Source organism: Aquarana catesbeiana, linkage group LG04 (assembly GCF_042186555.1).
Source record: "Aquarana catesbeiana isolate 2022-GZ linkage group LG04, ASM4218655v1, whole genome shotgun sequence".
Classification (NCBI taxonomy): Eukaryota; Metazoa; Chordata; class Amphibia; order Anura; family Ranidae; genus Aquarana; species Aquarana catesbeiana.
Window position 1 is genome coordinate 234,587,246 of NC_133327.1, and position 144,179 is coordinate 234,731,424.

The 144,179-nt window shown below is 44.1% G+C and overlaps 1 protein-coding gene across 2 annotated transcripts; it reads right to left on the minus strand.

The window, feature by feature from the left end:
* Positions 1–23,451: 23,451 nt before the first annotated feature.
* Positions 23,452–91,793, minus strand: KCNMB3 (potassium calcium-activated channel subfamily M regulatory beta subunit 3). 2 transcript variants are annotated; one of them, XM_073629096.1, is made up of 4 exons: positions 91,194–91,793; positions 55,476–55,671; positions 26,967–27,165; positions 23,452–24,574 (listed from the first exon to the last, which is right to left on the minus strand). In XM_073629096.1, exons 1-4 carry the CDS (start codon positions 91,258–91,260, stop codon positions 24,167–24,169), a joined length of 870 nt encoding a protein of 289 aa, XP_073485197.1. In that variant the 5' UTR covers positions 91,261–91,793; the 3' UTR covers positions 23,452–24,166. The 2 variants fall into 2 exon arrangements, with proteins under 2 accessions (XP_073485197.1, XP_073485198.1); XM_073629097.1 differs by lacking the exon at positions 91,194–91,793 and adding an exon at positions 74,448–74,695 and having other exon boundaries at positions 55,476–55,676.
* Between the last annotated feature and the right edge of the window lie 52,386 nt (positions 91,794–144,179).

Below are 144,179 nucleotides of genomic sequence, written 5' to 3' on the forward strand. Positions count from 1 at the left end.
CGGTTCCATAGCGCGGAGAGAGGACATCTAAAAGTGAGTTGCACCAACACTACACTGACACAGTATACGTAGGCACACATTTCACCCCCTGATTGCCCCCCAGTTAACCCCTTCACTCCCTGTCACTGTGTCACCAATATGGAGAATGGAAACCTATTACGGTTTCCGGAATGTAAGACCTTTCTGGGCCTCTCCCTCCTCATGGGCATAACTAAAAAAAAAAGTGAGTTGCGGTCATATTGGTCCACTGATGCAATTCACCATATGCTCCTTGACCAGGGCTAGATACGAGCAGATCTTGCGGTTCATGCATTTTAACCACTTAAGGACCGAGCCTCTTTCTGAGATTTTTTTTTTTTTTGCTAGAAAATTACTTGGAACCCCCAAACATTTATATATAGTTTTTTTTTATAACACCCTAGAGATTAAAATGGCGGTTGTTGCAAAACTTTGTGTCACACTATATTTGCGCAGCAGTCTTTACAAGCTCACTTTTTTTTGGAAAAAATATTTTTTTAAATTAAAAAATAAGACCACAGTAAACTGATACCCAACATGTCACGCTTCAAAATTTCCCCCGCTCGTGGAATGGCGACAAACTTTTACCCTTAAAAATATCCATAGGCGATGTTTAAAAAAATTCTACAGGTTGCATGTTTTGAGTTACACTGTTTTCATATGCGGGCACTACTCACGTATGCATTCGCTTCTGCATGCTCAGCGGGACGGGGCGCGTTAAAAAACTGTTTATTTTTTCTTATTTAACTTTTTTACACTGTTCTTTAAAATAAAAAAAGTCACTTTTATTCCCATTACAAGGGGTGTAAACATCCCTTGTAATAGAAAAAAAAGCACGACAGGACCTCTTAAATATGAGATCTGGAGTCAAAAAGACCTCAGATCTCATATTTACACTAAAATGCAATAAAAAAAATGTCCCTTTAAGAGCTATGGGCGGAAGTGACAATTTGACGTCGCTTCCGCCCTGCAATGGGGGCCATCTTCCCCTCACTTGGCTCCATGTCAAGCAGGAAGAAGGAACCGACGCCTCCAGGGGACCAGTAGGCGGCGGGAGGAGGGGGCCCCTCTCCCGCCACCAATTAAGTGATCTGGCTGCGAATCCGCCGCAGAGACCACTTTTATCTGAAACCGGGCCACTCACTGAAGAAGAGGATACCGGGGTTATGGCAGCTAGCTGCTGCTATAACGATATCCATCTTCAAAGTGCCGACGTATAGCGTCTTGAGCCAGTCCGGAAGTGGTTAATGACACCCGCTATTATTGTCCCTCCTGTCCTGGCCAACCTTGTCTTTGCATCGGTGAATGTTTTGAACACCACCACACGCTAGTGGAGTATTAGCGTAGGGTACAGCACGGCACAGTCTAGTGTTGCCTTATGAGGAGTTTGAGTAATCTCCATTAGCAACTGGGAATATTTGTGTGTGTGTATGTATGTGTGTATATATATATATATATATATATATATATATATATATATGTATATATAGTTTAGAATAAGAAATAAGATTAGTGTGTATGAAATATTGCTGTGGGTAAGGGGGTTAACTTATTTAGATGTAAATATATGACAGGCTTTGGGCTTGAGTATCTAATTCATTTAACAGTCCACATCAATGGTAAGAACTGGGATAATCTGTTGCCGTTACTGGCCATGGCCATCCGAGAAACCCCCTTATATGCTACCCGGTTGACACCCTTTGAAGTGCCTACAGGTAGACAGATGAGACTACCTGAACATCTCTGGCTAGAGATGCATACCCCTACCATAGACAGACTTTCAGAAGGCCAAGGCGTATTTTGACAAAGGGGTTTGAGAATGCATTTGGGCCATAGGAGACAGAGTTATATTCTTGGAGCTACATCCCCTGGATAACAGTCTAAGTCAAAAATGGAGAGACCCATTTTCCATTATTGACAAATTAAGTCCTTCTGTATATAAGATCAGAATAGAGGAGGGCAAAAATACACAAAATAGATTTGTGCGAACCAACTGAAACGGTTCTATGGAGCCAAAGAAAGCAACTAAAATGTGCTGCTTTCTTTACTTTTAGAGCCATGAAGTCGATGTGGATTGTGTTCCTGCTCCATCTGATCGGACATACCAAGGGAAAGGAGACTGGACCACTCATCAGCATAATCATCGACAAGAATCCAGTCTACTGCCTAGAGGAGGAATCCATCTTACTGCCTGTGGCAATTGTAGGGACTGTGGGGAAGCAAGTTTTTTGGTGGAGTCCCATCGATAATCATCTAGTCTGGGTTAATGGTGTTGCTGGGAATGTCACTGACTACCGGGATAGAGTTAGGAGTTTTCAGAACGGATCCTTGTTTACTCAAGAGACACGGTTAAGTGATGCTGGAGAGTGGAAATATTCCTTTGTTATCCCATCCCCTTGTCTAGCAACACACATGCATCCACTCTTCAGTACGTCCCAGGAAAAGTTACCTTGCATGTGTCCCCAAAGACTAACACCCCTGCCCCTACAACTTTGGCCAAGAATACAGCTGCAATCCCCTATTACAAACCAACATCCTTGGAATGCCCATCACTGCAAGAGGGACCACCTAGTGGCCTAACGGGATCATCAATCCCTGGAATATTGTTTAATAACGTGAAGTTCATTCATGTACCTGCGATACTTAATTTGTCCCAGTGGAACATGGCTGAATTTGGCTCATGTGCCCGGACAAATGTGTCTGTTTTATTCTTCCTTGCTGGTAGATTTGATTGCCTTCCAGGCAAGCCGAACTCAGGATCCATTTGCAGAACCAAACCTCACTCCCCACAGGGGCATTTTCAGATCCAGAAAGTTAAAGGGTTTGGACAACATACTTGGGTCCATCCCAGGACTTTTTGATTCTGGCATGTCAATTCGGAACCGACCCGATTTGTCAGCGTTTCACAGGCATATCGGAAATTTCGAACAGAAAGAGGGTTGCCAAGTGCTGAAACCAGTTCTGCAGGGTGTTGAGGGGCTTGCAGAGGAGGAAAGGTTTACGGTTTATAACATGAAGGACATTGCCCAGTTGTTTGAAAAGACACAACAGAAAATAAAATCATAAATATAAATAATTAGAAAGGTAGAGAGGATGGTATGGGCAAAGAGGTAATATGCACTGCGTATGGAAATTTTGTTTTGACAAAGGTCACTAATGTCATCTGAGATATTCAAGCAGGTAAAATCCCTGATATAGTAAGATACAGACCTTACCCAATGGTATTGTACTCACATATCAATATTAGTGGTGGAATGAATGTACATTCTGGAGAAAAGTGCAAACCTTTGCTGATTTCCACAATTCGAAATATAGGGATAGTGACACCACACCCAAATAGAGGGCCATTTGCTTGCAAGAAGAGCCAGTCACTGTGCGCCTACCGTGACCTAATGTATGTGTCCTTCACCATGTCGCTGCCAGTGTTCCATCCACAAGATGACTACTTTAACATGATGGCATCCATACACTCCCTCGGGTACCTCAAACGATGTATACAGGGAAAGGTTGCACCTCCCCGAAATGCTCAAGTTCAAGGGCGATGGAACGCACCACACACTGCTTGCTGTACTGTCAAAGACAATAGGTACTTATGCCGTTGTGATGTGTTCGAAATTGACGCTCTAGTCTGTGGTCTAAGCAATGACCCGGATCCCACAGCCAAAGTAGCAAGGGAAAGTCCATGCCAACCACATCAAGAAACCAGTCCAAGTGAGATGGAGGCTAACTGCCCTGTTAAGTTGACAAAATGGAGAACACCAAGCACAAAGGTCACCTACCACATGGATGGACTGTACTGTGTCGTTACCAATCACCAGACATTCCTGTATGGGGGTCAGTCGTGTCCAATACCCTATCCAAATTTTTGCTTCACTCCACATGAGTACACTATATTATTGGGAAAACTGTAGTAACCCCCATACCAGTGTTAATAGAAGACTATTTCATTGAGAGTACCCCTGATGTCCCAGATCCTATACCATACATACCCCATTTTGATATAAAAATTGATACCCTGTCAGTAAACCTTCACAATCTGCTTGCAAGGAAGGATACCCATATAATTCAAATTAGCAATGATATGGTGAACACAGGAAAAAGGTTGAATGAACTTTTACATGATGGGTATTTCAGCTTGGTCACCACTAGAACCAGGGTGGAAATGGGAATAAAAGGTCTTCTCATATTGCAGTGTGGGTTACTGTGCTTTATGATGGCCATGGTGATATATCTTGGCCGACTTCTAAGATGGCAGAGGGAGAAACTGAACTCACTAAAGGAGATTAGACAAACAATTACTTGAGTGTGGCCTCATCTCATCTGTCTCAACTTGCCACAAGGGGTCATCTGTTGCCTTATGGGGAGTTTATAAGTAATCTCCATTAGCAACTGGGAATATTTATATATGTGTGTGTATATAGTTTAGAATAAGAAATACGATTAGTGTGTATGAAATATTGCTGTGGGTAAGGGGTTAACCTATCTAGATGTAAAAAAATGACAGGCTTTGGGCTTGAGTATCTAATTCATTTAACCTCCTTTTGACTTGCAGGAATGTTAGGCATGTGCGTGTTATGGGAGATGCTCTGCTATTTACCTGGTGTAAATTAAAATGCAAGGAAGAGATACCATCTGAGTTGAATACTGTAGTGGAGACTTGACAGGGCCAAATTCATTAGCTAAGATAAAGGCTTTGTAGTCCCCTGTGTTAACCAACCCTTTATTTACTTCAAAGGGTGTTTGATTTGCTGAGAATATTTCTTTGATTTGTTCAGGAATGGACAATGTGCCCTGGCTATGACCCTGCATAGTCAAGTGCCCCATTCATGAGAAGGGATGACCTTCTCTTTAATTCATTTCTCTTCAAACTAATTATCTCCCCAAGAGAGGAGGTGCTATTGAGGGGCTGAGCTATGCTAAAATAAGGGGCAGGAGAAATTGTCCAATCTTGGAGGATATACGCCGGGAGGGAGGAGAGGGGTAACAGAATCAGGGGGCTCTGTTCAAGTCAATGAGAGATGGGCCTATATTAGTGGGATTTCACATAGAGGAGAGGAGTCATGAATCTGACGTGGGCCTAAAAACATCACTACCAGTAAATATCAGGTCAGCTCCCAGCACTTAAAGGTATACCTGCTTGCCATATGTTTGTTTGATGTTTGTATTTTGATGAATATACTCTGTATTCTTTTATTTTAACCTAATATTTTCTTCCTTGGTGTATAGATTATAGATATATGGTTGTATATTAGATACTTTCAAAACTCACCAATAAATGTTCTTATTGTCTTAAAGCTTTCACTCTTGGTCAAAGAACACTCATTTAACCCACATCGTATGTTTGAGATATTAAATCTAAATATAATAAACGGGTAACACTAGGGTTCGCTTTCACAGGGTCTCCAAAGATGCCATCGCATTTTGAGAGACCTGAACCTGGAACCGTTACAATTACAGTTACAAATAAAAGTGTAAAAAAATATATATATATATATATACCGTGCTTTGCAAAAGTATTCACCCCTTTGGCTTTTTTACCTATTTTGTTACATTACAGCCTTTAGTTCAATGTTTTTTTTTAATCTGAATTGTATGTGTTGGATCAGAACACTATAGTCTAAGTTGGTTAGTTACTTGGCTAAGTTTTGAATTTGCAAAAAGGCATGTGGGAGACTCCCAAAAAGAAAGGAGGAAGGTGCTCTGGTCTGATGAGAATAAATTGAACATTTTGGCCATCAAAGAAAACGCTATGTCTGGCACAAACCCAACACATCACCCAAAAAACACCATCAGTGAACACCCACAGTGAAACATGGTGGTGGCAGTATCATTCTGTGGGGATGTTTTTCAGCAGTCGGGACTGGGAAACTGGTCAGAGTTGAGGGAAAGTTGGATGGTGCTAAATACAGGGATATTCTTGAGCAAAACCTGTACCACTCTGTGTGATTTGAGGCTAGGATGGAGGTTCACCTTCCAGCAGGACAATGACTCCAAACACACTGCTAAAGCAACACGTGAGTGGTTTAAGGGGAAACATATAAATGTGTTGGAATGGCCTAATCAAAGGCTAGACCTCAATCCAATAGAAAATCTGTGGTCAGACTTAGATTGTTGTTCACAAGCGCAAACCACCCAACTTGAAGGAGCTGGAGCAGTTTTGCAAGGCGTAATGGGCAAAATTTCCAGTGGTAAGATGTGGCAAGCTCATAGACACTTATCCAAAGCGACTTGGAGCTGTGATAGCTGCAAAAGGTGGCTCTACAAAGGTATTGACTTTAGGGGGGTGAATAGTTATGCACATTGACTTTTTCTGTTATTTTGTTCTATTTGTTGTTTGAATATTTTTTTTTTATTGTGAAGCAATGGCCATGTTCTGTAAGTTAAATAATGCAAATCCTCAAACAATCCATGTTAATTCCAGGTTGTGAGGCAACAAAACACAAAAAATGCCGGGGGGGGGGGGGAATACTTTTGCAAGGCACGTTGCGGTCTGCAAGTGATTTCTCATGAAACTGGTCCAAGCAGCTCCTGAGCTGCTAGAACCAAAGAGGCAGGATGGGACCCCAACACAACGAGGTCTGTCCGGAAAAAGTCCAGCCTTTGTTAATATAAAATAACACTGAGCTACATCAGTGTAGCCTGGCAGCAAAGAAGAGTAGATTGTAATGCCCATACATGAACAATGACTACTTCACTGAATTAGTGGGGGCACTAGACACCTTTGAGTGAGCATGTGTACTGTGTGGCCATCGCATTCAAAATTACTTTGCGAGTAGAGCAACAAACCTGCCTCAGATTTTGCGTTGCGCTTGAACATTCCCCTGCCAAAACTATTTGTTTTATTCAGAAGGCTTTCAGGGATGATGCAATGAGTACAGCGCAATTAACTGTGTGGCACAAACGCTTCAAAGATGGTTGAGAATCTTTTTGAAATTGATCCACGTTCTGGAAGGCCTGCAGCAAGCGGAACACCTGAGAATGTCTCCACGCCCGAAGTAGGCACGGCAAAGTCGTATCAGGATCAAGACCACGTTAACTGTGTTTTTTGACTGGGAAGGTGTTGTCCATCATGACTACACTCCTCCAGGCTAAACCATTACTAAGGAGTAGTACCAATGAAAATGGCCGCAGCTTTGGGAAACCGGTGATTGGCAGCTTCATCACAACGCGCCCGCCCATGCGTCACTTATCGTGCAGAGTTTTTTGGCAAAATATCAAATCACCCAGGTGACTTAGCCCCCTACAGCCCATATTTGGTGGCCTGTGACTTCTGGCTTTTCCCAAAACTAAAATCACCTTTTAAAATGAAAGATTTCAGACAGTCGATGAGATTCAGGAAAATATGACCAGGCAGCTTAAAGCGATTCCATCAAAAGATTTTGTAGAGTGTATTGAACAGTGGAAGAGACTCTGGGAGAACTGTGTAAAGTCCCAAGGTGCCTACTTTAAAGGGAACAGAGACCTCATTGTACAATGTTTCTTGTATCTTCTTCAATAAATGTGTCTAGTTTTATATTCCATGGCTGGATGCTTTTTGGACAGACTTCGTATTTAGTGTCTGCCCTAGTTTGGTAGCAAAGAATGATTTGTCATTTTAGATTCCATCTTCCATTCAGTTAACCTGGGGATCAGTTTTGAGTTGAGAGAAAGATGGATGGTGCTAAATACAGGAATATTCTTGAGCAAAACCTGTGCCACTCTGTGTGTGATTTGAGGCTAGGATGGAGGTTCACCTTCCAGCAGGACAATGACCCCAAACACATTGCTAAAGCAACACTTGAGTGGTTTAAGGGGAAACATGTAAATGTTGGAATGGCCTAGTCAAAGCCCAGACCTCAATACAATAGAAAATCTGTGGTCAGACTTAAAGATTGCTGTTCACAAGTGCAAACCATCCAACTTGAAGGAGCTGGAGCAGTTTTGCAAGGAGGGGACTTGTCCAGCCGCGGCACACGCCCAGCCCTGCTTCGCACCCCAGCCCAACCGACCCAGCCCTTAGAGCCAATCCTTATTCCGAAGTTATGGATCTGACTTCCCGACTTTCCTTACCTACATTGTTCTAACATGCCAGAGGCTGTTCACTTTGGAGACCTGCTGCAGATATGGGTATGGCCCGGTGCAAGATTTACACCCTTTCCCCCAGGTTTTCAAGGGCCTGTGAGAGCTCACCGGACACCACCGCAACGGTTTCCAAGGCTCGGGCCTCTCGGTGCGAACCCATTCCAGGCGCTCTGCCCTTCACAAAGAAAAGAGAACTCTCCCCGGGGCTCCCGCCGGCTTCTCTGGGATCGGTCTCGCCCCACTGGATGCCGTGAGGCGCCCGTCTCCACCGCTCCGGGTTTGGGGATATGAACCCAACTCCCTTTCAATCGACCGAGGGTGACGGTGGACATCGCCTGTCCCTTCCGAACGGCGCACACCTATCTCTCAGCACCGACTGACCCATGTTCAAATACTGTTCACATGGAACCCTTCTCCACTTCGGCCTTCAAAGTTCTCATTTGAATATTTGCTGCTACCACCAAGATCCGCACCCGCGGTGGCTACACCCGGGGCTACCGCGCGCACCGCGGCAGCCCTCCTACTCGTCGCGGCCTAGCCCCCTGGGACTGTGATCTCATTGCCGGCGATGGCCGGGTAATGGGCCTGACGCTCCGGCACCATCCATTTTCAGGGCTAGTTGATTCAGCAGGTGAGTTGTTACACACTCCTTAGCGGATTCCGACTTCCATGGCCACTGTCCTGCTGTCTATATCAACCAATGTTTTGTTACTATCTTTTATCATGTTTGCTTTTCAGGTATGTAATTCTTTTATACCTTACTATTTACTGTGTTTTATTGTTAACCATTATTTTCTTTTCAGGTACACCATTCAGCTGCAGCACTGATTTATTTATTTTGACAGCAACAGCTCACAATATGTAAATCAGCGACTCCAGCGCTGTAGGAGTTGATTTCACCACCACAGTTAAAAAGAAAAGGGTGCATGTATGCCCATCATTAGAAGTGGGTGGATGCAGGGTGGTATTCTAATGGTGGACATACACACCGATTTTAATCTCTTTTTTCATGCAGCCCACAGGCTGCATGAAAAAAAAGAGCATTACAATATATGCCCAACAAGGACTAGCAAGTTACTGTTATGTTGCTGGACTTTGAGTGGGTTTACCAGAATGATACCTGGTTTAAGGTATCATCTTATCTTTCTTTTCAGCCAGTGGTCGGCTTTCATGGAAAAGTAATCCTAGCGGCTGCTTTTACAAGCAGTGGGAGGGGACGTCCCGCACCCCCCCCCACCCCCCCTCACCCCCACCCTCCGTCTTTCATGGTTTTCTCGGGCTCTCCTGTCCCAGCGAGGAACCTAAGAATGCAGCCGGTGGTTCCACCAGATGACCATAGAACTGATCGAAGACCAGCATGTCTCCAGTCATCTCTATGGCTTAAGAAACCGGAAAGCTATGAGCATTTCATGACTACGGTTTCGCCGGATATAAACAGCGCCATTGGGAAAGCTTCTTCTCACACTGATCTTGGTGTGGTCAGATGCTTTGAGGGCAGAGGAGAGATCTAGAGTTTAATAGACCCCAATTTTGTTTTTAAAGAATACCTGTCACTACCTATTGCTATCATAGGGGATATTTACATTCCCTGTGATAACAATAAAAATGGGAAAAAAAATTAAAGAAACCAAATAAAAATAAAAAAGCAAAAGAAATAATAAAAAAAGCACCCCTGTCTCCCCATGTTTACACACAAAGGCGAACGCAAGCGTCGGTCTCGTGTCATATAAACAGCAAATGCACCAGTAATTTTAGCAGTAGACCTCCTCTGTAAATCTAAAGTGGTAACCTGTAAAGGCTTTTAAAAATGTAGTTTGTCGCCGCTGCACGGTTGTGTGCAATTTTAAAGCATGTTGTGTTTGGTATCTATGTACGTGGCATTAAATTTTTCCAAACAATTGGGCAATATAGTGTGTTTTAGTGCTTTAAAATTCAAAAAAGTGTTTTTTTTTTTAAATTGCGTTTGAAAAATCGCTGCGCAAATACTGTGAGGAAATAAAAATTGCAACACCCACCATTTTAATCTGTAGGGCCTTTGCTTTAAAAATATATATAATGTTTGGGGGTTCAAAGTAATTTTCTAGCAAAAAAAAAAAAATTTTTTTCATATAAACAGAGTCAGAAAGGGTTTTGTCTTCAAGTGGGTAGAAGAGAGGGTGATGCGTGGCATAAGCTTCTAATGTTGTGCATAAAATACCAAGACGGTTCAAAACCCTCCAAATGACCTCATTTTGGAAAGTAGACACCCAAAAGCTATTTGCTGAGAGGCATGTTGAGTCCATGGAATATTTTATATTTTTCCACAAGTTTTTTTTATTTTTTTTTCACTAAATGATATATTGCTCACACATGTCATGGGTATATGTGGAATTACACCCCAAAATACATTCTGCTGCTTCTCCTGAGTATGGGGAAACCACATGTGTGGGACTTTTTGGGAGTCTAGCCGCCTACAGGACCCCGAAAACCAATCATCGCTTTCAGGATTTCCAAGAGCGTAAAATGGTCATTTTACTCCACTAAAAAAGGAAGAAGGAGACTGCACTAAAAAAATCTAAATAAGTATAATGTGACAGTCCATAAAATGTGAAATACAATGGTAAATCCCCACATAAAGGGGATACCATCAAAAAATAATCGTATACGAAAATGACATTCAGTGAAGTGAGTCTTGATATAATGATCCTTGAGTGCAAAAAAAACACACCAGTGACAGTGAACCTCCACCGTAAAAAAATACACGCTTACCAGAAGGCAAGCAATAGCAAGCCTGTAAACTAGGATCAATATCCTGACATCAGACCAGTACCAGCAGTGGATCACTTGATGGCAATGAGGACATTCCAGAGGATTGAGGCTCAAAGAATGGACCAGCGATCCATATTATGGGGACATGAAAAGAAACTCTACATAGTGTAAATCCATTTAAATAGTTTATCAAAAAGAAGTATTGCACTTTCAGAAAAACAGGAAAAAAAAACGCTCCTAAAGATGCCAGCCGGCCCGCAGACACTCGTCCACCAATACACTATACACCACGATGACGTCAGCACGCCTCCCACCCAAAACTTTAAAAAAAACTTTACTCCACTACCTATCACAGTTTCAGAGGCCTGGAAATGTCAAGATAGCACAAAAACCCCTCAAATTACCCCATTTTGGAAAGTATACATCCCAAGGTATTTGCTAAGAGGCATGGTGAGTATTTTGCAGCTCTCATTTGTTTTTGAAAATGTATTTTTTTTTCAATTTTCAAAGCTTTGTGACAAAAAGCAAAATCTGCAAAATACTCAACATGCCTCTCAGCAAATAGCTTGGGGCGTCTACAGCAGAATGTATTTTGGGGTTTAATTTCACGTAGGTCAACGGTATGTTTGAGCAATATATCATTAAGTGACAACTTTGTGGGGAAAAAAAATGTTGTCATTTTTCCTGAAACTTGTGGCAAAATATAAAATATTCCATGGACTCAACATGCCTCTCGGCAAATAGCTTGGGGTGTCTACTTTCCAAAATGGGGTCATTTGGGGGGGTTGTGTGCTATCTTGGCATATCATGGCCTCCGAAACTGTGATAGGTAGTGAGGAGTGAAATCACCATTTTACGCCCTTAGCCTGAAGGCAGTGATTGGGTTTTGGAGTCCTGTACACAGCTAGGCTCCTAAAAAGTCTCTCACATGTGGTATTCCTCTGCTCAGGAGAAGCAGCAGAATGTATTTTGGGGTTTAATTTGACATATGCTCATGGCATGTGTGAGAAATATATAATTTCAGTGACAACTTTGTGTACATTTTTATCTATTTTATTTATTTTGTCATTTTCCAATCACTTGTGACAAAAAAATGAAATATTCAATGTGCTCAACATGCCCCTCATCAAATCCCTTGGGGTGTCTACTTTACTTTCCAAAATGGGGTCATTTGGGGGGGGGGGTTGTACTGCCCTCCCATTATAGCACCTCAATAAATGAGATGGGCAGTCATAAACTAAAAGCTGCGTAAATTCCAGAAAATGTACCTTAGTTTGTAGAAGCTATAACGTTTACACAAACCAATAAATATACACTTATTGAATTTTTTTTACCCGAGACATATGGCTGAATGCATTTTGGTCTAAATGTATGACTAAAATTGAGTTTATTGTATTTTTTTTTTATATAACAAAGTAGAAAAACACATTTTTCAAAATGGTCAGTCTCTTCGTTTATCGCAAAAGATGAAAACCACCATCAAATACCACCAAAAGAAAGCTCTATTTGTGGGAAAAAAAGAACACAAATTTTGTTTGGGTACAGCATTGAATGACCGCGCAATTACCAGTTAAAGCAATGCAGTGCCAAATTGTAAAAAGTGCTCTGGTCAGAAAGGGGGTAAAATCTTACGGGGCTGAAGTGGTTTAACAGCAGTGTGGGGAGTAAGATGTTTATTTATAAAACAATAAATTCTGTTTTATCGCTGGCCCCCTTTTCTCCAGCATATATACAAATGACCTGTGTTTCCTGTTTATTTGTTTAGCTCCATATGTGAGCAGTAGAGGGGTAAAGAAAATTCCCCCTCCCCAATACAAATCCACCCTCTAGCACAAAAAGTTTCCCCCAATAATCCTCACTCCTACCACTAATCCTCTTCCTCCTCCCAGCACAAATACTCTCATCTCCAGCACAAATATTTGTTACCATCCAGTTGTCTTTCCAGTAAATTTTCCCCCTTCCTGCCTCAAAGACACAGGAGATGCAGCATGGCAAATGGCCATATGATGTCGTCCTTCCCAGGCTCCTCCTCATCTTAACACATCACAGTTGAGAAGGAGCCTAGAGAAACCTTCCCTCTGCTTTGCCTTTTACAACATTTGACAGGCAGCTGGGAGAGAGATAAGGGGGCACATCTTCTATGTGCTCACTACTAGTGTCGCCAAACCCACGTTTTCTGCTGCCGGGACTGGAGCAGTCTAGGGAGGAGATAGGGGTAGGGGTAAGCAAACCCTGCACAGTCAAGATCTGACAGGCTGATCCAGGAGCGCTGCACTGACAGGAGGGAGGAGCTGGGGGGGGGGATAAGAGAGCACAGCCTGCACCTTCTCCTGGCTTTTTCCTCCTCTTCAGATTTGGCTTGCAACTAATAACACTAAGCTACGTAGTGATGCTGCTGTTACTACTTCTTGTCATCTTGTAGCAGCAGGAACTAGCGATTCGATTGAAAATCAATGGCCAATTACTCTTTTGTGTCTTGATAAACCAGTGCCGCAACTGCAACCTTCTCTGCCCCTCTCTAGGCTAACGGGAAAGGTCTATGAATCTCACTGACACACTGTTCACATAGACAGGATTCTGTTTGAATTGTACAAATAATTTATCTTAATTGTGCAGGACACAGGCTCTGTGAATCCTCTGTCACAAATAGAAACAGTATATCCAGATTGGTGCAACCCCAATGACTGGATCCTACATGGGCACTCATCTTCACACTTATTGCAGCACATATATTCAGCTGCAGGATACTATACAGGTCCCAGGGCTGAGGTCCATCCTTAGGGAACCCAGTCCCTGAAGACCCCTTCAAGGGTTTGTCCACTGAGACAGGCAAAGCCTGTAGTTTAAATACAGTCCAGTGTCATGGACAATTAAGAGTGTCACCACCCCCACCCGACTTAAAGCTATATATCCTATAGTCTCTGATAGCTGCTGACGTTGCCACAGAGTTTGTGGTACCTTGCTCCATATCTACTGGCAATGTCCACTATTACAACCCTACTGGATGTCAGTACAGGATCTTCTTCAAAGATTGTTTGATTCGAACCTTCCCTTTGCCTTAGATCATGTCAAGACAAATTTCCAGAATGCCGCTAATCTTCATTTACATGCACGGGATCTTGTGGCTAAAACTCTGGACAGCTTAAAGAGGATCTTCATTAAAAAAAAAGGTCAGCAGCTACAAATACTGCTGGCTTTTACTAAAAACATACTAACCAGTCCTGGGATCCAGCCCTCTCTTTACCAGGGCTGGTTCTTCACCAGTCTTTGGTTCCCCAGTGCCACCATCTTAGATGTGAGAAGCCTGCTGTGACTTCCTGTGGTTTTCTCCCTAGTGCGCATGCATGTGTGATGTGTCCCAGGGGTTGACAAACTTCCACCTTGATGATCTAAGCGGAGGTAGGAGCGGGTACCTTTCATAAATCTGGAAGAAAAAAAAAAACTTCCAACATTTTAGAAGAGGAATAATTAAAAAAAAGCAGAACTTCTCTTTTCAGGTGAAGTTCCACTTTAAGAAGCCTGTAAGATGCCTCCCGCGTATCTTTTTCGCACCTTTTATAAGAAAGATGTCTGTATTGGGGAGGCACTTGACCAATTCACAATAGATGAAAATAAGGGAAAGAATGTCAGCCCTGGGTAGTCGTGTTAAGGAATTGGAGGATACTTCACAGCCATTAAGTACAGATATTAAAGAAGCAATGAAAAAATCAGATCAATGCTCAAAGGTTGGAAGATCTTGAAAACCGCCTTCGACGTAATATTAGGTTGGTGGGTCTCCCAGAGCACTCTGAGGGAGTGAACCCCACAGAATTTGCGGAAACTTGGCTATGAGAGAAGATTGGGGAAAAAACATCTCTGTGTCCTTTTCAGTTGAAAGAGCACACTGAGTACCTAGTAGGCCTTTTCCAGCAGGAACACCCCCCACACACACACACGCCCATTTCTAATACGATTGCTCAATCAACGAGATAGAGATTTTATTCTTAGAGTCAGATTACTGAAGGAATTTTTTTTTAATGGAACTAAAGTTATGTTCTTTCCAGATTTTTCACCAGAAATACAAAAACAGCGTGTTAAATTTCAAGACGTTAAAAAAAAGGCCGCAGACCCTGCAACTGTCATATTTAATGCTATATCCTGCTAAACTTCGAGTGGTGGCAAATAAAGTTGTACATTTTTTTTTTTTTTTTTTTTTTGATAAACCACAACCTGCTACTGAATGGATGAATATACATTATAAGTAAAATAGAATGAGAAGGACTTTTTTTTTTTCCTCCTCCTTTTTCTTTCTTTTTCTTTTCTCTTTCTTTTTCTTTACTCTTTAGCACAGATGGGAGGTGGCTAGCCTGATCTTATACATAAATATAGAGATGGGGAAAGAGTCCAGTAAAAATTACAGAATGGACTCTTTAGACTTTGTTCCCGAGGGACACGTTTGGTTATTATTCTTTCTTTTTCTTTTCTTTTCTTTTTTTTTTGTCAAAAACATGGGCAAATGTTAATCCTTTGCAGATAGTTTTAAAATTACTTTCAATGCTGGTTTCTAATTACTAAAAAAAAAATGCACTATATGTATATTGTGATGTTTCTATATATAGGACCCCTCTGGAAATAGTTATTGAAGGGGATGGTAATTTCTTAAGGGTCTATGTGAGATCCAAACAAGTTTTGAGGTTTTTCTTTTTTTTCTTTTACTTTTCTTTTTTTTTTTTCTTTTTTTTTTTTTTTTTTAATATTGATCTATGCACCAGATAAATAGAATGAATACAGAAATCTTCTTTTCACAAAGAACCTTAAAAAAAAACATAGGCTTGATGATATTATTGAAATGGATAAGACAGGACCTTTTTCTATTTTATATCCTTTATATAGTAAAATGTCAACTTTAATGCAAGTTCTTTTATCTTGGAATATTAGGGGGCTTAGCGATCCAGTAAAGAGACCAGCAATGTTTACTACATTGAAACCGTTTTCTCCATCTATTATCTGCCTGCAGGAGACTCCCTTCAATACACATAAATTAAATTATTTGAAGCGTGCATAATATAATATCATTCTACTTGTACTATTTATACTACATATTCTAGAGGTGTATCTATATTAATAGCAAATTATGTTGATTTCTTCTGAAGGCAGGTACAAACGGATATTAAAGGTCACTATATTTTTTTTATATTGCGCAATGTATAGAAAATAATGTGTTAGCTAATATGTACCACCCCCATATTCCTCAGAGGTACTTAATAAATTCCTGAAATTTACTTCTCATAAAATTGATGTTCATTGGTTAATAGTAGGAGATTGTAATAACTACCTAGATCCTTCTCTAGATGAATTTAGCTTGAATGCAGCTTCAACAACTTCAGTATGTACCCCCTTTGCTGACTCTGTTCGGGAGATTGGTCTTATGGATGTTTGGAGAATGTTACATCCTAATGATAGTGTTTTCTTGCTTCTCTAACACACATGGGACCTTGTCTTGAATTGATTTGGCATTGGTTACCTCTATGATGCTACCTGTGATATCTGAAGCGACATATGCAGCTAGAGGATTATCTCAGATTTGTACTTTATGGAAAATGAACCCTTATTGGTTTGACCTTTTCCCTTCAAAAAAGAACTGTAAACAAGCCCTCTGTATCTTTACAGATCTATTGGGACTCTTTAAAAGCCTATATTTAAAAGCCTTCCCTGGGCCAGTTGATAACCTCCCATGGCTTCCAATACTACCTCTATGTTGATGACACCCAGATCTAGCTTTCCACTCTTCAACTCACCCCCTCGATCTCACAGATATCAAACTTACTGAATGACTTATCGGTATGGATGTCACACCACTTTCTCAAACTCAATCTTTCTAAAACTGAGCTTGTTCTATTTCCTCCTTCCCGGTCCCCCCCCATGACTTTACTGTTAAGATCAACAGCACAACCATTGGTCCCTCCACACATGCCAGGGTGCTGGGTGTAGTCCTTGACTCTGACCTCTCCTTCAGCCCCCACATCCAATCACTGGCTAAATCCTGGCGACGTAACCTCCGCAACATCTCCAGAATTCGACCCTTTTTGACTGAAACCACAAAGCAACTTATTCACTCCTTGATTATTTCCCACTGTTAGGAAAGGCATTGCCGTGCAGCAGGAATTGCACAGCAGACACGCACATGCACCTGCGCGCACACGTGCGCCTGTCACAAACGTTTGCGCCAAAGGGGCTATTTAAAGTGAGTGCACCAAAGACTCCTTGCTGTTTGGTCTGCAGCTTCTGTGTGTCCTGAAACCTGTTATCCTTGCTGATCTCTGATCTTTGAACCGGCTTGCTCTTACTAACCCTGTCTGCTTGATACTGACTCCGGCTTGTTTTTTGGACTTCTCTTCTGCCTGCTGCTTTGCCTGATTCACTAGAACGTTACCGATCCGGCCTGCCTGACTCTGCATCCACTTCTCCAGCCTACTGCAGTTCTGCCCTGCGAATCGCACCAGTTCCTGATTCTTCTGCGATCCAGTCTACCACAGTTCTGGTCTACCCAGCTCTACCGGTCTGCCTGCTGCACCACCAGCCACACTGATACTGGACAGATCCTAGCCACTCCTGCGTCACCGTGCTTATGTGGCTGCTGTCTCAACCTCAGGGGCCCACAAGCCGGTGCGCAAGAGAGGCTCTCCTCTACACGTCAGGCTCACGATCCAGGTACGTGACATCCACCTTGACTACTGCAAATCTCTCCTTAATGGCCTACCCTTATGCAGGCTATGCCCCCTTCAGTCTATTGTGAATGCTGCTGCTAGACTAATACTAATACACCTCACAACCGATCCGTGACTGCTGCCAACCCCTTCACTGGCTTCCCCTACCCCACCGTATAAAATTTCAAAATGCTTTCCACAACATACAAGGCCATCCATAACATCGCCCCTGGCTACATCACCAACCTCATCTGCAGATATTGCCCTAATCGTCCCCTCCGCTCCTCCCAGGACCTCCTGCTCTCTAACTCCCTTGTTACTTCCTCTCATGCTCGCCTTCTCCAGAGCCTCTCCCATTCTCTGGAACTCCCTGCCCCGGTATATCTGATCAGCCCCTAACCTGTCCACCTTTAGGAGATTCCTGAACTGTCCCTGAGCCACCCCCATCAAATCATTCCCTGCATCTATTACCTTTTGTTCCACCACCCCCTCCCTTTAGAATGTAAGCTCTACGAGCAGGGCCCTCTTGTCCCTTCTGTATTGAACTGTACTGTAATTGTACTGTCCCCCGCTCTACATTGTAAAGCGCTGCGTAAACTGTTGGCGCTATATGAATTGTGTATAATGATATGAGAGGTTTTTTTATTTCTCAAATCTTAAGGATAAAAAAAGATCCAAGACTTGGGAACATTCAGTGACCGAAGATGTTTTAAAGGCAGAACTTCAACATATAGCAAAACCTACTATAAAAACACAACAGAAATGGATAGGAAAACAGATATATGCTGATGTTTTTTCCTTCAGCAACCTTATTGAGGATGGGCCATCTTTTAGCAACAATAGTGAAAGCACAGAAGTCAATGACACAGGTAGTAGAATTACAAATTTCTTTAACTGGAACTGTACCAACTACCTCTCATCAGTGTTTTGATTTATTTTTTCAAGAACGTGTATAGTAGTAAAGTATCCTATAAGGAATCTGAACTGCAATTTTTTCTTAATTCTATTATGTTAACAAAACTATCAGTAGATTATAGGGAGATGCTGGATCAACATTTGACATTAGAGGAACTCCAAATTGTCTCTGCTAGTTTGCCTTTTAATAAAGCTCCAGGTGCAGATGGGTTACCGGGGGAAGTCTACAAAGTTTATGGAGCTTATTTGCTTCCTGAATTATTAGAGGTATTTAACTCGGCACTGGAATGTGGTCATCTTCTATGAATGAAGCAATTATAGTTTTGCTAAAACCTTATGAAACTCCTAGTAATCCTGAATCATATCGCCAAATATCATTACTTACATAAGATGTGAAGTTTTTGGCAAAAGCATAAGCCATTAGATTGGCGAAAGTAATATCTTCGTACATATAGATCAAGCTGGTTTCATCCCAAATAGATCTACTGCAATGAATATAAGGCACTTATTTCTTAATTTGCAGGTCCCTTCTGAAAATCTGGGCAATAGAGCTATACTGTCGCTTGATGCAGCAAAAGCTTTTGATGGTATAGAATGGATTTTTTTGGTGGCATTGTTTAGAAAAATTTTGTTTTGGACCCCACTTTATAAGCTGGATACAACTCCTTTACGCTGCCCCAGTGGCACGGGTACAGGTAAATGGACATATATCAACGCTTTTTTCACTGCTATGTAGAACAAGACAGGGATGTCCATTATCACCTTTACTTTTTGCTTTAGCCATTGAACCTTTGGCTGCCTCTGTCTGTAAATTTCACAGAATATTATAGGGTTTTGTAGACCCCTGGGAGAGGATAAGATTGCTTTATATGCTGACGATACATTTCTATTTCTGGGAGACACTTTAACCACTTGCCGGCCAGCCACCGCAGTTTTACTGCGGCAGAATGGCACGGCTGGGTGAAACAACATTATGTAACATTGCTTCGCCCTGTGGCCACTAGGGGCGCTCGCCCTCGGAGCTGATGCGAGTGCCCGGCGGGTGCGATGACCTCCGGCTCCTGCGATCGCTCGTGACACACCGAGAACCGGGATCTGTGTGTGTAAACACACAGATTCCAGTTCTCTGAGGGAAGAAGAGACTGATCGTGTGTTCATACCAAGTATGAACAGCGATCTGTTATCTCCCCTAGACAGTCCCATCCCCCCTTCAGTTAGAACACAGAGAGGGAACACAGTTAACCCCTTGATCACCCCCTAGTGTTAACCCCTTTCCTCCCAGTGACATTTTTACAATAATCAGTGCATTTTTATAGCACTGATCGCTGTATAAATGCCAATGGTCCCAAAAATGTGTCAAAAAAGGCCGATGTGTCCGCCATAATGCCGCAGTCCCGATAAAAATCGCAGATCGCCGCCATTACTAGTAAAAAAAAAATAATAATAATAAAAATGCTATAAATCTATCCCCTATTTTGTAGACGCTATAACTTTTGCGCAAACTAATCAATATAGGCTTATTGCGATTTTTATTACCAAAAATATGTATAAGAATACATATCATATTTATTAAAGCAAAAAGTACAATATATTGTGTTTTTTTTTTTTTTTTTTTTTTTTTTTTCAAAATTGTTGCTCTTTTTTTGTTTATAGCGTGAAAAATAAAAACCGCAGAGATGATCAAATACCACCAAAAGAAAGCTCTATTTGTGGGAAAAAAAAGACGTCAATTTTGTTTGGGTGCAGTGCCGCACGACCGTGCACTTCCCAGTTAAAACAACGCAGTGCCGAATCGCAAAAAATGGCCTGGTCATTCAGCAGCCAAATCTTCCAGGGCTGAAGCGGTTAAAGGCAGTGATGTCTTTAATAAATATGTTTCTTTTTCGGGTTTTACAATAAACTGGGATAAATCTGTTCTTTTACCAGTGGATCCCCTGGTAACCAATCTCTGCTTCTTAAATAACAGTATTTTCTACATTTAAATACCTGGGTGTACATGTTACATCACAAGTAAGTGCATATGTGGAGAGGAATTTAGCCCCATTGTTTAAGCGGTTTAAACAAAAGGGGAAAATTTGGAGTAAGTTGCCTTTAACGATAATAGATAGAGCTAACTTGATAAAGATGATATGGATGCCACAATTGCTATATTTGTTACATAACTGCCCTGTGTGGCTTCCCCGGAAATTTTTTTAAACAGATACCTTGTTTAGAGACCTTATCTGGAAAAACAAACCTCCCCGGATTGGAAATTCTGCACTTGCCTAAGGACGAAGGAGGCTTGGCCGTTCCTAATGCCAGATTGTATTATCTGGCATCTCAACTACAGCAATTGAATGGTTGGAACATTATAGGACCCCATACAACAAATTATATTTTCTCAATTACCGATAAATGCACTGATACAGTTAATAGTAGCCTACCACTTTTTATAGTAAACGCAGCTATCCCACATTCTATTTAATCCATAGAATCTGGACTACTATTCATTAAGATACTCATTATGAGGGATATACTCAATATATGCCCATATGGAATAATCTGCGATTGCCTGAGGTAGCGAAACGTGAAAATTTAGATTTATGGAAAAAAGGCTGGTATTCTGCTGCTTTGTCAACCAGGGGTAGGCAACCTCGGCCCTCCAGCTGTGGTGAAACTACAAATCACATCATGCCTGTGATTGTCGGGGTCTTGCAATGTCTCATGGGACTTGTAGTTTCAAAACAGCTGGAGGGCCAAGGTTGTCTACCCCTGCTGTAGGCAGTCACAGCTCTCTGCTCCCTCCTCGCTCATTGTAGCTGTGGAAGGGCTGGAGAGGCTGGCTTAGGCTCTCAACAGCTTGCTGAGAGGCTAAGCCAGGTGTCAGTCCAGACACCTGGCAGATCCAGACTTGGTCGTGATGATGCGGTGCCTGGATTGACTTCTGTGACATCAGCAGAGAGCGGACTTCAGCCTGCTCTCTGCTGAAAATGGGTCGCAGGAGTACAAAACGAACTGAACTCCTGTGATCCATAGGAGAAGTACAGCCAAACGAGCTTTGGCCAGACTTCTCCTTTTAAGTTAGAAGCTGATTGGTTACAATGCATAGCTTCACCAGATTCTGTGTGCACAAGTTTTAGTAAATCCCCCCCCCACCCCACCCCACACCACACGGGGGTTATAAAAAGTCAATTCACCATAAACCCAGCCCTGGAATTTTATTTGAAGAGGTCTATTCTTAGACCACTTAGTAACAGTAAAGTGTAATTTGTGAACACGGGCTGATTTACTAAAACTGGAGTGTGTAAAATCTCTCCATTTTTAGTAAATTAACCCAACAGTGTCATTTTTAATGCTCTGTGACAGATGTCTCTGTGGGAGTACCTCATGTCTGGAGGAAATCACTGGAAAGGTGGGAATGCAACTGGAATCATTTGTCATAAATACCAGCTAGGGACCGCAAGAAGACCAGTATCTTAAGATTTGATTGCAGGCTAGTAGCACTATCTAGTGCATGAAAATGGTAGGGATGGCAGAATTTTAAGATTTTCGAAAGGGTGTGCCTCTTCCTGGATGGGTGGGTGAAGGGGGGGGGGGGGGTCGGCATCTGAAAGAGTGTATAAAATCAGTACACTGCTCTGAGCTCTCTATCTCTAGGCTCGGACAATGGAACATAAACGATGCCTGTGTAACATAACGCCATTATTTCTTTTACTGTATCTGTAACTTTCTCTGTAATTGTGTCAATTGGTAACAATTTGTATTTTAATTTGTAACATCATTGCTTTGAAGTTAAATCAGCTACCGTATAAGTCGAGTTTTTCAGCACATTTTTTTGTGCTGAAATTGCCCCCCTCGACTTATACTCGAGTCAAGCACTTTTCTGTAGCAAAAAAATTCATTTTCCGAATCGACTTTGGGGCCCTGTATCTCAGGGCCACTTGGTGCTAGGAACACCAAATTTGGTGTGCAAACCCAGTACCACAACATATCCAAAGCTGGAGTTCCTAGCACTAAGTGACCCCGAGATACGGGGCCCCAAAATTGGTTCGGAAAATGTCATTTTCTGCTGCAGAAAAGTGCTTGACATTTTCTGTACCGACTTTGGGGCCCCATATCTCATGGCCACTTGGTGCTAGGAACCCCAAATTTGGTGTGCAAACCCAGTGGAACCCCAAATTTGGTGTGCAAACCCAGTGGTACTGGTACCACAACATATCCAAAGCTGGAGTTCCTAGCACCAAGTGGCCCAGAGATACGGGGCCCCAAAGCCAGTTTGGAAAATGTCATTCTCTGCTGCAGAAAAGTGCTTGACATTTTTTGAACTGATTTTTGGGGCCCTGTATCTCGGGGCCACTTGGTGCTAGAAACCCCAGCTTTGGATATTTTATGGTGCTAGTTCCACTGGGTTTGCACACCAAATTTGGGGTTCCAAGCACTAAGTGGCCCCGAGATACGGGGCCCCAAAGTCGGTCAACTGTGTCCATCTGCAGCAATGTCATTTCGGGACCCTTTGGGTTCAGAGATCCCAAATTTTGGCTGCAGCTAGGGGGCATCTAGGAACACTTAACTACCAAGTTTGAAGTTCGGGGGACCTATGGCTGCAAATGGGCACAGTGAGGCATGCAAATGGGCACAGTGAGGCTGCAAATGGGCATTGTTGACCCTCTTTTCCACTTACAGTAGCTGTGCATTTCTCACCCTCGTCTTATACTCGGGTCAATAAGTTTTTCCCATTTTTTTTTTTGTAGTTAATTAGGGCCTCGACTTATACTCGGATCGACTTATACTCGAGTATATACGGTACTTGTATTTTATTTTATTTGATTGATAGCAAGCATTCCTTTCTCTGTGAATAAATTAGAACTTTTTTTTAGCACAGTGGTTATTTGTTGTTAATAACCTTTATTATACGAGATGCAGCAAGGCTTAATTCAGGTGTTAACAAAAGGTAATATTCTCTTACTATATTCATCACTAAGAGAACAAGTGAGATTGTATTTTAGCCATAACACCCCTTCACCATTCCTTTCTGTCCTGAAGTAAATAGTTCTTTAATTATCTAAAGCTGGGTATACACTGGGAGTTTAGCCCCATATCCACACATGCGACCTGGATGCATGGATCTCCCCTGCTGTGCTATTGTATTCTGACAGAATATGCCCCCTCTGTCAGAATGTACTGATCAGCACTGCAGCCATTGGCTGCAAGTTTGGATCAAATGCTGGTTTTCCAGCAGGACCGTTTAACAGAAGTCAGTCTAACGACCAGCTTCTGTTAAACAAATTGGCATGCACACCAGCTGAAACGGTCGATTTTCGGTCTGTGTATGCCTAGTTTTAGTTTTAGGCTTATGTGGATTTTATGCACATTACTTACAACTATACCATCTTAAAACCGCTTATACTGACAACAAAAGTACGTGCGACAGACTGTTTATTGTAAACAACACTTCGTATTAACATAACCATTATCACTGTACTTTTCGCAATACTCTACAAAAATAAATTTATGGCTACAAAAATTGCTTTGTAAAATACTTTCTTATGCTATACACAATTTCAGCAGTAGTTTCACTAGTGGTGCCTAGCCTTTTTCTTTTAATATGGAGCCCATTTTTGGTACCAATGTTTTGCAATTATGAAAGAAATGCGCTGGTTTTGGGTCCCAATTAATAGGCTGTGCACTTTAGTTCTATGCTACACTTCTATTTGACAATCAAAAAGACCTTCGACATGATGATCTTGTAAACCTCTAAGTTAACTAAATGAAGCTCGAGTCATACTTTGGGAATTTAATCTCCATCTCAAAGTCTTTTCATCCTTTTTAGTTCTACTCTGCTGAGAGTCTGGTCGAGGGGTTACATTGCCAGATTCCTCTTTTGCTGGACTGCAGTAGACCATACACATAAGAGACAAATGTTGAGTCAGTTTTACCATGCCTACTATGGATGCTCCACCAACAAGCATAAGAGTTGGCCAAAAAAGGCAATGAAACACTACTGATCGGTCGTACTTTTTAATCAATATGACATCTTCTGGTTTACTGTCATGTCGATGAAAGCATGCAAACGGGGTGTCATTCTTGCGTTCGAAGTACTGTTTCACATCTAGAACACCATCCAGTAGATCATTCTTATCTCGTTGGCACTTTGGAACATAAAAGCACTTCATGAAAAAAAAAGAAATATTAGGATTGTTAGTACTGATCAGTTTTTAGAAAACTGAGATTATGGACACTGTTTACAGTGTCTAGATTTTTCAAACACAGACAATCTGAGATTAAGAATAATGAGGTCCATATAATATACACTTATATTGTTAAAAGTATTGGGACATCTGCCTTTACACGCACATGAACTTTAATGGCATCCCAGTCTTAGCCCATTGGGTTCAATATTGAGTTGGCCCACCCAATCACATTATGACCACCCACCTAATGTTCAATAGGTCCCCTTTTTTTCACCAAAACCGCCCCGAACCCTTGTGACATGGGCTCCAAACTAACGTCCACATTAATGGCAGGACCCAAAGTTTCCCAGCAAAATCATTGCCCAAAACATCACACTGCCTCTGACAGCTTGCCTTCTTCCCATAGTGCATATTGGTGCCATCTCTTTCCCAGGTGAACAACACACACACACCGGACCAGCCACATGATGTGAAAGAAAATTAAATTCATTAAACCAGGTCACCTTTTTTCATTGCTCTGTGGTTCTGATGATCACATGCCCATTGTAGGTGCTTGTCACTGTGGACATGGGTCAGCATGGGCACCCAGACCAGTCTGCAGCTCCACAGCCCCCATACACAACAAACCGTGATGCGCTGTGTGTTCTGACACCTTTCTATCGGAACCAGCATTAACTTTTTTAGCTCTTCTATTGGATCAGACTTCACAGACCAGCCTTTGCTCCCCTTGTGTATCAATGAGCCTTGGCTGCCCATGACCCTGTCGCTGGTTCACCTTTTTTGGATCACTTTAGGCAGGTCCTAACCACTGTAGACTGGGAACATCCAACATGAGCTGTAGTTTGAGTTGCTCTGACCCAGTTGTCCAGGTATTTCAATTTGGCCCTTGGGAAAGTCATTCATATCCTTAGACACTTATAATTTTTTCTGCTTTCAACACATCAACTTCAGGGGCAACATGTTTACTTGCTGCCTATTATGTCCTCTTACTTTCAGCCTACATATTATGAAATTATCCTTCCACTTAAATCCCCCTCCCCTGATGCCCCTCCGGCCCGCTTTGCTATCTTACACAGTGAAGGGGAAGATGCCTTTCACAAAACCACTGTAAAAGGCACTCCTACAAGAGAGCCTGATTATGCCTGATCTCTTCCCATCTGTTGTATTCCTAGAAACCGTTACTACAGCTTCTATGAAAAAAGCACAATCTATGAATGGAGGGGGCTGATCTATCAATCAACCACCTGCCCTTCATTCATAGATTCTGTTTCTTCACATGTGTGTAAACTTAAAGGTTTTAAAGCTGAACTCTGGGATATACAAATATTGACTATTTACAAAAGATGTGTATTCTTTTTTACTTGAATCTGTGTTCTTTCTGAGTTTCCTCCAGATCTCTGCAGTAGTAAAGTGTGAAACTTTGCTTTTGTGCAGGAGCTTCCTGCAGTAAAGACCAGCCTTCTTGCACTCTCTCCTGTGCAGAATGACTGGTCTTGTATATGGCCCCTACTCTAAATCTGAAGGCAGCCTGCAGTTAATAACTGCAATTGAAAAGGCATTTGGTGCACACAAAAAAAGTGAATTTATATCCTTTGCAGCTAATAAAGGCTACGTTTACCTTTGGAACATGTTACATGTGCCACCCATATTTAGGGTGGAACACGTAACATGTTACAGCTCCTGCCCCTTCCCTGTGACAGCAGGCAAGGGTTCTTCTCCCCACACCCAATGTCACTTTTTTAAAAACAGCGAGGCTCCACCCACAGAGCCACATCATTCATTCACAGATTTCTCTGAATTAATAAACTATAACTACCGTCTGACACTGTGGCAGACGGACTTGTATTTTAAATGGATTGCAGTGGCGCTGATGTGTTCATGGTCCACTGACATATCCCCCAACTTTTAAACAGAAAGATGCTACAGGAGTACGGTCTGACAGCTGGAGGACATGTCTGCAGGGGCCCATGTTGTACCCATGATCTACTGATCATGGGTGCAATGCCTTCCAGGCTGCTGTGGGAAAAAATAATAAATGCACTTTTTTCCTGCAAAAATATGTGCATTTATTTTTTCTTTGTAAAAGTGAACTTCACCTTTAGGGAATATATTTCAATGAAAGTTTTTGTACCTTGGGTTCAGCTTTAGTTTTCATTTTGGAAAATACATAAGGTTTTTGTTGCATTTTTCTAGGGGGAATTTTGGTCAGTATTCAGTAATATACTTTGGCACTCTCTGAAAACTTTGTATGCAAAAGTTTAATGAAAGGATGTGTTGTATTGTCATAATCCAGAATCCTGTTTTATATGTGTATCCTGTACTGTTAAAACACGCAACAGTGAGCATGGGCAGATGTCAGTGTACTCACCTTGGGGTTTATCTGGACAGCCTCTTCATTATAATGCAGGGCAGCAACATGACCAGAAGCAGACACGTTCACCAGTATCTGAAGACAGGGGTATTTGGACTGGCCATGGCAATCTACACCACATGTGAAGGAACAGTCCACCCAGTCATCCATTATATCCGCCTGGATAATTGTGCAGTTGGACTCTTCATTCCATACACTAACAGACAGAAAAATTATTTTCAGTTAAGGTTCATCATCATGCACCATTGCTGCAAATGATACCATATGACTGTAATAAAATGTGGTCTTTTGTGGAATTTTGAGTGCTAATTACGATAACATGGTGTTATGCTTTGGGTTTTATAACTCAGATGCTTTGTCTACTGTTCACACGCATGGACATGATAAAGATGAACTGTGGGATAAGCATATATTGTAAGAGTCATGTGAATTCTTGCATAAATCTTGGTATGCTTTGTTTAGTTCTAGATCTATGTAGTAATCCAGTGTGCGACTCTGTCTACTTTGTCTCTGCCTTTCTGTAATGAAGTCCAGTCACTGCTGCTCTCCCTCTCATTGTGTACGGTGACTGGTCTTGTATAATAAGACATTTGTAATCAAATGTCAGTAAACAGTCTTAAAGCTCAATGGGCTGGCCGCTTACCCAATCACCAATATCAAGCAAATAAGCAGACCAGAGAATGATGCAAAAAAAAGGCATAATCCAGCAATAATATATACAAAAAGCATAATTCCAGATGAACTATAGTGCTGTTGCAGAAAGTAATGCAGACTTGTATGTAGCGTTCTCTACTGTCTCCAAATATATGTTTTTTTATCGTACATCACGGGACACAGAGAACCATAGTAATAACTATATGGGTTATAGGCCACCTTTAGGTGAATGAACACTGGTATAACCAAAAAGGAAACCGGAAGTGCCCCTCCCTATATAACCCCTCCCATACCGGGAGTATCTCGTTTTTTTCGCCAGTGTCTAAGGTGTTGGTCACGGTTGATGAAGTGCTAAGAGAGCTCCTTTAACTAATCCCTGACGGGATCAAGGGTCTGTGCAAATGGATCCATCTAAAGTGCTTGAAAGCCAAATGGATGGTACCCGGGCCTCGTACAAGAAGAAACAAGGTTTTTGCCTGTAAAGCTTCTTTTTTGAGAGCTGGACCCTGGGACCCGGCACCTTGGTCATGTTAATACAGCCAAAGAGTTTTCCAGCAGGGTGCTGTATAGGTCCAAGGGAGTGGACCCGTGAAAGGGGACCCGCTCCTTGAAGGTCTGGCATGGCACGGCCCGCCGTGATGGGTGAAGGCTGGATCTGTCTGATATTTTCCAGCAGTCCTGCGGCGGGATCAGGTAAGTCAGAAAGACAGGGAATGTGTGTGTGTATATGTGTGTGTGTGTATATATGTGTGTGTATATATATATATATATATATATATTATGATAATATGATTCACTTGATCTTTCTGGTATGAGTATGCGATGCCCTGCCTGTGTTTTGCCACTAGAGGGTGTAAAAGCTACATACCTGGCTTCCCCTGTGATGTCAAATGTCAGCAAATGCTTCCTGTGGCAGCATCAGTAGGGGTTTGGGGGGACCATCCACCATCAAAAAGGTCAGGTTCCCCCCTACTGAAGAACACCCGCGCCCCCCCCCTTGATCCGCCCTCACTACAGGGCCAGCTATTTCTGCGCAGAGCGAGGGAAAGGGATCGTTTAAAAAAGTGGGGGCGGAGCCTAAGTCCACGGAGGCATGGACGTAAGACACGGCACAGGCGCAGGGCTCACTGCTTAAAAGCTTTACACTCATGGAGTGTCTGGTTGGCTGACGGACACAGAGCGCACAAGGGCATGTAAGCTTATGGGTGTGTGGATACAGGCATTTCCAAGGGGCTCGTTTACTCAGCATTGAAACTGAGCATTATAGCAGCAAATTATGTAAATTGCTAGACTAAAGCGCGGCAGTGAATGCATTTCGTTTAGTACCTCTGATTTTTTTGTGCTTAGGACTATGTCTGCCCGTAGGAGGGGTATTTATCAGGGGGGAGTGCAAAGTCGCTGCGGTCAGAGCCTAAGGCTCCTAGTCGCATGCCCACAGTTCCATCCTCCCTGAAGGACCTAGAGCATCTGGCGAATCTGAGCCACCTTGTCTCACAGGCATGATGGTGGCTACCCCGAACATGTCAGCTTCTGCATTTGTCACTAAGGACGATTTTAGCTTTGGCTCTGGCTGGTTTGGAGGGAAAAATAGCCGATTTGTTCACGTCATCCTCCCAGGAGGTGAGAACGCAGCAGGTCCCCTTCTCCTGCCCTTGACCTTCCCGTTTTGGAACAACAATGGATGATAGTGGGGTACCTCTTGAGGGAAGGAGGTTCAGGTGACTCCTCTTCTGAGGATTTCTTCTGAACTCAAGCAGGTTATTAAAGTTCCTGCTCAAGCTGTTGAGGCCCAAAGTTTAGCTAAGCTACCTAGGGCCCTATATTTTGCAGTAGACGCTATCAAGGATTCCATCCATCAGGCATCTTGCCTTGTGCTTATGTTGATACATATGCGCAGGACCCTGTGGCTTAAAAATTGGTCAGCCAAGTTACCATGCAAGAAGCTCTTAGCTGGATTTCACTTTCATGGAGAAAGGTTGTTTGGGGAAGATTTGAATTTGAAAGTATATCCAAAAGATTTCTGGAGGTAAGAGTACCCTTCTGCCGGTTAAGAAAAAGAATAGACGGCCTTCTTTCAAGACTTCCCCTCTTATGCCTGGGGCAACAGCCTCCAGGCAGTATTGATGGCCTCCACTGTCAGGGGCAAAGGGTAAGCCTCATAACCAGACACAGGGTCCCAAGGCTTCCTTGTGAAGGGGCACCCCCGCGCAGTCGAGTGGGGGGGAGATTGCGGTGGTTTTCAGAAACTTGGCAAGAGGAAATCCAAGACAAGTGGGTCCTCTCTGTAGTAGCCCTAGGCCACAAACTAGAGTTCCAAGAGTTTCCACCATCGCGTTTTCAAAAATCAAACGTTCCCAAGGACCAAGTAAAGAAAAAGTCCTTATTTCTGCCACTGGACCGATTACTGTGTCAGGGAGTGATAATAGAGGTTCCTTCAGAAGAGGGGGACATGGGGTTTTATTCAAATCTCTTTATGTTACCAAAACCAAATGGAGATGTCAGATCCATTCTAGATCTCAGGAATCTGAATCACTTCCTAAACATCCGCTCCTTTCGAATGGAGTCGATTCGGTCAGTTGTTTCCACCCTACGGGGAAGAGAGGTTCTAGCATCCATAGATATCAAGGATGCGTATCTACATGTGCCAATATTTCCCGCTCACCAGAAGTTTTTGCGGTAGAGCAGCGCCACTTTCCGTTCGTGGCCTTGCCTTTTCGGGTTGGCCACCGCTCCCCGACTGTTTACAAAAGTGTTAGCCCCAGTACTAGCAAGACTAAGGGGCCAGGGTATAGCAGTCATAGCATACCTAGACGACCTGCTACTGGTAGATCAGTCAATAGCAGGGTTAAATCAAGGGGTGTCCAGAACAGTCAGTTATCTGAGACACCTGGGTTGGATTCTCAATCTAGAGAAATCATCCTTACAGCCAGTAAGAAGGCTGCAGTATTTGGCCTGGTCATAGACACAACCCAGAAAAGAGTGTTCTTGCCTCAGGCAAAGGTCAATGCTCTAAGAGCTGGTCCAGGCGGCCAAGGCAAAGAAGGGTCCTTCCATTTGCCTTTGCATGAGATTACTAGGGAAAATAGTAGCTTCCTTTAAAGCGGTTCCCTATGCCCAGTTTCATTCAAGACTGTTGCAACACAGTATTCTGTCTGCTTGGAACAAACGGATCCAAGCCTTGGATTATCCAATGAATCTGGCTCCAAAGCTACGCCAGAGTCTCAACTGGTGGTTGATAACCAGGAATTTACAGAAGGGGAAATCCTTCATTCCAGTTTCCTGGAAAGCAGTAACAATGGATGCCAGCCTATGGGGCTGGGGAGCAGTTCTAGAAGAGACCACTGTTCAAGGGAAGTGGTCAGAGTCCGAGAAGACCTTGCTCATCAATATCCTAGAGATTCGGGCAGTACGTCTGGCTCTAATAGCCTGGACCTCTAGGTTGCGGAATGCTCCTGTCTGGATACAATCCGGACACAGTGGTGTAGTGGGTAGCACTCTTGCCTAGCCGTAAAAAGGGTCGCTGATTCGAATCCCAACCTTGACACTACCTGCCTGGAGTTTGCATGTTCTCTCTGTCTTGTGTGGGTTTCCTCCGGGTACTCCGGTTTCCTCCCACACTCCAAAGACATGCTGGTAGGTTAATTGGCTTCTGTCTAAATTGGCCCTGGTATATGAATCTTAGTTAGGGACCTTAGATTGTAAGCTCCTTGAGGGTAGGGACCAATGTGAATGTACAATGTATATGTAAAGCGCTGCGTAAATTTGACGGCGCTATACAAGTACCTTTAAATAATAATAATAATCTGACAATGCCACAGCAGTGGTCTACATCAATCACCAAGGGGGCACCAGAAGCCACGCAGCCCAAAGGGAGGTGGACCATATTTTGTCTTGGGCAGAGAAACCTGTTCCTTGCCTATCTGCAGTTTTCATTCCAGGAGTGGAAAATTGTCAGGCAGATTTTCTGAGCCGTCAACAGTTGTTGCCGGGAGAATGGTCTCTACATCCCGATGTCTTTTTGGCCATATGCCAAAGATGGGGTACGCCGAACGTAGATCTGTTGGCGTCCAGGTTCAACAAGAACTTGGACAACTTTGTGGCAAGAACAAAAGGGATTCACTTGCACTCAGAGTAGATGCGTCAGTGATCCCGTGCAATCAGTTTTCACTGATTTATGCATTCCCTCCAGTTCAGCTGCTACCACGGCTGCTTTATAGGATCAGGGAAGAGGGGAAGCCTGTAATCCTGGTGGCCCTGGCATGTCCCAGAATACCCTGTCATACAGGGATTGTGAGAATGGCAGTAAGGGAGTCTTTGACTCTTCCATCTCGTCCGGACCTGCTGTTGCAGGGACCGATATTCCATCCTGCTTTACAAACGCTAAATTTAACGGTGTGGCTATTGAAGCCCACATTCTAAAAATCAGGGGCTTTCAGGTTCAGTAGTAACCACCCTAAATAATGCCAGAAAGCCGGCATCCAGGACCATTTATTACAGGGTCTGGATGGCCTATGTCACTTGGTGCGAAACCAAGAGTTGGCATCCTCCGTAAGTATGTCATAGGAAGAATTCTGGCCTTTCTACAATTAGGAGTAGAAATGAAGCTGGCCTTGAGTACAATCAAGGGTCAGATTTCGGCCTTGGCAGTGTTTTTTTTCCAAAGGCAGCTTGCTTTGCATTCTTTAGTCCGGGCATTCCTACAAGGGGTAACTCGGATAACTCCGCCAGTTAGAATACCCTTGTGCCCATGGGATTTGAATCTGGTTTTGTCGGTGTTGCAAAGATAACCCTTTGAACCTATATGGAATATTCCTTTGATCCTTTTGACAAGGAAATTGGTATTCCTAGTTGCGATAACCTCTGCAACAAGAGTATCAGAATTGGCTGCTTTCTCCTGTAAAGAGAGAGCCACACTTAATCATTCACAAGGATAAGGTGGTGCTGCGTCTGCACCCAACCTTTTTTGCCAAAGGTAGTGTCTGGTTTTCATCTGAATCAAGATGTTTCCTTTCCTACCTTTTTCCCAGAACTTGTTCTGTAGAAGAAAAATTATTACATTCTCTTGATGTAGTGAGAGCAATTAAAGCCTATCTGTAAGCGACTGCTCAGATACAGAGAACTGATATTTTGTGTTGTCGGAAGGCCCTAGAAAGGGTCAGGCAGCATCGAAATCTACTGTTGCTAAGTGGATTCGTCAGGTGATTAGTCAAGCTCATTGCCTGAAAAGAAGGGTTCCTCCCTTTTAAGATTAAAGCGCACTCTACCAGGGCAGTCAGTGCTTCATGGGCAGTGCATCACCAAGCCTCTGTGGCTCAGGTTTGCAAGGCCGCTACTTGGTCGTCAGTACATACATTCACGAGATTCTATCAAATGGATGTAAGATGGCAGGAGGACACCACTTTTGGGCACAGTGTGCTGCAGGCAGCAGTATACTGTAGGTCCTCACACCTGGCGGTGACTATTTGCTTTGTCTCCCTCCCCTCAGGTGGCATTGCTTTGGGACATCCCATATAGTTATTACTATGGTGCTCTGTGTTGTACGATAAAGAAAATAGGATTTTTATAACAGCTTACCTGTAAAATTCTTTTCTTGGAGTACATCACGGGACACAGAGGTCCCTCCCTTCTTATTGGGATATGTGTATATATTGCTTTGCTACAAAAACTGAGATACTCCTGGTATGGGAGAGGTTATATAGGGAGGGCATATCCTGTTTCCTTTTTGGTTATACCAGTGTCCATTCACCTAAAGGTGGCCTTAACCCATATAGTTATTACTATGGTGCTCTGTGTTCTGTGATGTACTCCAAGAAAAGGATTTACAGGTAAGCTGTTATAAAAATCCTAATTTTATTTACCTACTGTTAGAAATATTTCTTACAAAAGGCTATACATACTTAAGGATATACTTACGATACATAAGGATATACTTACTAAGGATATGGTTTCATTGTGGTCTTTTTTTATCACATTTGACGAATACTTTTTTCTATACCCACACTTGATGTTGGAAGGGATCTGTTTTCAACAGTACTATAGGTCATCCATAGTTAATGTTTAAAGGGTAACTCCACTTTTGTGGGGAAAAAAATTGCAAATAAAGAAAAAATAATATAGCGTATACAATTGCGACACAAGTCATATTGTAATTGAATGTTATATAAAATTCTCTTTTCAATCTGCAGCTCTATAATTTTCTGTAAAATGCAAAATGGCTACAATATGGAAATAAGTACAGCGCTGCGCCAAAAAATATTAAAAAAAGGAAATTGTAGTATACAATTAGCAGCTGACACTCCTCTAGACACAGGTAAAGGCAAAAAATAGTAAAAAATAGTGTAGCGCTATGTGTATATATAGATTATAACATAAATAAACCGTGAATCTGTTCGTCCTTTGCGGGACAAAAATGGTATTAAAACACTAGGTGATACAAATTAGCATTTAGAAGTGGCTACAGTAAATAAGTAATGTGAATCAGTAATATAAAAATAAGTAGTGGATCTAAGAAAACGTACATATGTGACAAATCAAATAATATAGTCCATGAGAAATTGACAATTATATTGGCAGTGACTAGTGGAATAGAAAACCACCACCAAAAGTCTATAAGAGTTGAGTGCTTGAAAAATAGAAAACTCCCAGGGTTTCCTCATAAACGAAATTGTTCACTTCTGGCAGATGAATAAAAGAAATCACAGATGAGTGGAGGGTCAGAATAAGTGGCAGGACCATCACCGGAGCATCAAAAGAGGCTTACCAGAATCAGATGACTTGAAAAGACATACGTCTTACAAGTCTAAGAAAGCTTAATGACCACCAGGTCTGGCGAGATAAATCGTCAGGTTATCCTCGGCTTCCAAAAGGGGGGAGGGGTCTCACCACAGCTTCAAACGTCCCCAAGACAGTCCAACAGGCCCAATGGATGTTTCAAATATCATGCGAGAAGAAAAGCTCACATGGCATAATAACGTTTAAAAAACATCAATTTATTAAAATAGTAAAAAAAAGAACACTCACATGGTAGGAGATCAAAAAAAAGCTCATATAGAATCAATCGCGGTAATCGTGAGGGGTCCACCTGACATGTTTCGGCTACAAAGCCTTCATCTGGGGTGTGGAGCCCCCCCACCTCACCGCTATTTAAACAAGAAATGACCCCCACTGGGAGTGTCACAATACCGGAAGTAACGAAATTGATGTCACTTCCTGGTTATTCAGAATAATAATATTTAGCTACATATATATACAGAGTGAAAGGGGCAATAAGCGGTATTATACCGCTATCACTAGCAGATGAAAAATCCAGATTGTATGATAGAGGTTAGACAGGCCGCTTGGTCAGCTGGTTCGGAAATAAACCAAGTGCGCGCCAAGCCTCTCTTTCGGTACAGCCGGATCCCATTGGCCGAAGCGCCGTCCTGCGCCGCCCAATAGATCCGGCGTCGTGATCCGAGTGTGCACAATGACGTCATCCGCTGTATTACTGCGGCGCCAGTGCGCTCCACTTCTAAGACCAAGCCTCTCTCCCACATCAGCAACCACAACACTTCCGGTATAGAAAGCAAGAAGCTGATAGGCTGGAGAGGGCCAGGAAAGGTCATGATGATCTGAAACCACAATACAAGTGTCAGCAAAGATGGATTTATATGAAAATGGTGTTTAGATGATGTCACAACATCGTGAAATAGATGGCAAGGCTAATTAAAGTAATAAGAGGACATCAATCATGACCAAATAGTAATTGGGAGTACTGAATAAAAATTAGAATGACACTGCCAGTGAGGGGCATCGCATAACATAATGGACAATAAAACAAACATGACAGGATCTCAACATAAGAAGACATCCTTCTTATAATATTCACTGCACAAATTATGTATATTCTAGGATGATAATAGTGCATTATTTAATATTAATATGCAGGGTTTTAATCTAAATTTATATCTATAAGTGGGTCAAGACTTAATATTAATACCAATATTAGTGATTAAAAGTATAAAATTAAAAATAAAAAATTAGAAAAAAATTGGAAAAATTAGACCATGAACTAGATAACTACGCTTGGTTGATGAAAGAATTGATGTCCCACTCCACGTTAATACCTTGCGGAAAATGGGACCCCAATTCGTAAATCCAGTAAGTCTCCAGACGGGAGACGCCCCTAAGGGTTGAACCACCCCGCCAGGGGGCAACATATTTATCAATAATAAGAAACTGCGTACCCTCAGGATTTCGGTCATGAAATTCCCTATAGTGTCGGGGCACGGTGTGTTTGGTGCTACCTGCTTTAATAAGGTTAATGTATTTAGATACTCGTGTTGTAAAAGATCTGATAGTTCACCCCACGTACTGCTTATCACATGGGCAAGTCAGGAGATAAACAACCCCTGTAGTAGCGCAAGTGCAAAATTGCTTGATCTTGTAGGAACGGCCAGTCACAGTAGAAGAGAAACTGTGGCTAGCCCTCCTGCCACTGATGTTAAACTGACAAACCAAACATTTTTTACAGGGGTAGAAACCAATCCAATTATGAAAAAAGGAAGGTTTACTCGGGGGGGTTGATAACGTTGGGTGCCAACTTATTTCGGAGAGATGGAACACCTTTGAAAACCACCTTGGGGGTTCTGGGAAACAGAGGGCCCAAAACCTTATCAGTTTTAAGGACATCCCAATGGTGTTCGAAAATTCTTTTGACATGCTTATGTTGGATGGAAAAGGACGTCAAAAAAGACCATTTAAAGTCCTCATTTGTTTGTCGAGGTTTATCCTCTAGTAATGATTGGCGATCAGACAGGCATTATTAATCTCCTTATCTAAATCGGAGGGGTTATACCCCTTCTCCAGGAACCTATCCTTAAGAGACGCAGCTTGGATCTTAAAGGTGTTAAGGTCAGTGCAGGTCCTACATATTCACAGGAACTGGCTTTTGGGGATTGATCTGATCCAGGGCGCGTGATGGTAACTATCGGTGGGTATGTACCCGTTCCGATCGGTAGATTTAAAGTAGGTGCTGAATACAAATTGGCTTTCCTTTCTTTCAATAACCAAGTCCAAAAAATGGACTGAGGTAGTGCTTGATTCAAATGACAGAACAATGTTTCTGTTGTTATTATTGAGGGTCGCAATAAAATCGACTAGATCATCTGGACTACCAGTCCATAGGAGGAGGATGTCGTCTATGTACCGAGCCCACAACAAAAGGTGTGGGTTACTCATGGCATAGACGACATCCTCCTCCCACTTGGCCATAAATAAATTGGCCAGACTGGGAGCGAACTTAGCTCCCATCGCGACCCCCTTGTGTTGACGAAAGAATCTACCATCGAACCAGAAGTAATTGTGCTGCGTTGCAAACTCAATTAGTTCGATAATATAGTCCACCTGGGGTGAAGCGAGGGAGGCATCCCTATTGAGAAAACATTTGACCGCATCTATACCCTGACGGTGCGGGATACAGGTGTAGAGGGATGCAACATCCGCAGTTGCCATAATGAGATCACCAGAATAGGAAACATTGGAAAGTATTCTGATGACATCTCTAGTGTCTTTTAAATAAGACGGCATCTTAGATACGGATGGCTGGAGGAAAAAATCTATGTATTTCCAAATTTTTTAAAGTAACCGAGTCGATGCCACTAATTATTGGCCAACCTGGAGGGTGTAGGGGATCCTTATGGACTTTAGGCAGGTAGTACATAACAGGTATGTGTGGAGCGAGGGGAACTAGAAATGATCTCTCTTTCTTATTTAAAATACAAGAATTAAAACCTTTAGAAACCAGTCTGTGTAAATCCTTCTTATATTTCTGTGTAGGGTTACTAGATAGTTCAATGTATGTCTCTTGATCTCCTAAAATACGATGCATTTCATTAATATAATCTGATTTATTTAATAAAACAATGCCACCGCCTTTGTCGGCGGGGCGAATAACCAGATTTTTATTATCGCATAAAGTCTTTAGGCCTGTTGAAGGTAAGGGGTTGTGAAATCTCTGTTTTAATGGAATATTAGTTAAATCTCTCAACACTAACTCTTTAAACAGATTAATAGCTGGTGGGAGTTGTGTTGGGGGGCTGAAAAGGGAAGGGTTGGATAAACCTGAATGAACTGTGCCAGATGTTGCTGCCCTGGCTACATTTCTAGAGGGATTTGAGATAATATACCTCTGAACATTAATTTTCCTGATAAACTTCTGAATGTCAATAAATGTATCGAACTTATTAAGTTTACACGGAGGAGCGAACTTAAGACCCTTATTTAAAATGGTTTTCTCTTCCTGAGTGAGGATAGTATCACTCAGGTTGAATACCCCCTGACAAGTTAAACCCGTTTCCTTTTTTCGTCTCTGGATCCTCCTCCCTCCTCTGGACCCTCTCTTGTTTCTGGTCCTCTTTTTTTGTTTTGGGGGTCCTCGTGAAAACCCTGAGTGGTCTGTGGCCAGAGTAGGGTGGTTTGTAGGGGGATGGACCATACCCAGCATTATCACTATAACGAAAATGTCTACCCATTTCCCAATGCTGGGTATGGTCCATCCCCCTACAAACCACCCTACTCTGGGCCACAGACCACTCGGGGTTTTCACGAGGACCCCCAAAACAAAAAAAAAGGTATTTTTTCATAATTGGATTGGTTTCTACCCCTGTAAAAAATGTTTGGTTTGTCAGTTTAACATCAGTGGCAGGAGGGCTAGCCACAGTTTCTCTTCTACTGTGACTGGCCATTCCTACAAGATCAAGCAATTTTGCACTTGCGCTACTACAGGGGTTGTTTATCTCCTGACTTGCCCATGTGGTAAGCAGTACGTATCAGATCTTTTACAACACGAGTATCTGAACACATTAACCTTATTAAAGCAGGTAGCACCAAACACACCGTGCCCCGACACTATAGGGAATTTCATGACCGAAATCCTGAGGGTACGCAGTTTCTTATTATTGATAAATATGTTGCCCCCTGGCGGGGTGGTTCGACCCTTAGGGGCGTCTCCCGTCTGGAGACTTACTGGATTTATGAATTGAGGTCCCATTTTCCGCAAGGTATTAACGTGGAGTGGGACATCAATTCTTTCATCAACCAAGCGTAGTTATCTAGTTCATGGTCTCTTTTTTCCAATTTTTTTCTAATTTTTCTAATTTTTTATTTTTAATTTTATACTTTTAATCACTAATATTGGTATTAATATTAAGTCTTGACCCACTTATAGATATAAATTTAGATTAAAACCCTGCATATTAATATTAAATAATGCACTATTATCATCCTAGAATATACATAATTTGTGCAGTGAATATTATAAGAAGGATGTCTTCTTATGTTGAGATCCTGTCATGTTTGTTTTATTGTCCAGTATGTTATGCGATGCCCCTCACTGGCAGTGTCATTCTAATTTTTATTCAATACTCCCAATTACTATTTGGTCATGATTGATGTCCTCTTATTACTTTAATTAGCCTTGCCATCTATTTCACGATGTTGTGACATCATCTAAACACCATTTTCATTTAAATCCATCTTTGCTGACACTTGTATTGTGGTTTCAGATCATCATGACCTTTCCCAGCCCTCTCCAGCCTATCAGCGCCTTGCTTTCTATACCGGAAGTGTTGTGGTTGCTGATGTGGGAGAGAGGCTTGGTCTTAGAAGTGGAGCGCACTGGCGCCGCAGTAATACAGCGGATGACGTCATTGTGCACACTCGGATCACGACGCCGGATCTATTGGATGGCGCTTCGGCCAATGGGATCCGGCTGTACCGAAAGAGAGGCTTGGCGCGCACTCGGTTTATTTCCGAACCAGCTGACCAAGCGGCCTGTCTAACCTCTATCATACAATCTGGATTTTTCATCTGCTAGTGATAGCGGTATAATACCGCTTATTGCCCCTTTCACTATTTCATTGAGTGTTCTTTTTATACTATTTTAATAAATTGATGTTTTTTAAACGTTATTATGCCATGTGAGCTTTTCTTCTCACATGATATTTGAAACATCCATTGGGCCTGTTGGACTGTCTTGGGGACGTTTGAAGCTGTGGTGAGACCCCTCCCCCCTTTTGGAAGCCGAGGATAACCTGACGATTTATCTCGCCAGACCTGGTGGTCATTAAGCTTTCTTAGACTTGTAAGACGTATGTCTTTTCAAGTCATCTGATTCTGGTAAGCCTCTTTTGATGCTCCGGTGATGGTCCTGCCACTTATTCTGACCCTCCACTCATCTGTGATTTCTTTTATTCATCTGCCAGAAGTGAACAATTTCGTTTGAGGAAACCCTGGGAGTTTTCTATTTTTCAAGCACTCAACTCTTATAGACTTTTGGTGGTGGTTTTCTATTCCACTAGTCACTACCAATATAATTGTCAATTTCTCATGGACTATATTATTTGATTTGCCACATATGTACGTTTTATTAGATCCACTACTTATTTTTATATTAATGATTCACATTACTTATTTACTGTAGCCAATTCTAAATGCTAATTTGTATCACCTAGTGTTTTAATACCATTTTTGTCCCACAAAGGACGAACAGATTCACTGTTTATTTATGTTAAAATGCAAAATGGCTACCTGGAGGTGTTCTGTGAACAGAATGTGTACAGAACGCCCCCCAGATATGTAATTTCCTGTTTGTCTGATTGGCTCACTAATTTCTCCAGAAGTCTGCACTAAGATACAAGTCAGATTTCAGACACCCCCTGCAATAAAAATGTAATTTTTGGTGAGGTACTCCCAATAGGAAATCACATCTAAGGGCACTTTCACACTATCAGCGCCCGGACGTTGTTTTTGCAGCGCTTTTCGGCCGCTAGCGGAGCGCTTTTAACCCCAGCTAGCGGCCGAAAAAGGGTTAAAACCGCCTGAAAAGCACCGCTGCAGCGGCGGTTTGGTGGCACTGCACCATTGATTTCAATGGGCAGGGGCGCTTTTAGGAGCTGTGTATTCACCGCTCCTACAGCAATTCAAAGAAGCTGCTTGCAGGACTTTTTTTGACATCCTGTCAGTGCAGCGCCCCAGTGTGAAAAGCATTCAGGCTTTCACACTGGGATTGCAGCTGAGGCTTTTTTCAGGAGCTTTACATGCACTATTTTTAGCGCTAAAGCACCTGAAAAATGCCTCCAGTGTGAAAGAGGCCTAAAGGGATGCAGGCCCAGTAGCTTTCCTCATTTAGTGCACTTCAGGTGCAGCAGCTGATTTATAATTATGAAACCACTCCCATTTAGATTAATTTTCCCACATGAACACAGACAAACGCACAGGGATTTCTTCAGAATAACAAGGTAGAAATCTGCAACAAAGTTTGTTAAAATCCTTGCAATGTGCATAGATCAACCGGAGGGGACTGTTTTTTCCTCAACAAAAGTGGAGTTGCCCTTTAAATCTCTACATAGAACATTTCTGGATTATGCAAGGTTTTCTGCTCTACTTATATAATTATATATAGTTCGATTTAATGCTGGGGGGCCTGTTGAGGTTTAAAACTATTTGCTGAAATTTGATGTATTCTTGTTATGTTGTAGTTATTATTATTCAAATTTATGAGGCCTCTGCCTGTTTTTTTTTTTTAAACTTATGTGCAAAATTGTTTGAATTTAGGTGATATTTTATTTGCATTTTATGATTGCAAATCTTAGTTTTTATCTCCTGTTGTTTAAAACCTAAAATATGCTGAAAAGTCAAGTAAAAGAAAAAAAAGGGAGAAACGATTAACAGAAAATAGTTAGAGATGAGCTCAAGAATGGCAAATCAACATATGCAGCCAGTTCGTATCCACTGAACATGGTTTTTGGCATAGCTGTAGTTTTCACTAGTTGGTTCCAATACAAGAAATTTATTTTTTAAGCATGTTAAAAATTATAGCATTCATTAGGGGGCGCGGTTTGAGCATGAGAGCGTGAGGACGCACCTGCAGGAGCTCTGCATGAGAACGGGCTGAGGATTACCCGCTGAATGGACCAGACGAGCCGTTTTCACATGCCTGGGGACCACCAACACTCGCCGGCCACTGGGGAACAGAGATGACCCGAAATTACGCATTACGTCCTGCGGCAGCACCCCGGATCCTCTCCGGCTTTACGGATCAAGATGGCGCCGCCACGAGTTCCTGTGGCTAGCACCGCAGCTCCAAGTAAGAAAAACACACAGGCAGGAGCTGCCGCTGCGGCGGAGGATTTTCCTCCTCTCACTCACAGGGCACCTTCTCCCATACAGTCCCCTGCCTTCCCCCACACTGACTCACAGCTAAGCACAGATAATGCAGGGGGCACAAGTGACCACACAGAGGGATCCCTAAGGGACATAGTATCAGGTCTGCCCACGAAGCAAGATTTACATGCCATGGCAGCCTCAATCGTGAATGCTCTTACACAGGAGCTGCACGATCTGCCACAGCATGTAGATACAGTGGATGAGAGGGTGACTGTTCTTGAATCCTCCACCACCACCACTGATGCCCGCATTACTACCTTAGAGACAGAGCACTGGGCCTTCAGCCACCATCTTGTTGATGTCCAATTACGGCTCGACGATGGCGAAAACAGAAGCAGGCAGAACAATCTGCGCCTCCGAGGCATCCCTGAGGCCACCATGGGTCCAGATCTCCGCACCACTGTTGTAGCTATCCTAAACCAGGTCCTGGGTAAGCCTCCTACCTCTGAGTTGGAACTGGATAGAGTCCACCAAATACCGGGCCCTAGGGCCCCACCCTCAGCACCACGGGGCTCTGCCAACGTGGATCTCCCGCGTGAACTTCTCTGCAGGGTGCACTTTTTTACCATAAAGGAAGAGATCCTTCGCTTGGCCTGGGAAAGGAGCCCGATTGACTTTGCTGGAGCCTCCATACGGATCTTCCCTGATATCTCCAGGCAAACCCGAGTCATGCGAGGACTTCTGCGCCCTCTTCTGGAGGTGATACGGGAAGCTGAAGCTACTTACCGCTGGTGCCACCCCTTCTACCTAATCGTGAGGAAGCAGGGATCAGAGTTCCATCTCCGCTCACCAGAGCAACTCCCGGACCTTTTCGGTTTTATTGCCAAGCCAGCTGTCATTGTCCCTAACTGGTTTGATTTCTTGCTCTCTCAGGAGACGCCTGGCCCACCTTTGCCCAGACAGCAACGGATCAGACGATCGCATTCCCGCGCCTCGAGTCACGAGGTTGCCAGAGCTCATCCAACATCTTCCGAGGCTTGACTCCTGCCTCTAATCCACTGACTGGTAAGACTGTGCAGTATCTATGTGACTGGTCCCTATCGGAACAGAAATGGAAGCTCTCTGGACCATGGCTGACGCTGGGATACATTTAAGCTAACTCTGAGGGACACTTGGATGACTGTCCCAGCATGCTCCCAATAGAGGCATAACTTGATACCTAATACAGATTCTTGCACGGGGGGGTTCCTTTGTGGACTGGGGGGGATTTTGCCTTACAGTCTAAGGCACTGGGCCACAGTTAGAGTTGTCTCCCACTGTTCGTATGCCCCCTCCCCCCTGCCTGCAGTCCCTTTCGGCATGCTACGGGAGGATGGTTGTGCAGGCTGGGGACCGGCGGACAGGCTCCCCACCCTGGAATCGTGGGCCTTAGTTCAGTTTGACCGTTGCTACAACGGCCATGTCCGGCTGTTCATTAGAAAGCCCCCCACCCTTAGGACCGTCTTGGTGTCCATTGAACCCTACTCCCTCCCCTCTTGGCAGGCATTGGAAGATGACCCTTAAATCTTAAGGAGGTAGTGGGGCCTGTCCACCACAAAGGTTTCTATCTAGCTGATGTTATGTTATTACTGTAGCTGGACTAGCCCGCATACTCTTAACCATATTTCTTATCTCCTTAATACAACATATATTCATACATGCATGCGGGGGGTGCTGGGGCTTTGTGCGTGCATTGCGCGGGTGTGTGCTGCGCGCACAGAGGCCCATTGCCCAGTGGACCCCCCCCGGCGCATCATTGCTGTACGGTTCCTCATTTTTTACTGCATAAATCCCGGTTGTCAATAATTGTTGTTGTTCTTTGATATTAATATGTTGGCTCTTATGTTATCCTTTATATGGTTCTCATTGCCCATATCTCTTGCATCTCCTAATGTAATGTTTCTTTTGTTACCGTTTTCCTGTTGACCTACAATTGCTTGGTTTTAAAGCAACACATCACGCTCTAACCACTTCCCAATAGGGCGGCCCCCCCGTTTGGGTACTACCAGTGCCCACCAGGGGTCCATAGCGTAAACACATTTGAAGACCGAACTCCCCTCTACCCTCCCTTCCTCTCTTTCCCCCCCATCCCCCCTCCCTTTCCCCCCGCCTCTCTCTATTCTTGTACTCCTTTCTTCTGCTTGATGTGTTGCCCCTCGACTGGGGGGAGTTTTTGGAGCAAGACTCTCACTTGCCGGTAGCAGTGGTTGCCACCATATTAGACCCATCAGGAACTCCTCAAAGCTCGCAAATAACTTAGCTCGCTTCTATTTCACAAAACGAAACAAAAACTGGCATGGACACACCGTACGATGTATGAATTCTCCAATAAACCCGGTACAATGCTGGCTAGAGCACTGCGAGGTCCGCTCACTAAAACCTACGTCTCCCACATCCTGACATCTTCTGACCAAAAAGTGACTACATCATCCGCTATGGCGGTGGAGTTTCGGTCATTCTATGAAGGCCTCTACAATTTAGACAGGCCACCTCCTGATGACCCCAACTATGCTGGGGGATTTACCCCCCACGGTCATATCTAGCCACGTCTGGCATGCCCTCACTCCCCCCTGCAATCCAGGAGGAGCTGGAAGAGCCTATTACAACAGCAGAACTGGGAGTGGCGCTAGCAAACTCGAAACCAAAGAAACCAAAGACGGCTTCACTCCGACTTACTGCAAAGTCTTCTTTGAGACACTATTTTGGCCTTTGGTATCTGCCCTCCTCAACTCTATCACGGAAGGCAACTCCTTCCCGATATACACTTTGAGAGCCTACATATCCCTTATCCCGAAGGAGGAAAAAGACCCACTACGGTGTGGGAGCTACCACCCGATAGCTCTCTTGAACGCCGACCTTAAATTATTTGCTAAGATACTGGCTAATAGGCTGCTCTTGCATATACCTAGCCTAATCCATAGGGACCAAGCGGGTTTCGCGTCTTAACGGGATCCCCGTGACAACACCATCAGGGTGGTGAATCTAATCCATGCGGCCAAGACATCGGGGCAACCCCTTCTTCTGCTGTCCACCAACGCGGAAGAAAGCTTTCGATCGTGTTGACTGGTCCTTTATACGGGCCACTTTGGAACACATCAGACTTCGATCATCTATGCTAAGCTGGATCCTATCGCTCTACTCCCACACCACAGCGGCGGTTAAAGTCAATGAGACAAGGTCCAGCTACTTTAACATTCGCAACGGCATGTGGCAAGGCTGCCCCCTGTTTCCGCTGGTCTTCATACTCCCACTGGAGCCTTTCCTATGCAGAATAAGAGCGAACTTTGGCATTATGGGTTATCAATAGTCTTCTGGGTCCCACAAAGTAGCCACCTTTGCGGATGACCTAATTTTCTTCCTAACAGACCCACCCACCTCACTCCCGAACCTACTGCACAGGAGTACGGGGCCCTCTCTCTATTTCAAAGCAATCTATCCAAATCCTCCTCAACATTACAGTGAGCAGAGACACTGTCTGACGTCTGCGCTCGGAGTACCATCTACGCTGGGTGACCAACACTATTCTGGGAGTCGGGCAGGAGCTATGCTATGAGCTCAAGCTATGAGTAAGCGCTCCGCAAGAGCGTGAAACGCGTTAGCGGTTATGCTGTATTATTCCAACAGTGCCATGTACTGATTTTATGCTACGTTATTGAATAAAGAAGATTTTATTTATTTGCCTATTCCGGAGTGCGGCTGTCCAGATTTTTCTCCTGCACGCACACCATTGGAACAGCAATTGCCAGCACCTGGAGCTCTCATTTTTTCACACAGTGGAGGACGAGAGATTTGAACCCGAACAGCCTTGAGCGGTGGTAACTACTTTGTTTAACTAATCTGGGAGTCGATATTACTCCTGACCCTTCTGACCTGTTTCAGGCAAACTTCACCCCATTACTCCTATGTCTTAAAACAAACCACCTCCACTGGCATTCTCTTACTCTAACGTGGTTTGGATGGTGTAATGCCATTAAGATGACCGTCCTGCCTAGGGTATTGTACTTGATACAAGCACTTCCTATTCGCCTCCCCTCTACATTTTTTTAACAAATTGACTCAATGTTTCGCGACTTTGTCTGGTCGCACCATAGACTGCAACTTCTTCACCTTGCAAAGCATAGGGGTGGGGTTGGTCTCCTGAATATGAAAGCCTACTACAGGGCAGCGCATCTCACCAGAGTGGTCGACTGGCATTGCCATGCAGAGGCAAAATAGTGGGTGGCCATGGAACTGAAATGGCCAAAAGCTGGCCATGAATCACCACCCCCTTGCCGAGGGAAGTCACCAGCCATCCTACATTAGGCAGCACATTACAGGTGACCAGAGATGCCTTCCGACACTCCAATATCCCCAATACCATCCCCTATGGTGCCAGTCTTGGGAAAACCAGACTTTCCACCCAGCCGTATGAATCCCATTTTTAGGCATCTGACTGCGGGTGGACGGCTTTGCCTTCATGACTTTCTGGGGCCAGACAGTCAACTCTTAGCAGAACCAGGGGTGTCTGCTACAGACCCCCCTCTGGACTTCTGGAGCGGTCTCCAGTTACGTAACCTCCTACGCCGGTGCTCGCGGACTCCAGGTATCTCACGCCCGCTCAAGGAACTAGAACGAATCTGTCACCACGGAGAGCCGGTCTGCCACTGCCTATCTCTAATTTACTCCTCCTTGATTCAACCAGCAGAAGGGTTTACCCCCCCCCCCGTTTCTCTTCAAGTGGGAAGCGGATCTAGGAGTCCGATTTACTGACCCACAGAGGGAGAAGATCCTCCAGTTCGAGACCTGCTATAAGATCATGAATCAATGGTATAAAGTGCCTAATACCCTGCACCACTTCTTCCTGCAGGTACGCAGTCTATGCTGGCAATGTGGCATAGAGGAGGGAATGATGCTACATATCTTCTGGGATTGCCCCAAAATCAGACCCTTTTGGCTGGGGGTGACACGCACGATCAAGCACCTGACTGATGTTACACTGGAGGGGGACCCTGGGGCTTGCTTACTGTACCTCTCAAAGCGATCCGTCAAGAAATACAAAGCCTCCCTTACCGTCCAGCTTTTAAATGCAGCCAAGGCATGCATCCCCCTGTGTTGGAGATCGGAGATGCCTCTGGTGATGTCCTTGTGGTTTGCCAAGGTGAATGAACTAAGAAACATGGAGGATCTCACTGCTACATTGTACGGTAGGGAGGAGGCCTTTCGGGAGACCTGGAGACCATGGCAGCATTACATTTATACTGATGCATACCTCCAGGAGGTTGCACAGCCTGGCTGATCCTTAGGGCTCAGTGTGCTTCCCAGTTGGGGGGGCACCGCCTTCCTTTCTCTTTCACTCTTCCACCACCCTACCCTGCTACCCTTCCACCTCTCTAACTCCCTACCCCTCCCCTACCTCCCCACTCCTCCCCTTCTCCCCCCATTGGGGAGCCCCACATCCCCACTCCCCCCTCCCCCCCGTTCCCCCTGCTCTCCCTTCCCTAATTTGTACCCAGTCATGGGCTGGTTTAGTCAGATAATGTGAATATCCTGGTTTGCATCACCCAAGTTGTTACGTCCCATGGCTGGGCCCAGCTGGTTCTCGAAAGGCATGCCTCCCGAACAGTTGTGAGTATGTATATTACTGTATGGCCCTAATGGCTATACTATTTGTACCTGGTTATTAAGGTTACTGTCTGAAAGCCTCCCCGGCAGGGCACGCTGGAACCTCATCACACAGCTAGGTCTCGTCATGTACACTACAGAGTGCATAGCCGGGAGATTCGATATTTGACCTTGCCATGCATAACAGTTAACCCTCTTTGTTTCCCATTTCTGTTTGTATTATAACCCCTGTCTTTTGTTTGTCTGTTAAATTGCATCATTCTCAAAATAAATAAAGGAATTACAAAAAAAAATGAATTATAGCATTCTCTTTTTCCATGACTTGGTACTCCGCTATAAATATAATTCTGTCTGGTGCTGGTAGCAAATTACTAATAATTCCTATGTAAATGGAAATTAGGAAGGGCAGTTAATGTTTTTTTCCCAAAACGTCTTTCAGGACAGCACCCGAGAGATCATGGCCCCTCCCACAACAGGAAATGCCTCATTGTCCAAAGCTTTAATAGGAGGCCTCCACCCAGCTTGCCTTGAGTTTTTTTGTTTCTTCCAGCCGGTAGGAACACCTCTGGTGGGAGCCAGGATCTCTCAGGTCTGTCCTGGGAGACCAGAGGTTCTCATCTGAAAATCTTTTTATTTTTCTGCCAGGAGTCTGATCCTCCCACTTGCCTCCTAGCTGGATGGTTCCCGTGGGCTCTCTCCTCTCCTCCTGTGCTCGGGGAGAGCCTGTACTGCCTGGGAGTGCTGCCCTGTGTTTTGGCAGATTGACAGTGTGCAGAGGCTCCCACAGCGCGGGGCAGCGGTGGTGAAGGCTGAAGCGGCCGCTATTGGCCCGAGGAGAGCTCTCGGTCACATCCTGTGCAGTGCACAGGAAGGGGAGGAGCCTCTGGGTCAGGCGCACAGCATCATTTCTTGCCACAAAGTGCAGGGGGAGAGAGCAGGGTCACCTGATGCCTTTATCTTCTGATTCCGGGTTGGTGCAGCAGCATTTGGAGGATGCAGCGGATAAGGGGGTAAGCCAAGGCACCAGCAAGGCAAAGGTAAGGGACTGTTTTCCTATTTACTTTCTCCTATGGGTTATCACCCCCCCCACCCCAACCTTAGAAGGAGCTTTCCCAGTAACTAGATGTTTAGCACTTCTGCCTTGCCACAGGGGGCTCCACTAGGATTGGTTGTGGTGGTGGGGCTCGCTTGGGCACAGGGAAGTAAGAGGTCCTTTCCTAGTGCACCTGGGTATTTTTAGATGTGTGTCTGCTGTGCAGCAGTACTTCAGCATGGTTTTATTCTCTTCTGTTTGTCCAGGCTAAAAGTGCTGTTCAACCAGTAAAGAGATGGTGTCCTCTTTGCAAAGAGAAGTTAAGCGAATCCTTGACAAAGCACCTTTGTGCAGATTGTATCACAGATTTAGTCAAGGAGGAGTCTCCATCCATTTATGGCGATCTTGTTACAACCATTAAGGATGAGCTCCGCGACACTTTTAAAACTTTCAGGTCAAACCTTAGAGAAGAGCCTGGGCTCTCAGGGACCCCAGGATCTCAGGGGGTTTCTCTGATTCAGCAGGAAGGTCCGGCTTCCCAGGATACTTCCCAAGATCCTGTTTCACCCTCTCAGGAGGGGGCAGATTCAGAAAATGGGGCAGATACCGCCCCTTAGTACAAAATGTCCCTGGAAGAGGTAGGGGGGCTCCATAAAGTAATCCACGCTACCATGGGGATAAAGGAGGAGAAGGAGCTCTCCATGCACGACTGTATGTATGTAGGTCTAGGGGACTCCAAAAGCCGCGTTTTTCCCATTCATTCGATAGTCACCAGTGTTGCCAACCCCCCGAAGTGAAATTTACTGGCAGAACGCCAAAATTTACCAATGGCACCAATTTTTTACTGGCAAAAAAATCATGAAATTTACTGACAGATAAAAATGACTGTTTTTAGTGCTAAACAGTGCAAATATCAATATTTAAACTATAAACAAGTAGCTAGAGCTATTAGCAATGTGTTTAAGTTAAACAAAAGTCAAAAAACATATTTCTCAATTTACATGAAGGTCAGGATACTATAACCCAGCCAGCACAGAGTTCTCCCTTACATCAGAGTCTGCAGGATGGTAACCAGAGACCTTCCGCAGAGTGAATACACTAAGGTAAGGGGGGGATTACTAATATTGGGGGGAAATTTTATATCAGTGCGCTCTTACATTATTGTATTCACTCCCCCCTTACATCAGTGACCCCCCTCTGATTGGCCTGGCGGTGCTGTCACTGACCTCCTCTCAGTTGCACCGTGCAAGGCTCAGTCAGACAGCTCCAGCTTGGTGGCAGCTCTGGTTTTATTCTATAGTCTCCTCTTCACAGTCCACACATGTCTGTCTCTTCCCGTAAACCCCATCCCGGCGGCACTCCCAATTTTGACTCCTTTCTAGGATCCCCCTTAGAAACTGCAGACATGATAAAAGACAAGAGATGGTCAGAGGCTGTGGCCATGATACAAGAGGTGGACAGAGGCTGCGGACATACAGTGGGGACGGAAAGTACTCAGACCCCTTTAAATTTTTCACTCTGTTATATTGCAACCATTTGCTAAAATCATTTAAGTTCAATTTTTTTTTTACTCATTAATGTACACACAGCACCCCATATTGACAGAAAAACACATTGTTGACATTTTTGCAGATTTATTAAAAGAGAAAAACTGAAAGATCACATGGTCCTAAGTATTCAGACCCTTTGCTCAGTATTTAGTAGAAGCACCCTTTTGATCTAATACAGCCATGAGTCTTTTTGGGAAAGATGCAACAAGTTTTTCACACCTGGATTTGGGGATCCTCTGCCATTCCTCCTTGCAGATCCTCTCCAGTTCTGTCAGGTTGGATGGTAAACTTTGGTGGTCAGCCATTTTTAGGTCTCTCCAGAGATGCTCAATTGGGTTTAGGTCAGGGCTCTGGCTGGGCCATTCAAGAACAGTCACGGAGTTGTTGTGAAGCCAATCCTTCATTATTTTAGCTGTGTGCTTAGGGTCATTGTCTTGTTGGAATGTAAACCTTCGGCCCAGTCTGAGGTTCTGAGCACTCTGGAGAAGGTTTTCGTCCAGGATATCCCTATACTTGGCTGCATTCATCTTTCCCTCAATTGCAACCAGTCGTCCTGTCCCTGCAGCTGAAAAACACCCCCACAGCATGATACTGCCACCACCATGCTTCACTGTTGGGGACTGTATTGGACAGGTGATGAGCAGTGCCTGGTTTTCTCCACACATACCGCTTAGAATTGAGGCCAAAAAGTTCTATCTTGGTCTCATCAGACCAGAGAATCTTATTTTTCACCATCTTGGAGTCCTTCTGGTGTTTTTTTAGCAAACTCCATGCAGGCTTTCATGTGTCTTGCACTGAGGAGAGGCTTCCGTCGGGCCACTCTGCCATAAAGCCCGACTGGTGGAGGGCTGCAGTGATGGTTGACTTTCTACAACTTTCTCCCATCTCCCGACTGCATCTCTGGAACTCAGCCACAGTGATCTTTGGGTTCTTTTTTTACCTCTCTCACCAAGGCTCTTCTACCCCGATAGCTCAGTTTGGCCAGACGAACAGCTCTAGGAAGGGTTCTGCTCGTCCCAAACATCTTCCATTTAAGGATTATGGAGGCCACTGTGCTCTTAGGAACCTTAAGTACAGCAGAATTTTTTTTGTAACCTTGGCCAGATCTGTGCCTTGCCACAATTTTGTCTTTGAGCTCTTCAGGCAGTTCCTTTGACCTCATGATTCTCATTTCCTCTGACATGCACTGTGAGCTGTAAGGTCTTGTATAGACAGGTGTGTGGCTTTCCTAATCAAGTCCAATCAGTATAATCAAACACAGCTGGACTCAAATGAAGGTGTAGAACCATCTCAAGGATGATCAGAAGAAATGGACAGCACCTAAGTTAAATATATGAGTGTCACAGCAAAGGGTCTGAATACTTAGGACCATGTGATATTTCAGTTTTTCTTTTAATAAATCTGCAAAAATGTCAACAAATCTGTGTTTTTCTGTGTGTGCTGTGTATACATTAATGAGGAAAAAAATGAACTTAAATGATTTTAGCAAATGGCTGCAATAAAACAAAGAGTGAAAAAATTTAAATTTGTTCTCTGGTCTGATGAGACCAAGATAAAACTTTTTAGCCTTAATTCTAAGCGGTATGTGTGGAGAAAACCAGGCACTGCTCATCACCTGTCCAATACAGCCACAACAGTGAAGCATGGTGGTGGCAGCATCATGCTGTGGGGGTGTTTTTCAGCTGCAGGGACAGGACGACTGGTTGCAATAGAGGGAAAGATGAATGCGGCCAAGTACAGGGATATCCTGGACGAAAACCTTCTCCAGAGTGCTCAGGACCTCAGACTGGGCCGAAGGTTTACCTTCCAACAAGACAATGACCCTAAGCACACAGCTAAAATAATGAAGGAGTGGCTTCACAACAACTCCGTGACTGTTCTTGAATGGCCCAGCCAGAGCCCTGACTTAAACCCAATTGAGCATCTTTGGAGAGACCTAAAAATGGCTGTCCATCAACGGTTACCATCCAACCTGACAGAACTGGAGAGGATCTGCAAGGAGGAATGGCAGAGGATCCCCAAATCCAGGTGTGAAAAACTTGTTGCATCTTTCCCAAAAAGACTCATGGCTGTATTAGATCAAAAGGATGCTTGTACTAAATACTGAGCAAAGGGTCTGAATACTTAAGACCATCATGTGATATTTCAGTTTTTCCTTTTTAATAAATCTGCAAAAATGTCAACAATTCTGTGTTTCTGTCAATATGGGGTGCTGTGTGTACATTAATGAGGAAAAAAATGAACTTAAATGATTTTAGCAAATGGCTGCAATATAACAAAGAGTGAAAGATTTAAGGGGGTTTGAATACTTCCTGTCCCCACTGTACATTGTGGATGCTTCAGCAGAGTCCATACATATATCGGCTAGGTCCACAGCGTTGGCAAACTCTGCTAGGAGGGCCTTATGGCTAAAAACTTGGCCTGGCGACGCAGTATCAAAGAACAGGTTGTGTGGCATTCCCTTTGCAGGGGATTTGCTATTTGGAGCGGAACTAGAATCCATTCTTGACCACACAGCCGATAAAAAGAAATCTTTTCCGGTCCAGAAAATGAAGGCATATTTTAATCCCCAGAAAGGGCAGCAGGAAGATAAAACACAGGTAAAAGGAAGGAGTGGCGTGCTCCTCAATTCTCCAGCGACTTCCGAAAAATCGCAGTGACTCCTTCCTCCCAGTCCGGGGAAGGCTCCAGGAGTCTTCTGCAGCAGAGAAGTATTACTCAAAACCAGTTTATTTTAAACATACTCTTCCAGGGTTATACGATCAAATTCACAAAACAACCACCAAAGAAGGTTTTTGGTGACGAACGCTCCAAGGGATCCAATCAGGGCTCTCGCCATGAAGTCCCTAATTCAGGAACTGAGATCACAGAGAGTCATTGTTCCGGTCCCTACAAGAAAGTTTTTCCAGGGTTTCTACTCACAGGTATCCCTTATTCAGAAACCCTCAGGAAAGTGCCGTCTCATCCTAAATCTCAAAGTGCTAAATTGCACGGTAGGTTACAGAAGATTTCAGATTCCACTTTCGCAACCAAAAACCTTCTGAAGAGAGCTTGGTTTTCATCACTTGTCCAGATGCAGCTTAAACTGTATTGGCACCTTCTGTTGAGAGGACCTGCTGATACAGGGCCCTCTTTTCCACCAGGAAGTAGCAAAGCTAAAGCTCACAACCTGGCTTCTGAAGAGCAGCTTTTGAGGAAGAAGGGATTTTCATATAGGGTAGTTGCTACCCTCCTATCCAGTAGAAAGAGTGTTAACAGAGCAATTTATTCCAAGGTCTGGAAAGTTTTCAACTCCTGGTGCACTATGTCCGGCCGGCCATTGGAGGATATTTCTTCTGTCCTGGAGTTCCTGCAAGAGGGAGCCGATAAAAGTTTGGCAGTCAGTACCCTTAAAGTCCAGGTTGCCGCGCTGGTGGCATCAGAACCCTTAGTGATTAGATTCTTCAAGGCCCTCACCCAGTCCAGACCGGTAGTGATTAGTGGGACTTCTCTGTTGTTCTACAGGCTCCGACCAGGGAACCCTTTGAGCCTATTGATTTAGCCTCCCTGAGACTGATTACATTAACCGCTTCAGCCCCAGAATTTACCCCCTTCCTGACCAGAGCACTTTTTGCGATTTGGCACTACGTCACTTTAACTGACAATTGCGCGGACGTGCGACGTTGTATCCAAACAAAATTGACGTCCTTTTTTTTCCACAAATAGAGCTTTCTTTTAGTGGTATTTGATCGCCTGTGCGGTTTTAATTTTTTACGCTATAAACAAAAAAATAGCGACAATTTTGAAAAAACGCAATATTTTTACTTTTTGCTATAATAAATATCCCCCAAAAATATATAAAAAAAAATGTTTTTCCTCAGTTTAGGCCGATATGTATTCTTCAACATATTTTTGGTAAAAAAAAATTGCAATAAGCGTATATTGATATGTTTGCGCAAAATTTATAGCGTCTACAAAATAGGGGATAGTTTTGTATGGCATTTTTATTTATTTATTTTTTTTTTATTAGTAATGGCGATCTGCGATTTTTATCGGGACTGCGACATTATGGCGGACAGAATGGACACTTTTGACACTATTTTGGGACCATTGTTATTTATACAGCGATCAGTGCTATAAAAATGCATTGATTACTGTGTAAATGACACTGGCAGTTAAGGGGTTAACCGCTAGGGGGCGCGGTGAAGGGGTTAAGTGTGTCCTAGGGAGTGATCACTGCTCTCGATGACAGAAAGCGGTGATCTCTGTCCTGTCACTAGGCAGAACAGGGAAATGGTTTGTTTACAAAAGCATCTCCCTGTTCTACCTCTCCATGACACGATTGCGGGCACCCGGCGGACATAGAGTCCGCGGGACCCACGGTCATGGAGACCGTGGAGGGCATGCACACGCACCCACAGCACCGCTTCTTAAAGGGGACGTACCTGTACGCCCTTTTGCCCACCAGCGCCATTCTGCCGACGTAAAACGACGTGCGCTGGTCAGCAAGCGGTTAAAAACTGTTTTCTTAGTGACTATAACGACAGCTCGAAGAATTCGTGGGCTTCAAGCCTTGTTAATTAGGGAGCTGTTTTTTTCAATTTTTTCTGACAGAATTGTTCTGAAAACAGACCCTAATTTTTTACCGAAGGTCGCTTTGGTCCAAAATAGAGTTCAGGAGATTATACTTCCTACATTTTACTCTAATCCATTGGGAAAGAAGGAAGATGAATTCCATACTTTTGGATGTTAAGAGAGTAGGCCTACCTCAAAACCACTAAGAACACTAAGCGTTCAGATGCATTATTTGTTTTATATGCTGGTAGTAAGAAAGGAAGACAAGCTACCAGGGGAATCATTGCCAGATGGTTGAAAATGGCTATTACAGACGCCTATTCCTTTTCAGGTCAAGAGAGTCCAGTTAGTATTCTGGCTCATTCTACAAGAGCTTTAGCTGTGAGTTGGGCAGAGAAAGCTGGTGCCACCCCCGAACAGATCTGTAAAGCAGCTATGTGGATGAGTCTGATGACTTTTGCCGTCCTGATGGCTGGGGATCAGGCTTTCGGAAGGAAAGTCTTACAGGCTGTTGTCCCACCCTAATGGGGTAAGTCTTGATTGAGTCTCAGGTGCTGTCCTGAAAGACGTTTTGGGAAAATTCAAGTTAGACTTGCCGGTAACTTGTTTTCCAATAGTATTTCAGACAGTAATATTATGCCTTTTTGTTTTGCTGTATACTATGATATAACTGTTGCTTATATGTTTCAGCTGGGGCTGGAGGTTCTCTTCAAACAACTGAAGGCAAGCTGGGTGGAGGCCTTCTATTAAAGCTTTGGATGATGTGGTGTTTCCTGTTGTGGGAGGAGCCATGAAAGACTATTGGAAAACAAGTTTAATTTGTTTAACTTGATAGGAAGCACACTTGCTGTAAAATTGTATTTAATGTGGTAACATGAGGCTTTTGGAACTCTAGCAATAACCTCTAAAAAAAAGTTATCTGGAACTTACTTGAGCATGAATGGTTTCAGTATTGCAATCCCCAATAAAAAGAACATCAGTACTGAAAGGCCCATCATAGTGAACCCCAACAGCATTGCTCTGTCTTCACCAGCATTGGACACTTGTTTCTTCATCTTATCAGATGTCTTCACCCCATCGCTGCCACTCTCTTTCCTCTTCACCTTGCCGGGTACTGGAGAAAAGGCTTCCCTTAAAATAGCAGAGAATCCCGTTATCATATGCACATGTTTGAATTAAAGTATATGTAAACCCTCACCTTGTAAAACAATCCATTCAGTTTAAAATAGAAATGAAAGGTGCTGTCCACAAGGTTTAGGAGTGCATCTATGGGAATGTTTGACCATTCCTCCAGATGCACATTTGTGAGGTCAGGAACTAATGTGGACGAGAAGGCCTAGCTCACAGTCTCCACTCTAATTCATCCCAAAGATGTTCTATCGGGTTGAGTTCAGGACTCAGGCCAGTCAGGTTCCTCCACCCCAAACTCACTCATCCATGTCTTTATGGACCTTGCTTTGTGCATTGGTGCAAATCATTTGGGGTTTATGGTACGGGGGTGTTTTTCAGGGGTTGGGCTTGGCCCCTTAGTTCCAGTGAAGGGAACACTTAAGGTGTCAGCATACCAAGACATTTTGGACAATTTCATGTTCCCAACTTTGTGGGAATAGTTTGGGGTTGGCTCCTTCCTATTCCAACATGACTGCGCACCAGTGCTCAAACAAGGCCCATAAAGACATAGATGAGCAAGTTTGGGGTGGAGTAACTTGACTGGTCTGACCTCAACCCTGTAGAACACCTTTGGAGGATGAAGTAGAGCAGAGACTGCAAACCAGGCCTTCTTGTCCAACATCAGTGCCTGACCTCACAAATACGCTTCTGGAAGAATGGTCAAACATTCCCATAGACACACGCCTAAACCTTGTGGACAGCTATCTCAGAAGAGTTGAAGCTGGTATAGCTGCAAAGAGTGGGCCAACTCAATATTGAACCCTAAGGACTAAGACACCATTAAAGTTCATGTTCGTGTAAAGGCAGGTGTCCCAATACTTTTGGTAATAGAGTGTATATATACCCCTTTATTCTCAGCTGCATAAGGAGCACTAGGGAGAAACCAGGCACACTGGTCTTTCCAGTGAATGGCTGCTCGGGCGGCATGCCAGTACAAGTCTGATCATTGGAGGAGAGCAGGCTGAGCCCAGCTAGAGAAGTAACCACGCTGTGCTCTCATGCCAAGTGTAGTCAGATTTAATAGGAAAGCAAGCAGAGGAACTGGCAGGAACACCAGGGATTTCACACAAAGGAAGACATATAGAAAGAACAGGATACTTTTTCATACAAATACATGGTACAGCAGACAAATATCAGGAATATGAAATGTTGAGTTGACATATTCTTTAACATATAAGATAAATGCGTTCCATTATGTGCAAACCTTTTGTGATCACTTCCCCAAAGTTTTATAATAGAATATTTCAGCAAAGGGACTTTGTGTTAATCTCTGAAAAATGATAAATACTTGATTGCAATAAAAGAAAATTCTGCTTTTGCCTTGTTCTGCCAGAAATGTTTAAAGGGTTAGTTCACCTTTACTAAAAAAAAACTGCCTATGCAGATAAGAGGCGCTTATAGATAAATATATCTTGTAGATAAAAACAAACTGTGCCGATTTGACCAAAGTTACATAATGCCTTTGCTTTAGGTGTTGGCTATTTACAGACCTTATGAAGCCTGACTGGAAAACGCACAAAACGTTGAAAAGGACACTGCTAAAAGAGGTCCAGCTGTTACTGTTCACCTTCATCACAGGAGCGAGCTCTCAAACACTGAGCTCAGAGCCTACTGCATCGGGAGGGGAGAAAATGCATGTGAGGTTTGAATCAGAGAAAGAGCTCACACCTGTGATGAAGGTGAACAGTAGCAGCTAGGCATCTCTTAGCAACATCCTAGAAATTTTTACAGTCAGGCTTCAAGAGGCACGTCAATGGCCTACACGTATAGCAAGGGCATTGTTCAACTTTGGTCAAAGCTGCACAGCTTTTTTTTTATCTACAGATGTCCCTTATATGCCTAGACAGTTTTTTGGTAAAGGCAAACTAATCCTTTAAGCTAAAGAAAATGCTAATCATGCAGCAATTGTTCACCTCTAGTGAGCTTTTCATGTAGTTCTCACTTTCTACCACTAGATGTCCACACCTGTTCTTAGTTCCTTTATTTAAAATTGATGATGTTATCTAGGGCAGTGGTTCTCAACTCCTGTCCTCAGGACCCACTAACAGGCTAGATTTTAAGTATCAGACCGGGTTCACACTGGTACGACACTGGATCCGACTTTGCCCTGCGACTTGAAGTCTGACGTTCGTCCGACTTCAATGAACGGGAATCTGACTTTGATCCCCGACAATAAAGGCACTTTGTGTCTGGCATGAATCTATCGGGGGAACTCCACGCCAAATAAAAAAAAAAAAGGCATGGGTTCCCCCTCCAAGAGCATATCAGGCCCTTCAGTCTGGTATGGATTTAAAGGGGAGCCCCCATGCCAAAAAACAGCGTGGGGTGCACCCAAAAATCATACCAGACTCTTATCAGAGCACGCAGCCCGGCAGGCCAGGAAAGGGGGTGGGTACGAGCGAGCACCCTCCCTCCTGAACCATACCAGGCCGACCCAGACAACCAGCATCCAGGGTTTTTGGGACCATGCCGTTTTTTTTTCTTCTTTTTTTTTTTTTAAATTTGGCGTGGAGTTCCTCTTCAAGATCATTAGAGCACAAGTCGCATGCCAAAGTCGGATCAGCTAAGACTGCGATCCAACTTTGATCTGACTTCAGTGGTATTCAATGGGCTGAAGTAGGATCAAAGTTTGACCAAAGTAGTGCAGGGAGCATTTTCAAAGTCGGACCGACTTGTGTCGAACCAGTTAAGATGGCTCTCATAGGGAAACATTAATTTTCACACGTCATGCGTCATGAGCTTCCAATGTCGGAGCGTTGGTCGTACCAGTGTGAACCCGGCCTTACCTTGGGGAGATGCAGACTAGAATACTGCAATCACTGAGCAGCAAATGACATCACCTGTGATGTATTTCAGTTATCTTGCAAACCTGGCCTGTTAGTGGGTCCGGAGGACAGGAGTTAAGAACAATTGATCTAGGGGGAAGTCAGGCATGACACCTGTGTACCCTCTACTATCGACTCTGAGCGCCATCTTGGGAGAGCCTGTTTCTGATCGGACTAAGAGTTCTCTCAAGATTTGGATGGCCATCTTTGAGACAGAGGAGTTATATCCTACATCCCAACAGTCTTGGATTCTGGTACAAATTTTGCATTTCTCTAGATCTGAGTATTGTCCTGCAACAATTTCCTGCGTTTTAGCGCTAAAAATAGTGCCTGAAAAGTGCCTTTCATGCCATAACAGCGGTAAAGCGCTGCTAAGACTAACGCCCCCCCGCCCCAGTGTGAAAGTTGTTGTATTGCTATTTTGCACAGCTGTTGCAAGGCAGGAGAAATAACAGGTGAAACCAATTAATCTGCAACTGGTCCACAGTTTCGTTATTCTAATGTAACCATTCATAAGTTCTTTCACTGCAGCCAAGCAGGGGGCTCTGATACTGTTAAGTGCATACTTACACCTGAAATGTCCTACTCTAACCTATAGGCTACTTTCACACTGAGGCAGTTTTCAGGCGCTTTAGCCCTACCCATTGCAATGAAATCCTTAAAAACACTTTGAAATCGCCACAAAACGGGACCTTTTACCTTTTTTTTTCTGTAAAAAGCACCCTGCTAGCGGCTGAAAAGCACTGCTAAAACGAGCAATGCTTTATCGCTATCATCCGGGCCTCCCAGTGTGAACGTAGCCTAAAAGTTCTTGCATTGAGAGCTTTCGGCATGGATAGGAACTCATTTAGTTCTGTTGTCTCTTTTAGCTGAGTAGAATGGGACTCAAATATCCTGTGCACTGTCATTAGAATTTCAATGTACTACCACAAAATTTTCCTGCCTTCTGAGGGTTTTTCAAGGAAGTGCACACATTCTATTGCAGTCAGATGATGGAGTGGGAATTCTTACTACAACCTGTTGCTAAGAGCATACATTTGACTGTATGTTGCTACTGGGTCTTGTAAGTAAAATATGCCTGCCATCAAAGAGGGACCCGTAGCTATAGCAGACCACACTGCTAAGGACACAGCAGAACCAGGAGCCTAGTGCAGTCTGATCATATATCCGTAATTATTTATTCCGAAAACAATAGCATCTGTCAGTCAGTTATGGAGAAAACAGTTTGCATAATTCTATCAGATTGCTATAAAAGAGTTTTATATATGATAGTACTAGTTTTGGAAGAGCACAGGTTCTTGTAGTGATATTGTGCAATAGAATGTCAAGTAATGATTCTGGGGTCCTCTCATATATAAAGTCATTATTAGGAATTCCCACACGAGATGCCACACCCTAGAGTTGATCTTCCCCAACTACACATATGCTACGTATGTGAAAAAATCCAACTTGCAGTGAACTATGGAGTTTCTAAAGGCAACTAGGCTATTAATTTTGCAAATTAATTTTTCCCAGAGCCTAGTCAATGTGGTGAAATTTCAATTTGCAACGAATACCCAATCGCCTGTAAGGAAAAAGAAAAATCAGAATTTTTGCTTGCAAATGATTGAATGATGGAAGTCAACAAAGCTTCACCCCATTCACTATGCTCTGGAAAATTCCCTTGCAAAGTAAGTAAACAGCATAAATAAATCCCTATAAATATATTAATAGGTGAAAATTATGAAATTAACATCTATTGATAATGTTCCAAATTGTACAAATGGACTTATTCTTTTTGGCAGACATTTCTTTTTTTACAACAAGCAATGCTTGATACCATGAACTATTTTATTTGGGACCTTTGTCCTCCTTGACTATCACATATCAGGCACAGTTTGTACACTGTTGAGTAACTATAAAATGTGTCATATTACTGGTTAATCTTTTATGGATATAGATACTGTCATTTGCAGAGACTGGGTATTTTTTTACCACATCATCATAAATTCTTTAAAAGAAATTCACACCCCTACGCAATGTCTACTGGCATTAATGCATTCAAGGTCATGAAAACTGGGCCTTTAGTTGTATGGATCTAATTTTAGCCTTTATCTTGGCTGTCCTGATGTCAAATCTGATCAGCTGATACATTTGTCTATCAAAGTACTGCTAATTGGTTACACTTTTGTAAAAACACATATGCATACTGGATTGCAGCCACATTTTGAATAAGAGTGTCATTGGAAGGGGTAGGAGATGCAGACTATAATCAGAAGAAGGTGCCTTAGGCAAGACTAGGTGAAACATACTACAATCTGAATAATGGGGTGTCATTGGAAGGGCTAGGAAGTCTATACCACAGTCTTAGTAAGAATATGTCAATGCATTGTGAGGCCTTAGTGTTTGTTACAATTTTTATATTACCTTATGACTCGTTTCAAGTGCCTTGAAAAAGTATTCATACCCCTTGACATTTTCCACATTTTGGCATGTTACAACCAAAAACGTAAATGTATTTTTGGGGGCTTTTATATGATAGTCCAACACAAAGTGGCACATAATTGTGAAGTGGAGGGAAAATGATAAATTGTTTTCAATTTTTTTTTTACAAATATCTGAAAAGTGTGGCGTGCATTTGTATTCAGCCCCCTTTACTCTGATACCCCTAACTAAAATCTAGTGCAGGGATCAGCAACCTTTTTGCACTTAAGGGCCAGATTCAATGTATGTGAATGCATGGAGGGCCACATTCACCTGCTAATAAATGAACAGCCCTCGCACCTCTGGCCCCAATTTACATTACACGGCCCCCTTTACATTACACAGCCCCCACACCTCTGGACCCCTTCACATTACACAGCCCCCCCTCATATTACACAGCCCCGACTGAATATTACACAGCCCCTTCCCAGCTGTGTAAGCACGGAGGAATGGGTCGCTTTAACCACTTAAGGAATGAGCCTCTTTCTAAGATTTGTTGTTTACAAGTTAAAAAGTTTTTTTTGCTAGAATATTACTCAGAACCCCCAAACCATTTACTTTTTTTTTTTTCTAACACCCTAGAGAATAAAATGGCAGTCATTGCAATACTTTCTGTCACACCGTATTTGCGCAGCGGTCTTACAAGCGCACTTTTTTTTTTTTAAATAAAACAGTAAAGTAAGCCCAATTTTTTTTTTATATTGTAAAAGATAATATTGCGCCAAGTAAATTGATACCCAACATGTCACACTTCAAAATTGCGCCCGCTCGTGGAATGGCGACAAACTTTTACCCTTAAAAATCTCCATAGGCAATGTTTAAAAAAATATACAGGTTGCATATTTTGAGTTACAGAGGAGGTTTAGGGCTAGAATTATTGCTCTCACTCTACTGATCGTGGCGATACCTCACATGTGTGGTTTGAACACTGTTTTCATATGCGGGCGCTACTCACGTATGCGTTCGCTTCTGCACGTGAGCTCGTCGAGACGGGGCGTGTTTAAAAAAAAATAAATATTTTTTTCTTATTAATTTTAACTTTTTTATTTTTACACTGTTTTTTTTTATTTTTTTAAAGTGTCACTTTTATTCCTATTACAAGAAATGTAAACCTCCCTTGTAATAGAAAAAAAAGCATGACAGGACCTCTTAAATATGAGATCTGGGGACCTCAGATCTCATATTTACACTAAAATCCAATAAAAAAAAAAAATTGTCATTTAAAAAAATGGCCCTTTAAGAGCTATGGGTGGAAGTGACGTTTTGGCGTCGCTTCCGCCCTGCATTGTTATGGAGATGGGTGGGGGCCATCTTGCAAGGGTGAAGATCCGATCGCCTCCGCCGCTGCCGACGGCTCCGGTAAGCGGCAGAGGGCACTGGAGAGCGGCGGGAGGGGGGCCCCTCTATCGTCGCTGATAAGTGATCTTGTGGCGAATTCGCCGCAGAGACCACTTTTATCTGAAACCGGACCGCTTACTGAAGTAGAGGATACCAGGGTTACGGCAGCTAGCTGCTGCCATAACAAGGATATTCCTCTTCAAAGTACCAACCTATAACGACTGGGGGTGGTTCGGAAGTGGTTAAAAAAAAAAAAAAATCTTATTTGGTTTTTTTTTTTTTTTTTTTTTTTACACTGTCCCTTTGAAAAAAAAAATCTGATCACTTTTATTGCTGTCAGAAAGAATGTAAACATCCTTTGTGACTGTAATAGGCAGTGGCAAGTACTCTTTATGGAGGGATCTGGGGTTTTTAAGACCCCAAATCTCTCCTTTGCACTTAAAAGCATTCAAAATGGCAAGTTTGGCTGTCTTGAATACTGTCATTTTTAAAAATTTGGCGCCTTTAAGTCTTCTGTAAACCGTAATCGACGTCATGACATTGCTTCCGGGTTACTAGATCCGAGACCCGATCAAAGCTGATTCCGGGTCTCTGGCCAGTCGGCGGATGTGCCGGCTGGTCGCTCGGGCCTCCCAGTGGGATGGGAGAGCCCGTACAAACCATGGAAGGTCGCAGGAGGGGGTGACGTCCCCACCCGCTGCTTGGGATAACAGCCGAGAGGCTTCTTTGCCACATTGGTTGTTATCCCAAGAAAGCCAACCGCCAGCTCTAAAAAAAAAAACAAAAAAAAAAAAAACAGTACTGGGGTGATGCATGCAGCTGCAGGCATTAACCCGGTACAACCTTTAAGCTGAGGCTACAAATTTGCGTATGGTCGGTGTGAAGGGGTTAAAATGTGCGCGGGCTGGGTGCACAGGAATTCATCATGTGCACTGACAGGCCAGACATTTAGTGGCGGTGGGCCATAGGTTGCCGACATCTGATCTAGTGGAACATATTGCCTTCAGAAGTCACCTAATTAGTAAATAGAATCCACCTGTGTGTAATTTAATCTCAGTATAAATACAGCTGTTCTGTGAAGCCCTTTGTTAGAGAACCTTGGTGAACAAACAGCATCATGAAGCACCAGACAGGTCAGGGATAAAGTTGTGGAGAAGTTTAAAGCAGGGTTAGGTTAAAAAACAATATCCCAAGCTTTGAACATCTCACTGACTCACTCTGTTCAAGCCATCATTCGAAAATGGAAAGAGTATGTCACAACTGCAAACCTACCAAGACATGGCTGTCCACCTAAAGTAGAGCATTAATCAGAGAAGCAGCAAAGAGGCCCATGGTAACTCTGGAGGAGCTGCAGAGATCCATAGCTCAGATGGGAGAATCCACACGACATCGTGCACTTCACAAATCTGACCTTTTATAGGAGAGTGGCAAGAAAAAAGCCATAAGAAGTCCCGTTTGCAGTTTGCGAGAAGCCATGTGGGGGGGACACAGCAAACATGTGGAAGAAGGTGCTCTGGTCAGATGAGACCAAAATTGAACTTTTTGGCCTAAAAGCAAAAGGCTATGTGTGGAAGAAAATTAACACTACACATCACCCTGAACACACCATCCCCACCATGAAACATGGTGGTTGCAGCATCATGTTGTGGGGATGCTTTTCTTCAGCAGGGACAGGGAAGCTGGTCAGAGTTGATGGGAAGATGGATGGAGCCAAATACAGGGCAGTCTTAGAAAACCTGTTAGAGTCTGGGGCAGAGGTTCACCTTCCAGCAGGACAACAACCCTAAACATACATCCAGAGCACAATGGAATGGTTTAGATCAAAGCATATTCATGACCTAAATCCAATTGAGAATCTGTGGCAAGAATTGAAAATTGCTGTTCAGACGCTCTTCATCCAATCTGACAGAACCTTAGCTATTTTGCAAAGAATGGGCAAAAATGTCACTCTCTAGATGTGCAAAGCTAGCAGAGACCTACCCAAAAAGACTTGCAGCTGTAATTGCAGCAAAAGGTGGTTCTACAAAGTATTGACTTGGGGGCTGAATACAAATGCACACCACGCTTTTCATATATTTATTTGTAAAACATTTTTAAAACCAGCTATCTTTTTCCTTCCACTTTACAATTATGTGCCACTTTGTGTTGGCCCATCCCATAAAATACATTTATGTTTTTGGTTGTAACATGACAAAATGTGGAAAATTTCAAGGGGTATGAATACTTTTTTCAAGGCACTGTATCTTCATTATTGGAACATTTTTTAAAAAAGACTGGAATTGGAAATTTGAAAGACCATAAGGTAAATACTAAATTCTGAATAAGAGGGCATCATTGGAAGGGCTGGGGGGTATGTAGGGACATCTGAATTAGAGGGTGCCATTGGAAGGACCAGGAGGTATATAGTACAATCTGAAAGACAGGGTGTTATTGTAAGAACTAAGAGGTATATACTAAATTTTCAATAAGAGGGTCTCATTGGAAGGGCTAAGAGTTATAATACATTCTGAATTAGAGGGCGACATTGGAAGAGTTAGGAGGAATATGCTACATTCAGAATAACAAGGCATCTTTGGAAGGGCTAGGAGGTTTATACTACATTCTGAATAAGAGTGTGTCAGTGAATGGCTGGTAGGTATACACTACATTCTGAATAAGCAGGTGACCCTGGAAACCTCTGCATGCACATGGCAAAAGGGCATGTAGATTCAGCTATGCCCTACCAAGCTTCCAAACATCCTCCCTTTCCACAGGCCTATTACATACAGGGTTACAATCAATTTAAACAAGGCGATGGGGTCCTTTGGTAAAACACAACAAAAATATACAAACATTTCCATACATTTCTTAAGTGTCTGCATTTAATTTATGCTTCTAGAAATTCAGAAAAGCTATGTTTATTGATTTATTCAGTTCTAAGTCTGTCTTTTAAATGGTTTAATCTTTTTTTTTTCCAACACCTTGTTTTATTTTGATCTCTACTTTAACCACGTGACCACTGGGCAACCCCCTTAATAACCAGACCAATTTTCAGCTTTCGGTGCTCTCACACTTTGAATGACAATTAGTCATGCAACACTGTACCCAAATGAAATTAATTTTTTTGTCCTTTTTTTCACACAAATAGAGCTTTCTTTTGGTGGTATTTAATCACCGCTGGGTTCTTTATTTTTTGCGCTATAAAAGAAAAAAATACTGAAAATTCTGTTAAAAAAAAATGCATTTTTCTTCATTTCTGTTATAAAATTTTGCAAATTAGTAATTTTTTCTTCATATAGTTTGGCCAAAACTTATACCGCTACATATCTTTGCTAAAAATAACCCAAATCGGTGTATATTATTGGTCTTTGTGAAAGTTATAGAGTCCACAAGCTATGATGCCAATCTCTGAAAATTGATCACACCTGAAGTACTGACAGCCTATCTCATTTCTTGAGACCCTAACATGCCAGAAAAGTACAAATACCCCCCAAATGACCCCTTTTTAGAAAGAAGACATTCCAAGGTATTTAGAAAGATGCATGATGAGTTTTTTGAAGTTGTCATTTTTTCCCCACAATTCTTTGCAAAATCAAGATTTTTTTTTTCTTTTTTTTTTTTTCATAAAATTGTCATATTAGCAGGTTATTTCTCTCACACTGCATATGCATACCACAAATTACACCCCAAAACACATTCTGCTATTGAATAAAAAATGCAATTTATTGTTAGAATAATACAAAAATTCATACAGTTACATATTTAGGCACAAAGCTCTGCATATGTTGGCACTTAGCTCTATGGTGTTAATTATTGGTCAAAAAATATTCCATCAATAGTTTCAAATACAGACAAATAAATACATTAAAATAGGAACATTCATACATATAGGTTAGTCATGTGTACACGTAACGGTAGTTGTAAGCTCTACGTCGTTTCGGGACCTTATAGCCACTCATCAGGAGCATAACCGTAGTGATACCTATGAATTGGGGAGATAGTAGTATTGAATGGAGCTCCACTTCACACACTTACCTCTCACACCCTCACACCTCAATATTCACTTACCCTGTATATATTTTTTCAGATAGACACTCAGCACACTTCCTCCCTATGCAAGGGATTACCCTCCAAACCCATAAAATTTGTTCCTCACACCTCGTCGCCGCCTGGGGGGCTTTGCGCGCTGGTTCCGCCTGCCGGGATACGGCCCCTCAGCTTCGGGCCTAGGCATCTTTGGCTGGCTTGGCATCCTGGGCCGCACCGCCTCTGCGCAGACACTATTGTGAGTCCTGGCTAAAGTAACAATGTGATACTCATGTTTACTTTTACCCACCTGTTTATTCATACCATTCAATACTACTATCTCCCCAATTCATAGGTATCACTACGGTTATGCTCCTGATGAGTGGCTATAAGGTCCCGAAACGACATAGAGCTTACAACTACCATTACGTGTACACATGACTAACCTATAAGTATGAACGTTCCTATTTTAATGTATTTATTTGTCTGTATTTGAAACTATTGATGGAATATTTTTTGACCAATAATTAACACCATAGAGCTAAGTGCCAACATATGCAGAGCTTTGTGCCTAAATATGTAACTGTATGAATTTTTGTATTATTCTAACAATAAATTGCATTTTTTATTCAATCTATACTTTTGCTCCCATGTGCCTTGTTCAAAGTCCCGCACTTGTTCTCCCCCTATTTCACTATTGAACCGGGATGGAGGAGGGGTTTAGAACGGCCCCACTATCCTCATGCAAAGTCCCACTATACTGTTCTACCTTTTATTACATTCTGCTATTACTCCCGAGTATGGTGATACCACATGTGTGAGACTTTTACACAGCGTGGCCACATACAGAGGCCCAACATGCACGGAGCACCTTCAGGAGTTCTGGAGCACCCAGGCCAATTCTGACATTTCTCTCCTACATGTAAAAATCATAATTAATTTGCTAGAAAATTACATAGAACCCCAAAACATTATATATGTTTTTTTTTAACAAAGACCCTAGAGAATACAATGGCAGTCGTTGCAACTTTTTATCTCGCACGGTATTTGCGCAGCAATTTTTCTAACGCGTTTTTTTTTTTTAAAAAACAGTTTTGTGCTTAAAAAAACAAAACCGTAAAGTTAGCCCAATGTTTTTGCATAATGTGAAAGATGAAGTTATGTTGAGTAAATAGATACCTAACATGTCACCCTTCAAAATTGCAGACGCTCGTAGAATGGCGCCAAACTTCGCTACTTAAAAATCCCCATAGGAGACGCTTTAAAATTTTTTACTGGTTACATGTTGTGAGTTACAGAGGAGGTCTAGGGCCAAAATTATTGCTCTTGCTCTACCGATCGCAGCGATACCTCACATGTGTGGTTTGAACACCATTTTCATATGTGGGCGGGACTTACGTATGCGTTCGCTTCTGCATGCGAGCACACTGGGACACGGGGAAATTTTTTTTTTTTTTTTTATTGTTCATTTTACTTTATTTTTTTTAGTTTGATGCTTTTTTCCAAAAAATTAATTTTTTGATCACTTTTATTCCTATTACAAGGAATGTAAACATCCCTTGTAATAGGAATATGGCATGACAGGTCCTCTTTACAGTGAGATATGGGGTCAATAAGACCCCACATCTCACCTCTAGGCTGGGAAGCCTGAAATAAAAAAAAAAAACAAAAAAAAAAAACGATCCTGGCTTCAATCGTAGCGGTGAGGGTGGCGGGAGGGGGGATGTCCCCTCTCGCCTCCCGTAAGAACGATCAAGCAGCGGAACAGCCGCTATGATCATCCTCATGGTGTAGGGAATCGCCGGCTGAAAAAGCTGATATTTGAATGATGCCTGTAGCGGCACCCATCATTCAGATATCCCCGCACAAAGTCAAGGACGTCGTATGACGGCGGGCGGGCGGGAAGTGGTTAAAACACTTTTTTTTTTTTTTTTAACACAAAGTTGTCCATTTATACAATATTTCTAACACATAGCATATACATACCAAAAATGACACCCCAAAATAGATTCTCCTACTCCTCCTGAGTACGGCGATACCACATGTGTGAGACTTCCACAGCCTGGCCACATACAGAGGCCGAGTATGGCAGAGTATGGCTGAACATGGCTGAACATGGCTGGGTATGGCTGAGTATAGCCAAGCATGGCTGGGTATCACTGTGTATTGCAGAGTATTGCGGGGCATTGCAGAGTATTGCGGGGCATTGCAGGGCATTGCAGAGTACTGCACGGGGAATTGCAGAGTATGGCACGGGGAATTGCAGAGTATGGCACGGGGAATTGCAGAGTATGGCACGGGGAATTTCAGAGTATGGCACAGGGAATAGCAGAGTTTTGCAGAGTAGTGCTGGGTATTGCTAAGCATGGGGGGGGATGGCTGAGCATGGATTGATGGATGGTTGGATGTGACTGTATTTGTCACTGAGCAGCGCTGTGGGCACTACAGATCCAGCCCACAGTGCTGCTCCCTCCCCCTGTGTACCGATCAATACAGAGAGGGGAGGAGAGGTTTGTTTACATGTGATCGATCCGTCATTTGACGGAGTGATCACATGATAAACGGCCGCAATCAGCGGCCGTTTACCATGATGCACCGGGTCCTCTGGACCCGGTGGTCACGGATGTTCATGTGTGCGCGCCCCAGGGGGCGTGCGGGAGCGGTTTTCTAGGATCACGTCATAGTATGTGATCCCAGAGTTATCCAACCGCCCTGCAGCCGTCATTTGGCTATGGGCTGGTTGGTAACTGGTTAATAGCTTAACCACCTCAGCTCAGGAAGAATTTACCCCTTTCATGACCAGGCCATTTTTACCTATTCGGCACTGCACTACTTTAACTGGAAATTGAATAGTCATGCAACACTGTACCCAAATTAAATTTATATTTTTTCACACAAACAGAGCTTTCTTTTTGTGGTATTTGATCACCATTTCAGAAGATAGAGCCAGCAACTCCAATGATTCCTTAATCCATTTTATTAGTATATGAGAGTAAAAAATACAAATAGGTATTTTATCACCACTAGGGTTTTGATTTTTTGCTATATAAACAAAAAAGACTTTTTTTGAAAAAAAATTGTATTTTTCTTTCAGTTATAAAAAAATATCCAATAAAATTAAATTTCTTCGTAAGTTTAGGCCAAAATGTATTCCGCTACATGTCTTGTGAAAAAAAAACCCAATAAGTGCATATTAATTGGTTTGTGTGAAAGGTATAGTGTCTATATATTATATACTGTATATATTTGAAAATTGATCAATTCTGATGTACTGACAGCCCATGTCATCTCTTAAGGCCCTTAAAATGCCAGGACAGTACAATTCCCCCCAAATGACCAATTTTTTGGAAAGTAGACAGTCTGAGGCATTTAGTAAGAGACATGGTGAGTTATTTTAAGTTGCAATTTTTTTTTTAAATTTTTTTTTTTTTACATACTGTCACCAATGCAGTACAGTGTCATCATGACTGATGTGGCGGTGATCTGAAAAATGGACTGGTGACAGTATATTATAAAAAAAAAAATGACTCAATAAATAATTTTTAATGCAATTTATTTTTTTTTTTTTACATTTTTTTTTCTTTAACTTTCTTTTTTGCTATTTGTTTTTTTTTTTGTTTGTTTTTTTTTTATACATACTCTCAGATTAGTTCAGTGTCACCATAGTAACACTGTACTACTCTGGGGGGGGCGGGGTGATGAGGATTTTTTTTACATACTTTGCTGTTACAGTGATGATCATTGTAACAGCAATGCCCAGGGTTGCATTCATGACAGCTGTGATTACTAGTGATCTGTGATTGGCTACAGCAATCACATTGTACAGAGTGCTGTAATTTTTTTCACAGCTATCACATGGTACCTGGGCCAATCACAGCTTCATTCTGCAGGAATTACAGCTGTTATGAATGAAATTAATTCATAACAGCTTTGTTGATATTGTGATCATGATGCAATCCACGGGACATAGTGCAATGTAAATATTCGCCAGCACACCAAGTATCTTCAATTGCATCCAAACTATTTTTATTGAAAAAAGATCACATCACAAACAGTGTGGTGCAAAATTTCTGAGCCATGCAGGACCCCTACATCAGGCATGTGATTATCACACTCATCACATGCCTGACGAAGGAGCCCCACGTAGCTCCAAAATGTTGCACTACACTGTTTGTGATGTGATCTTTCTGCAATAAAAATAGTTTGGATGCAATTGAGGATCCTTGGTGTGCTGGCGATTATTGTATAAATATCATGTATGCTCCAGTATCCAGCTAGTGGTCGCTGCAGCACCCAGTACTTTTGAGAACTCATTCCTGGAAAATGTGCAACGTGCAATGGGAATATGGAGTGTTATCCGTGGACACAGCGGTCACGGAAGCGGCATGCTGTGCACCCCTAACCTGGAACAGGCTGGATTACGTATATGTATGTCATCCAGCCTGCAAAACAAAACCAGAGAAATTCCCTGCTCAACTTACAGACCAGCCTGCAAACAACCAAATTATCCTGTCTAACAGTATGCAGTAAAAACAGGGGTTTAGTTTGTACACATTTGCAAATACATGCATAAGCTACAGAGCCCCGTCAAGGCACCCTGGCATTTTCCATAGTCCTAACTCTAAATTTTGAGAGCCTTCACAGTGGAAGCACATGCATTATAATGGATAGGCAGAGGGCAGGTGAGCCTGAAGGGAGCCCACCCCTCCTTAAAGGCACAGGGGCGCACTGGACACCCACCACATAGCACAGTATAAGAGCCCTTTCACACTGAAAGCGCCCGGGCGTCGGCGGTAAAGCGGCACTATTTTTAACGCCGCGTTACCGTACTTTTAGCGGCGCTATTCCGCCGTTAGCGGGGCATTTTTAACCCCTGCTAGCGACCGAAAAAGGGTTAAATCCACCCGCAAAACGCCGCTGCAGCATCGCTTTGGCGGCGGTTCGGCAGCGCTGCCCATTGATTTCAATGGGCAGGAGTGGTGGAGGAGCGGCGTATTCACTGCTCCTCCACCGCTGCAAAGAAGATGATGGCAGGACTTTTTGTGACGCCCTGCCAACGCAGCGCCCCAGTGTAAAAGCACTCGGGCTTTCACACTGGGTTTGCAGCTGAGGCTTTTTTCAGGTGCTATGCAGGTGCTATTTTTAGCGCTGTATCGCCTGAAAAACGCCTCAATGTGAAAGGGGTATTACAGTACAAACAAATGGTCACTGTCATTGGCGGGGCCTGTAGCTTACACATGTATTTGCAAAGGTGTGCAGACTAAACCCTTGTTTTTAAGGCATACTGTTAGACAGGATAATTCGGTTGTTTGCAGGCTGGTCAGTAAGTTGAGCAGGAACTTTCTCTGGTTTTGCTTTGCATGCATTGTCCTTCCATCTGCTCCTTGCGGCAAAGGCCAGTTATAGGTGAGGGTAGTGGCCATTTATTTGTACATGTGATCCAGCCTGCCTGTCCAGGTCAGCAAGTGTTTAATAAAGTTCATGGACAGACTAGTGGAACATGCCTACACGTGTAATGCTAGCATTATCAGCTAACTAATCTCTTCATGTATTGTGCTCTCATTCCTTTCTTAAAATATAACTAAAGGCAACATTTTTTTTTGTTTTGGATAGAACACCTATTGGGTTTTGATTGCTGTCTGTACCCCCCCCCCCCCCCCCCATATGACAGAGATTCTCTTTTTTTCCCTGTTTACCATTAACATTAAAATGAAGGTAAAAGAAAATCCCAAATCTGGGGTTTTCCACAGAAAAGTAATAGAGGGTAAATCTTCCAATGGGGACACTAGCTCTGGTGACCTGGGGAGCCCCAATGGATTCCCCTAATTACCTCTCTCTTCCTATATTGGCTAAAGGAAGCAAAGGGGTTATAACCCTCCCTTATTCTATCCAAAAAAAACTTTTTTAAAGTTTTGCCTGTAGTTCTACTTTAAGATACTGCCTAGGAACATCTAGAGCAGCGATGCAAGGGGCTGTCTAAAATAGCCCTAGACCACAGAAAGTGATATAGCAACATTACCACTTTTTCACAAGATGTATATGGTCATTATAACTATACACAGGTATACCTAACAGACTGCAGGGTCACAGATTCCACTATATGAAGAAAAACTGAGGACAAAACAAATCTGCCCTAGACTGCTGTCAAGTATATTAATACTGCCCCAGGACACTAGCAGATATACAGGACATATATCGTGAACATACTTAATGGAGTGTGGTCATAAGTATAACACCTGAACCAGGGGTGTGTATTGACACTCTTATAACTACTCAAGTAAGGGTGTTTAGACATATAATGTACACTTGTTAACCATAAAGTGACTGTAAACTATCACCCTGTAAAACAACCCATTCAGTTTAAAATAGAAATGAAAGGCAAAAAAATTTTTTGTATAAATATAAAAAAAAATTATAAATACCTTTTTTTTTTTTTTTTTTTTTTTTTAAAAAAAAAATAAAAAAAAAAAGTGATCACATTTCCTCTGTTCTGCATAAGTGCTGGGGGGGGGGGGGGGCGCGCAGAGAGGCAGCAGCACACTGCGCTTCCCAGTGAATGGCTCTGCACTGTGGTGTGGCATTTCAGGACAAGTCTGATCATTGAAGGAGAACAAACTGAGTTCCCAGCACAGCTACAGAACTGACTACGGTGTGCTGACCTGCTTAGTGTGGTCACTTTTTAATAGGGAAGCAAGGGGACTAGCAGGAACACCAGGGATTTTTACATAAATGAAGCAATGCAAAGAGAACAGGATACTTTATCAGACATACAAGTACATGGTACAGCAGGCACATATCAGGAATATGAAGTGTTGGGGTAACAAACGTTTTAAACCTCTGAGGATGGATAACTCACTTGCTAATTAATACTGTGGACAATTTTACTCTCTGCCTATCTCTCACCTCTGACACACTTTATGTCCTTCCCTCATGTTCAATATTTTTTAGGACTGGCTATCACAAGTCTAAGCTTAGTTTTGGTAAAACTAAACTGCCAAGTTTGGCAAAAGATTATTAGATTGTTAGACATAAGACTTCATCCACTCAAATTTTTAGCTGTGCTATAATATTTTATTTAAATGTTTTTTGTTGTAATGCCATGCATAATCCTTTTCTGTCAAATTAATTTTGGGAACAAATAACATGGTCCATTGCTACAGAAATGCCGCCCGTCCTGGAAAACAAAAATAAGCACCAAAAAGTCGTTGAAGAGTTTGCAGGCTTAAAGGAACATTATTCTGCTTGTCATTCCATATCCAATATACCAAAAAGGTGGAAATTAGCTTTAGCCATGAGTAACAAATTATATAAATGTAATTTAGCAGAAACAAATGAAAGATTTAGAAAAGCTTAGCAATTATCACAAACAATAAAGAGCCATTTAACAACTGTCATCTCTGCCTTTATAAAAGATAAATTACCTCATTGCAAAATATGAATCCAAACCTGCTGACCCTACTTTCTTAAATAATATTTTAGTAAGCTTTCGATTCATAAACCGCAACATAAACCCAGCTGTATACAAGAAAAACAAGTATTCACGTTTCAATATTCACAAGACAAGCAAATTAAGCATCTCTTGTGAGCTCATACAAGTTTAGTACAGATTGTTGCCACATGCAGAAATTTTACGACAGGTACGGCACTCACAGCTTCAAAAGGTTGGACAAATAGAAGAGAGATATTGCAAGAGGTGTATGTGGTACCCAATCTCAGCACTAAATCTCTCCCTGCCTGTTTATGGACAAGGAATAAAACTAAACTCACAAAGCATACAATCTGAAATCATGTTAATCTCATTTTTGAAAAAAAACCTGGTAATCTGCCTGTACATGACAGGATTTGATTATGTAAAAGCAATCAGACTACTGAACAATTATTGAACATGCGTATCAATTTGAAAAATGTCATGACTTGCTGGCCTTGCTCTGGTCATCTCTACCTGGAATGGAACATTGGATAAAATTATTCAGCTAATGCATCTGTTTGTGTGAAAAACATGCTGAGATCTGTTCCCATCCAGGTACATATTGATTGGTGAATGATATCTGTAATTTGAAAGCTAAGCAAGAATTTATCTAAAAACAGAAACACCTCTCACCTCAAGTAATGTCTGCGGCTGCCCTGTAGAGTAATCTGGATGGGCACACTAAATGACTGCCTGTGTGCTACTGGCGGCATCCACATCTTTTCTCGGAATATTGCCATCAGTCCAGAGTATGTAACACAGACAGAGAGCTAACTCCATGCCTTGGCCATCACCTCTGAATAGGGACCACTTAGATACTTTTCCAAGTGCTTATATGTGCTGTCGTTAAAGTGGCCAAGATTAATACGCTTGAAAAGTAAGGAAAGTAGATTAGCTGCTTTAGTGCCAAGAAAGAGTTTGTCTCTTGTGAAGATAACAGGCCTCTAATTAAGGCTTGTGTAATGAAAAGCGTATTTGATCACCTGGGTGCTTCTACATCAGGCACTGACATGTTTCTATAGAAACCCTTATCCCACTGAGACATTCTAATGTCTCAAGAGCACGGTATGGACTGGAAGGGAAGATTCTGACTTCTTGTACAGCTGGCTCCCATGTCGAGTCAGAGTAATCAACGTCATATTCGCATCTGTGCTGCTACACCAGGGTTTCTCAGCCATTTTCTGCTGGATGCAGATCAAATCTGAATTAAACAAGGAATGATTGTTTACATATCTATTCCTAGATCTGATGAACATCATGCCATAAAAAACAAAGTTTGCTAAGTGCTCCAAAACTGGTCCAATAATTCATAGAGTCCTAAATTATTAGACTATTTTTGGAGCACTTAGCACCTTTTTATCTGTTTGTGCACTATATGTTATATTTTGTATTAATTAATACACTTTATTTAGCACTAGCACTTTAATAATATTTTTTTTTTATCATAGGTTTGCATTTATCACCATATTAATTCATGTATTTTACTCTTTTTTTTTTTACTTTGTAAAATTCTGTTTATTGAACAAGTACAGGAGATTACATACAACTTGAAATCTTGACATGGATTACATTCAGTATATATAGCTTAATGTATTATCACTAAATACAAAGAGAAAAAAAAAAAAAAAAAATCCCCCCCAAAACAACTTTTCCCCCATGTGAGTATCATAACGAGTAAGACATTCAAGTTGATAGTGTATACATTCTGTTATGTTATTTTGACTTCATTTGTCTAACATGACCTCATTTTGCAATACATTGTGGTGTAGGGACCTCGATCGGAAACAGGAGCACTGTAAATGTAAGGCTCGTGAACCAGGGTAGCTTAGGTCCTTTCGGTGCATGTATCTGGGGAGCTGAGCCACCTCTCCCACACTTTTTCATATTTGGTAGGGCATCCTCTATGGGAATAAATTATTTTCTTGTATGGCAGAGAATTATTTATTTCTAGCACCCATTGTGAAAATTCTGGTGGTGTGGGCCTCATCCATACTCTGGCTATTACCTTACGAGCTGAGAAGAGAGATTCTTGTAAGAATATTTTAGTAAATTTGTTAATTTCCGGGTCAGGAAAAATTCCCAATAAACACGGTTTTGGTTGTAGTGTGATGGGCGAGCCCATGGTATCATGTAGGAATTTTATAATCTGAGACCAAAACTGTTGGATCTTAGGACAATGCCATATTAGGTGAAAGAAGGTGCCTGCGGCATGGTTACACATTGGACAGTTAGTGGATTGGTTCCTCTTATATCTTGAGATCCTAAGTGGCGTGAGGTAAGATTTGTGTGTGATGAATATCTGAGTGAGCCGGTCTGCTATTTTAGGGGATACTAATTTGCATGTATCTAGGGCATCGCTCCACTCATCATCCTCAATAATACCTATTTCATCTTCCCATTTAGTTTTCAGAGCATATGCTTGGACAGTTGCCTGTGGAGTAGTTAACATGGCGTAGAATTGAGAGATCATTTTTTTGGGATCTGGGAATTTTATGGCGGCCATTAATGGATTGTCATTTAGGGTAAGTTCGTCTGTGGGGTATTGTGTATGAAAGGCGTGTCTTAATTGTATGTATCTAAAAAACATGGAGTTGGGTAATGCAAATTCCGACTTTAGAGTTTCAAATGTTTTCAATCTCCCATTATTTATTATGTGTGTCAGGTATATTATTCCTCTAGCGCTCCATATCTCGGTGTCCTGCATACGTCTAAACTCTGGGAGGGACTCATTGTGCCATATGGGAGTATAAATGTTCGGTGATTCAATAGAAAGTTTTTTTGATGCTATGTCCCAAATTTTCTTATATTGGTATAGTAATGATCTGCGGTCCGTTCCCAAGCCCTCACCAGCTCTCCCCTCCATCATTGATAATAATGGGTCTAGAGTCTGTTGTATCCATTTTGGGCATAAAAGAAATAAAAATCTGTTTCGGTCTGTTTTGTCGATGTGGAAAATTTGTGAAAGCTGAGATGCGAGGTAGTACATATTGAAGTCAGGGAGTGCCAGTCCAGCTAGGTCAGTAGGGTTCTTTAACTTTTGCCAGGGTAGTTTGTGCCTAGAATTACCCCAGACGAACGGCTTGAGTAGAGTTTCCATTACTTTAAAGTGCCTGAGTATGAGGTATACAGGTGAATGCCAAATCATGTACAGGATTTTTGGTAGTAGGATCATTTTTATTAGGTTAATTCGACCCGTCACTCCAAGTGGGAGACGTGCCCATATTTGTGTTTTCTGTTTGATCATATCGATCAGTGGCGTTATGTTAAGGGAGATGTAGTCTGATGGATCCCGGGTTGTTTGTATTCCTAGGTATTTTATTTTGTCTACTGTCTGTAAAGCAAGTGTGGTCCTGTCTCGGCTTAGTGGGAAGCTATCTAGAGGGAGTATCTGGGATTTATCCCAATTAATCCTTAGTCCAGAGAACATTCCGAAGCATTTTATCAGGTCTAAGGCTATTGGGAGAGATTCCTGTGAGTCATCCAGGTACAGCAGAGTATCATCTGCATATGTGCTGATTTTTTCCACTACCTCACCCCTCCGGAGTCCCACTATACCCGGATGTGCCCGTATCGCAACTGCCAATGGTTCCGCCGCTAGGGCATATAACAATGGCGACAGAGGACATCCCTGTCGGGTGCCTCTGAATAGGGAGAATTGATCAGACGGCCAGCCATTTGCCACTACTCTTGCGACTGGGTTTTGGTAAAGGAGTTGGATCCATTTTATAAATCTGGGGCCGAATCCAAAACGAGCTAGGCAGGTCCAAAGGTAGTTCCACTCGATGGAATCGAATGCTTTGGCTGTATCCAGAGCCACAACCACTCTGGACCCTGGATTGTCATGTGTTGCTTGTAAATTGATAAACAATCTACGGAGGTTAAAAGATGTATTTCGCCCTGGCATAAAGCCAGCCTGGTCTTCATGTATTAGGGACAATATAACTGTGTTTAGGCGTATGGCTAGTATTTTTGCTATTATTTTTACATCTACCTGTAGCAGGGAAATAGGGCGGTAAGACTCCGGGAGGTGCGGATCCTTGCCGGGTTTGGGGATTAGTACTATTATAGCCTCCCGCATAGACGCTGGCAAGTCGGAGCTATTAAAGATAGAGTTATAAAGTTGTAGTAGTCGGGGAACAAGTATTTCTAAATGAGAGGAGTAGAATTCTACTGGTAATCCATCGGAGCCAGGAGCCTTAGCTTTGGGGAATTCCTTAATGGCTTTGGTAATTTCTTCTGCTGTCAATGGGGCCTCTAAAATCTCTATTTGAGCTTCCGTTAGGTGGGGGATACTTATATCATCTAAAAAAGCTTCCATTAAGGTATTATCCGTAGGGGCCTTGGAAGTATAAAGTGTAGTAAAGAAGTCTCGAAACCTTGTTGTGACTTGGTGCGGTTCTGTCATAAGAGTGCCGTCAGGGGAGTAAAGCGATATTACGACTGGGGGTCTGTCTTCGTGGTGTACAAGATAGGCTAGTAGTTTGCCTGCTCTTTCCCCTTGCTCAAATAGCTTTTGTTTTTGGAAAAAAAGTTTTCTTTTAGATTTTTCGTACAAGAGTTGGTCAGTGACCCTAGAGCAAAGCTTGAGGTTATTTGCCTTATCTGGAGTGGGGTCTTCTGTAAATGCCTTTTCGGCTGAAAGCAGATTCTCTGTGGCCGCAGTAATAACTGCCCCAGAGGTGCGCTTTATTTTGTTAATGTGAGTAGTAAGTGTCATGCGAGCGTGCTTTTTGAAAGCTTCCCAGACTATCTGGGGGGATGCTGATCCTACATTGGTCTCAAAAAACTGTGACCAGTGTGAGGAGAGATCATCATCTGCTGTAAAAAGAGTTAGCCAAAAAGGGTTTAATCTCCAAGAGAATGGTGGTCTGTTATGATGAAAGGAGAGTTTAACCCAACATGGGCAGTGGTCAGATAGTGATCTAGGAGAAAAACCTGCGTCTATCAATTTGGGAAGGAGCGTTCTAGAAATCAGTATTAAGTCAATACGAGACATAGTGCGGCGGGACGCGGAGAAGCACGAATACATCCGGGATGAGGGGTTCCTGCATCTCCACGCGTCCACCAAACCAAAATCCTGCAATAATCTTGCAAATCTTGTTAAATGTTGAGGGGCGTTAGGTATAGAGGAGTTAGTCATTCTATCTAGTGTAGGGTCCAAAACATTATTGAAATCCCCCAACCACATCGTTGGTATATTAGGGTGTAAGGCCATAAAATTAAACCCTTCTACAAGAATGGAGGTCTGAAATGGTGGAGGTATATAGAATGCCATTAATAAGATCATTTCACCATATAACTTGGCTTTTAAAAAGACATATCGACCTTGTGGATCCGACACCAAGCCGTGGAGCTCAAACTGGGTGTGTTTGGCAATAAGAATGGAAACTCCTCTAGAGTGTGAGGTGTGCACGGAATGGTATATCCATCCCAGCCAAGGGCGTTTGAGCGCTCTTTGAACAGAGCCCTCAGCATGTGTCTCTACCAAAACCATTACATCGGCTCGTTGCTGTTTGAGTAAAGTGAATACCGCAGATCTTTTAATTGGATCTCTCACCCCACGTACATTCCATGTGAGAAATGTTAGGGTAGCCATATGATAAGATATTGTAAATATTGAGCTCCACGACTTCCGTCCACCACTACATATTGTTTGAGAATTAACATGGGCAAATATAAAATGAGGTATAGTTTTGTATTTTTAGCGTCTGGTAGCAAGCATAATACAAGTATAACGAGCCAAATGTAGGGATTTCGTCTTACATTATGATATATATTGCAAACCCCCCTCCCTGCCCAACACATTCCCCAACTGGTGCGGGCTTTCCCCATTAACTGCCAACATGGCATAAACATCGTCCAACCTGCAGAAAAAGTATGGTGAGCAAAAAGAGTAAGAAAGATTGCTAATGTTGCCAGGGCAGAGAGAGTAATCCTCATCTCCGCAATGGCAACTAACGCACACTGTATGACGTCACATGTTGCAAACCATCTTAGGTTGGGTATGATAGGGCGAAACTGCGCTGCATAACAGAGCATACCGTAGAACTGGGCCCACTTACTGCAGTGAACCCATTAGCCAGTTGCCTTCCTCCGCCGGAGAGGTATGGCTTAAAAAGTATAAAATAAAATGAAGATAAAAATTTTTATATATAAAAAAAAAAAAAAGGGTAGGGGGATTAGGATAACACTCCAGACATGTCGTTTGTGCATCCTGACTCTCTGGGAGCTTTTTGTCCAGGTATATCTTCACAAGGAGGAGAATAAAATGTATACTTAACTGGCCTCTGTTGCGCCAAGAATCATCCAAGCGGCACACATACACAGAGGGCCTTACCGAAATCAAGTGTTGATGAACCGTGTGTGAGGTTTTTGTCATTTCGGGGCAGGTGTAGCAGAGAGCAATGTCCACATGCAGTCTATTGCCCCATCTTGCTGGCATTAATTAAGCCGGGTCATCCTACTATCGAGCCTCTATGCATCTCTTCGTTCCAGCCAGGCAATGGCTTCCTCAGGATCTTCAAAGAAATGGGCTCTGTTTTCTCCTTCCACTCGCAGGCGGGCTGGAAAGAGCATTGCATATTTGATGTTTTTAATACGCAGGCGGCGCTTCACTTCCATGAAGGTCTTGCGTTTTCTTTGTACTTCTGCAGAAAAATCTGGGAAGACAGCTATTGTTTTATTGCCATATGGAATATTGCCTTTTTCACGACTGAGACGTAGTATACTATCTCTGTCCCTATAGTTCAGGAATTTGGCAATAAAGGTGCGAGGTGGAGCGCCCACTGGTGGAGGTCTGCCTGACATGCGGTGTGCACGTTCGACGGTAAATGTAGAGGAAAATGCTGCTCTGCCGTAGGTGTCGCATAATAAAGTTTCCAAGAACTCCGGGGGGTCCCTTCCCTCTACCCCCTCTGGGAGGCCTATGAATCTGAGGTTGCACCTCCTGATTCTATTCTCAAGGTCATCTTGTTTCTGTAGGAGCTGGTTCACTTGTGCCTGCATGGCCTCACTGGAATGCTGAAGAGGGGGGAGGGAGTCCTCCATCATGCTAATCCTAGTTTCCGTTTCTGTGACCCTCTCCCTGAGCTTCTGGAAATCCTGTCTCACTAAGGAGATGTCTACTTTAACCTCCTCTATCCTGGCTGTGAGGGAGGATTGGCATGCAGCAATAGCTTCCTGACAAACAGTTATTGCTTCTAGTACCTTGTTAGTGTCTGCATTCACCGCCGTCTCCTCTCTCCTCGCGGCGCCGCCATCTTGGCCTGGGGAGCTCCGCTCCTGATGGCGGTACTGATCCAGCTTGGCTGTCGTGGTGGCCGTTTTTTTTGGTGGCGACATATTGCTTATGCTTGCCCCGTGTGGGGTGTTGATTTTGGGGCGTCTGGATGCGGTAATGCCGGCAGGATATGCTGGAAAGGATGTGTGTCCGGCGGAGCTCAGCGTCTCAGCGTCCTATTCCATGCCGCTTCAGGCCACGCCCCGTATTTTACTCTTTTGAGTACTTTTATTTACTGTTTCTGGTACAAATTATTGAAAGATGCACAAATGCAGATCAACAGGTTGCCCATGCAGAGGGAGCAAGTGAAAAACATAGAATTACACAGAACATCAATAAATTAACCAAAAACAGGTCTATTATGTAGAGTAGGTGCTCACAGTATGATCCTGTGGCACAGGCCATAGGTCTGCAAAAATGTCTGCAAAAATGACCGAAGTCTAAAGGCATCTTTATAGCATATATGCGACCGATCCACAATAAGGAAGAGAACCGCCATGATTGCATGAGGGCGGTAATAGATCTCAGCAAGTGATAATGGTTGCAAAGAGGGATGAATAAGAGGAGGTCAATTTAAAGCCCAAGTAATCCAAAGAGGAAGTGCTCCAGCGGTATGGAAATGAGACTTGGAGGTGAGTCACCATCGAGGGCGGCAGGGTGATGTTAAGGGCAGTGGTTTTCTGAGAATCAGTCCGGAGGCTGGAGATAGCTGAGAAGTGAGAAAGGAGACAACAAAGATTGAACAGAGTAGTCAAGGGGTTGGTCATGGTCAAAACGACGTAATCCGCAAAAAACTATCCTTGTAGTGTAGGCCCACATACTGAATACCTGTTATATTAGAGTCACCCCTATGGGCTATCGCCAAGGGTCCCAGCGCCAGTATAAATAGGATCAGGGAGAGGGGACACCCCTGCCTGGTTCCACGGGAAATAGGGAAGGAGGCAGACAGGTGACCGGCATCTTTAAACGTTAGCAGGAGTAAAGAGCCGCAATCCAGCGGAGGATTGCGTCTAATAAACCCCAGTGCTTCAGTACATAGCGGAAATAATCCCAGGATAGGGAATCAAAGGCCTTGTAAATGTCAAGCGAGAGGAGGAAGCCTAGAAACTTGCAACATTGTAGGAGAAAGTCACGTGACCTGTGACACAACGAATCGGGAGGAGCAGGTGACAACACTTCCGGTGTCTCGTAATCCTGGATGTGTAGTGAGGAGGAGAGCTGTCCCATTGCAAACTGATCGTTTTGAAGTGTTTTTACTACTATGTAAATGTGAGTGCATATGATTTTACTAATTAAAAACCAAGTTATTTAATTAATCTTGCACGATGATGATATTTTATTTACTTTGAGAAATTGAACCTGGACAAATCAAATTGTATGTGGAGAAGTCCTGGTAATCGTGGAGCCATTAGCTGAAGCCCGTTTCTGATCTGGCTGATCTTTTTCTTTGGATTAATACTGAAGGGGTCTTTCTTTGAGGTGAGCAGGCATTGCACACTGAGGTGGTGGTGATTATCAGCACATATTTCCTGCAGAGACTGTCACGGAGCATGGAGTGATTTTATTCCCCTTTTTTTCGTCAGCATTTAAGAATTTTGTGCATGTGGACTTTTTTTGCATATAATCACTATTTTTCACTTATTGGAGTTTATTATTTAATTTTGAGGTTTAGCGCACTATTATTTGTTTTTTATTTATTATATATTTGATACCAGAACACATTTTGAATAGTTGAAGCTGCTTCTCATTTATATTTATATTTTCACATAGTTTTTGAGTTTTATCCGTATCAGCACTTTAGTAATTTTTATTTTAATTGTAGGAGATGTATCAGGTGGACCACCTTGTAGACACTGTCCCCCGCTTGCCAGCCGGGAACAAAGCCCACTTGATCCCTGTATATCAAGGAATGAAGATATTTGGTAATGTGGGAGCCCAGGATTTTTCTTAGGATTTTCATATCTTCGTTGAGTAAGGAAATTTACCTGTGGGCATGGGGGTCTAACGGATCCTCCGCAGATTTGGGGATGAAGTAATGTGTGCTGCCAACGAATCCGGGGCCGGCACAGAGCCTTGGCATAAGCAGTTGTAATAGGCCATTAGGTGAGGTGACAAGGTGGAGAATTTACGATAATAAAGACTGGAGAAGCTATCCGGGCCTGGCGCTTAAGAGGGAAGCAGCCTGGGCAACTTCGGATTTAGTAATGTCAGCGTTGAGAGTTTCCAAGTCAGATTACCATCCCTAGCGCGCAACGAATCGGGTTGTGAGAACATCCTACAGAATCCAATTTGTTTGCAATCATCATTCCTGACCTTTGGACCATCTCAAAGTTTTCTCCGCTCGCTCAGAAGCCAGGAGGTTCAGCTCAGCAGTGAGGGAGTCGCGTGCTTTCCTTGTAGTGGCCGATGGTCAGGATTTACACGCTTCATCAGCGGAGGCCAGTTGCGACCCCAGTTCCCGTAGCCTCCATTCCCCTTTAATTGAAGCCAGCTGGATGAGCTGGCCTTGAAGTGTTACTTTGTGAGCCTCCCACAATGGCACCGCCGAGGACACTGAGCCAGCGTTTTCTGAAAAGTATGTTTGAATACAGATTTGGACCTCGAGGTATGTGTTCTGGGACATGAGAAGGGACTCATTAGGCCACCAATGGAAGAGGGGACGGTGCAGACCAGAAATGGCTAGGGACAACAGGGTCGTGTTCAGACCATGAGGAAGCGGGAATGGAGATTTTATCTATGAGTGAGATGCCCCGGAGAGGCACAAAAACATGGTCAATCCTGCAGACCTATCATGGGGGTGAGAATAAAAGGAGAATTCTCTCCCCCAGGGATGGAGTTCCCTCCAGGCATCAACCAAAACGTAAGATTGGAGCATCGCGCACATGCGGGCCCCCAAGGAGGAATCGTGAGAAGGGGCAGTGCCGGAGGTGTAGTACCTATCAACCATAGAATCTAGGGCCAAGTTGGAATTTTATTTGCTGTTTGAGTGCTGCACTTTATTTTAATTTATTTTAATAAGGTTGGTGTGTCACCTTTTTTGTGCAAGCTGCTTTTCCTCTTAAAGCGCTCGTTTGTATATTATTACATTTGCACTTCTAAACTTTGTCTTTGATCTGAACTTAACTCCTAATTTATGATATTATGGAAATGAATTATATTTTATCACAAGTATGCTAATAGTAATAATACTATGTTGTGGAAAATGTCATGAATGTTATGTGGCAGATTTTCATTGCTGAAAAACCTATGATAAAATCTATGCACCAAAGTTAAATGATCCACAGCACACTGATAATGTTTATGTAAAGCCTAAACTTTTTTTTTTTTCAGCTTTGAAAGGAGTCAGGAGGTTTTTTTGTTTGTCTCTTTCCCATTAGAGAGATTTATAGTCCTTCCTGTTACAAGGCCTCAACAAGAAGTCAGAGGAAATCCCCTTAGACAGTTGTCACTGAATAGATGTCCCCATTGAATGTATTTTCCTCATCCCTCTCTGGGTGACAACTGTAAATTTTGTATTTCCCACCATGGTCTCCTGGTGAAAATGGTTGAAAGGTCATTCTGAGTTTGAATGATGAGTCTACCTTAACCATTTCAGTTCTCATACCTATATTTCCCTTAACCACTTGCCGACCAGCATTTTAACTCTTACTGCTGGCCGCGGCTCTGCCCCCCCCCCCCCCCCCCGACCCTTATGCTGTGGTTGGATACAGTACAAGATTGCCAGCAGACTCACAGCCAATGATTTCGGCTGTGAATTTGCTGATGTCTACCAACCACAGCACAGAGATCAGTGTGTTAGTGAATGCAACACCCCAGATCTGGCTGGTTCTGTTCTATTCAGAACTGAGATCAGGAAGAAAAGCTATCCAGTCTAAGTAAAATCGGCACACATATACTTGTTAAGCACACAGTTAACCCCTTGATTACCCTCCTGATCACCCCTTCACCCAGCGAGTGTCATTAGTACTGTGACAGTGTACAGTATTATAACTGATCACTGTATTAGTGTCACTAGCGACGTCAGATAGTGTCCTTCCCAGTGTCAGTTAGCGCCAGTCCCTGATCACCGTCACACTATAAGTCTCTGATCACTGCCATTACTAGTATAGTATGGATGGATAGTATAAAACTGGACCCTTCCTAAAATTTCAGGAAGTGATCATCTCACCCCTTTTTTATCCAGAAGGCGCTGTGGCCCAAATCCAGATGCAGTTAGCCGGCTGCATGATAGGCATTTTCCAGATGTCCTCCAACCTACCTCAACACAAAGGTCCTGACCAACTTTACCTCTGCATCAAGGTCATATAGGGGGTAAAACCTTTAACCTTTTACCTAAAGCTGTTAAAAAAAACAAAAAACAAAAAAAACAGAGAAATGTTTACACTTCAGCTATAGACCTATTGATTTGACAATCATTTTGCCATTAGGGCCCTTTCACACATGCAGACTGTTTAGATCCGCCTGTCAGTTCTTTCAGTGGACCTGAAACAGTCCACTGAAATGGTCGCTCCACACATCTCTATGGAGCGACGGATGTCAGCGGTGACATGTCCGCTGACACCTGATCCACCCCGATCTGCTCCCCAAAATCCAGACGGATGGAAACCCTATTTTCCATCTGTCTGGCGGATCGGATTAAAACGGACAGGCGGTTCGTTTTCATCCGATCCCCCCATAGAGGAGAGTGGAGATCTGACAGGTCAGTTTCTGCACAGCGTGCAGAGATGGACTTGTCATCCGCCGGCTCAGCATGGATCAACGGAGCGATCCCCGCTGAGCAAGCGGATGGCTGAATACGGATCCGCACATGTGAAAGGGGCCTAACTTATTTGAACAAAGTATTACGTTTTGTTTTTTTTATCAAGACAAACAGCCATTCTTTTGGCAATATTGTCTAGCAAACATTTTTTTCTTTGCAATTTAAAGAAATCCAGCTTTTTCACACAATTTACATAGTTCTTTTGGGCCAAGCTGGCCCAAACGAACTACATCCCTCATTAACCTATGAGGCTGCTGGATGTGCGGTATAAACTGTATGTAATTGTGGCTACATACAGCATACCGCACTGTTTTAGGGGTGCGAGCAGAGACTTCCTGTCTCATACCCGGAACACAGGAGAGTCTACAGCAGAGGTGCTCAGCAATTCAGAGCATGTGATGTATTCTATCAATGAATACAAAGCTTCCTCTGATTGGCTGAGTCAGAGGTGTGACATCATCAGCCCGGCTCTCTGACTCAGCCAATTAGAGAAGACAGAGACAGTAAGAAGACAGTGATTAACTGCATTTAAAATCTGGCATGCTGGTTGTACTCAAGAGGGTACATTCAGCCTGCCTATACATAGTTCGAATCTCAGCCAATTCCTGCTGAACAAGCTGAGATTTGAATCATTTATGGCCGGCTTTACACACTGTAACAGCTGAGTTGAGATTAGGTATAAACGGGGTACTTCATATTCTCTCTCACTGAAACTCCATACAGCCTACAAAAGCAGAGCAGGCAGGTAGAAGGAGCAGATAGGCAAACAAAACAAAATCTATATCATGCGGCAACACAAACCTATTATATTTTTTTAACTTCCTAGGTGATTATGTTGCTTCTGCCTCCTCCCCAAATACCTCTTTGCCGCTACTTATCCCGATAAGCAATCATGAACTACACCTTGATGCAGTGCCAAAATGTGGTCACATGATATAATGCAGCATAGATGCTTTCCTCAGCACTGCCCTGTTTCACCCAAACCCACCGAGCACCTTCCCCTCTCACAAAAAAGCCTAACTTTATAGAGTGAATGCTGGGAGATGCAGTTTGCAGAGTCACTTCTGGGGCATCTGGATAGCATACCTCCCAACTTTTTGAGATGGGAATGAGGGACACCTACCAGCAAAAGTATGCAGGCATAGGACACACCCCTTGGCATGCCCCCTTAAAGGAGAATTGTACAAAAAAAAAAAAAACAAGACTGGTTAAACCCACAAGTGCTTTTTTTTTTAACACTACTGTTCCTTTATATTGGCTTTTGGAATTTACATATGCAGCAATTTAGAAATCAGATGAAAGGTTTAGGAAAACACTTTTTGAAATATAAAAAATGCATTTTATATACATCTATATAGATCAGACCAAAATGAGGGACAAATGAGGGGCAAATCAGGGACAGTCCCTCAAAATCAGGGACAGTTGGGAGCTATGGGATAGCATGGGAAAGTGCTAGATAACCCACCCCCTCACAACTATAGCACTCAGGTGGCAGAAACACTGATTGGAATGATAAAAAAAACAACTTTTTTTGCAGAAGCTTTTTGAGCGAGGTTTAGGTCATTATATTGATTTAAACTGCAGAATGCTGAGCAGAATTGCATTTGTAATCTGGCATAAAGACCTTAGTTGTACTTTAAGCTACTGAGCCCTCTAAACCAGTGGTTCTCAACCTCAGTCCTCAAGTACCCCCAACGGCCATGTTTTGGGAACTTCCCTTAGATAAAATAGCTCTTATCAATACCATGTCATTGTTATTGATTTAAAGCAGTTGTGTAAAGGAAAACGTGAAAACATGACCCGTTGGGGGTACTTGAGGACTGCGGTTGAGAACCGATACTCTAAACAACAGGCTTTATCAACAAAGTATTTAAGATAGACCAGTGAACCTGTTTCCTGAAAATAAAAATATAAAATATTCACGTGCCCCAATTCATATTTACTTGACTTAAAAAACATATTTCATTAGTCAAGTTACAAAAAAAGACACAAGCCCATCTAGTTCAACCAATAGAAAAATTAATAACTAAAAAAAAATAAAAATCTCCATATACAGAAATCCTAAACCGACATTCGATGAGAGGTAAAAACCCTATAAAGCATGGTTCAATTTGCTCCAGCAGGGGAAAAAACTATTTCCTGATTCCTCAAGGTAAAATTCCCAACCTCTGCTGTTATTACCTATGAATGTCAAAGGGGACATACAGCCAAAGCTCATTTGGCTGTACTTCGCCTGTGGCTCACACGAGTGCAGTACGTTCTTCAATCCTGTGACCCGTTTTCAGCAGACAGTGGGCTGAAGCCCGCTGTTGGCTGATGTCACAGAGCCGTTCCAGGCTCGGCCAAGATTGGGATAATGAAATCGGGATCCGCTCGCATGCCTGGACCGGCGTCCAGCGAGCCAATGAGCACCTGAGCCAGCCGCTCCCTCCACAGCTCAGCGCTCCAGTGAACACGGGAGGAGCGGGCATAGCAGAAAGCCGGTGACATACAGTTCACTCAAGCTCAAACAATCCGTAAAGAACATCAAAGTAATTGCACCCAAGAGCCAAACGATACTCTACAATGAACAATCAAATATTTTTGAGTAGTCTGGTGCTCTTTTTAAAAATAGTACAGGCAATGCCCACATAGCTGGTGCAGCAATCTGGGATCTGAAATCCCCCGTTCTTCTCCCCCTTTTTGCAAGACCTCCAAGACTGAACAAAGCAATGATCTGTGCCAGCGCTGACCAAACAGAATCGCTCTGATCTGTCCCAGAAGCCATTGTTTGCCTGGACTGTTTTTTTTAAAAGGGCACCAGGCTACTCCAAAAACATATGATTGTTCATTGTCGAGTATAGTTTGACTCTTGGATGCAATTTATTTGGTGTTCTTCACTGTCTTCCTGTTTCTGAGTTTTGTTTGAGCTTGAATAAACTCAGCCTGGCCCAACCTTCACTTTAAACTCTCAAATCTGTCTCTTGTTTCTCTCATCCTAATACCTGGCTCATAGAACTCCTGGTATCTGCCATGATGTTGACTGCCCCTTCACGTCGCCAGCTGGTTTGATACTTGGCACTGGGTCATACATTTATCTGAAAAGGCGAACTTACATTTTAACACAGTTGCAAAGTTTGCTGGATTATATTAGTAGCTCCCTGATTTATGTTGCTTGATGCTGCGAGCAGTTCTTTTTTGAAGAGACTGCTGGATGATTGACTAGACAGTTGGGTTTTAGGCACAGTGCTTATAGTTTGTTTGAAATAAGCAATTAAAGCGGGGTTCCACCCAAATTTTGAACATTATCTCTATGCATTCTCTTCCTTGCCTAGATGCTGACATGCTGTGTAAAAAAATTTAAATCGCCGTAATTACCTTTTTTTTCTAATCTTCTTAGCACTTCCTGGTTTTCCTCCCATGGGAGTAGGCGGGTTTCTAGCCTCTCCCAGACCTCCCACAGTCCCCTGGGAGCTAATCTCAGGCTTCCCAGCATGCATTGTGCAACAGCATCATCACAACATCTCGGTGAATGCTGGGAGCACAGCATTCACCGCATCCAGGAAATACATGCTTGTGGGCTTCAAATGCCCACAATGAAGATGGAAACCGCCTGCAGTGAATTTTATAAGTTATTCTTTACAACGAAATCGGACACAGGCGGACTTATTACACAGAACATGTGAGTAGATAATCATGAGAAGAAAAGTTTGTGAATGAACTCCAAAAAAAAAAAACGATAGATAGGTGGACCCCCGCTTTAAATATGTTGGTTGATCCTTGTCAGTCTTGTTTAGTAAAACAGTCAAGACAAAGATATCAAACCAAGTGCAATAACTTATAGCAATGAATAAACTTAAAGGGGTTGTAAAGTTATTTTTTTTTTTTTTTTAAATAACAAACATGTTATACTTACCTTCACTGTGCAGCTCGTTCTGCACAGAGTGGCCCCGAACCTGGTCTTCTGGGGTCCCTCGGCGGCTGTTTCAGCTCCTCCCCGCAAGCATTTACCACCTTCATGCGAGCTCCCTCGCACGGTGGTGAGTGCTTGCGGGCGCGCTCCCGTGATACAGCCGGCGGCTATAGCCGCTCGCTGTATCACTCGGCCCCGCCCCCCGGCGCGCCGCGTCATCGGATGTGATTGACAGCAGCGCGAGCCAATGGCTGCGCTGCTTTCAATCCATCCACTGCAGCCAATCAGCGACCAGGCTGAGCTGCAATGAAGCTGACGAGGACGAGCAGCGAAGATTCGAGGCGTCAGGTAAGTAAAACGGGGGGCCTGGGGGCGGCGGTACTGTCAAAAGTTTTTTCACCTTAATGCATAGAATGCATTAAGGTGAAAAAATTTCTACCTTTACAACCCCTTTAATTTTTTAAGGATCAGTTCAAAATTAATTGTAACTCATTACACCTTGCTTTTGTGAGTAAACCCAGATATGGTGCTACTCAAATAATGTGATACTAAAGTAGAAGCAATGAACAAGAAAAATCTGAAATAAGCAGAAATTTTCTGTTGGTTGAGCGTTCTCAAATTTTATGAGAATAAGTTCTTTGATCTTTTTTCAAAACCGATGAATGAACTGCCCAGGTATGTAATCAACATATTTTCCCAAGTGGAACCCTGTGTGATAATACTACAAGTTTTCTGCCCTGTGATGTGACTGAATAGGATTACATTTAGTTAAAATGATTTGCACTTTCAAAGAAGTAGAAACCCAAATCATTTTACTTCCCCTTTATCCTGCACCATAAACAGGGGATTTATTTATTTGAGATTACATAAATATATATTTACAATATAGTATAGACCAGTGTTTCCAAACTTCATGACATTGAATAACTGTAATGTGATTTATTTGCTTAAATGTCAACTTTAACAAACAGAATTGCCTCCTGAACCAGTCAAAACTACTTCTAGGAAAAATCCTCTCTGCCTAGAACTATTACATACATCAAAAAGTCATAATGTAAAAAAAAAAAAATAAATATATATAAATATATATATATATATATATATATATATATATATATATATATATATATATACACATATACATACACATATACATACACACACATCTGTTTTTAGGCTATGCAGATCCCACATTAATTATAGCAACAGAAAACTACAAACATCCCAAATGTCTCTGGCAAGGTTCAGTGTCACCAGAGTGTCCGTCCATAAAGGTGTTAAAAAGCCCTAGCCTCCATTACTCAAAGGACTGGACAAACGGCTGTCATCGGATTATCTGTAGTTGAGTATCAATCAAAATCTAATCCTCTCTGATTTCTCTAGCTGCTCTGTCTACACTTTTAATCACAGTCCCCAACACACAAACGCAGAACAAATGAAATACTTTACCCGAAAACAAGAATACGGGGCCATCAGACTGTTTTGGATCCTGAGTGGATGTCTTTTTGTTTGTCATCCTTCATACACCCTTGATTGATCTTTGCTTAATATCCCCTGAAAGAATTTTAGAGCTGAAGCTTTTGTATTTCTGAACATGTTGCCTTGCCAGGGAATTTTTTCTTTTCTTTTTTTTTTTTCACATCAGGTCGACTGACCTCTGAATAATTGATGACTATTTTGTTGTCTCTGGCTGAACAGGCTAAACTTGTACATAATCTTTTTGTGTTAAAGAGTAAGGAAGCTTTAGCTTCTCAGTGGCTCATGCATATTTTAGGAGGTGGCATCTGGTTTTGTTTTTCTAGGAGGCCAATAAAACTGTCAAATGCAACAGTATTCCCAGGAATGTGTCCATGAAATAATGGCATACAATTTCACAGTCATTATCCAATTCATGTTTGCAATTAATCCACTGTTTTGTTAATTTTTTGCTTTCAATGTGCATTATGAAGGTTATTTATGACTTTCCAGAAAGGTCACCTCACACAAATTAAGATATTTATGGCTCCTAGATTAGCCATTAATAACAAAGATAAGATAACAAGGCTGATCATACTAAGAGATGGAGAGAGGGAAAAATCACAGCGCAAGGACAGGAAGTACACCTCCAGGTACAATGTGTGGAGCTCACTGAAATATTGCAATGGGATTACTGAGAAACCAAACTAGATAATCTCTGGTTTTAAAGTGTAATGCCCCATACACACAACCGGAAATTCAGCCAGCAAAAGACCAATGAGAGCTTTTGGTCTGACAATGCAACCGTGTGTATGCTCCATCGGACTTTTGCTGGCGGAATTCCAGCCAGCAAAAGATTGAGAGCATGTTCTTCATTTTTCGGTCGGAAAAAGTTCCAATCGGAAATTCCGATCGTCTGTAGCAATTCCGACGCGCAAAATTCATACGCATGCTCGGAAGCATTGAACTTCATTTTCTCGGCTCGTCATAGTGTTGTACGTCACCGCGTTCTTCAGTGAACTTTAGTGTGACCGTGTGTATGCAAGCCATGCTTGAGCGGAATTCCATCGGTAAAACCATCCAAGATTTTTCCGATGGAAATTCGTATGTGCGCGGCATAAGTTAAATATTTCACAAAAAAGAAGAAAGAAAAGAAAAAATTAAAAGATGAACTAAAGCAGCCCATAGATGATTCAATTTTCTTTCCTTCCACTGTGGGTTAGTGTTAATGGGGGAATGCTATTGTTTCCAGCCAGCAGGGGGGCACAGGGAGCCTTCCCAGCCAGCAGAACACAATGATTACTGCTAGTGGCTATAGCAGCTGGCAGAAGTCACACGTAAAAAATCTGACAGGCTGGTTGTACCCAAGTCGATCAATGGATCGACTTGGGTACAATCAGCCTGCCCATACATGGATTGAATCTCGGCCGGTCCCTGCTGAACTAGCCAAGTTTCAATTCATTTATGGACGGTTTAACACCCTACACCCCCCCCCCCCCACACACACACACACACACACACACACACACACACACTACCCATCCTACCCATACAGCCAGTGCTGGGAAGTTGAATGCCCTGGTCCCCTCCCCATCTTTCCTTAGGGCTTCTGGGATAGATCAGAGCGTAACCACTTTGACCAATTACAATCACTCTGATCCATCCTGGAAGCCCTAAGGAAAGAAGGGGAAGGGCTTTCAAATCCCCAGACTCCTGCACCAGCTGTGTGGACAGTGACAGCTTATAAAGGTAATTCCATTTATTGCCCATGGAGGTAAGTGCAGCGGGGACCAGGGGATGGGGAGGATGTAGAGTATTAGTTCACCTTTTAATTTTTTTGTGAAAAGATGAACTTATACTTTGATACAGTTGCACTATGCTGGATAACCTTAGTAGCTCCCTGACTGGTGTTGCTTGTTGCTGGGAGCAGTCCTTTAAAACAGAAATGGAAACAATAATGCAGTTGATGAAGTAAAGAAGTATGCCTAAAGCTAAAGTTCTTTCATTTTACACCATTGTTGGAAATAATATATTTTGTTTAATAATTGTTGGATTCATAAAACCCATTTCTATTGTAACTACCTCAGGGAAATTTGTTATGTTGCGTAGATTGTCAGCAGAACTGTTTCACTTTGCAAAACTGATATTTTCACTTATGTGGCAGTGATTGCTTACCATTTTACACAGATTGTTTTCTACAAGCAGAAGACACTATGGGGTTGATTTACTCAATAGACTGTGCACTTTGCAAAGTGCCCTTGCACTCTGCAAGGGCAGTTGCTCCAGAGCTTAGTAAACAACGTAACACTTCACTTTGCAAAGAATACCCAATCACGTGCAAGGAAAATGAAAAGAACTGCTTTTTTGTTTGCACATGATTGGATGATGGAAACCAGCTGAGCTTCTGCTCATTTACTAAGCTCTGGAGAAACTGCTTTTACAGAGTGCAACTGGACTTTGCAAACTGCAGTCTATTTGACTTTGGTAAACCAACCCCTTTGTCCCTAACAGCTTGCTAGCAATTGATTTCAGACTATCCCACTATAGCCACCACAATTTATCTCTATGAAAAAGCTACAGAAACGAGAGACATCTGTGCCAGCCTGGCATTTGGATGTGACATCACAGGGAGGAATGTTCTACAACACAGTCTATCTAGGAAGGAAGAGATAGGTGAGGGGAAGTTCTAGTAGAGGGCAATTGAGAGAGATTCCAGACAGACATACCCTGGGTTCTCATGGTCAGATTCCTGTTGTTCAGTGCCTAGAGGACAGAACAGAGAAGCTGGAGCTATCTGATTTTTCTGTCTGGGTAAGAGGACTGTAGAGGGTTGACTACTGTACTGTAATTGCCACATGGTAACCAAAAGCAAATCATCAAGAGGTAGAGTGATAGACTGTATTACATAGTCAAGGAAAGATTGGCATACAGTACATACAGGGGATGCATATAGACAATTGCTTTACTGTAGTGTCTGTTGTATAAAGTGAACTGAATGAGAAAAGATTTTCCTTTAAAGCAAATCATCTTAAAAGGAATGCACACCTGTTATTTCTTCAGGATTTGTTACTGCAGAGTTGTCCAGAGCCCCTGCACAGATTTGTGAGCTCACTAATGGGCAGCTTTGAGACTTATAATTTAGTTAGCTTGGCTAGATAAGGAGAAGTGAACTGTTATACTACATTTTGATGTTGATGGCCTAACACCAAAATTGTGAAATCATTTGTAATTATTGAACATGGTCCTCGGTTTAACCACTTTTTCATTTTTAGCGTGCGCCCACTACTGAAATTTGCCTTTAATTTACAATTGGCTAATGCACTGTGTTCTGGGATTTCACAGGTGTACCCAAATTTAGATAGGAGCTGTAGCCACATATGTATCAAAGTTATTACTTTTGGGTGTGCTACACTATTATCCCCCCAAACCCCTTTGGGTTGCTTCATTCTTCATTTATTATACTTTATATTTTCTTTCTTTATTTAATATAGCACTGTGAAGACATTTCATGCAATATGTAATAGATGTAAGTTTCATAATTTAAGAGAATTTTTACAAAGTTAAGCACTTGCTTGGGAAGCCCCAAATGGAAGTCGTCGTGAACTGACACATAGGCTTCATGGGAAGACACACATTGCAAGATCCACCATCTACCATTGCATTAAGCAACCTTAATGGCTCCTGATACAGTCAGGTTAGAAAGGCAAAGTGCAGTTTGCAGAGTTTAGCCATGTGGCAGGGAAAAGTCAAGCCCCAATAACAAAGTAAAACTAGATCAGTGAGGGGCACTGATTAGGTTGTTTGGCTGGATAATAAGTTATCTTGTGGTATCTCTTCAAAGGTAGGGTATTCATTTGAAATGTGTCTAAAGCCAGCCATAGATGATTCGAACCCTGTATGAGCAGGCACATTGATTGATCGATTAGCTTGGGTACAACCAGCCTGTCAGATTTTACATGTGATTATTGCTAGCAGATGTTAAAGCCGCTAGCAATAATCATTGTGTTCTCCTGTCCTGGATGGCTTCCCACACCGGCAGAACGCAATAGCTCAGAGGAATTTCCCCATCAACACTGACTGTGTGTTGATGGGGTAATTGAGCAATTTTCTTTCCTGCAACCCGTGGTTGCAAGAAAGAAATTCACTCCATTTATGGCCTGCCTAAGACAGCCATTTGTCAAGTAATAACAGATGCACTTGAATATCAGATGAATGCCAGTACTACCTATGGGCTTTACTTAATAAAGTAATAAGCAGGAAAGAGCAGATTAGTAAACAATCCATTCAGTTTGAAATAGAAATTAAAGGCAAAAGCTTTGTGTATTGATATAAAAAAAATTATAAATACCTTTTCATCCCTTTTTTTTTTTTTAACAGAAAAGTTTTTATTTGTCTCCAGCCGGAGATGATTCATCATACAAACATATTTACAAAGAACATAATGTTGCTACATATTTCCAAATATACATATATAAATAATTGCATATTTCCTACTCATACAGTGTGAAATCACACTATACAGCTTACGTTGCTATTATTGCTTTGTGCGTCCTCCTATCTGGAGGGAAGGATTTGTGTATCATCAACTATACAGAATTATCCATTTCATCCCTTTTTTTAATAGGTGATCACATTCCCTCTGTTCTCAGCTGCATAAGGGCTGGGGGGAGGAGAAGCAACACCACACTGAGCTTCCCAGTGAAAATCTGTGCAAGGGAGGGGGGTGATGTCATGACAAATCTGATCATTGGAGGAGAGCAAGCATAGCTAGAGAACTGACCACAGTGTGTTTTCCTGCTTAGTGTGGTCAGTTTTTAATAGGAAAGCAGAGGGACTGGCAGGAACACCAGGGATTTCACACAAAGGAAGCAATACAAAGAGAACAGGATACCTTTTCATACAAGTACATGGTACAGCAGTCACATATCAGCAATATAAAATGTTGGGGTAACAAACACTTTAGCCAGTTGCCGGCTGCCTACCGCATATTTACTGCGGCAGGGCTGCTCTATTGCACAAAATCGCATATCTGTACGTGATTTTGTGCATTAGCCACTGGGGGTGCGATCGTGCGCTGATTAGCTCTCCCTGTGTCCAATCAGCAGGTCCGGCGGACGTGATGTCCACGGGCCACCCGCGATTGCTTCCCGCAGAGATAGAACAGGCAGACCACTGTTCTGTCAGGCATGGACACTGTGATCTTGTGTTTCTGCTAATCAGGTACACGGATCACTGTGTCCATGCAGTGAGCCCCCCCACAGTAAGAAAGCACAAACAGGGAACACACTTAACCCTTTCATTGCCCCTGATGTTAACCCTTTCCCTGCCAGTTTCATTTATACAGTGTCGGTGCATATTTCTTTATCGTACATCATGGGAAACAGAGCCCAAGTAATTGCTTAATGGGTTATGGGCCACCTTCAGGTGTTGACACTGGTATACCCAATCAAGGAAGTTCACTTCCTATATAACCCCTCCTCCTTCCAGGAGCACATAAGTTTTTTCGCCAGTGTCTAAGGTGTTGGTCACGAGTGAAGATGTGCTCTGAGAAGATCCAGGAGGGATCCATGCTGGATTTAAATAACCTCCACAGCCGGATCCATCTAACCCACTGAGGCCACAGGATGGTACCCGGGCCTCGCAGTGAAGAGTGAGGTTTTGCCTGTAATGCCTCTCTTTGAGGGCTGGTCCCTAGGAACCAGGACTCTTTTTGGTCTTGCTACATTACCTAAAGTTGTCTTGAGGGGTGCTATACAGGTCCAAAGGAGTGGAACCCCTATTAAGGGACCTGGTCTTTGAAGGTTTACTAACGCTGCCCGCCGTGATGGGTGAAGTTTGGATCTGTCTGTTTTCAGCAGTATCCTGCAGCGAGGAAAAGGTAAGAGAAAAGCTTAGGAACTGCAAAGTCCACCCATGCCTTATCTTCCATGTTAAACATTGTAATGCCTTAAAATCTCCTCTAGAGGGAGTAAAGATACACTTTCCCTTTTCAGCAGCTCTGTGTCCAGCTACAACAGTGTGGTGTGTCCCAATTGGGGAAACTAAGGGGCTGGGGGTGCATTATGTACAGCGCCACAAGATACATTACATCCTATCTGTAGACACTAGATTCAGTTTGAGCAGTGTTACATGACTATTCAAAGTGTGACATCACTAAAGGCTGATTCACACTTATAAGTAAGCCTCAACTGCTAAGAACCCCGCCCCCACATCCCATTTCCAGTACAGGAAAATACATTGTTGGTTAGCATCAGATTAATCTTTATGCTGCCATTGTTATTTCTATACTATTGCTCAGCAAATAGTAAATTTTTATTACAGTGCCTCTGCTTTTGTGCTTAGCACTATGGCTTCCAAGGTTACCACAAAGGCACCAAAAGTTCCACTCCCAGGCGCTGGGAACTCCAGTCATGCCTCCATACTGTCATCCTCTGTGGAGATACCAGATAAAGCAAGCCAGGGTGAGTCTTTGGAACCGATTGGTGGTGCAACTGCTTCTCACACTTCAGCCCCTGAATACGTGACTGAAGATGCATTTTCCTCTGCCCTGCAGGGCCTAGAAAGAAAATTAGCGGCTTTAATCCCATCCTCTATCCAAGTGGATAGGAAGTGTGCTAGATCCCCCTCCCCCACTTCAGACCCTTTACCAAGGGAACAATGGGTACAGGATGAGGTATTAACCTCAGGCGATTGAGAGGAAAAACAAGCTGATTATTCCTCTGTGGAGGAAATAACAGTTGATGATTCAGCTTCGCAATCTGAGGTACAAATCCTTATGGAAATGGTTTGTTCCACTTTCATGCTACCCCTAACAGCGTTAGCTGAAAGTCTGGTTTCTTCCTTGGGTTCTTTAAAACCTTTACAGATGAGATCATCTGGATAAGCATTTTCTCCCTCTAAAGAGATTTTCAGTTCTCTATCCCATGGTGGAGAAATTCACAAAAGGTGGAAAGTACCAGCAGTAGACGCTGCGATTTCCAGCATCAATAAAAATTTAACTTGTCCAGTAGACAATGCACAAATGCTTAAAGATCCAACAGATAAAAAGTTGGAATTTCTGTGAAAATCCTTTTTTTCCTTGGCAGGTGCCGTTTCTCAGCCTGCGGTCACTGCAATAGGCATCTGTCAGTCCCTAAAGGACCAGTTCAAAGAGGCCCTTAAGGAGGTCCCTGCACAACAGGCCCGTGAGCCAAACTACCAAAGGCGCTATGTTTTGCCATAGACGCCATGAAAGACTCTATTCACCAAGCTTCCCGCCTTGGGATTTTTTCCTAAAACACATGCGTAGGACCCTGTGGTTAAAAAGTTGGTCAGCCAAAGCACCTTGCAAAAAGCTTCTGACTAGTTTCCCTTTTCATGGGGAGCGACTATTTGGGGAGGATTTGGTCAAAAACAAAAAAAATGATTTCTAGTGGGAAAGGTACTCTTTTGCCCAAAAGAAGGTATAAACGTCCTTTTATTTAAACGGACTCCTTCCCCTGCACCAGGGACATCTGCCTCTAGGCAGTGGCGACGGCCTCCACCGTCAGACTCTAGAGGAAAGCCTCAGGGTCAGGCACAGAAAACATTCAGCCCCTGTATACATGATTGAAAATGCATTTTTCTTCCGCCCTGCAGGGTCTAGAAGGAAAATTAGCCACTTTAATTAATCGCATCCGCTATCCAAAAGGATAGGAAGCGTGTTATATCCCCCACCTTAGACCCCTTATTAAGGGAACAGTGGGTAGAGGGTGAGGGGTTACCCTCAGGTGATCAGGAAGAAAGGCAAACCGATTACTCCTTTGCGGAGGAAACAACTGGAGTTGAACCTTTTTCAGTCTCGCAATCTGAAAGATTGCTGGTACAAATAGGTTCCATAAACCCGTCGCTGCCTTTTTCATGCTTTTCCTGTACACGTACAGATCCACGCAGAAATTCAACAGATCCAATCTAGATCTAAAATAAATCAGTTCCTGAAGATCCGCTCCTTTCTATGGAGTCGATCAGGTCAGTGGTTTCTATCCTACAAGGAGGAGAACTTCTGGCGTCTATCGGCATCAGGGATGCATATCTGCATGTCCATATATTTATATCGAAGTAGAACAACAGCATTTCAGTTTGTAGCCTTGCCCTTCGGGCCAGCTACAGCACCCCGAGTGTTCAGAAAAGTGCTAGCCCCACCTCTAGCCAGGTTAAGGGCACAGGGCATAAACAGTTTTGGCATACCTAGACGATCTATCGATAATAGACCAATCAGTGTTCGGAGTAAAGTGTACGCATTACAACCAGTTACCTGGAAAAGTCTAGGTTGCGTTCTCAACCAGAGAAGTCTCCCTTAAAACCGCTAAAAAAAGCTGGAGTATTTGGGTCTGATCATAGATACATCCCAGAAAAAGGTGTTCTTGCCCAGGCAAAAAACAACCTCATAAGAGAGTTGGTGCGGAGGGTCAGGTCAAAAGGAGATCCCTCCATTCACCTTTGCATGAGTTTGTTAGGAAAGATGGTGGCTTCATTCGAAGCAGTTCCCTATGCCCAGTTCCATTCAAGACTGTTGAAAAACAGTATTCTATCTGCTTGGAACAAAACGATCCAAGCTTTGGACTTACCAGTGTGGCTGTCCCCAAGGGTGTTCCAAAGCCTCAATTGGTGGTTACTAAAGAATCTGCTAAAAGGAAAACCCTTCAGACCAGTTATCTGGAAAGTGGTAACGACAGATGCCAGCCTTTCAGTCTGGGGAGCAGTACTAGAGAAGACAACTGTCCAAGGACAGTGTTCAAGAACCGAAAGAGCCTTGCCCATCAACACCCAGAGATTCAGGTAGTGCATCTGGCTCTGAAAGCCTGGACTTCCAGGTTAAGGGATTGTCCTGTCAGGATCCAATCCGACAACGCCACGGCTGTGGCCTATATCAATCACCAAGGGGGCACCAAGAGTCTCTCAGCGCAGAGAGAGGTGAACCATATTCTAACTTGGGCAGAATGGCACGGAATATTTCTATCGGCAGTCTCATTCCGGGAATAGAGAATTGGCAGGCGGACTACTTGTGCTGCCAGCAGATTATTCCCAAGGGAATAGTCTCTTCACCCCGACATATTTTCGGGCTGTTTGTCAAAGATGGGGGACTCCGAATGTAGATCTTCTAGCGTCCAGTTCAACATTAAGTTAGTCAACTTCGTGTCCAGAACAAAGGATCCATTTGCATGCAGAACAGATGCGTTGGTGGTACCGTGGGATCAGTTCTCACTGATCTAGGCATTTCCCCCTATTTCCCCCTATTCAATTGCTGCCTCGACTTGTTTGCAGGATCAAGCTGGAAAGAAAACCGGTAATTCTGGCAGCACCAGCATGGCCCAGAAGGTCATGGTATGCAGAAATCGTAAAGATGGCAGTGGAGGATCCATGGTCCCTTCCACTAAGGCCAGACCTTCTCTCACAGGAGCCGATATTTCATCCTACTTTACTAGCACTAAATTTAACGGCCTGGCTATTGAAACCAACATTCTGAAGAAACGTGGGCTTTCCGGGTCAGTTATCTCTACTTTGATTAATGCAAGTTAACCAGCTTCCAGAACTGGAAGACTTATGTTTCCTGGTGTAAATCCAAAGGTTGGCACCCTCGGACATATATCATAGGCAGAATTCTTGCCTTTCTACAATTAGGCGTAGAGATGAAGTTGGCCTTGAGTACTAGTAAGGGCCAAGTCTCAGCCTTATTTTATTTCAAAGACCGCTTGGTACGCTTTCTTTAGTCTGGGGTTTTATGCAAGTGGTGATGCGGATTAATCCGCCAGTTAAATCGCCTTTAAGCCCTTGGGACTTGAACATAGTTTTGTCAGTGTTACAAAAACAGCCATTTGAACCGATACAGTATATTCCTTTAGTCCTTCTGACAAGGAAGCTGGTATTTTTGGTTGCTATATCCTCAGTGAGGAGGGTTTCGGAATTGGCTGCTCTTTCTTGTAAAGAACCATATTTGATTATTCATGAGGACAGAGTGATGTTACGCCCTTGTTCAGGCTTTTAGCCAAAAGTGGTTTCAGGTTTTCACCTGAACCAAGATATTTTCCAAAACCATGTTCCAGGGAAGAAAAGTCACTACATTGTCTTGATGTGGTGAGACCAGTGAAAATCTATTTAAAGGCAACTGCTCAGATTCATAAGACTGATGTCTTATTTATTCTGCCAGAGGGTCCTAAGAAAGGACAGACAGCGTCAAAATCCACTGTCACTAAGTGGATTCGGCACGTTATAATTCAAACTTATGATTTAAGGGGTAAGATTCCCCCTTTTCAAGTTAAGGCGCGCACTCTACCAGGGCGGTTAGTGCTTCTTGTTCAGTGCCTCACCAGGCCTCCATGGCTCAGATCTGTAGGGCCGCAACTTGGTCTTTAGTGCATACATTCACAAAATGTTATCAGGTGGATGTAAGGAGGTATGAGGATATCGCCTTCGAGCACAGTGTGCTGCAGGCAGCAGTATAAGTCCTCAAGTCTGGGGGTACCCTGTGGGTTGTCTCTCCCTCCCCTCAAGTAGCATTGCTATGGGACGTCCCATTAAGTAATTACTCTTTATTACTTATATGGCTCTGTGTCCCATGATGTACGATAAAGAAAATAGGATTTTTATTACAGCTGTAAAATCTTTTTTCTTGGAGTATATCATAGGACACAGAGGTCCCTCCCCTCTTTTGGGATTTAAGTATATTGATTTGCTACAAAAACTGATGTGCTCCTGGAAGGAGGAGGGGTTATATAGGGAGTGAACTTCCTTGATTGGGTATACCAGTGTCAACACCTGAAGGTGGCCCATAACCCATTAAGTAATTACTTAGGCTCTGTGCCCCATGATGTACTCCAAGAAAAGGATTTTACAGGTAAGTTGTAATAAAAGTCCAATTTTTTAGCACTGATCACTGTAATAATGTCACTGGTTCCAAAAAAAGTGTCAAAAGTGTCAGTTAGGTGTCCGATCTGTCTTCTGCAATGTTGCAGCCCCGCTATAAATCGCTGATCACTGCCATTACAAGTAAAAAATAAATAAATAATGGCAAAAATATATCCGCTATTCAGTGGTGTAGTGTGGGGGGTGCAGGGGGTGCTGTGGCCCTGGGCGCGACATTTAGGGGGGTGAAATTTCACGCCAGCATGTGTCACTACTGGCTGCCTCCTCCTAATTTTAAGTTCCTGTGTCCCCCGCGCTCCGGCCACCATGTTCAGTGTCTGGCACCCTGTAATTGGGTGTATGGAGGTGATGTGAGGCGTAGGTCTGGCCTGTCCGAGATTGCGGTTGCTCCTGAAGTCCCGCCTCCGCACATGACCCCCATACGCCCAATCACAGTGCGCTGGACACTGAACATGGCGGCCAGAGCATGGGGGAGACAAGCAAAAATGTGAGCCACCGTGGCCGCTGTCTTCTTCTCCTATCCTCTGGACCGATGCAGGCCAGGACAAGAAGGTGAGTGAGACTCCCTCCCGAGAATCGTGTTTCTGGCACCAGGGGGGATGAGAGAGAGAGAGGGAAGGAAGGAATACTGCAGGCAGGACAGTATAGTATAGTATGGTGGACAGTGTAGTGCAGTATGGTGGACAGTGTAGTGCAGTATGGTGGTCAGTGTAGTGTAGTATGGTGGTTAGTGGACAGTGTAGTGGTCAGTATAGTATAGTGGACAGTGTAGTGGTCAGTATAGTGGATAGTACAGTGGTCAGTGTAGTGGACAGTGTAGTGTAGTGGTTAGTATAGTGGTCAGTGTAGTGGACAGTATAGTATAGTGGTTAGTATAGTGGTCAGTGTAGTGGACAGTATAGTATAGTGGTTAGTGTAGTGGACTGTATAGTGGTCAGTGTAGTTGTCAGTATAGTGGACAGTACAGTGGTCAGAGTAATGTAGTAAACAGTATAGTGGACAGTACAGTGGTCAGTGTAGTGTACAGTGTAGTGGACAGTATCGTACAGTGGTCAGTGTAATATAGTGGTCAGTGTATTGTACAGATAGTGGCAAGACTCTCCAGGAGGTGGGAGTATCATTGTCAAAGTCTACAATCAAGGGAAGATTTCACGAGAGCAAATACAGAGGGTTCACCACAAGGTGAAAAACATTCGTAAGCCTGAAGAATGGAAAAGCCAGATTAGACTTTGCCAAAAAACATCTAGACAAGCCAGACCAGTTCTGGAAAAGCATTCTTTGAATGGATAAAACTAAGATTAATCTGTACCAGAATGATGGGAAGAAAAAAGTGTGGAGAAGGCTTGGAACAGCTCATGATCCAAAGCACACAATGTCATCTGTAAAACATGGTGGAGACAGTGTGATGGCATGGGCATGCATGGCTTCCAGTGGCACTGGGTCATTGGTGTTTATTGATGATGTGACAGAAGACAGAAGCAGCGGGGATTTTATAGTGTTTAGAGATACAGTATTTCACAAAAGTGAGTACACCCCTCACATTTTTATAAATATTTTATTATATCTTTTCATGTAATAGGAGGGATTGGGGAGGAAGTAGCAAGGACTACTCCAAACAAGTCCTACCTCACCATAGGAGAAAATGTGGACTATTGTGGTACCTCATGGAGACATACAATGTAGATAAAATTTCAGTTTATTCAATTATAAACATTAAAAATCTATATAAAAAATACAGATTGACAACAAAACAATTTAAGAAATGTTACAGAACAATATAAATTCTTAGATAGCGATATATAGAGCCCGCATGGATAAATGAAGACAAGTTGATATACTTAAGGACGTGAGCCTCAACAGTTTTGCGGCTAAGCCGCTTCCTCAGGAGGCGTCCAAGTAAATTATCTATAAGGTAAAACAATCAGGATTAAATATATATATTGATAGGAGATAATACAGAGTATATAACATAATTTTGGAGTGATTAATCATGAATTATAAATACACTCACCAACCACTGCCCCTTCGGGCTTAGACGGCACTTGTGAGACGCCCAATTCGGGCGTTCCCCCTGGGGCAAGCACAGGGGATTGTGGCCAAATGGGCTAGTGTAAAAAAGATAATATATAATAAGTGTTGGTGTGGGGTATGGACTAGTTGTAAAGTGATTGTCACCACGGTGAAGAGAATGAAAGAGACAGTGAGGAGTGTGCATGGAAGATAAGCAGGAGGGGAAAAAAAAGGGGGGGAGGGAAAGGGGGAAAAAAGGGGGGGGAAGAGGAAGAGGGGAGGAATAAGAGGGAGGGGGGGGAGGAAAGTGGAGGAAGTGGGGATGGGGGAAGGAAGGGGAAAAAAGGGGAGGGAGGGGGAGAGGGATGGGGGGAAGGGAAGAAGGAAAAAGGAGGGGGGGAGGGGGAGTGGTGACAAAGAGGAATCAGTGGGATAGGTAGAAATGCCCCTCCACACTTGTGGGACACCCAAGGAGTGATAGAATTACTAGAATTGAAGTATAACCCACCAACAATTTAGATGAGAAGGTAAGAGTAATTGTTACTGGCACCCGGGGGTAAATGTTGATTCCCAGCGACCACTTCAGAGAACATTTGCAGCATGAAAAGGCAAGGAAAGGCCCTTAGGATAAAAAGCATAATGTTAGTGGAAGTCTCTCTATCTGGGGTCTGGTGCAACCACAGAGCCCACCGAGGGAGAGCTCAGCCATAATTGTTGCATCATACATCCAGAGGAGTAAGGAGGGAAGAAACAAAGAAACCACCGAAGTGGCTAACTGTCCATTAGCACTTACTGTGGGTCTGCTGGTCAGTCCAAAGCCCGGGTGTCTGCCGTCCACATATAAGCAGCCATGACGGCTGCCTTATATACCCCCAACCCGGAAGACGTACCGCGCTGTGCACGTCAAGCCCCGTCATCACCGGGTCCGGCTCTCCTCTATTGCGCACACGCGGACAGCCCTAACATTGGTGACGCTGTTAGTGTCTCCTCCTGGGAAGCAGGGGGAGAGGCCGCCCGGCTAGGGAAGCCAGACCACCGCTGGAGAGTTGCATGCCCACCACTAGGGGGAGAATAAACTCCTCATGCTGTGACAGTGGTAGGAGACTGCAATGCATACAGGATGAAACAAGGATAAATGTCAAGGGAGCAATACATTCGGCTGGGAGAAGAAGACGATCCAATCCACCAGCACGGATGCTCGCATCCTAACTGAGAATACACAGTGTAAACAATCATTACATTATTAATGCAGTGATGAACAAAATAACACGGTTATCAGAAGGGCCAACAATGAATCAGAAATATACAATTCAAATCAAGAGGATAAATCTATTTGCACATAAAGGGGACCTATCATACCAATGATACTAATAGGGCATGTGGTCAAAATCCGAAAGGAGGGGGAGAGGGAAAGGGTGGGGAGGGGGGAAAAAAGTTTATTGTTGACAAAGTAAGATATAGCATCAAGTGGGGGCTGTTGGAATCAAGAGAAAACCGAGAGAAACCAAACAGGGTTCCTGGAGGGCCACCAGCCCACTAAAGAAAATGTTTGTAAGTATGTGCCTCATTGAGGCCAGGGGGCGTAAGGGCATTCAGTCATTCAATCCAAAACGATTCCCGTTTGAGGATTTGACGGTCCCGGTCACCTCCTCTGGGATCTTCTGGAGTTAACATCCAATGCAAAAAATTTAACGTAGTCAGGGTTAAATCTATGGTGGTTCCCAATATGGTGGCCCACTGTGGTGAGCTTGCCATTAGTGGAGGCATACAGGTGATCCCCTAATCTTTGCTGTAGTTCCCTGATGGTCTTGCCTACATAGAAGGCCTTGCAGGCACAGACCATCAGGTAGATAACCCCTCTCGTGTCGCAATTGGCAAATTGTCTAGAAGAGAATAACTCTCCATTAGGAAGGACAAATTGGTGTCCCTCTTGGATCCAGGGGCAATGTGGACAATTTCCACACTTGAACGTGCCTCGGGGGTCTCTTGGAAGGGGTGCAGGGGTTCTATAGTGGCTATGGGTGAACTTATCCCTCAAGGAGGTGGCTCTTCTGAAAACCAATTCTGGGGTAGATCTAACGTATTTCTTTAAATTATGGTGATCAGTCAGTATATGCCAATGCCGGGATAGCAAATTACGCAACTGGTTGTGATGAATTGAGTATTTGGTGATGATTTTGACATTGGAAGGTTGCTTGGTGCGAGGAGGGCCATACAGAAGCATTTGTCATTCCTGGGCAAAGGCTCTGTTGAAGGCCTTCCTCAAGTTAGTGCGGCTGTATCCCCGGGTCAGTAAGCATGTGCGCAGGGCGTCAGCCTTCAGGCGGAAGTCCCCATCCTCTGTGCAGTTTCTTCTCAATCTCAAGTATTGAGCATAGGGAATACTGTGTACCAGAGGATGGGGATGGGAGCTAGACGCATGCAGAAGTGTGTTGCCCGCTGTAGGCTTACGGAATAAATCTGTGATCAGTTTGCCAGAGGGACTCTTGATGATTTTGACATCTAAAAAAGAAATACTCTGGGTATCATAAGTAAAAGTAAAGTAAAGGTTAAATTTATTGATATTTAGCCGTTCTACGAAGGCAATTAGGAGTTTTTCAGTGTCTGTCCAGATGACCAGTAGGTCATCTATAAACCTGTGCCAACAGAGAATGTGGTTGAGAAATGGTTCTAGTAGTTCATCACCAAAGATGGTCCGCTCCCAGCCTCCAAGGTATAAGTTGGCGTAGGAAGGGGCACACGACGTGCCCATTGCAACGCCTTGAGTTTGTAAGTAGAGTTGATCCATAAAGACAAAATAGTTCTTAGTAAGGATGAACTCCAAGAGTTTCAAAATAAAATTATTAATCGGCTCCGCTCGTGGGGGATGCTCGAGTAAAGAGCCTCGACATCGATGGCCACGAGGAGGGCGTCCGGAGGGACCTGGACCCCCCTCAATATGTCGCAATAGATCGGTAGTGTCACGAATATAAGAGAGTAAACTTAGTACATGTGGCATCAAAAATGTGTCTACCAGTTTACTCGCGTTTTCTGTTAGGGATCCCTTGCCGGAAACAATGGGTCGGCCGGGTGGTGATACAAGATTTTTATGGGTTTTTGGTAACGCGTAGAATGTTGGTGTTCATGGCATCTGGGTATTAATGAATTTAAGAGTATCCTCGTCGATGAGGCCCTCCCAGAATGCCTCAACCACAAGTTTTCTAAACTCGTCAATGGTTGTTTGGATAAAGGAAGGGCTGATTGGAGAGTACTAGTTGGGATTTAGTAATACCTTAAGGCACATAGTTTGATACTGTTGATGTGTCATCAGCACCAAGTTGCCACCTTTATCTGACTGTTTAATAATTAAGTTTGGGTTTTTTGGAAGTTTGTTTACTGCGCTAGTTTGTTTCTGGGTTAAATTAGATGGTAGTGCTAACCACTGTTCTTTTTTGAGGGATTGGATGCATTCATGTAGAAAGGCCCATACAGATGGGCACGTCATTAAATCGGGAAAAGTTCGGGATTTCAATTTTAGGTTCTTGTTTGGGTTGGACTGTAGTGGAGTAGGATTGGTACCACGTTTAATTGTCTCGGTAGAGTCAATATTGGTGTCGGGGTCTGGTGACTCTGTTGCTCCCTCATAAAGGAGCATCAGGTCACGCAACGCTCTAAATTCGGCCATTGTGAAATTCTTAGTTTTTTCTGCTAATTCTTTCTCCAAATTCAACTTTTTGCGGTCTTGATAAAAAATGTAACTAAAGGTCAGGTTCCTGGCGAAAAGGTAGAGATCTTTGATTGTCTCATATATGTCTATAGGCTCTGAAGGACAGAAGCCCAAACCTGTGACAACACTGAAGAAATGACACGCTACAATGTAAAGTAGTGAGTGTACAGCTTGTATAACAGTGTAAATTTGCTGTCCCCTCAAAATAACTAAATACACAGCCATTAATGTCTAAACCGCTGGCAACAAAAGTGAGTACACCCCTAAGTGAAAATGTCCAAATTGGGCCCAAAGTGTAAATTTTTGTGTGGGCACCATTATTTTCCAGCACTGCCTTAACCCTCTTGGGCATGGAGTTCACCAGAGCTTCACAGGTTGCCACTGGAGTCCTCTTCCACTCCTCCACGACGACATCACAGAGCTGGTGGACGTTAGAGACCTTGCACTCCTCCACTTTCCATTTGAGGATGCCCCACAAATGCTCAATAAGGTTTAGGTCTGAAGACGTGCTTGGCCAGTCTATCACCTTTACCCTCAGCTTCTTTAGCAAGGAGTGGTCATCTTGTAGGTGTGTTTGGGGTCGTTATCATGTTGGAATACTGCCCTGCGGTCCAGTCTTTGAAGGGAGGGGATCATTCTCGGCTTCAGTATGTCACGGTACATGTTGGCATTCATGGTTCCCTCAATGAACTGTGGCTCCCCAGTGCCAGCAGCACTCATGCAGCCCCAGATCATGACACTCCCACCACAATGCTTGACTGTAGGCAAGACACACTTGTCTTTGTACTCTTCACCTGGTTGCCGCCACACACGCTTGACACCATCTGAACCAAATAAGTTTATCTTGGTCCCATCAGACCACAGGACATGGTTCCAGTAATCCATGTCCTTAGTCTGCTTGTCTTCAGCAAACTGTTTGCGGGCTTTCTTGTGCATCATCTTTAGAAGAAGCTTCATTCTAGGATGACAGCCATGCAGACCAATTTAATGCAGTGTGCGGCGTATGGTCTGAGGACTGACAGGCTGACCCCCACCCCTTCAACCTCTGCAGCAATGCTGGCAGCACTCATACGTCTATTTCCTAAAGACAACCTCTGGATATGACGCTGGGCACGTGCACTCAACTACTTTGGCCGACCATGGCGAGGCCTGTTCTGAGTGGAACCTATCCTGTTAAACCACTGTATGGTCTTGGCCACCATGCTGCATCTCAGTTTCAGGGTCCTGGCAATCTTCTTCTAGCCTAGGCCATCTTTATGTAGAGCAACAATTCTTTTTTTCAGATCCTTAGAGAGTTCTTTGCCATGAGGCGCCATGTTGAACTTCCAGTGACCAGTATGAGAGAGAGTGAGAGCGATAACACCAAATATAACACACCTGCTCCCCATTCACACCTGAGAGCTTGTAACACTAATGAGTCCCATGACACCGGGGAGGGAAAATGGCTAATTGGGCCCAATTTGGACATTTTCACTTAGGGGTGTACTCACTTTTTTTGCCAGAGGTTTAGACATTAATAGCTGTGTTGAGTTATTTTGAGGGGACAGCAAATGTACACTGTTATACAAGCTGTACCCTCACTACTTTACATTGTAGCAAAGTGTCATTTCTTCAGTGTTGTCACATGAAAAGGAATAATAAAATATTTACAAAAATGTGAGGGGTGTATTCTGTTTTGTGAGATACTGTATACTCTCAGCCCAGATTCAGCCAAATGCAGCAAAGTTGATTGGATGGCGCTTTACAGTACAGATGGACAATGATCCAAAACACACTGCAAAAGCAAACCAGGAGCTTTTGAAGGAAAAGAAGTGGAATATTCTGCAATGGCCGAGTCAATCACCTGATCTCAGTCCAATTGAGCATGCATTTCACTTGCTGAAGGCAAAACTAAAAGGCAGAAAGACCCACAAACAAAGAACAAGTGAAGTCAGCTGCAGTTAGAGCCTGACAAAGCATCAGAAAGAAGGAAACCCAGTCTTTGGTAATGTCTATGGGTTCCAGACTTCAGGCAGTCATTGCCAGTAAAGGATTCTCAACAAAATATTAAAAATAAACATTTTATTTATGATTATATTCATTTGTCCGATTACATTTGAGCCCCTGAAAATGGGGGGGGGGGGGGGCAATGTATAAAAATGGCTGCGGTTTCTAAAATTTGTACTTGATATTTATGTTCAACCTCCTGATTTAAAGCTGGAAGTCTGCACTTCAAATTCATTTGGATTGTTTCGTTTTTAATTTTATTCTGGTAGAATACAGAGCCAAAAGTATGAAAATTGTGCCTGTATCCAAATATATATGGACCTAACTGTATATATAAGTATATATGTATGAACTTACACATCATGTAATGTTTGTTTGAACTTTGGTTCAATAAAGAAATTTTAAGTGCAGCAATCCTCTGGACTTTTTCTTATATAGAGATAGATATATTTATATGGTTTGTGATATAGCTGCTTGCTAGTAAGCCAACATTTAAGGGAAAGGAGATTTGTGCCTTGTTAAAAATGGCTCCCCATGTTCCTGAGCACAGATGGTGTGTACTTAACCTTCAATATCTCTGGAGAATTTCAGCAGGAAGCAGAGGAGGAAGAGGAACAGAGCAACATACGGAGACTCTGGACTCATACATTGAATATTAAAGGGTCATTAACACTTCAAAATGACAATCCAACATTAGCTAAATAGTCTAGATGTAATGACAAATATGTAAATGAACAATTATTTAACCAGCTAGAGAGCATTGCTAAAAGGGCGGTAGCTCTTCAAAAACTCAAAAATGGTCTTTCAATGTCCTTATTGCATTAACTGCTTGCCGACCAGCTGTTGCAGTTTTACTGCGGCAGAATGGCATGGCTGGGCGAAACGACTTTACCTTGCGTCGCTTTTCCTATTGGCCACTAGGGGCGATCGCGTGCTGTGCCAGGAGCCCATGCGAGTGCCCGGCGGTTATCGCGCCCGCCGGGCACCCGCGATCGCTTGTAAAAGAGGGAGAACCGAGATCTGTGTGTGTAAACACACAAATCCCGGTTCTTTCAGGGGAGTAGAGAGAGATTGTGTATTCATACTAAGTATGAACACTGATCTCTCTCTCCTCCTAGACAGTCCCATCCCCCCTACAGTTAGAACACACTTAGGGAACACAGTTAACCTATTGATCGCCCCTAGTGTTAACCCCTTCCCTGCATTTTTATAGCACTGATCACTGTATAATTGTCAACGGTCCCAAAAATGTGTCAATAGTGTCCAATTTGTCCGCTGCAATATCGCAGTCCCGATAAAAATCAAAGCAAATCGAGGACCCATGCTACAGGAGACATTATTTATGGCCCATAAAGCTTTAGCACTTAAGTTGATCCTGCTCACACCTCCATCCATACATGTATGGCTTTGGTTAATGAATCAGGTATTACCCTATGAAAAACTCATATCTGAACACAGGGGTTGCCCAACTAAGTATAATAAAGTGTGGGATGCTTGGTATTCTTCTGCCCTTACTATAACCAACACAAAACTATTTCACTAAGAGATTTTAGAAATAGCTATTGTATTTTTGTGTTTCTATGGTGTTTTCTATAACATGCGTGTCGGGATCAATATGCTGAGAAATGCAGTGTACTTGTAAAGACATCAAAATTTTTGCACTATTATGGCGCATACACATGATCGAAATTCTCGTCGGAAAAAGCTATGATGGTTTTTCAGACGGAGTTCCGCTCGAGCTTGTCTTGCGTACACAAGGTCACACCAAAGTCCGACCATCCAGAACGGGTGACGTACAACATGTACGACGGGACTAGAAAAGGGTAGTTCAGTAGCCAGCATGCCACCCTTTGGGTTCCTTCTGCTAATCTTGTGTTTATCTCGTATTAGTAGAAGTTTGGTGAGAGACGATTCACGCTTTTCAGACTCCTGCTTTTTCAGATCGTTTTACTGCTGTTCAGTTTGTGCTTGTGGGTTTGTATCTGCTTTTCAGTGCGTGAAGTCAGTTCGTATCTGTTTTTCAGTGCGTTCTTGTCCACTCGTTACTGATTTTCAGCTCGCTCTTCACAGACCTTGCTGTTCTTCAGTGCATTCTGATTAGTTTGTTCTGACCAGCCGACCGTTGTGAAGCCATGTTGCGGGTATGTACTTGTTGTAGAGTTCGTGCTGTGCGGGGGGCTTGGTGTAATAATCCTAGTAATGTTGCCTCAGTTGGGCCTGAGGCCGGACTTTCATAAACTCCAATGACGGCCCTGGAAGCTGGCCGTCCTGGCTTGCCCCCCCCTAAGCGCCCGTGAAGTGCGAGAAAAATATGCAGAATATTTTACAGGTAGGGAGGCCATTTCTATGCCAGCACATTTTGACTAAATTTTCTCTTTTATCAGATCAAATCTTGATTTTCATTTACTGCTTGGGTTTATTTTTGCTGTCTCCTAGGTTCTCCTAGTGCACTCGTAGTGCCAAGTGGTTTTTCCATTATTAAAAAACACCCATTGTCACTGTAAACACCAACTTAAAAACAAAAAATGGTATTGATCATTGAAAGAAGAAGCCACACATTGTTTAGTATAAAAACTTTTACTCTGTGCACATTCACATGTGTGTTTTATAAAACATTTTGCGGTAAAAAAAAAACACATTTTTTTTTTTCAAAGTTTTACCTTGAAATTTCTGAAAAAATACAGAAACAGGCATGTTTACAAACCTAACATACACAACTCTGGAACTTACAAAGTTCAACATTGCAAAAAAGAATAGGCATGTGCATTTCGTTTCGTTCCGAATCGAAATTCGGACGAATTTCTCATTATTCGGAAATTCGGATGCATCCGAATTTCCGAATTACAAAAGTAAAGAATTTAAACGAATCCGAAAAAAAAACGAACGAATTCGAAAACATATTCGAATCGAATTCGAAAACATATTCGAATCGAATTCGAAAACATATTCGAATCGAATTCGAAAACATATTCGAAAACATATTCGAATCGAATTTGAAAACATATTCGAATCGAATTCGAAAACATATTCGAAAACATATTCGAATCGAATTCGAAAACATACTCGAATTCGAAAAAAATAGAAAACGTTTTTCTAAAAAAAAAACAATAAGATAGAATATAAAATAATAAAGCAATAGAATATATATATATAAATAAATAAATATATATATATTATTGTTTTTTTCAAATGCGGTAGAATTTTTTCAAATTTTATAGTTTTTTTCGAATGTGGTAGAAATTGTTCAAATTTGACAGTTTTTTTTTGAATGTGGTAGAATTTTTTCGAATTTGATATTTTTTTCGAATGTAGTAAAATTTTTTTTGAATTTGATAGTTTTTTTTGAATGTGGTAGAATTTTTTCGAATTTGACAGTTTTTTTCGAATGTGGTAGAATTTTTTCGAATTTGACAGTTTTCTTCGAATGTGGTAGAATTTTTTCGAATTTGATAGTTTTTTCGAATGTGTTAGAATTTTTTCGAATTTTATAGTTTTTTTCGAATGTGGTAGAAATTTTTCGAATTTGACAGTTTTTTTTCGAATGTGGTAGAATATTTTCGAATTTGATATTTTTTTCGAATGTGTTAGAATTTTTTCGAATTTGACAGTTTTTTTCGAATGTGGTAGAATTTTTTCGAATTTGATAGTTTTTTCAAATGTGTTAGAATTTTTTCGAATTTTATAGTTTTTTTCGAATGTGGTAGAAATTTTTCGAATTTGACAGTTTTTTTTCGAATGTGGTAGAATTTTTTCGAATTTGATATTTTTTTCGAATGTAGTAAAATTTTTTTTGAATTTGATAGTTTTTTTTGAATGTGGTAGAATTTTTTCGAATTTGACAGTTTTTTCGAATGTGGTAGAATTTTTTCGAATTTGACAGTTTTTTTCGAATGTGGTAGAATTTTTTCGAATTTGATAGTTTTTTTCGAATTTGTTAGAATTTTTTCGAATTTGATAGTTTTTTCGAATGTGGTAGAATTTTTTCGAATTTGACAGCTTTTTTCGAATGTGTTAGAATTTTTTCGAATTTGATAGTTTTTTTTCGAATGCGGTCGAATTTTTTCGAATTCGAATACGAAACGAAACAAATTCCGAAAACGAATGTAATGAATGCAACGAATTTAACTAAACGAATTTAGTTAAATAACGAATCGAAACGAAACTAAACTAAACGAATTTTTTCATCCTGCACATGTCTGAAAAAGAAGGCAATATCAGACATTTTATAGTGTGAAAAAGGTCTTGATATTGCCTTCATCAGATGGGGTGAAGTCACCCCTGTAAAAGCCAAATTTAGAAGATGCACACAAATTGTGAGTCAAAATGGGGATTTCCTTTCTGATCCCATACCTAATGTCAACATGTGCTATCTTCCATCATGGGGGATCAATGGACGTGTTTTGGGGGGTGCAACCACTTCCTCTCACCTAATAGAGTTGGGAAGAAGGGGTTGCACCCACAAAACGCGTACATTGAAATCCCCTGATGGCAGATAGCACATGTTGACACACTGTGTGCATCTTCCAAAATTTTTGTCAAAAAAAAAAAAAAAATTCCAGGAATCTTTTTTGGACTTAAATTCCCCCTAGTACAGCTATCATGTTCTTCAGTCTTTGTTCAATCTCCTTGGTTTTTTCTTTAATAATGTCCAAATCCTGACTACAAAACGTGATTTCTTGGATCATCCGTTGTGCACTGTCATTGGTAAAATCACTGGATTTTGGTACCACAACCTGAACACCTAAAATAAAAATACACACCATGTATTAAAAATATGCAGGTATACATCTATTACCTGAATCTGTGGTGCCTGACACTGACCTGTTGTGGTGACAATCTCCTCCACCTCTCCTTCCTCCACATCCTCAGGTTGTGAGCTTTGTTCCTCTTCTTCAGGAGATGGGGGGGGGGGGCCCTGGTGTCCTCGTTTTTTCTGAGTCTTTGCTCAACCTATGAGAATGAAACAAAAGGTATATTTAGCACACAAATATTTGAGTCCAGAAATAGGAATATGAAATATTGCTTGGAAGTGGGGTACAATTGTTTGTTTTGGCAGTGTTCAAAGCTGAAGACATGATTTTATCACTTACCAAAGCTGGAATACTTACCTTTTTTGGACAGTTTTCACACATGTAGACACCCCTAGTATCCACTGGAGCACCTGTGTGGGACACCCTAAAAAGTTTGTTCTTGTGTCCCACACTAGTGCTCCAGATGTGTAAACAGCTGCTGAGTGTCCTCTCCTTACATTACATGGAATCAAGCTTGCATTTCATTCTAGTTACAAACACATCTGGACAGCAATGTACAAAACTTATTTTTATACAAATTATCATGACCAAATGTAGTTAACCCTGTATCTGGCAAAAACAGCGTATTTATTTGCAAACGAACGATGTTTACTACGACCGATTATTGTGCCCACGAACATGAAAGTACCCATTTTAAACTGTCCAACAGTAAAGAAAAGCACATGGCGCAGCATGCAAGTAATAATAAGAATAGGAACACACGACAAGTACTTACTTTTTAGAAGCACTTTCTTGATCCTTCTGTACTGATCCTGCTCCCTTTATTTTAGGTCCGACCAGCGTTTCCTTAAAGTGGAGGGCCACCCTGAAAAAAAAAAATTCACCAAAAATCCTAAAAATAAATTTTAAAAAAATGTTGAAAAAAAAAATTTTTAAACTTACCTAAGCCCTTGTTGCTAGCCAGTCTTCCTAATCTGCCTCTTCCTATTCCGCTGCGTGTTCTGCTCCTCGGTGAGCGGCCCCCGTTGTCTTCCCAGAACACCACGTGGCCATTCACAGAGCGCCGCGCCACTCGCACGTGCGCAGTACGAAACTGGCAATGAAGCCGCAAGGCTCCACTGCCTGTTTCCCTTACCTAGGATGGCGGTGCCGGGACCCGAGAGCCAAGGGACAGGTCGGCCTTGGGCGGCCGACATCGCGGGCACCCAGGACAGGTAAGTACTTATTTAAAGTCAGCAGCTACAGTGTTTGTAGCTGCTGACTTTTACATTTTTTTTTTTACGGCCGAAATCCCGCTTTAATTGCTCCTTGGATCGTTGTACCCCAAAATTCCGGCTCAGACTCTTCACAACTTTAGTCATGATCTTGGCCTTTATCACATTTGGGTTTAGGTAGGGTCCATACTTCCCATCATAGTCGGCCCTCTTCAATATGTCGACCATCTCCACCATCTCTTCAAGGGACATATTTGGGGCCTTAAATCTTCTCCTCCTGGATCGGGACGTTTCTTGCTCCCGGCTTTAAGCACCTGCTGTGTCTCCGCCATGTCGTCTCCCACTGCGACGAAAGAGATGGGGCGGGGAATATTCTAGAAAGAATGTCAGGGGCGGGCGGGGCGGGCGGAGTTTCACGCATGCACAGTGCATATAAAGCGTAATGTGTGCGTCGTACGTACAATCTGAGAGCAGAGGAAGGTGTAGCGGAAGCGCCGATCGTTATAATGAAGGTACAATTTTAAGTTGGTGCATCAGTGGCCTATACTGCTTATAGATTGAGGCCTATATTGGGTTAAGATTAGGAGAGTTTCGCCTGACATTAGGGTTTGTCTTGTGTTGTGTCTTGCAGAGAAAATGGATCTATTCAATGACGAGGACTTTATGCCCATATTCATTGATATGTACAGGGAGCTGCCTTGTCTGAGGCAGGTAAACCACCCCTATTATAACAATCAAACAAAGAGGCAGCACTGGATCAATTGGTGGAATTTGTGAAGCCGGTCATCCCCACGGCAGACATCCCCTATTTGAAGGCCCTAACTGGTAGCATGAGGAGCACTTATATTAGGGAGCTCAAGAAGGTCCAGGATTCCCTGAGATCAGGAGCAGCAGCAGATGACATTTATGTACCCAGGCTGTGGTACTATGACAGACTGCATTTTCTGGCAGGCCAGACTGAACTCAGGCCAGCACTCTCTAGTCTTCCTTCCACACTTCCTTCCCCCCCAGCTGAGGCTTCTGACGACCAACCTGGGCCTTCCAGGCAACAACGTGGAGGAGCCCAGCTTGAGCCAGGTATAGCATTCTTCAAAATATTTCTGGCTGTCAAATTAATGATGTAAAATATATGCTAATTTTGATCACTAATTTCTGATTTCACAAAGTGGTTTGCATATCAATAGACAGTAGTGGCTACAAAGGATTGGGACAAGAATGAAAAATGTTGGGGTCAGAATGCTAGTCTTTTCTATTTATTAACATCATTAAATTTGCAACAGTCATGAGTTGAAAATTGTGTGTGATTGATGAGCCAAAAACTAAAACGATGTCCCTTTTTCGTACACAGGAAAGCATCATCCAGGCTGTGGAAAGTGGCAGCCAGGAGGTGGCTGGGCCCAGTAGCCTGCCGGAATCGCAGGTCCCTCCCCTCCGCCTTCCACCAAAAAGTGGCAGGAAGAGGAGTAATGTAAAGGAGGCCGAAATTGGCCTATTTCCGAAGGCTACTGCGGCCCTCAGAACCCGCCACAGTGTTCAAGAGGACTTTGCATACACTACAGCATGCAAAATGCTGGAAATGGAGGAGGGCCAATGCCTCTTATGTAAGGAAATGATGTTACAGTCAAGGGGCCAAAGTCAAAGCCACATTTGTGAGTTGAACCATGGTCCTCCTCCTCCACCTCCTGCCACACCTCCAACACCACAGCCACGGCCTGGAAGGAGGCATCTAAGGAAGACCAGAGAGTTATGGCCTGGGTTCAGTCCGGTCTGGCAAAAGATGCAGGCTGTGGTATGACCACAGTCTGGGGCCAGATATGTCATCTGCTGCTCTTCCTGATCTCTTGTAGTCCTGGACCGGATTGTGCTCACTATTATAAGGACTCCTCAGGCCAAGAATTTTGACTGTAAATTTCTTGATGTGTGCCCTGGGGTACAAAGGCTTCGCAAATTTCACCAGTTTCTACAGTGTTGCCTTCCTCTTTATTTTGTTATTATTTTTTTATTTTGATATTTTTTTTTTTCAGAAATACTTGCCTCTGTGTTTTTTACTTCAAAAAGGACAGTTTTTTTTGGAGTAGGCAGGTACATTTAAAAAATACAACCAACCTCATTGAGATTTACAAAGACAAGATAATAATGGTGTTGTGGAAACGTGACATACAAAAAAAAAATGGAGATCACTATAAAATAATTTAAAAAAAAAAATACAACAGGAGATCTTGATTTAAAAAAAAAATAAAAAATGACTATAAAAATTAATTATAAACATTATTATGGAGATCTGGCTATAAAAACCAAAAAGATTATTCAGGAGATCACGAGAAATAATAAAGAAATACGTTTGTAAGGAGTCTGTGTGAATATGAGCAGCAAAACAACTTCATTCTTCTAGCATTATAAAGAAGAGAATGCGTTGCATTGAAAGATTTAAAAATTTGCAGTGTCACAAATGTGCCATCTCCATTATGAACGATTGTTTTACCAGACTGAGCGGCTCTGTCTCGTACTTGATTCTGAGCATGTGTGGTTTTTTGCGCGTCGGAATTACATACATACGAACGGAATTTCCAATAGAAACTTTTTCCGTCTGGAAAATTGAGAACATGCTCTCAATCTTTTGCTGGCGGAAATTCCGCCAGCAAAAGTCCGATGGAGCATACACACGTTCGCATTTTCCGACCTAAAGCTCTCATCTGTCTTTTGCTGGCCGAATTTCTGATCGTGTGTACGTGGCATAAGATGTACCGCACTGTTTTGTTTGCTCGTGTTGAGTGCATTTGATAACTGTCATTGTCATGTACCTTTTTTAATAAAAGGAATAAAAAAAAAAATATCGCAGATAGCCGCCATTACTAGAAAAAATAAAATAACAATAAAAATGCCATAATTCTATACCCTATTTTGTAGACGCTATAACTTTTCAATATACGCTTATTGCAATTTTTATTACCAAAAATATGTAGAAGAATACATATCAGCCTAAACTGAGGAAAAAATTAGCTTTTTTAAAAAAAATGGGGGATATTTATTATATGTAAATTAATCAGTGCAGCGCTAAATTGATAACTAAAAACGATTAATGAATCAAAATTCAATAGATAAAAAGTTCATATGTTCGTATGTTGAAACACACATGTAGATAGAGAGGCACACAGACGTCAATGGTGGTAAAGGGTGCTTCATGCAAAAGTTTGGGGTGCTCCTTGATCCGTGCTCACACCATATGTTTAGCCAAACTGCTCACCTTGCTTATTAGACCCCTGAGCTAACAGGAAGGTCATAAGAGCTTTCACCACCTCTGGTGGTAATGGTAAACTTGTGGATGGAAGCTGGGCACCTCTCGAACTCCGCAGATAAGCCTTGTAACTCTCCCGTAGCAACATATAATACAAAGAAAAAATCTAGTGCTCTCTGTATGATTTGTAAAAGGTATCATTTAATATAAGATGGGTACTCACATAAAAAGCACTTAATCCAAGTGCTAGGATATAAAGCATAAAAGGACTGGTAACAGCAAAGCTGATAAGGTGGCCGTAGTGACATTAAGATGAACTCTCGCACGCGTATCGTCCATAGGACTTCCTCAGCGATAATGGAGTCTCACAATGCCACTGTAGTTTAAGTAGATAACCCCTTATCCCACTCACCTGTGTAATTAAAGAACGAGCGGTAAGCCTCCAATCAGGACGCACCACTCACTAATAGGAAGAGTATCTAAAAAGGTTATTGAACAAACGAGCGGTAAGCGTCCTATCGGAGCGCACCACTCCTTTTTTAATATATTCTGTTTAAGTTATATATATTTGAATGGTATTTGGTTTGCAGTATTGACGTGGTGTGTGCCCAGCCCCCTTCTCTTAGGTTGCTGTGACAACCACACACGCTTGAGGCTGTATGCGTACTCCGCCCCGGGAAGGCGGGATACTGTGATGATGACTGGCGTGCGATCTGCCGCTTTGCGGACGTAACGCCGGATCACCATGGTAACAGGCAAACATGTCTTAGTTTTGTTTATACTTTCTTTAGGTGGGAGGTACCCTTTGAGGTGGGTGGTCATGTGATCCGCCGTCACGCCGACACGTTGTCGTGCCGTCGCGGCATAATGACCACTATAGAGCCACAGCCTACCAAACTCCTCCCATGTCCGAGTGGTGCGCTCCGATAGGACGCTTACCGCTCGTTTGTTCAATTACCCAGTCGGATTACCATGCATGCTCCGCGCCGCATGACGCGCTTTAGGGATTACTATGGTAACCTTTTTAGATACTCTTCCTAATAGTGAGTGGTGCGTCCTGATTGGAGGCTTACCGCTCGTTCTTTAATTACACAGGTGAGTGGGATAAGGGGTTATCTACTTAAACTACAGTGGCATTGTGAGACTCCATTATCGCTGAGGAAGTCCTATGGACGATACGCGTGCGAGAGTTCATCTTAATGTCACTACGGCCACCTTATCAGCTTTGCTGTTACCAGTCCTTTTATGCTTTATATCCTAGCACTTGGATTAAGTGCTTTTTATGTGAGTACCCATCTTATATTAAATGATACCTTTTACAAATCATACAGAGAGCACTAGATTTTTTCTTTGTATTATATGTTGCTACGGGAGAGTTACAAGGCTTATCTGCGGAGTTCGAGAGGTGCCCAGCTTCCATCCACAAGTTTACCATTACCACCAGAGGTGGTGAAAGCTCTTATGACCTTCCTGTTAGCTCAGGGGTCTAATAAGCAAGGTGAGCAGTTTGGCTAAACATATGGTGTGAGCACGGATCAAGGAGCACCCCAAACTTTTGCATGAAGCACCCTTTACCACCATTGACGTCTGTGTGCCTCTCTATCTACATGTGTGTTTCAACATACGAACATATGAACTTTTTATCTATTGAATTTTGATTCATTAATCGTTTTTAGTTATCAATTTAGCGCTGCACTGATTAATTTACATAGTTCTGAAGGGTTTATATATTTGCCTTTAGTGTTCAGCTGCTGTGAGTAGACATTGAGTTTTGCGCTGACTGTTTGTTTTCAATTGGATATTTATTATAGCAAAAAGTACAAAATATTGTGTTTTTTTCAAAATTGTCGCTCTTTTTTTGTTTATAGCGCAAAAAATAAAAACCGCAGAGATGATCAAATACCACCAAAAGAAAGCTCTATTTGTGGAAAAAAAAAATGTCAAATTTGTTTGGGAACAGCGTTGCATGACCGCCCAATTGTCAGTTAAAGTGAACAGTGCAGTATTGCAAAAAATGGCTTGGTCATTGAGCAGCCGAATTGGGGCTGAAGTGGTTAAGTTGATGAAAGGTCAAATCTGACTGGTTGGTATGGTCAATGCAATTTGCAAACTATTATTTATTTATGTATATTATGCAGGCCTAATGTGTACAGGAGTATACTATGGAAAAATTACATGTTCTTATTACAAACTCTGTGGGGATCAAATTTAAACATGACCTGTCTCTGCAAATTTCTAATGCACAATCATTAAAGTGTTACTAAACCACAACAGTAAAATCAGTCTGTATAAGCGGTAAAGCATGCTTATTGTACTCACTGTGGAACCTAAGGGATTAATCCTCCACATTGCTTAAAAAGGCTGTTTGATCCTGTCTTCTCTGCTCCTTCCCTTCTTCCACTGCCCCTAATTCATCTTCTGATAGTACAAAGCCTTTGAAGTCACTCTGCACATGCTCAGTTTGGTGTGTATTGCTTTTTTTTTTTTTCTTGGGAGGGTGCATGTGATCGGCACAGGGCCAATCATCACTATCCAGACAGTCAGAGGGTCAGGTGTCCTGCAACCTCATAGGACAGACAGAGTAGAAAGAAAACTCCTCCTACATGCTTTAACCAGTTAGCGCAAATTGCCATCATTGTACGTCGGTACATTTGACACTAAGTACCATTGTTATGGCAGCAGATAGCTGCCATAACCCCGGTATTTTCAACAACGGCTGGCTTTCAGATAAAAGTGGTCTCCGCGGCTGATTTAACGTGAGATCACTTTTATCGGGGGCGGGAGAGGGCTCCCGCTACGCACCGGTCATCTCCGCCGTTTACTGGAGCCATCGGTAGCGGCGGAGATGATCACGTCCTTTCTCCTCTGAGACATGGAGCCGAGTGAGGGAAAGATGACTCCCACTCGGCTCCATAACATTGAATGGCGGAAGCCAAAAAAGAAGTCCAGCCTGGGCTCATTCGGCTGGGCTTCTCCTATGGGTCACAGAAGTGCAATTCTTTTTGCAATTCACATTTAAGAGATCCTTTTATGCTTTTTTTCTATTACAAGGGAGTTTTACATTCCTTGTAATAGGAATAAAAGTGACCCATTTTTTTTATAGGACAATGTAATAAAAAATAAAAAGTAAAATAAATAATTAAAAAAAAATTTAAAGCGCCCTGTCCTACACATGTGAGTTTGACTGTTTCGGGAACATCTGGGAACATTCTAGACAAAGCAGCGGCTTTCCCATTCCTAGAGCCAGGGCGGTAGGAAATGTGGAAGTTGAACCTGGAGAAAAACAATGCCCACTGAGCTTGACGAGATCTTAAATGTCCTGCTGTTCTAAGATACTCCAGGTTCTTGTAAACCGTAAAAGTCATAATAGGGTGAGCAGCTCCCTCCAGTAGGTACTGCCATTCTTCTAAAGCAAATTTGATGGCCAACGTCATAGTTCTTCTCTGGTGGACTCAACTTCTGTGAGGCAAAGGCTACAGGGTGAAGGAGTGACTTAGGCCCTTGACGTTGTGACAATTTCCCCTGTGGCTATTTCTGAGGCATCTACCTGCAGCACATAATGTAGAGCCGGATCAGGATGTTGCAGTACTGGAGCGGAAATGAACTTCTTCAATTTATCGAAGGACACTTGGGCTTCTTGGGGCCACTGAAACTGAACCTGCTGGTGAGTCAACTGGTTAATGGGTGCTATTATAGCAGAGAATCCCTTCACAAACCTTCGATAGAAATTGGCAAAACCAATAAAGCGTTGAACACCCTTCTTATCTACAGGGGCTGGCCACTCAAGAAATGCCTTGACCTTTTGTGGATCCATTGCAATTCCCTTAGTGGAGATGACAAATCCTAAAAACTGAACAACTGGTCTTTCGAAATCGCACTTCTCTGCTTTTACATAAAGTCCATGTTCCCTGAGAGTTAGAAGTACCTTCTTTAAATGGTTTTGATGAAGTTACAATGTGGCAGAGAAGATGAGGATGTCATCAATATAGACAATTATAAAGTTATCCAGATATTCCCTAAAGATGTCATTTACCAAGTGTTGGAAATTAGCCAGAGCGTTACAGAGTCCAAATGGTATGACGAGGTACTCAAAATGGCCAAATCGAGATCTGAAAGCCGCCATCCACTCGTCCCCCTCCCATATTCATACAAGATTATAGGCTCCTCGTAGGTCCAGTTTAGTGAAAATGCAGGCAGTTCGGAACCTCTGGAATAGTTCAGGAATGAGGGGGACCGGGTAGCGATTTTTGATGGTAATCTTGTTGAAAGCTCTATAATATACACAGGGTCTCAAAGTGCCATACTTCTCAAAGAATATTCCAGCTTCGGCCGGGAATGAGGAAGGGAGAATTAAGCCCTTCTCAAGATTTTCGTCAATATAAGTGCGTAAAGCTTCTAAATTGACCTCTGATAGGGGGAACATTCGGCTAAACGGGATTTCAGCTCCGGGTAATAATTCCATTGGACAATCGTAAGGCCGATGTAGAGGGAGTTTTTCTGCTTTCTTTTTATCAAAAATGTCCATAAACTCTTGGTATGCTGGAGGGACATTCTGATGTTCATTAGAAGTAGGTTGAATTGTCAGGCAATTGGCTGATTTGAAAGTCCTTGGGACAAGACAATGTTGGGAACAATAAGCAGAAGGGACAGATATCTCTATCGTGCCCCAATCTGTGTGGATTATGTACCTGTAGCCACAGAAGTCCTAGAATAATAGAAAACATAAGTGAACAGATGATGTCAAAACTGATAAATTCTTGGTGGCCGGAATCTGTAGTGGTGAGAATGGGCCTGGTTTCCTGGATAACGGGTCCAGAGCAGGCTAGAGAGCCATTTGCTAGGTGTATTTTAAGGCTCTGCTTTTTCCCGTGGAGTGGAATACAAAGTCTCTTTGCCAAGGAGGAGTCCAGGAAGCAGCTACATGCCCCGAAGTCAACGATGGCTTAGGATCGAATCTCCTTTTCCGCCATCCGCAGGGAGACTGCGAGGACCAGATGAGAAGAGATAGGACTAGCCACCTGACAATTTACCATATGCTCTCGATAAGACTTACTGGGCCTCACAGGGCAATTTAATAGAATGTGGCCAGCTCCTCCGCAATACAAACAAAGATTGGCCTGACGGCGGCGTTGCTTCTCATTAAAAGTCAAGGGAGAATGGACCAGACCAAGTTGCATGGGTTCACATTTGGAAGCAGGAGAAGAGAAAGGGGCAGGTAGAGTGGAATGAACTGGTGGTAGCATCCAGGTAGGCTGGGAAGTCTGAAAACGTTTGGACCACCGCTCTCGCAGGTGCCTGTCCAACTTGATGGCTAGTTGGATTAGGCCCTCCAGGGTAGCAGGGGTCTCAACTTGGGCAAGTTCATCCTTAAGAGCCTCTGAAAGGCCATGGCGATATTGATACTTGAGAGCGGCCTTGTTCCACCCGGTGTTAGCAGACCATTTACGAAAGTCCACAGTATAGTCCTCAATCGGGCGTTTACCTTGGGTCAGTGTATGCAGGATGGTTTCAGCAGTGGCCGTGCGCTGTGGGTCGTCATAAAGCTGAGCCATTGATTCCAAGAAAGTATCTACGGAGTCTAATACAGGGCTTTTCTGTTCGAGCGGGTTGTGGGCCCAGGCCTGGGGCTCCTCTGACAGCAAAGAGATAAGGAATCCCACCTTAACAGACTTTGCAAAAAAAATTCTGGTTTGGAGAGCTAGGTACAGTAAGCAAGCATTCCTGAAGGCTCTGAACTTCTTCCGATCGCCCCTGAAACGTTCAGGCGTGGGGACTCTTGGTTCAAGGGGAGTCATTTCCACAGTAGGATTCGAGCTGGCCTGCTCTTGTGGAAGCTGGGGCCGCACTGGCAGATGAGGGGCCTGGGTCTGCAGGCGCCAGTGATAGTCAGATGCTGCAGCCGTCCCTTTAGTTGAAAATAGCCTTCTTGCACTGCCTGGGTAAGGGTGGTAACCTGCTGGCATAGGTTCTCGAGTAGGGAGCCAACTCTGTCAGACTCTGACATGGCTGGATTGTACTGTCAGATTACCTTTCCGAGGCTGAGATGCTGAGAGCAGCTCCCCTTGAGGCTGAGTGCAGTATACCCCTGAAGTTGACACAGAGGGTATAATGCTCAAAGAAGCACAGGTTGCCAGCAGGATGTGCAAGACTTGAGCAGATGACCACTTGCAGGCAACTTGAGGAGGTGCTGGAAGCAGTTTTTAAGGAGTAGTTTTTAAGGAGTGTGGATAGCATACAGGGTGTAGGGTATCCAGGGAACTCAGCAAAGGCCTGGCCGAAGATCCAACACCGGTGATCATACGTGGGTAGGTAGACTGGTGTAGGAAATAGCAAAGTCTCTAAGGCAGGCCGGGGTCACACATACAAGTAGCAGAGGTATTCAGATAGAAACAAGTCCTTTAAACAGGCCAAGGTCATACACAGGCAAGCAGACAGGTTAGGCAGAAGAGTAGTCCTTAGGATAAGCCGGGGTCATACACAGGCAAGCAGGCTGATTAGGCAAAAGAGTAGACCTTAGGATAAGCCAGGGTCATACACAGGCAAGCAGGCTGATTAGGCAAAAGAGTAGTCCTTAGGGTAAGCCGGGTCAGAGCCAGGAGAAGATCAGGGTAAGCCAAGGAACAATCCTCTGGGGAGTCCTGGAAACAGTGGGGTCTTCTCGACAAAGCATCTGCATCCTTGTTACCGGCCCCCGGATAGTATTTCAAACTTAAGGTAAAACCCGAGAGGGCGGCCAACCGTCTATGGCCCGTGGCATCCAGTTTTGCAGTAGTAAGTATGTGAGAGGGTTGTTGTCTGTCTTGATTATGAATTCTGCGCCATATAGGTAGTCTCTCAGTTTGTCCACCACTACCCGCTTAAAGGCCAGGAATTCAAGCTTGTGGGTGGGGTAATTCCTCTCAGCAGGTGCCAAACTCCGACTCGCGTAAGCAACAGTCCTTAAGTGTCCGTCATGTTCTTGGTACAGCACTCCGCCCAGCCCATCTCGGCTGGCATCTACGTGCAGTTTTATATGGCTTGGCTGGATCTGCATAGGCCAAACCTGGAGGCTCCACTTTGACTGCTTGAAAGTCTCTTCACACTGGGTGATCCACTGCTCTTGTGTGGACTCTTTGGGCTTCCTGGCCCCTCCTGCTGGTTTTACAGACTTGACTGAGTCTGGATCATCGACTTTTACTTCGTCAATAGCTCAGTGAGTGGGCGAGCTATCTTAGCAAATCCCTCAACAAATCTCCGGTAATACGAGCAGCATCCCAGAAATGACCTAAGCTCGGTCACATTAGTGGGTCTCGGCCAGGAGGTGACAGCTTCCAGCTTCTGAGGGTCTGTGGCCACTCCTTCAGCAGACACGATGTGGCCCAGGTAATTGACTGAAGGTTGGTAGAACTGGCACTTTTCCATGAAGAGCTTCAGGTCTTCGTCATGGAGCCTCTTCAGGACCTTCTCCAGTCGCTCTTCATGCTCCTCCAAAGTCTTGCCAAACACGATGACATCATCTAGGTATACCAATACTTCAATCGGGTTCATGTCACCCACAGTCTTTTCCATCAATCTCTGAAAGGTGGCTGGGGCACCAGACAGGCCTTGAGGCATGCGGTCAAATTCTAAGAACCCTACTGGGGTAATGAAAGCAGTTTTCTCCCTATCTTCAGGGTGCATGGGGATTTGATAGTATCCACTCTTCAGATCCAGCACGCTGAACCACTTTGTCCCTGACAGGCTCTGTAAGGCATCTTCTATCCTGGGTGTGGTATATTGATCAGGAATCGTCCTTCGGATCAGTGTCCTGTAGTTGATACACAACCTCAACGACCCACTCTTCTTCCATACCACCACTATTGGGGAAGCGTATGGACTCCGAGACTCTCGGATGACTCTTGCTCTCTTCAGCTCGGCCAGCTGTTCTCGCAGGTCTTCCAAGTCTCCTAAAGGAATCCGTCTTACTCTTTCTCGGAAAAGCTTGTCTTCCTCCAGGCGGATCCGGTGTTGTCAACTCACTCTTCGAGAATGCAGCTCGCCATTTTTGGAGCTGAATCTTGGCCCTTTCCATCCAGGCGGGTGAGAGAGGAGTGTTTTTCGGATAAAACTCTTCCACTGGGATTTCATCTTTCCCTTCGCCCCTCAAATCACACGGTGAGACGGGGGAAGATAGCCATCATAAGGGAAGTTCTGAGTCCTGAGGCCCCATATCTCCAGCTCTTCTAACTTCTGTCGTGGTAAGTGCTTAAGGTGTTTGTTGTAGATGTCCCTGTAGAGAAGAGTCACTTGAGCTCCGGTATCCAAGAGGACCTTGGTATAGATTCCCTCTATCTGGATGGAGACAACTGGAGAAGGTCCCACTAGCTTGGGAGGGAACCTGTGGGAAGTAACAGGTTGGGCCTGTTCATTGATTTGTATCTTGACTCCTCTCTTGCAGAGTTTCTGATCTGGCTGGATCTTCTTTTGAGCTCTGGCGGTCTGGTGTGCATTGACACCCCGACGTTGGGTAGCCTGGGTTAAAGGGAGTGGAACTCTAAGTTGTTCAGAAGCGACAACGGGAGCCCTCTGTAGGGGTTTTTGCTTCCCCTGTGGTTTTTGTGTTGTTTGGTTTTCTGGAGCTAGCTAATGCAGCAGGGCACCCAGTTGACTCCTTCACCGTGGCCCTCTGGAGTTTCCCGCTGACCTTTGGTGTTGTGTCTCAGGCTTTGCCGGGCTTAGGCATACTCGTTGATAGTGTCCAATTCCCCTGCAGTTGAAGCAGGTCCCTTGATTTGCTGGCCTATCTCCCGCTGCAACTGTAGAGCTTAATGACTTCTTGGGTGATGGAACTCCCTCAAGGGGTGAAATAATGGGCCTGGTGGTCAACAGAGCCATCATCTCTATCAGCTGTGACACTTGAGTCTTGAGAAGTTCGATCTGGGGATCGCCATCAGCTCCACTGGCCACTCTTACATCAACAACAGATCTTGGCCTCTGATTTCCTTTCTTTTTCTTCTCCAGTATGGCCTCTTCTTCACATACAATCCGGATACTTTAAGATGCCACCATCTTGACGGGTTCTCAACATGAGGGTGATGGAGTCCAAAGGCTGAGCACCCCTCAGGACTTGCTGGGCTCAGACTTCATCCACCTTCCAGGAGTCTAGACCCTTCATCAGTGTCAGGAAAGGTCCCCTCCGGTGGTAATATCGATCATTTGGCGTGCAGTACTGAGGTCCACCAGCAGGTGTCTCCTTGCAGTTTGGAGCTGTCAGAAGAGCTTTTTCCTGCTGGTATTCTGTCACCTTTGGACCGCAGTACTGGCGTCCACCAGCGGAGGAATCCTGGCAGTATGGAGCAGGTATTCCCCCCTGCAGACAGGTGTCACCTGACCTTAATTAGCAGCTGCAGTATAAATATCCGGCAAGTGCACACTCATCTTGCCCTGGTATCTTCCTTGAGCCCTGACCCGCAGCCTGCATCCTGATTACCTGATTCCTGAAACCTGATTCCTAGAACCTGTGGATCCTGTTCCCCGTCTGTTACCTGAACCCTGGACCCTGAGCCTTGTATCTTACCCATCCCTCCTGTGATCCATCCATCCTCTCTTTGTCCTATTTGTTTCCCTTCCCCAGCTGCTGACCTCCAGTTAACGACCCTGGCCTGGCTCTGTTTACGATCTCTGTATTTCCCTTACTTGTATATACTTGTTCTGTTATTATTATTACTTGTGAGGTTCTGTTTTGTATTGGTTGTGGTGCACTGAGTGATATTGGAGGTGGTTGTGTTATATTTATTCATTTATCTTGAATAAATCATTTATATTTTCACTTATACACGTCTGGGTTTCCTCTGTTGCAGTCCACACAGTTCTTGTCTTATCTGGTACATGACAGAATACCAGGGCCATCCCTGACCAGAAGTGGCTGCACAGAGGAACCATCTTCGTTCTGCTGGCTTTTCTGGAATGAATCCCATTGTGATCCCATATTATGCTCTGCTGGCATCAGAAAGTGGCGAGTATCTCCACCAGTCACTAAAAGAGTGGACCAATGACTAGCTACTTGAGCTCATTTGTTTGACTCACTTCCTGGTTGACCAGGGCTGTATGTTGTTTGGGGATGTGCAGCCTTTGATCCAAATATGTGCTGAGCTAGCCCTGTCCTGTGTTCCTAAGGCCAGTGATGATTTTTTTCCCCCTTTCAGTGCTGATCAGGTGGAGTCTATGGTGTGGCTGTTAGAGGATGATTCTGCATGCTTTTTTGAGCACTATTCCATCTGTTCTCAGCAGAAGCTTTTGGGGAGTATTCACTCAGTACAGACCCTTGTTAGACAGGCAGCATGTGATCCATCCTTTGTCCAACCGATACTCTCTCAGCATGGTTTGATATGTTACAACCAGCCCCAACCAATCCACAACAAACCACCTCTGCCATCAGACACTTACCTGCCCACAAGTCTGTCTCCCCATCACCCACGCCAAACTCAGTTGCAACTCAGTATACATTGCTCCCATATCCGGTCTCTGCTCCCTGTACCTATCCTGCATTCCTGCACCAGCTAATCCAACCCAGTTTGACGTCCCAGTGCTTGCAACCCAGTCTGACGTCCCAGTGCTTGTTATCCAGTCTGACGTCCCAGTGCTTGTTATCCAGTCTGACGTCCCAGTGCTTGTTATCCAGTCTGACGTCCCAGTGCTTGCTATCCAGTCTGACCTCCCAGTGCCTGTTATCCAATCCGATGTCCTGATGTCCGCTTTCCAGCCTAATGTCCTGGTACCCACCTTCCAGCCTGAGGTGCCAATGTTCCAGCCGGAGGTGCCAATGTTCCAGCCGGAGGTGCCAGTGTTCCAGCCAGAGGTGCCAGTGTTCCAGCCAGAGGTGCCAGTGTTCCAGCCAGAGGTGCCAGTGTTCCAGCCGGAGGGGCCAGTGTTCCAGCCGGAGGGGCCAGTGTTCCAGCCGGAGGGGCCAGTGTTCCAGCCGGAGGGGCCAGTGTTCCAGCCGGAGGGGCCAGTGTTCCAGCCGGAGGGGCCAGTGTTCCAGCCAGAGGGGCCAGTGTTCCAGCTGGAGGTGTTCCAGCCGGAGGTGCCAGTGTTCCAGCCGGAGGTGTTCAAGCCTGAGGTGCCAGTGTTCCAGCCGGAGGTGCCAGTGTTGCAGCTGGAGGTGTTCCAACCTGAGGTGCCAGTGTTCCAGCTGGAGGTGTTCCAGCCAGAGGTGTCAGTGTTCCAACCAGAGGTGCCAGTGTTCCAGCCTGAGGGGCCAGTGTTCCAGCCTGAGGGGCCAGTGTTCCAGCCGGAGGTGTTCCAGCCTGAGGGGCCAGTGTTCCAGCCTTAGGTGCCAGTGTTCCAGCCTGAGGTGCCAGTGTTCCAGCCAGAGGTGCCAGTGTTCCAGCTGGAGGTGCCAGTGTTTCAGCTGGAGGTGTTCCAGCTGGAGGTACCAGTGTTCCAGCTGGAGGTACCAGTGTTCCAGCCGGAGGTGTTCCAGCCTGAGGGGCCAGTGTTCCAGCCTGAGGTGCCAGTGTTCCAGCCGGAGGGGCCAGTGTTCCAGCCGGAGGGGCCAGTGTTCCAGCCAGAGGTGTTCCAGCCGGAGGTGCCAGTGTTCCAGCCAGAGGTGTTCCAGCCTGAGGGGCCAGTGTTCCAGCCGGAGGTGTTCCAGCCTGAGGGGCCAGTGTTCCAGCCGAAGGTGTTCCAGCCTGAGGGGCCAGTGTTCCAGCCGGAGGTGTTCCAGCCTGAGGGGCCAGTGTTCCAGCCGGAGGTGTTCCAGCCTGAGGGGCCAGTGTTCCAGCCGGAGGTGTTCCAGCCTGAGGGGCCAGTGTTCCAGCCGGAGGTGTTCCAGCCTGAGGGGCCAGTGTTCCAGCCGGAGGTGTTCCAGCCTGAGGTGCCAGTGTTCCAGCCTGAGGTGCCAGTGTTCCAGCCGGTGGTGCCAGTGCCTACTTTCCAGCCTGATGTGCCTGCTCTCCAGCCTGATGTGCCCACCTTCCAGCCTGATGTGCCACTGTCTGCTGCTCAGCCTGATAACCCAAAGCTTGCTGCCCAGCCTGATGACCCAAAGCTTGCTGCCCAGCCTGATGACCCAAAGCTTGCTGCCCAGCCTGATGACCCAAAGCTTGCTGCCCAGCCTGATAACCCGGAGCTTGCTGCCCAGCCTGTGCCCATGCCCACTGCCCAGCTTGATGTGCCCGCTGCCCAGCTTGAAGTGCCCGTGCCTGCTGCCCAGCTTGAAGTGCCGTGCCTGCTGCCCAGCCTGATGTGCCTGCTGCCCTGCTTGATGTGCCTGCTGCCCAGCTTGAAGTGCCCGTGCCTGCTGCCCAGCTTGAAGTGCCCGTGCCTGCTGCCCAGCCTGGTGTGTTCCTGTCCGCTGCCCAGCCTGGTGTGTTCCTGTCCTCTGCCCAGCCTGGTGTGTTCCTGCCCGCTGCCCAGCCTGGTGTGTTCCTGCCCGCTGCCCAGCCTGGTGTGTTCCTGTCCGCTGCCCAGCTTGGTGTGTTCCTGCCTGCTGCCCAGCCTGATGTGTTCCTGTCTGCTACCCAGCCTGATGTGCCACTGCCCGCTGCCCAGCTTGAGGTGCCCGCTGCCCGGCTGGACACCATGGACTTTCCCCAGCAACGGCTAGTTGGAGCGTCCAGAGGTCGCTCCTTCGAGAGGGGGTACTGTCAGGAAAGGTCCCCTCCGCTGGTAATATCGATCATCTGGCGTGCAGTACTGAGGTCCACCAGCAGGTGTCTCCTGGCGGTTTGGAGATATCAGAAGAGCTTTTTCCTGCTGGTATTCTGTCACCTTAGGGCCGAAGTACTGGCGTCCACCAGCGGAGGAATCCTGGCAGTATGGAGCAGGTATTCCCCTCTGCAGACAGGTGTCACCTTACCTTAATTAGCAGCTGCAGTATAAATATCCGGCAAGTGCACACTCATCTTGCCCTGGTATCTTCCTTGAGCCCTGACCTGCAGCCTGCATCCTGATTACCTGATTTCTGAAACCTGATTCCTAGAACCTGTGGATCCTGTTCCCTGTCTGTTACCTGAACCCTGGACCCTGAGCATTGTATCTTACCTGTCCCTCCTGTGATCCATCCATCCTCTCTTTGTCCTATTTGTTTCCCTTCCCCAGCTGCTGACCTCCGGTTGACGACCCTGGCCTGGCTCTGTTTACGATCTCGGTATTTCCCTTACTTGTATATACTTGTTCTGTTATTATTATTACTTGTGAGGTTCTGTTTTGTATTGGTTGTGGTTCACTGAGTGATATTGGAGGTGGTTGTGTTATATTTATTCATTTATCTTGAATAAATCATTTATATTTTCACTTATACACGTCTGGGTTTCCTCTGTTGCAGTCCACACAGTTCTTGTCTTATCTGGTACATGACAGAATACCAGGGCCATCCCTGACCAGAAGTGGCTGCACAGAGGAACCATCTTCGTTCTGCTGGCTTTTCTGGAATGAATCCCATTGTGATCCCATATTATGCTCTGCTGGCGTCAGAAAGTGGCGAGTATCTCCGCCAGTCACTAAAAGAGTGGACCAATGACTAGCTACTTGAGCTCATTTGTTTGACTCACTCCCTGGTTGACTAGGGCTGTATGTTGTTTGGGGATGTGCAGCCTTTGATCTAAATATGTGCTGAGCTAGCCCTGTCCTGTGTTCCTAAGGCCAGTGATGATTTTTTTCCCCCTTTCAGTGCTGATCAGGTGGAGTCTATGGTGTGGCTGTTAGAGGATGATTCTGCATGCTTTTTTGAGCACTATTCCATCTGTTCTCAGCAGAAGCTTTTGGGGAGTATTCACTCAGTACAGACCCTTGTTAGACAGGCAGCATGTGATCCGTCCTTTGTCCAACCGATACTCTCTCAGCATGGTTTGATATGTTACAACCAGCCCCAACCAATCCACAACAAACCACCTCTGCCATCAGACACTTACCTGCCCACAAGTCTGTCTCCCCATCACCCACGCCAAACTCAGTTGCAACTCAGTATACATTGCTCCCATATCCGGTCTCTGCTCCCTGTACCTATCCTGCATTCCTGCACCAGCTAATCCAACCCAGTTTGACGTCCCAGTGCTTGCAACCCAGTCTGACGTCCCAGTGCTTGTTATCCAGTCTGACGTCCCAGTGCTTGTTATCCAGTCTGACGTCCCAGTGCTTGTTATCCAGTCTGACGTCCCAGTGCTTGTTATCCAGTCTGATGTCCCAGTGCTTGCTATCCAGTCTGACCTCCCAGTGCCTGTTATCCAATCCGATGTCCTGATGTCCGCTTTCCAGCCTAATGTCCTGGTACCCACCTTCCAGCCTGAGGTGCCAATGTTCCAGCCGGAGGTGCCAATGTTCCAGCCGGAGGTGCCAATGTTCCAGCCGGAGGTGCCAGTGTTCCAGCCAGAGGTGCCAGTGTTTCAGCCAGAGGTGCCAGTGTTCCAGCCTGAGGGGACAGTGTTCCAGCCGGAGGTGCCAGTGTTCCAGCCGAAGGTGTTCCAGCCGGAGGGGTCAGTGTTCCAGCCAGAGGGGCCAGTGTTCCAGCCGGAGGGGCCAGTGTTCCAGCCAGAGGGGCCAGTGTTCCAGCTGGAGGTGTTCCAGCCGGAGGTGCCAGTGTTCCAGCCGGAGGTGTTCAAGCCTGAGGTGCCAGTGTTCCAGCCGGAGGTGCCAGTGTTGCAGCTGGAGGTGTTCCAACCTGAGGTGCCAGTGTTCCAGCTGGAGGTGTTCCAGCCAGAGGTGCCAGTGTTCCAACTGGAGGTGCCAGTGTTCCAGCCTGAGGGGCCAGTGTTCCAGCCTGAGGGGCCAGTGTTCCAGCCGGAGGTGTTCCAGCCTGAGGGGCCAGTGTTCCAGCCTTAGGTGCCAGTGTTCCAGCCTGAGGTGCCAGTGTTCCAGCCAGAGGTGCCAGTGTTCCAGCTGGAGGTGCCAGTGTTTCAGCTGGAGGTGTTCCAGCTGGAGGTACCAGTGTTCCAGCTGGAGGTACCAGTGTTCCAGCCGGAGGTGTTCCAGCCTGAGGGGCCAGTGTTCCAGCCTGAGGTGCCAGTGTTCCAGCCGGAGGGGCCAGTGTTCCAGCCGGAGGGGCCAGTGTTCCAGCCAGAGGTGTTCCAGCCGGAGGTGCCAGTGTTCCAGCCAGAGGTGTTCCAGCCTGAGGGGCCAGTGTTCCAGCCGGAGGTGTTCCAGCCTGAGGGGCCAGTGTTCCAGCCGAAGGTGTTCCAGCCTGAGGGGCCAGTGTTCCAGCCGGAGGTGTTCCAGCCTGAGGGGCCAGTGTTCCAGCCGGAGGTGTTCCAGCCTGAGGGGCCAGTGTTCCAGCCGGAGGTGTTCCAGCCTGAGGGGCCAGTGTTCCAGCCGGAGGTGTTCCAGCCTGAGGTGCCAGTGTTCCAGCCTGAGGTGCCAGTGTTCCAGCCGGTGGTGCCAGTGCCTACTTTCCAGCCTGATGTGCCCACCTTCCAGCCTGATGTGCCACTGTCTGCTGCTCAGCCTGATAACCCAAAGCTTGCTGCCCAGCCTGATGACCCAAAGCTTGCTGCCCAGCCTGATGACCCAAAGCTTGCTGCCCAGCCTGATAACCCGGAGCTTGCTGCCCAGCCTGTGCCCATGCCCGCTGCCCAGCTTGATGTGCCCGCTGCCCAGCTTGAAGTGCCCGTGCCTGCTGCCCAGCTTGAAGTGCCGTGCCTGCTGCCCAGCCTGATGTGCCTGCTGCCCTGCTTGATGTGCCTGCTGCCCAGCTTGAAGTGCCCGTGCCTGCTGCCCAGCTTGAAGTGCCCGTGCCTGCTGCCCAGCCTGGTGTGTTCCTGTCCGCTGCCCAGCCTGGTGTGTTCCTGTCCGCTGCCCAGCCTGGTGTGTTCCTGCCCGCTGCCCAGCCTGGTGTGTTCCTGTCCGCTGCCCAGCTTGGTGTGTTCCTGCCTGCTGCCCAGCCTGATGTGTTCCTGTCTGCTACCCAGCCTGATGTGCCACTGCCCGCTGCCCAGCTTGAGGTGCCCGCTGCCCGGCTGGACACCATGGACTTTCCCCAGCAACGGCTAGTTGGAGCGTCCGGAGGTCGCTCCTTCGAGAGGGGGTACTGTCAGGAAAGGTCCCCTCCGCTGGTAATATCGATCATCTGGCGTGCAGTACTGAGGTCCACCAGCAGGTGTCTCCTGGCAGTTTGGAGATATCAGAAGAGCTTTTTCCTGCTGGTATTCTGTCACCTTTGGGCCGAAGTACTGGCGTCCACCAGCGGAGGAATCCTGGCAGTATGGAGCAGGTATTCCCCTCTGCAGACAGGTTTCACCTTACCTTAATTAGCAGCTGCAGTATAAATATCCGGCAAGTGCACACTCATCTTGCCCTGGTATCTTCCTTGAGCCCTGACCTGCAGCCTGCATCCTGATTACCTGATTTCTGAAACCTGATTCCTAGAACCTGTGGATCCTGTTCCCTGTCTGTTACCTGAACCCTGGACCCTGAGCATTGTATCTTACCTGTCCCTCCTGTGATCCATCCATCCTCTCTTTGTCCTATTTGTTTCCCTTCCCCAGCTGCTGACCTCCGGTTGACGACCCTGGCCTGGCTCTGTTTACGATCTCGGTATTTCCCTTACTTGTATATACTTGTTCTGTTATTATTATTACTTGTGGGGTTCTGTTTTGTATTGGTTGTGGTGCACTGAGTGATATTGGAAGTGGTTGTGTTATATTTATTCATTTATCTTGAATAAATCATTTATATTTTCACTTATACATGTCTGGGTTTCCTCTGTTGCAGTCCACACAGTTCTGGTCTTATCTGGTACATGACAGAATACCAGGGCCATCCCTGACCAGAAGTGGCTGCACAGAGGAACCATCTTCGTTCTGCTGGCTTTTCTGGAATGAATCCCAATGTGATCCCATATTATGCTCTGCTGGCATCAGAAAGTGGCGAGTATCTCCGCCAGTCACTAAAAGAGTGGACCAATGACTAGCTACTTGAGCTCATTTGTTTGACTCACTCCCTGGTTGACCAGGGCTGTATGTTGTTTGGAGATGTGCAGCCTTTGATCCAAATATGTGCTGAGCTAGCCCTGTCCTGTGTTCCTAAGGCCAGTGATGATTTTTCTCCCCCTTTCAGTGCTGATCAGGTGGAGTCTCTGGTGTGGCTGTTAGAGGATGATTCTGCATGCTTTTTTGAGCACTATTCCATCTGTTCTCAGCAGAAGCTTTTGGGGTGTATTCACTCAGTACAGACCCTTGTTAGACAGGCAGCATGTGATCCGTCCTTTGTCCAACCGATACTCTCTCAGCATGGTTTGATATGTTACAACCAGCCCCAACCAATCCACAACAAACCACCTCTGCCATCAGACACCTACCTGCCCACAAGTCTGTCTCCCCATCACCCACGCCAAACTCAGTTGCAACTCAGTATACATTGCTCCCAACCAGATACTCATATCCGGTCTCTGCTCCCTGTACCTATCCTGCATTCCTGCACCAGCTAATCCAACCCAGTTTGACTTCCCAGTGCTTGTAACCCAGTCTGACGTCCCAGTGCTTGCAACCCAGTCTGACGTCCCAGTGCTTGTTATCCAGTCTGACGTCCCAGTGCTTGTTATCCAGTCTGAGTCCCAGTGCTTGTTATCCAGTCTGACATCCCAGTGCTTGTTATCCAGTCTGACATCCCAGTGCTTGTTATCCAGTCTGACGTCCCAGTGCTTGCTATCCTGTCTGACCTCCCAGTGCCTGTTATCCAATCCGATGTCCTGATGTCCGCTTTCCAGCCTGATGTCCTGGTACCCACCTTCCAGCCTGAGGTGCCAATGTTCCAGCCGGAGGTGCCAATGTTCCAGCCGGAGGTGCCAGTGTTCCAGCCGGAGGTGCCAGTGTTCCAGCCAGAGGTGCCAGTGTTCCAGCCGGAGGTGCCAGTGTTCCAGCCGGAGGTGTTCCAGCCTGAGGGGTCAGTGTTCCAGCCTGAGGGGTCAGTGTTCCAGCCTGAGGGGTCAGTGTTCCAGCCAGAGGGGCCAGTGTTCCAGCCGGAGGGGCCAGTGTTCCAGCCAGAGGGGCCAATGTTCCAGCTGGAGGTGTTCCAGCCGGAGGTGCCAGTGTTCTAGCCGGAGGTGTTCTAGCCTGAGGGGCCAGTGTTCCAGCCTGAGGGGCCAGTGTTCCAGCCTGAGGGGCCAGTGTTCCAGCCGGAAGTGCCAGTGTTCCAGCTGGAGGTGCCAGTGCTCCAGCCGGAGGTGCCAGTGCTCCAGTCGGAGGTGCCAGTGCTCCAGCCAGAGGGGCCAGTACTCCAGCCGGAGGGGCCAGTACTCCAGCCGGAGGGGCCAGTGTTCCAGCCGGAGGGGCCAGTGTTCCAGCCGGAGGGGCCAGTGTTCCAGCCGGAGGTGTTCTAGCCAGAGGTGCCAGTGATGACCCAAAGCTTGCTGCCCAGCCTGATGACCCAAAGCTTGCTGCCCAGCCTGATAACCCGGAGTTTGCTGCCCAGCCTGTGCCCATGCCCGCTGCCCAGCTTGATGTGCCCGCTGCCCAGCTTGAAGTGCCCGTGCCTGCTGCCCAGCTTGAAGTGCCCGTGCCTGCTGCCCAGCCTGATGTGCCTGCTGCCCTGTTTGATGTGCCTGCTGCCCAGCTTGAAGTGCCCGTGCCTGCTGCCCAGCTTGAAATGCCCGTGCCTGCTGCCCAGCCTGGTGTGTTCCTGTCCACTGCCCAGCCTGGTGTGTTCCTCTCCGCTGCCCAGCCTGGTGTGTTCCTGTCCGCTGCCCAGCCTGGTGTGTTCCTGTCCGCTGCCCAGCCTGGTGTAATCCTGTCCGCTGCCCAGCCTGGTGTGTTCCTGCCCGCTGCCCAGCCTGGTGTGTTCCTGTCCGCTGCCCAGCTTGGTGTGTTCCTGCCTGCTGCCCAGCCTGATGTGTTCCTGTCTGCTACCCAGCCTGATGTGCCACTGCCCGCTGCCCAGCTTGAGGTGCCCGCTTCCCAGCTGGACACCATGGACCTTCCCCAGCAACGGCTAGTTGGAGCGTCCGGAGGTCGCTCCTTCGAGAGGGGGTACTTTCAGGAAAGGTCCTCTCCGCTGGTAATATCGATCATTTGGCGTGCAGTACTGAGGTCCACCAGCAGGTGTCTCCTGGCAGTTTGGAGCTATCAGAAGAGCTTTTTCCTGCTGGTATTCTGTCACCTTTGGGCCAAAGTACTGGCGTCCACCAGCGGAGGAATCCTGGCAGTATGGAGCAGGTGTTCCCCTCTGCAGACAGGTGTCACCTGACCTTAATTAGCAGCTGCAGTATAAATATCCGGCAAGTGCACACTCATCTTGCCCTGGTATCTTCCTTGAGCCCTGACCTGCAGCCTGCATCCTGATTACCTGATTTCTGAAACCTGATTCCTAGAACCTGTGGATCCTGTTCCCGTCTGTTACCTGAACCCTGGACCCTAGCATTGTATCTTACCCGTCCCTCCTGTGATCCATCCATCCTCTTTGTCCTGTTTGTTTCCCTTCCCCAGCTGCTGACCTCCAGTTGACGACCCTGCCCTGGCTCTGTTTACGATCTCGGTATTTCCCTTACTTGTATATACTTGTTCTGTTATTATTATTACTTGTGGGGTTCTGTTTTGTATTGGTTGTGGTGACTGAGTGATATTGGAGGTGGTTGTGTTATATTTATTCATTTATCTTTAATAAATCATTTATATTTTCACTTTCACACGTCTGGGTTTCCTCTGTTGCAGTCCGCACAGTTCTGGTCTTATCTGGTACATGACAGTCAGCAAGATCTGGTGTATAATCTTGTCCAAACATCTCATGTACTCTGACAGTTTCTCTCCCTCATCTTGGTAAGTGTGCTCCAACTGGTATATAAGATCGGAAACTTTTTCCGTTCGCCCAAACACATCTTGTAGAATGTTCAGGTAGTCCTGGGCAGTACAATTTCGCTTACTGAGCATCAAATTGTGGATGGTTTCTGAGGCAGGCCCTTTTAAGATTCTCTGTTTCTTGCGAGTCTCAGGAATGTCCCATTCATCCAAGGCTTGTGTGGTCTGGTCCAGTCACTCTTCAAAGTTGTCCTCCCCTGGAAGCACGGGCTGTCTTCCAGAGAAAACGCGGAGCTTGCGATATCCAGTTCCAGAGTATATTGGAGTGTCCTTCTGTCATTTTGACACAAATGCCTCGTACACACGGTCGGATTTTCCGACGGAAAATGTGTGATAGGAACTTGTTGTCGGAAATTCCGACCGTGTGTAGGCTCCATCACACATTTTCCATCGGATTTTCCGACACACAAAGTTTGAGAGCAGGATATAAAATTTTCCGACAACAAAATCCATTGTCGGAAATTCCGATCGTGTGTACACAAATCCGACGGACAAAGTGCAACGCATGCTCAGAATAAATAAAGAGATGAAAGCTATTGGCCACTGCCCCGTTTATAGTCCCGGCGTACGTTTTTTACGTCACCGCGTTTAGAACGATCGGATTTTCCGACAACTTTGTGTGACCGTGTGTATGAAAGACAAGTTTGAGCCAACATCCGTCGGAAAAAAATCCTAGGATTTTGTTGTCGGAATGTCCGAACAAAGTCCGACCGTGTGTACGGGGCATTAGTCCCCTAGGGCCGAAAAGAGCTCCGGCCCAACGATGGCCAATTTTGGCCAGGAGGGCACTTTTGCTGTAGATAATTTCGCCTGTGTGGAACTGGTAGGACCCTCATCCGGAACCTTTGGGTGTATTAGGCAAAACTTTGTTTTGTTGGCCAGTTGCACACTTGCGCCTTTGAAATTTTCTCCACTCCAACAATGCATGAGTGTGGGAGGTCCCACGATCTGGTCTGACGGCAATCACCCATGCCTTCTGGTCCAGGGACAGTGCCTTTACAACTTGCTGATTTGTTCTTCCTCCCAGACCTCCCCTGGGAGCTCATTTGCCATGCTGGCTTCTGAGTGGGTGCCTTCTGCCTCGCACCACTGAATCACAGTGGCGGGATCCATTCTGGCGCTAATGGGGGGGTTCTCAGGGGGTTGATTGTAGAGTAACAGGATCCCGGATGAGACACCAGATGTAAAAGGAGGGCTCTGCTGCTGGGTACACCAGATGTAAGGAGGGGCTCCGCTGCCAGGGACACAGATCTGTAAGGAGGGCCTCTACTTCTGGGGGCACCTGATGTAAGGACAGACTCTGTTGATGGCACCTGATGTAAGGACGGACTCTGCTGGGCATACCTGATGTAAGGATGGACTCTACTAGGGGCACCTGATGTAAGGACAGACTCTGCTGGGGGCACCTGATGGCAGGCGACGTGGCAAGTGACATGCTCAGGGGTCCCACTGATTCTGGATTATGGTGAGTTGAATGACTTCATTCTATATTACAATGTAATAATAGTAATAATGCTCTTCAATCATCCTGACACCACAACAACCATGGTACTGGGATGATTGAAGTGCTAACACCAGGTGTTTGGAGTATTTTTATCTGCTTATTTGTTAAACTCTGGAATACACATTTCTTTTGTGGTGTAGGATCTGGTCCTGCTGTCCCTCCATCCCTCTTTCCTTCCTTCTCTCTCCTTCACTCCTTCTCTCTCCCTCCCTCCCTCTTTCCCCCTTTCTTTCTCCATCTCTCATTCATCTCAGACTCTAACCACACCCCCATTTGAACCATGCCCATATAAGCCACGCCCACTATTTCACGTAAACCACTCACATTTTTGGCGCCTAGCGCACTGCATTTTACTTTTTTGCTATGTCATGCCTACAAATGCATGCCCTGCCCCCTAATTATAATAAGACTCTGCCTACAGCCAATTTGTCCCTATAAATTTTTTTACAATGTTGGCAACTATGCAGTATGGAGAACACTGCTATGCATTTAAGGTCTGCTTTTGGATGTGATGTGTTTAATAATTGCTATGCATTAACCTGTTATGTCTAAATGCCAGAGTGAAATTCAGTGTTCTGCTTAAGTTTACAGTGACTTAACTTATTGGTTATTACACTACTATCGGTAATTGCTTCAGTCTGAGGGTTTAACCCTTGCTCACACTAGCATATAGGTCCATTTGCTGCTTCAATGTCTGCAAATAGATGTGTGGGTGGCCACTGATATTATATTAAGGCTAGGTTCTAGCCAGTACTTCCAGGAATTTATTATGACCACAAACCTGCAGCTCAAATCTTGAGCCATAGGCTTACCCAGAGACCAGCCATGATCAATAAGGTGAGGGTCAGGTAGGTATGCTATCCTAAAAAAAAAAAAAAAAAAGGTGCACGGGCAGTATGGATGGTAAAACACTCCAGCCCTTAAATACCAGCACCACTCCCCAGAGGAAAAGAGGCAACTTGTTTCCTCCAACAATAACAAGCTCTTTTGGCTCTAAAGAATACTGCTATACATTCAAAGTGCTGCCAGAAGGGGCAGACTAGGAAATCACAATAAGGACCATCCTGGGCAGTATGGGGAGTGTAGTTAGCTGACACACCTGCCAAAATGCTATGCCAAGTTGCATATCAGGCGGCAGTGCGGTAGATCAGAACCACAATCGGGTTCAAATTAGATGTCTGCTGCTGTTTCTAATTATGTAGTGTAGATGTGCATGCACGCCGGGAGTAACCATTCTGACATCTGCTCAGGATTAGATTAGATTATACGTCACTAATATGTAAATGTGGTCAGTCCTAAAGGTACATCTTATTGGCTGAAATAGAGGAGGAATGCAGAAATTTGATGCTGGAGGCTTGGTTGTTGTTGGTTCTTCTTCTTTACTTCCTCATACCTCCAGTGCGGGGGCAGCAGGGGGTAGACACCATCTTTAGTTCCAAAGTAGAGCTGAGCTATTTTACTATATAATAAGTAAGGAGTTGCATAGAAACATATATACACATAAGAAAATAGGCATTTTTATGATTATCATTATGTTCATTACATTCCTTCACAGCAGTAAACCAAAAGCAGATGTGTTGACTCAAGTTCAAACGGACTGGGTGGATCTCTAGTCGCTAACTCTCAGGTACTATGCTAATCAAACAGCTGAGTTTGTTCAAAGGGTACCTCTACCTCAATAGCAGCGGGCCAAGGAGCTTTCAGATTGGCCAGATGTGTCTTTAGGCTAGCAAAAGACAGTTAGCCAAGGAAGCTTCATCAGACTAGCCAGAAGTGGCAGTCTACCAGCGGATGATGCAATATCCTTCGCAGAGGCATGGGAACAGCAATATGGATTTGGAGAAGAAGAAGGATTATACTACCATTAGGGAGTATTGTGTAGCCTGCGTTGGAGTACACTTCAGTAGCCAAGGCTATTTGGTTCTCAGCAGACAAGTTGAAGGCAAAAATGGCCAGTGATACATCTCTATGGTGTTTGATCCCTGAGTGAAATTAAAGTGACCAGCAAGGCAGTACAACCACCACAGATGCAGTATGCTGTTCCTCTACTATTCTGTGTGGTTAGTCAAGCCCTATGGCTTAACCCACTGACTGCATGTATCTGCTAAGTCGAATTGAATGTGATTTAAGATGGAATCAGTGATGTCTAGATCTGGGATTAATCTCTTAGGCCAGTCACTTAGGCCCAGAACAAAGAGTTGGTGACAGGGCCTGATAAGAGCTATAGAACAGATCGGAAGATCTATAATAGTCTGCTGTCGCCTAAATCCCAAGTCTGCTCTCTCTAGGAACAGCAACGTTCCTTTTCACTCAAATTTGCCCAGTAGGTGTTATATTGCAGAAATGATTGCAAATTTGGGGAGAGGAAGCTCAGGATCAGTGGGGCCTGTGCAAACCTTGTCTTTGTGATGTGATCTAGCCGCAATAGAAACCTTTGGACAACAACTGAAGTTTCCTGGGTGCTGGCGAATATGTACATTGTGCAGTAAGGAAGTCATTGGAATTTCTTTCCACTCTTCCAACTCCTAATTCCCACTGTGGTGCTTTAGAGCAATCAAAGCTTTAAAAAAATGTTACCAAATCTCGTTCCAACCGGAACCTTCGGTTCACTGCTCTTAGTCGAAAAGTAGATTTAGGCAAGACATGGAACGAAGGATCAAGATCAAAAAAAAAAAACTTCATGCGGAGTCATTGAGAACAAACACTCAAACCATCAGATAAAGCCAGCTGTAGTTTTCTCTAGCTTTAGCGGATAGGTACATACACACTTCGGTACACCCATGCTTCTGAGAGTTTCACTTCAGGTTCATTCGACGACCTTTGACCTTTTCCACATACTCAAGACGTTTTCCAGAACATTGCTTCCAGTAGTGGAACTCCCAGGGGTGACTTTAGTGCATAAAATGTTGCCAGGTGACTTCTGTGCTCCCCCTTCTGATTTCCTACTCACCGACTCCTGGTACCCCTGCAGGGGTAATGGGCCTGTAATGCTTTAAATGGAACTCACTGCTCCCTGTTGCTTGCGGTGGATGCCTCGGATATATCCTGGTTGGTGGAGGTGCTGCAGTGCCCTCATGCATCAAAAATATAAAAAAGGGCTTCCATAGTGTGATAACGTAAAAAAACTTTTTATTTTTAAAAAACATATAATAAAACAAATGTCCCAGAAAAGTGTGTATTCCCACCCAGTTATGCACTGGGCTAGGATAACAGCGATTCCCGACAGGAAAACAGATTAAAAATCACTGTACCCAGAGCGTGTATCGAGATTGGGGATGTGACAGATATGCGCTGCACCTGCGTTCCACCCACTCGTAAGCACGGAAGTGACGTAGTGTGCGTGGTTCCGTCATGCGCGCTTCGTCATTTGACGTCCTCAGCGACGGTACATACGCACTTCGGTACACCCATGCTTCTGAGAGTTTCACTTCAGGTTAATTCGACGACCTTTGACCTTTTCCACATACTCAAGATGTTTTCCAGAACATTGCTTCCAGTAGTGGCCATCTGGCGGAAGCAAGGGCTGCAGATTCCTTAGCTGGACAACTGAAGGTTGCTCAACATCCTCCAGGTCCTGGCAAATTCTGATTCAGACTCAGATCATATTTAGACAGATCATCAACTGGGGAAGGCCAACCAATCTCATTATAATGATGACATTTTAGACACTCAGGAGAATACTGTAGAGCTGCCCTCACAGAGGGTGACAGTATTGGGTTCTTATGTGGAGGCATAGCTCTATCCCATCTGTTTGGATCCCATGGTCTCAAATGGTCAAGAAGTAGTCTGCAGTAATCCATGCAGTCGGTTGGACACACTGAACGATTGAGAACATCATAATCTGGCCTTCTAAGGTAATAGTAGATTTGCTTCCTATTCCAGGGAAGATTAACCCACATATGAAACAAGTCCCGTTGATGGTGGCTAAGGATAGTTAATCTTGTCAGCTTTCAT

What these genes read in the sequence shown, in the direction of transcription:
- KCNMB3 (XM_073629097.1), bottom strand. Translation starts at nt 74,554, where the DNA reads ATGGCAATATTCCGAGAAAAGATGTGGATGCCGCCAGTAGCACACAGG. An exon ending in AGCCGCAGACATTACTTGAG is followed by an intron (nt 55,677 to 74,447) that starts GTGAGAGGTGTT and finishes TGCTATTTTAAG; the next exon opens with GGAAGCCTTTTCTCCAGTAC. An exon ending in CTGTCCAGATAAACCCCAAG is followed by an intron (nt 24,575 to 26,966) that starts GTGAGTACACTG and finishes TTTTTCATGAAG; the next exon opens with TGCTTTTATGTTCCAAAGTG.